This window comes from Podarcis melisellensis (assembly GCF_964234715.1).
Source record: "Podarcis melisellensis genome assembly, chromosome: 6".
NCBI classification, from domain to species: Eukaryota; Metazoa; Chordata; class Lepidosauria; order Squamata; family Lacertidae; genus Podarcis; species Podarcis melisellensis.
The window spans coordinates 33,227,161-33,349,056 of record NC_138538.1 but is presented as its reverse complement, the minus strand read 5'-3'; the positions used below and the strand labels follow the sequence as shown (position 1 = coordinate 33,349,056).

Genomic DNA, 121,896 nt, shown 5'->3' with positions numbered 1-121,896 from the left:
CCTGCCTCTGCTTTGCCAATCATCAAAATCCCAAACTGGTTCAAGAATAAGCATCACTCATAACAAAAACAGGACATATCAGCAAATAATCACCACCACAAAGGATGAGGTTGCACCCTTTGTGGCTTGAATCTAAATCGTCTGAAATTTTAAGTTCGGTTGCCTCTTCTCTGCAATTTTGACACAACCTTTGTGGAAGCCACTGAGGTATAGGCCAATGAGGAACCGAAAGATTCAACCCTCAAAAGTGTGTTGCAACATTCAGCCCTGACAGGGAGAAGCTGGGGAGTCACGAATGACAGCAATTCGGGAGTTGCAACACTCTGTACCAGAGGGCACATGCATTGTTTGTGTATTCACAAGGAAGACTTTGGCATCTGGAGGTAGCAAAGCACAAGATGGGCAAATCTTCATTGGCCACAAGAACCCAGGCAGCAGTTTTGAAACCTGCTTTATTGTGAAAGCTGGATAGGTAGATGGGAGAGTAACTATCTGAATAAGAAACTAAAAATTAGTAAAAACACACTAACTAAAATGCACAAATGCCTACCATTAAAACAGCTATTGTTAGGAGCTTAAGTAAGGAGAAGCAGGTTGGGTGATAGCTATTTAAAACATGCTCAATTTTTTGGTATTTCATTTGAACTCACCTGGAGCAGCACAGCTCACTCAACGTTTCAGGAGCAAGATGTTAATCCATGGCTGATTAAACTATTATAATTGTGCCTCCTTTCAATCCATTAATTGTTTGTTCTTGGGCCTGAAGCTCTGCCGAAAGTCTCACAAGCCTGCACAATGTTCCTGGTTTTGTATTTAGTTATACCTTGAGATCTGAACATTTCAAACAAACACTTCCCTAATGCAATACATGTGCCATTGGAGAAGAGCTTAGGATTGGATGTCTACTGTATTGGACTCCCCACCCACTAAATATTCATTTTCAGACTCTGCATGGGGTCCTCCATTGAACTTTGCTAACAATACCCTGATAGTGAGAACTAAATCCCACATTCTTCAGAGAACCTGCTCAGGGCAGGACTAAAATCTGTGGGGAAATCACTGTGTCCCCAAGCCTGTTTTACCTTCATAATGCTAATGCAGGGGTTGGGGTGGATTTGTAGAAAATTAGTGTGCTGGAGGTGGCGCTTAACCTCTATTCCTCAGTTCTGCCCCCCAATGTTAAATATGTTTCTTCCACAGCCAGCCTCTGAAACCAGAAGCAATTCTGCTGGTGGTGTGGGGTAGGTGGTAGAGAGAGGAAGGAAGTGCCCATGGAGAGGTAATTGCTTGGGTTAAGTGCCTCTCACCCTGTGCACAGCCAGTGCATAGATCTTTCCCTCTAAGTGCCTCCTTCGCATTCATGTTATCTTGGCAAATGTTGGTTTTGGAACACATCTGCCAAGAGAACATCTAGTTCCAACCTTAGACAGGCATTGCAGTGATTTAAATCGGAGATATTACAACAAATGCAATTGTACAAATGTTACATGCAAAGGTAAACGGTGTGTAAAAATTGAAGCTACAAATATTTGGGGTGTGTGTGTGTGTGTAGGATACACTGATCACTTAAGCCTAATTTTAGAAAGACATATGTCTCGACTTACCCCTACACAATTCAGTTCAAGGCTTGGACTGTAGGTTTAGGTCTGGATTCTTTGCTAAGCAAAATAAACTATTTGCAGTTAGCAGACATGTGAAGAAACAAGTACACAGATAACTACTCAAATGTAGAAAGAATGGTTTTGCCTATGCTTCACTGCAATGGAGCTGATATTTGCCCCTCTCTGCATAAATGTAGCCCCCCTTTTTTGCCTGGGGTCATTTGAGGTTTTTGTGGGACTGCTTTAGCTCCATCCCTTTAATAACTACATTTCCTTCTCCCTTTATGATGCCTGGTTAGACCCATTTCTTTTCCTTTTGGTCCTCCCAGAACCTTCTCAAAACTTTACTTGAAAGTTGGTCTTCTTTAGTAAAGATCAAAACATCTGATTCTCACAAAGGCTTGCAATAACCAGTGTGCAGATGTCATGAAAGAGAATCGTACACAACAAATTGCTCTAGATAATCACCCCTTTGGCTGCTGCTGCTTCTCTCCTCAAAACGAACACATCCTAGGAAATTCTCTTAAATGTGGCTTCAAAAAGGACTAATTATTTTATGACTGAGCCCAGAATAGGGAGGATGTGGTCTGCAGTGGAGAGAAGGAAGGCTGTGGTTGAGGTCTTATAAACCCAAGTGCCCTTCTTCAGTAGCAAAGTTCACTGGTGAACCAAATGTTCTGATGGAAACACTTTGTTGAGCAATCCATATCCAGATGGATCCAGTATCTCGAACCCAACAGCCAGTTAATTTATGTTGTTGTTGTTTAGTTGTTTAGTCATGCCCAACTCTTCATGACCCCTTGGACCAGAGCATGCCAGGCACTCCTGTCTTCCACTGCCTCCCGCAGTTTGGTCAAACTCAGGCTGGTAGCTTCGCGAACACTATCCAACCATCTCGTCCTCTGTCGTCCCCTTCTCCTTGTGCCCTCAATCTTTCCCAACATCAGGCTCTTTTCCAGGGAGTCTTCTCTTCTCATGAGGTGGCCAAAGTATTGGAGCCTCAGCTTCACGATCTGTCCTTCCAGTGAGCACTAAGGGCTGATTTCCTTTAGAATTAATAGGTTTGATCTTCTTGCAGTCCATGGGACTCTCAAGAGTCTCCTCCAGCACCATAATTCAAAAGCATCAATTCTTCAGCGATCAGCCTTCTTAATTAAAGTTAATTTATAACCTTGGGGAAAATGGGGCTGCAGGTACAGGCTGGGAATCAAGAGGAGAGTCAGTTAGAGGTGTCTTCTTGGTTCAGCTGAGGCTGCAACCTCCTCGATGCACTGAAGAGGGTGGGGATGAGCATGATACGCTCTGCCCTCCTACCACCATATTTGTTACCCTTCAGCTTGTTGAATGTGACTCTCCCTGCAGTGGGGAACCTTCTGTATCTGAGACAGCTCCCCACATTGGCATTCCAAAATGCAAGGAGAGGCTCCATGGATACAAAAAGCTCCCCCTGCACTGTGCAGACAGTAATCTTCCATGAATGGAAGGTGATGAAAATGGCATGTGTGGGCAGGATACAACCAACTCATTCTGTCAGTGCAACATGTCTGCTGATGGAACTTTACCTCCTTGCCCTGTACCCTACCCAAATCTCTTCTGGAGGACTGGAGAAACCACAATAACATATTTGGGGGTACAAGGAGAAAAGAAAGGGAGGAAGTTCCATTTTGAAAGTGTAATGAGTTAGCTGGATACTGTCTTTTGCATGTGGGGACCGCCCTGAGCTGGTACACTCATCTCTGTTGTCCCCTGTCAGGAATGAGCCAGCTCCAAGCGAAGGTTTGCAGCCAAGTGTAGAAAGCAGCCATGAACAGAGAGGCTTAGATGTTATTCATGCAGGGGAGAGCTGGAAGCTGCAGACTTCGGCTCTTCCTGACCTTAACGGGCAGGCTGATCAGGCAGTAGCTGAGAGCGGGCTAGAACATGGCTACAACTCGCAGGAAGCACAAATAGGCACAAATAGACAGCCTCTCAGAACAGGAAGAGGTTGGAGCTGATCCACTAAGTCTGAAGAGTCAGCGAATGGGAGGGCTGCTAGATAGGAAGCAAAACAAGAGATGTAATATCTTCTGTAGATGCTGGAAGAAGTCTTCAGAAGGGTCATCTTGAGTAATGATGCTCGAGGCTTTGTCAGAGCCATCCAGAGCTATCTGTTTGTTTTTGCAATAAATCCTTCTTTTTAATTACCTATGCCTACTGTGTTATTAAGCTGGGAACCTGGACTCCTGACACCCCCCACTCATGTGCTTACATTTCCATTTTTGTCATTTCCGAAGAACTTTAAGTTGATTTTAAAAGTCTCCCCACCACCACCTCTTATAGATAATCTTGGCATCTGCAGTGTTGTGTTAGGCTTGGGTATGGGAAGTTCAGGTTCAGAACTCCTCAGCTATGAAGCTTGCTGGGCAGCACTGAGAAAGTCATTACTTCTCAGTCCTGTCTCTCATCATTATCAGAAGAGTAAAACACACAGTCACCATAAAAAACAACACTTTGAGTGTTTTACAGGACACAACTAGTGTGACTTGATTTTCTTAAGCAGGTTTTGGTTAAAATTCCCGATTGTTGTTTTAGCCCTTTATAAAATAAATAGGTAACATAAAAAGGTAAAAATGTAAAAAAACAACAACCCCCCCCACACACCATGTGAGCATTCTGAAGCAACATATGGATTTACATAAATCCAAAATCAAAATAATTATTCAGGTATTCAAACTCTGGGCTATTTATGAAATTCAGTGCAAGTTTCTATAGAGAACACAAGAGCTCCTGGAACAGAATGAAAATCCATATAGTTTAGCACCCTGTTTCCTACAGTGGCTAATGAGATGTGTTCTCGAAGCCCATAAGCAGAGCAAAAGACAATTGCTCACTCCTGTGGTTGCTTCCCTGCAACTTGTACTTAGAGCGATTTTTAGCCATAGTCTTATTTTATTTATTTAACAAAATTCATATACCACATGTTTGTAAAAACAAAACAAAGTTAAACCTAAAAGTACTTTATGAAAAGAATAAAAGAATTAAACCACCAGCAAAAACAATTATCCTCTATTAATTTATATAACCCCGTTCCCAAGCCATCTGAAGGAGTGGCCACTACCTCACCTAGTGGCAGTGAGTGCTATAAATTAATTGTGCCTTGTGTCACAAAGTACTTCCTTTGGGCTGTCCTGAACTCTCCTCCAATTGATTTCACTGGAGGAATCTGGAAGTAAATTTTCTCAGGCATGCTTCGGGGACTGCACAGCTCTATATTCTCTTCCTGAGGTCAGAAAATCCCTTTTTTTATTATTCATCTGCAGTCCTGTATTGCATCTAGCTTTCCCCACACATACTTGCAGGGGAATCTCAGTAGTTTTTGCAATTGCTGAGTTACATCATCTCCAGTCTGGAAAACAACAGCAACCCAGATGACATAGCATGAATCCTCCCCACACATTTCTCATTCTGAGTTTCCCCACTTTTCCTCTTGGCATGGACAGATGCTGTTCCACGTGGTCAACACACCGCAGGAGTCATTCACAGCTTTGCTGTGCATGTATGCTAAACCCTGTCCACACACGAATGTGGCTTAGAGTGACTAAATGGCAGCTAAGAAGTGTCAGATCTGCAGCACTACTCACTCTGTATTCATTTAACTTTTGCCTTGTGACAAATAGGCTAAAAGGTGTGAGTGGAGTGGTTTTATGCAAAGTCTGTCCATGAGCATCATTCCAAATACAGAATATTTGGAACACAAGCTTCTGGTCTAGTTTGTGCCAGAAGTTTGGAAATTTAGTACAAAACCATACCACTTCTTATTCTTTTTCCTTGCTAGCTAGTTCACCTGTGACCCCAGGGCTTATCTGTAAGTACTAATTCACCTGTCTGGAAATTAAAATTTACGACTTTCTTAAATGCAAAGAACATTGGGTTGAATGTAAGTCTTGACTTTCAGACTTATTATGACAAGTCTGCAACAATCTACCCATTACCTGCTACTATTGTGTGAAATTTTTGTGTTCAGGCCAAACTTTCTACCTAGTTAGGAGCACACTATTTGCAAAAAACGCTTGCTACCTTTTAATTCTTCTCAAAGGATAATCCTCTGCAACCCAAACATTTGTATCATCAAAAGAGGCTGGCCCATTACAAGGTATTGCTGTACTGTTACATTTATTTATGTTGTCTTTCTCTTTTTTTTTTTTTTGCATAATTTTTATTGATTTACAAGATCAGACTACGAACAAACATAACAATTCTTTACATATTCCTGAAAAGGATGACTTCCTTCAGTCTTACCACGAATCGTCCATGCTACTAATAAATAATGTTTCTGCATTTCTTTGTTTGTAATGCCATAAAACATTTCCATTTGTACCTTTCCTTTTAGGCATTACCCTTTACCCCTTACAGAGCATCTTTGAAACCCACCAGAGTTATCTGATCATCAATTAAATTTTCCAGATATTTTGTAAAACTTTCCCAGTCTTTGACAAACCTCTGGTCTTTAATGTATCTGATTTTTCCTGTCAACCTGTCCATCTCCGCATATTCTAATAATTTCGATCTCCATTCCTCCAATGACGGCGTACCTTCTAGTTTCCAGTTTTTAGCTATTAGGACCCTTGCTGCTGTTATTGCATATTGGAATAGCTTATGATCTTCCTTCTTAATCTCCCTTCCCACCAAACCTAGCAGGAACGCCTCCGGTCTTTTAACAAAAGTATATTTTAACATTTTCTTCATTTCATTATATATTTCCTCCCAAAACCCTTTAACCTTTTGGCATTCCCACCACATATGGTAGAAAGTTCCCTCCCTTTCCCTGCACTTCCAACATTTCTTACTAGATCCGTACATTCTTGCTAATTTTGCGGGGGTCAAATACCAGCGATAGAACATTTTCATTAAGTTCTCTTTTAATAGTACACAGGCCGTAAATTTGAGATGTTGGTTCCATAGTTTTTCCCACTCTTCGAAATAGATATTGCGACCCAGATCTTTAGCCCACTGTATCATTACTGCCTTAACTTCCTCGTCAGCTAGGTTCCAGTCCAATAATTGTTTATACATTTTGGACAGAATTTTTGTATTATTTTCCAAAATCTCAGTTTGAAATCTAGAACTCTTATCAGCATAGCCTTTGTCTTTGATATCTTTCCTGAACATTCCATTTATCTGGTGATAATGCAGCCAGTCATACACCTGGGACTTGACCTGGTCATACGGCCTCATTTTCCACTTTCCTTCCTCTTTCATTAGTAGTTGTTCGTAAGTTGCCCATTTAGCTCTCCTATCGCTCTTTTTAACCGCCATAACTTCTAGTGGTGACAGCCATTGTGGCGTTTTGGGTTCCAAAACATCTCTGTACCTCTCCCACACTTCCATCAGAGGGCCCCTAAATATGTGATTTCCAAATCCTTTATGCACTTTCTTCCTCTCATGCCACAAGTATGCGTGCCACCCGAATCGATTATCGTGGCCTTCTAAGTCTAGCACTTCCGCCTCTTCTAGTTTTATCCATGTTTTGACCCAGCACAGGCATGATGCCTCAAAATATATTTTCAGGTCTGGCAGGGCGAAGCCTCCTCTTTCTTTAATATCCGTTAATAGTTTAAATTTTATTCTCGGCTTCCTTCCCTGCCAGATAAATTTAGAAATCTCCCTGTGCCAGGTTTTGAATATTTTTGTACCTTTTATCACCGGGATGTTTTGAAAATAAAATAGTAGTCTTGGAAGTACCGACATTTTAATTATGGCTATTCTGCCCCAAAATGACAGTTTAAGTCTTCCCCACGTTTCTATGTCTTTCTTGACTCTTTTCCACGTAGTTTCATAGTTGTTTTTAAATAAATCTATATTCTTAGACGTTACCCATATGCCCAGATATTTCACTTTTTTACTTACTTCTATTTCTGTTTCTCTTTGTAGATCCTCGATTTTATCCACCGACATATTTTTAGTTATTATTTTTGTTTTCCTTTTGTTTAATTTGAAGCCCGCTACTTCCCCATATTGATCAAATTCTGCCAATACTTCTTTTATTGAATCAAGTGGGTCTTCCATTGTTACAACCAAGTCGTCTGCGAAGGCCTTAGTCTTATATTCGTATTGACCGACCCTGATTCCTTTGATTTCTTTATTATCTCTGATGGAATTAAGTAGAGTCTCTAATATCATTATAAATAATAATGGGGACAGCGGGCATCCTTGTCTTGTTCCTTTGGTTACTATTATTTCGGTCGACTCCACATTGTTTATAATTAATCTTGCTCTTTGTTCGGTATAAATTGCTTTTATCCCGTTGTAAAATTTAGTACCTACTTCCATAAATTCCAGTTGTTTCAGCAGAAATTCCCAGTTTACGTTATCGAACGCTTTTTCGGCGTCCACAAATAACAGTAAACCTTCTTTATCACATCTTTCTGTTAAGTATTCTATAATATTGATAACATTCCTTATGTTGTCTTTCATTTGCCTTCCTGGCAGAAAGCCCGCTTGGTCCTTATGAATACTTTCAGCCAAAACAGTTTTTAGTCTCCTTGCCAAAACTCCTGTAAAGATCTTGTAATCTATATTTAGCAGGGAGATCGGTCTATAATTTTTAATTTGTTCTGGGTCTGAGTCTTGTTTGGGGATTAGTGTAATCAATGCCTCCTTCCACGTCTCTGGTATTTCTCTTTCCTTAAGAATGTTATTCATCACTTCTTGTAGTGGATTCACCAAAACCGATCCCAACTCTTTGTAATATCTGCTAGTTAACCCATCTGGGCCTGGGGCTTTCCCGTTTTTTAAGTCTGTTATTATTGCACTAATTTCTTCTGTCTCGATTGGGGCATTTAGCTCTTCTTTTGCAGCTGTGGTAATTTTGTTAATATTTTTGGATTTTAGATATCTCTCTATTTTCCTCGTCATATTTTTTCCTGTATTTTTAAAGAGTCCTCCATAGAAGTCTGTAAAGGCACTCCTTATTTCTTTCGGTTTATTTATCTCTACTCCTTCCACCACTATCTTATTTATTGTACTCTGTTCTTTCCTTTTTTTTAATTGCCACGCTAGGAGCTTCCCTGATTTGTTGGCATATTCGAAATTCCTCTGTCTCAATCTTTTAACCTTCCATTCTATCTCTCTATTGATCAGCATTGCGTATTGGGCTTGTAGTACCTTAATATTTTCTTTTATCTTCTTATTTTTTGGGTTTTGACTTAATTTCTGTTCATTCTCCATTATTTGTTGTGCGATTTCCTTTTTCCCTTTTTCCCTCTTTTTATTTTTGATTACGTTCTGTTGGATAAAGAAACCCCTCATCACCGCCTTGCCTGCGTCCCAGACCACCCTTGGCTTTGTACCTTTGCCTAAATTGTCCTCAAAATATTCTTTTAGTCTATTTTGGGCCTTTTCAACTATCTCTTGGTCATCCAACAGATAGTCTTTTAACTTCCATCTATTTAATCTGCTTTCTTGTCCTTTCAATTCCATTTTTACTGGATTGTGGTCTGAGATTGTTCTAACCTGGATCTCTACCTTTTTCGATCTTAGAACTAGTTCTTTCGAAATCCAAATCTGATCTAGTCTTGAAAGTGACTCATTGGGTTCTGAATGAAAGGTATATTGTTTTTCCAAGGGGTATTTATATCTCCAAATATCCACTAAGTTGCAATTTTGGACCAGGGAAAAAAAAGTTCTGGGTAACTTTCCCTCTTTGCCTTTGGTATTCCTTTGTCTATCTAACTCTAACGACGCCACGCCATTCATGTCTCCGAGCAATATAATTTTCTGATCTGCGTAGTCAGATAACGTTTCTTCAAGCCTCCCATAAAAATCTGATTTGTTGTCGTTGGGGGCATATATTCCCACTATTATTATCTTTTCTCCCTGCCAATTAACTTGGACTGCTGATATCCTTCCTTCTTCGTCTTTAAATAATTGTTTCGCTTCGATTTGTTTATTAATATAGATAACTACCCCCCTCTTTTTACTCTGATCTGAGGATATGAACTCGTTTCCTAGTCTATGGTTGATCAAAATTCTCTTGTGCTTCCTCGCAATGTGAGTCTCTTGTAGACAAATAATATCTAGTCCTTCCTTCTTCAAAATATGCTCAATTTTATTCCTCTTTCCCTTATCGTTCATCCCATTAACATTCCAACTATAAACCTTTAACACCATTTTGGATTAATTGAGGGAGAGGGAGAGGAGTGGCTGTTGTTACTTTTTTAGATTTCCTCTTCCGTCGCTCCCTCTTCTCCTTCCTCCTCTCCCGAATTCCTCCTTCCTCCCTCCGGATCCCCCTCCGCCCCCACCTCACCTCCTCCACCCCCTCCCCTTTGCGGTTTCAGTTCTTTATACTTCCTTAAAAACTTGTCTGTTTCTTCTGGATTTGTCAATTTTTGTCTCTTACTTCTATATGTAAAGGAGACGCCTTCGGGAAACTCCCACTTAAACTCAATGTTATTCCTTTTAAGTATCTGTACCAATTCTCTATAGGTATCCCTGCGTTTTAGGAGCCTAGCTGGGACGTCTTTAAAGATCACTATAGAATTCCCTGCAATGTTTAACCTTTTCTCTCTATTTTTTTGGAGAACCCTATTTCTTATTTCTCTCTCCTTGAACACAACTAGGCAGTCTCCTACAATTCTTTTATTCTTTGGTGTCTTAGTTTTTAGTCTAAAAGCCGATTGCACTGCCTTTTCAACCTCTTCTATTGGTAATTCCAGCCAGGAAGCTAATTCTGTTATTACTTTCTCTTTTATATTTTCTCCCGGGGCTTCGGGTATCCCTCTCATCCTAAGATTGGACTCCTTCTGTCTTAGTTCATTCATGGCAATCCAGTCTTTCATATCTTCCTGACTTTTGTTCAAATCCAGAATCTCAGCTCTAATCTTTTCTTCCTCACGCCTTATATCTCTCACTTCTGCTTTTGTCTTTTTCAGACCTTCTTCCACTGTCTGTGTCCTCCTGAATACCTCTTTCATTTGGTTCTTCAATTCACTTACTGTTTCGTCTAGCTTCTTGTCTACTTCCCCTATTCTGTGTTCCACTTGTTCTAATTTACGCTCTACATTTGTCTCACTCTGTTTTATCTCCGCAAACATTCTCAAAATCTCTGCTCTAAAATCTCCTTCTTGCTTTGACCCCTTCCTTTCCACTGGTGTTCCTCCTTCAGGTCTTTTCCCAGTGTTTGACATTCTTAATGCTAGAAGAGCTCTGGTACTTAATACTTAGTACAGCAGGTGTTATAGATGCAACACTTTAAAACTGAGATTGATTTACCCTGCTTAGTTCTACCCCACAGTTTTTTATCCGTCCTTAAATTATTCACATAAAGCCACTTATTCTTTTCCACTGTGTTACACCCTTAGAGACCTTCAGGTATGCCCACGGGATTAAAGTTCATATATATAAAAGTTCGTACGTCGGCACTGGAGAAATACCTTGGATATACCTTAAATTGGCAGTGATAGTTTTTTGAGTGATTGTTAATTATTGTTAATTATTGTTTGGTATTATTTGGGTAGGGGGATTAGAAATTTCCCCGTCAAAAGTCTACACCCCTTCTTCCTGTGAAAATCCGGAGGTAAAGCAGGGAAGAAAAGGGGAGAACAGAAGGAGAGGGGAGCGAAAAGGGGAGAAGGGGAGGGGGGAGGGAGGGAGGCGAAGGGGAATCAAAGGGTAAAGGTGTTGGGTTAGGAGTGAGAGAGGGAAAAGAAGAAAAGGCTACATCAAATTATAAATTTCTGCATGTAATAGTAATAGTCACTTTGTCCACTAGATGGCGCTCTCTGTCGTTGTATAGCTTAGTTCTGAGAGGAGGCTCACTACGCAGGGAGATTGCAGCACAAACCACAAGCGCCCAAGGGATCCAACAGCCCAAAACAGCGGTGGAGTATCTGAGTAACGCTGGCAGTCGCTGTTTAAATCCAAGAACCTAGCTCTTTACACATGCAAGCCAAGGGTCCCTCTGCATAAATAAGTGGAGAGCTGTATACCGATCCTTAAGCCATCCGCTGAAATCAGAGAAGGTATAAATAAGCCCGGTCTGGCGCTGAGATATCAACAAGTAGACAGAAGCACAGTCGCCCAATTTCCAGTCAAATTCGCCTGAGCTGCTGGAGAAGTAAGTTTTAATTGTTCTTTTGTTCTTTGTTGTTCTTTTGAGCTAATCGCTGATCGCTAGCCCCCTCTGTTTCCGATAATGGCGTCCTTGCATTCTCTCCTCTTCCGCTTTCCGCTGGGCGTAGCGCTAAGAAATCAGTGTTTTCCAGCGCTCCTTTTAAGTTATTTAGACTGTTCTTTTTCTGTACCTTCTTCTTCCGTTCCCTGTTTAAGCACCTCTTTTTCAATGAGGGTCCGATATTTGATATTAGAGTCTTTTTAGGGAAACAACTTAGTCTCTAGTGGTGATTCGGTGCGTTTGCCCTTACTCTGCTGTTTCTCTGCGTGTTTATCGAATCCTGGTAAAGGCTGAACCCCTATAACTTCACTTTTTACCCGTGATTTTATTTCCAAGATTGTAAGACCTTTAAGCTTAGTCCTTTCTTCGGGTTTCTTGTATTTGGAAACGGGTCGCTAATCTCCGGCGAGGGCTGGGCTGTCCTTTGTTGGAGGGGGGGGGAGGAAATGGCTGCCTCGGACCTGCTGCCTAGCGCCGCCGTTCTCTTCACCTTTTACAAGGCTACCTGACAGCGGGGCAAGCCGCGTCTGGTCTCCGCTGGCTCCCTGTATCTCCGGACACCCTCCGGACGTGTATCTGGGGTGCTCTCGCCCTTCGGCACCCCCTTTTCCCCCTCCTTACCGGACTGGTTTCGCGCTCACAGCCAAAACCCTTCCACACCGGAAACGCGCGCCGCCGGAAGTCCTATTTATGTTGTCTTTCTCATTGGCTGAGAGCAAGACGGTGACGAGGTTCATACCAAAGAGTTAAATTTGGGATTCCAACAGGGAATGCGAGGATATCTAAAAAGATGCAACTGTTTTATATTTTCAGCTTCCTCTGAAGTTCATGATTTAATGCAGATGTACCGCAGAAACAGTCTCTATCTCACTGCCATGGGTGCAGGCAAAAGAGTACATCTCATTTTTTTTTTAAAGTGGGATTTTATAATGTTGGAAATATTTGTTTAAGAGTTCAGCTGGGTAAGAAAGGATGGCTGGTGATTTTAACAGACATCTTCTGCAGATGAACTTGATTGGCAGCTATCTTTCTCTCCCTGGAAAGAATATGAAAAGTAGGTGGAACTGGAAGCAGTCTGAATAGGCTGTGTGCCCTACACATGTGAGTCCTCCGTTTAGTACAACAATCTGGAGAACAAGCCTGTGTCAGAGTTCCCAAGCTCTTTGAAGAGCCGCCAGGTCTTGCACATGTTTCCGATTAATACAATCTGAAGACAGCACTGGAGCTGTAGTTTTCTCGTGTCAACCTGAGGCTTGGTAAACAAAAAATAAAATAAAAATCTCAAGCCATGCTAGGACTGCATTTCTTTCCTAACTCCAATGCATTAAAGCTCCAGACTTGGAAGCTGGTTTGCATACCTTCCATCAATTTGGAGGATCAATTTAATGCTCCTAAGTAATTTAGGGCATGCTTTCTTGGTATCTGCAGGTGAAAATGCCTTTATCCTTGAATATATGAATTTCCTACATTGGTAGCATCTCTTCCTATTATGGCTGCCCTCACCTCTCCCCCTAATATTTCCTTTTCATATCACACTTTGCGCACAACTTCCCCTTCTGCAAAAGGCAGCCTTCATTAAGTAAGAAGCTACCAACCCTTCAACAACATAACAAGGTGCCATGCATATATTCATTTTACTTAGCTGTTGAGACAGTGGCTGCTCCAGCCCACCCTCAGATACTCTTTCTTGGCATTCATTACCTGCCACTAGAGGGTGCTGAAAAGCAGTGATTGCTTTGTCTCAGCTCCCCAAGTCAGAAGCTGTCTCAGAGGGCCAAATTAAATGTTGTTACAACCCTAGTGTGGGAGCTGCTGAGAAGCTCTTTCACAAGACTGTGCTCCGTGCAGGAAGCCTAATGTTTGAAAAGCACCACCCAGTACATGCACCACCCAAATTGTATGCTTAATCCTGTCGAAGGCTGAGCCTTAAAATTTCAACCATTTTACTTTTTCAGCCATGTCCAGGGTCATGTCCCAGATTCAGCTTCAGGGGTTTGTGACAGCCAGTGAATATTTCCTTGGGCAGGTATTTCTCTTCCCTCCAGTACCTGTCTAGACTACAGGCAGACATGCTAAGCTTACCAGTTTGCTGCTTGAAATGAACTGCCTTTGCAGTTAAGCATCCTAGCCTGTGATTTCAGTCTGGAAGATGACAAGCAACCCATTACATGAGCAAGTAAGCATGTCAACAGATTCACTGGCAAGGGATATTGCAGTCTGCTGTACTAAATTTTCTTTATACTTTGGGAATGAGACTAACAAAGCCATAAATGGAATAAAGTGAGATTGTTGCTAGGATTTGCTGGTGAGGAAGGGCGCCAACTGGAGTGCCTACCTAAGGGCAGTTACTCTTGAGTAAATGTCTAAGCATGTTGCTTATTATGGCAGGCTGAGAGATGCTTACTGACAAAATAATTCCAGTCTGCTCTTTGCATGTATAAACTACAAATACTCAAAAAGCAGCCCATGAGTACAAATGAGCTAGGAGCAATAGATTTATCCACCTTGTACTGGAAAGAAACACAAGGAGAGAGAGAGAGAGAGAGAGAGAGAGAGAGAGAGAGAGAGAGAGAGAGAGAGAGAGAACGAACTCGTGCAGAGCTGGAACAGGTAGCACAGCCAAGAATGCACACAAGTGAGCAAGCAGAATGTCATATCGGGCCAGGGAGATTAAGGTTCATCACTCAGCCAAAACCCTTACTTTTATATTAGTTGTTAAATTACATCCATTTCAGATTTCCCAAAATGCCACTAGCGGAGGCTGCCATTTTGTCACACCCCCCACCACACCTTTGCTGTTCAGGATGGGGCAATCTGGGAAATTTAAAACCACCACAAGCCTGATGGAGCTTTGAAGCACTCCAATGAGCTGTCCCACCAGAAAGGTCTAGCCAACATGCAAAATATGAGCAGTGGTTTTACTCCACTGTCAGACCCGAATCAGGGCTAAAATCACAGCCTTTTGAAACTTCAGCCTGAGTGTTTCTTTGAGAAACAAAATCATCTTGATAGAATAGAATAGAATAGAATAGATAGCAGCAGCTGCACAAGGCACCTGCAACAGGGTTCTGATCCTGGGCCTGTTGTCGTTCAACATCTTTATAAATGACTTGGATGAAGGAATTGAGGGGATGCTCATCAGATTCGCAGATGACACCAAACTGGGAGGGGAAGCTAATGCCGCACAAGACAGAATCAGAATTCAAAATGAATTTAACAGATTGGAGAACTGGGTGCAAGCTAACAAAATGAATTTCAAAAGGGACAAATGTAAGGTTCTGCACTTAGGCAGGAAGAACCAGATGCACAAATATAGGATGGGGGACACCTGGCTTACTAGCTGAACTTGTGAAAAGGATCTAGGGGTCTTGGTGGACCATGAGTCAACAGTGTGATGCAGCAGCAAAAAAGAAAAAAAGAAAAAGCTAATGCTCTTCTAGGCTGCATCAACAGAAGTTTAGTGTTCAGATCAAGGGAAGTAATAAAAAGGTAAAGGTACCCCTGCCCGTATGGGCCAGTCTTGACAGACTCTGGGGTTGTGCGCCCATCTCACTCAAGAGGCCAGGGGCCAGCGCTGTCCGGAGACACTTCCGGGTCACGTGGCCAGCGTGACAAAGTTGCATCTGGTGAGCCAGCGCAGCACACGGAAACGCCGTTTACCTTCCCGCCAGTAAGCGGTCCCTATTTATCTACTTGCACCTGGGGGTGCTTTCGAACTGCTAGGTTGGCAGGCGCTGGGACCGAGCAACGGGAGCGCACCCCACCGCGGGGATTTGAACCACCGACCTTTCGATCGGCAAGCCCTAGGCGCTGAGGCTTTAACCCACAGCGCCACCCGCGTTCAGATCAAGGGAAGTAATAGTATCACTCTATTCTGCCTTGGTCAGACCACACCTAGAATACTGTGTCCAGTTCTGGGCACCACAATTTAAGAAGGATGTTGACAAGCTGGAGTGTGTGCAGAGGAGGGCAACCAGGATGGTCAAGGGTCTGGAAACTAAGCCTTATGGGGAGCACTTTTAGGAGCTGGGTATGTTTAGGCTGGAAAAGAGGAGAGTGAGAGGAGATAGAATAGCCATCTTCAAATATCTTAAGGGCTGTCACATGGAAAGAGGGAGCATGCTTGTTTTCTCCTGCTCTGGAGGGTAGGACTTGAAATTACAAGAAAGGAGATTTCGACTAAACATTAGGAAAAGCTTTCTGACAGTAAGAGCTGTTCGGCAGTGGAACAGATTCCCACGAGAGGTGGTGGACTCTCCTTCCTTGGAAGTTTTTAAGCAGAGATTGGATGGCCATCTGCCATGGCTGCTTTAGCTGAGATTTCTGCATTGCAGGGGGTTGGACCAGATGACACTCGGGTCCCTTCCAACTCTAAGATTCTATCATTCTATGACTTTGTGCGCTGTACAGCTTAGGAATCAGTAACTGGAAGCTCCTAAGCCAAATCTAGCCCTTGGAGGCATGATGCTGGATAAAAGAGGGTCATGAAAGGGAGCAGCAACTATATAAATGGGACATGCTGAAAGTATATTTGGAAGGGCAGGAGTTATGGACTTAATTTTCTTACAATTATTTGCCGTTTTTCTTCCATCATGGAACCCAATATAGTATATTTGTGGTTCCTAGGCAGCCACCTTTCCAGCCACTAACCAGACTGGCAGTAGCACCCAGTGTTGTGGGGCACAGCTGCAGAACCCCTCTCCCAACATCAGCATTGCTGTAGATGGATCAGCATTGATGTAGAAGGAATCCCTGGATGGGACTGGTGGTCAGGATGCTCAGGTACACTGGCACAAGCACGAGATTGGCTCCACCAGGGCGTTCAAGTAGCCTCAGCCACTGCCCTGTCCCAGCCCCAGCCCTATTTAGGTAAGCAGTAGTGGTGTCAGTAAGGCAGATCTACTTCACCACACTGACCACTACTATCAGTAAGGTGATGGCTTCACATGGCTTCAGACCATACCCTGGGACTTATCCCATCTAACCTCCATTTCTCTTTTGAAACAGACTTTCAAACCAAACTAGCTACTGCCTAGGACCCATCCACCAGACTAGCAATGCAGCAAGTGGAAATATCTGGCAAAGCACATTTTTGTCTGAATTTGGACAGTTCTTGCTTACAGTACACGCATAAGAGCCAAGGATAAGATTGTGACTTGCTGAAAATACCAATGTGGTTGTAAAAGCTGGATTGCTGTTTCCTCCCCTCTAAAACACAACTATTCTTAGAACAGAAACACTGTCCTGTAGAGATCCTTTGTCTTGGCTGTGGGTGGGAACAATAAGATGGGAAATAAGTGTGCAAGTAGAAAAAAGGGAGCTGAAACTAGTTGCTCTCCTGAGTTCTGAAAGACTTTATAACTTAAAGAGTTTGTGTGATATTTATCTTGAACTGGTTTGTTGAACAGACAGCAGTTGCTTTTTCAAAGAAAACAAGAGAACTATGAAGATTTTTATTCTTTGCAGCCCCTATGGGCTGGAACACACATTATAGGTCTAAGCCCAAAGGCTACACTGTGGAGGTCTTCAAGCTGAACAAGCTGTCTCTCCAGCGTGGGAGCAAAGGCACCAGGAAAAGAAGGGTTTCTCTTGGATTAAATTACCTTAAAAATGGCCAAAATACTCTTAAAAAAACAAAAAACCTGTGTAAACATACTCATTTCCATCCCCATTATTAGCTGGCAAAAGGAAGCCATCTGGGTTTTTACAGCTATGGTAGGAAGAAAAATGCTTGAAGGCCCATCCTTTTAAATAAAATAAGATTATTAATCACAGTAACATTTTTGTCACCCAATCCATAAATGCTCTTGTACAAACAGAATAAGGTTCTTAACTTCTCCAGACAATCTTACAGTTTTTGGCTGCTCTCGCTGAAGCACTCAAGTTCATTTAGCCTCTGAGGACCATTCAAGCAATTAGTAATTGTGTGTGTTGCTTTTAAAAAGCAAATTACAGATGCAAACTGGTGGTGGTCTAGATCAGGGTCCTGGCATGACAATTAACCCTATGTTCCCTGTTATGGTCCCAATCTGAATTGCTTCCTCTTCCTCTCTATCCTCTACCGCACACACCAGCAATGTACAAATGGGAGCTTCTCCCCTCTGATGCAAATAGTATCTGGGTTGGGACCACAAAAGGGAGCAAAGACTTAAAACCTTGTAACCCTGAATGTTAGGGTCCGACCCAAATCCCTCCACCTCTGGAACCTGACGTCTGCTAATTGCATGAATAGTGTCTCATTTAATAAAAACTGCTGGGCAGTTTGAGTACCATTTTATTCAGAAGCACCAGGATGCCAAATACATAGATGCATTCCTAAATGCCATTAAGATTGTGTGCTTTATTTTGTTATTGTGACTGCAGAAAAAGTAGGTGTCTGAAGCATCAACTAGAACTTTTTGTTTTTTAAAAAATTGGTCATGAACAGAGAAAGATTGTTTCAGATCTTCCCACCTTCCAGCCCTAAAAGCTTTGCATGATAAACTGTATTAAGGTTAATTCCAACAAAACTGCCAATCAATTCCTATCTACATTTGTCCCAATCCAGCTAAGCCATTTTAGCTACTTATTAAGCAAAATGGATATTCCACCTTACATTATAAAGAGGATCTCAGAGCAGGTTGCAACATACAAATTTGTTGTACATATACCCACTGACTTGGGACTAAGATCATAGGAAGCCACCTTACAATGAACCAGAACATTGGTCCATCTAGCTCACTACACTGACTGGCAGTACCTCTCCAGAGTTTCAGGCACTGACTGCCAGTACCTCTCCAGAGTTCCAGGCAGGATTCTCTCCTAGCCCTGCCAGAAGTTGCTGTGGATTTGACCTGGGATCTTTGGCATGCAAAGCAGATAGATGTTCTACCACTGAGCTGTAGCCCTTGGCCAATGGACATCATTAGGCATGTGCTGTCAGATAGTAATTCTATGTACAGTGGTACCTCGGGTTACATACACTTCAGGTTACATACGCTTCAGGGTACAGACTCCGCTAACCCAGAAATAGTGCTTCAGGTTAAGAACTTTGCTTCAGGATGAGAACAGAAATTGTGCTCCAGCGGCGTGGCAGCAGCAGGAGGCCCCATTAGCTAAAGTGGTGCTTCAGGTTAAGAACAGTTTCAGGTTAAGTACGGACCTCTGGAACAAATTACGTACTTAACCCGAGGTACCCCTATACACTTATTTGGGAGCATATCACATTAAAATGATGATGCATGTAATATTGTGCATATCTTATTATGCTGTGAACCACCTCAGGATCTTTGGATAAAGATGGTATCCAAATTTATTAAAATAAATGAATAAAATCAGTAAGGCCTACTTTGGAGTAAAAATAGACTTGACTGCATGTCCCATTGAATGCAACAGACAAACAATTCATCACCCATGTTAGTTTGAATGGGACTTCATTAGAACAAAATTGAGCATGATTAGGACCTGTCTTAATTTTAGCTGCAGTTGACCCAAATGAAATGTAGAAAAGACTGGTGGTTTCATTCCATATTACACACTAGATAATTTCTCTTATTATAAAAAATCTGCTCAATTGTTTCCTTTAAAAGGGCATCACCAACCAACTCAAATAAAAAGGTTTTTACCTTCTAATACAGGCATCCCCAACCTTCGGGCCCTCCAAATGTTTTGGACTACAATTCCCATCATCCCTGACCACTGGTCCCGTTAGCTAGGGATGATGGGAGTTGTAGTCCCAAAAGCATCTGGAGGGCCGCAGGTTGGGGATGCCTGTTCTAATAGGTAAACAGGCACAATGAAAGATGGTGAAAACTGATGATTTTAAGTAAGCTTTGTAAGATGTCAGCTGAAATCTATGAGGATGTATAAACATGAAGACCACTATGGAATGACCGAAGGTGCAGAATTATGTATCTTCTGATATGTGGCCTGAATGAATGCAAATATTAAAATATCTGAGTTAGCTTACTTGGGTTTAATTTTGGCTTGGATGTGGAGCTGAAGGATATCTGGAATTATTCCAATGGACTAATATGACAGCTTTTGCTTTTTGTCTATTTCAAGACTATAGAATGTCACACACAAAAACTGCTGTTTCGTGGTAAATCAGGATGTGGAAGGCAAAACGGCAAAGTATTCCATTTTCAAAATCTTGCTATGGCAATCATGTTAAAAGGGAAAGTTGCAGCTAACAAAATTGTAAAAAAGGAAAGGAAAAAAAGCTCCTGTTTTAAAAGGAAAGAGATGCCATTAAAATATACAACACATCAGCAGTTTCAAAGATTTTAATAAATAATGAGGATTCATTTCTTTACTGTATAAACTATAAATATACCATAGAGTCCTCATAACTTAAAATAATTTACAGGCTGAGGTAGGGGGCTGGGAGGAGGTGGGTATAAGATGGAGGGTTGGTCTATCTCAGAGGTTCTCTGTTTTCCTACTGATTACGCATACGCAGGCAGTGTCAATCCGAATGAAGCGCCAAGCTGCCTGCTTGCCATCCATTGTCAGTGCCTTGACAAAGGTGTGTGTGGTGGTGCAGTAGGAATTCCAATGCCTGGCATCAATGCCTCTGCACCCACTGGACACCGGCTTAGGGTCTCTGCACTTGGTCTCAAAAAAGTACTGTTTGTAAGGGTAGTTGTTATAGTTGACGTCCACCACCACAGTCACCTCTTTGCCTTTAATGTCTGTCGCTGTGGTTTTGTTGGCAACCCACACACTAACACTGTCGCACACAGAGTACTCTCCTCGGTTGTGCACAGGGTGAGCTGCGCGCTTGGCTCGGATCGTCCTGTTCGTAGAGTCTGTGCTGTCTAGGAACTCCACACTCGGTCCATCCCTTGACAAAGGGGGAGGCTGAGTGCTGAACAAAACCCGAGGCGACTGGAACCTCCTCTTCTGAAAAAGCTTTGGGTCCACTATGATGCTTGCAGCTTGCCCGGATTTCCTGTTCACTACCTTCCCAGTAACAGGCTGGCTGTGGTCTCTGTGCTGAGACGTTTTCATAATGTGGTGTGTTTTAGTCCGTCTGCTTTCAGAAATGCCAGATGTTGCAGGAGACCCCAGTGGTGCATTATCTTCAGTTTTTGGTGCTGCCCGTATGCCGATCAGAAATGCTATAATCAGAGTGTAGCACAGCATGGACATTACGCTATGCACCTAGGAGAGAACAGACCAGGAACATTACTGTGAGCAAAAAAAAAAAAAAGGGCGACATGCAAAAGGTTCCATTTCAAGCCTAGTCAATAGATATGTGCTGATAAGGCAGTCCCAATGAAAGTGCACTGTTAAAATATTTCATCTTCTTTGCGAAGGCCTTGCATGTGGATGCCAGATGTGGCTTTCCTCCCCGCCCCTTTCAGAAAGACTAACTCACATAGCAGTGATGTGCTTCATAAATTGGGAACACTAGGAAATCATAACTGGGTTATTGTTAATTCCTGTGGTTTTTGTTATTAGGAGATGACTTACAGAGCCATTGTTTAGGGGCTTTAATGCGGAGTGCTGCTCCTGGCAAGACTCTCCACTGGTTACATGGGAACCTTTGGAGATAGATATTTATCTATCTCAGAAGAATTATTTTTTTCTCCTAGATTGGAATGAGCCACAAAGATAGCAAACATGGCTAAAGGAGGCTTGCTTGGCGCCTTCGTTATACATCTTTAGATGCCAGGTGAAAATGTTTCTCTTCAACCAGGCCTTGAAGGGCTGATTAACATTCCATGTCCTTTTAAATGTGTTTAAATTTGTGGGAGAGGGGCTTATGGTTTTGTTTTCATTTTTATTATGTATTTTGTGTTTTTATTTTGCATTTTTATGCTGTGAACTGCCCTGAGATCTTCAGATGAAGGGTGGTATACAAATTAAATTAAATTAAATTAAATATTTCCACAGGGAGGCCAGAACTGGTATATCTCCAAACAAGATACTAGACACGCAGTATGGACATAATCAGCTTCCTAAAAATATATCCAAATAACATGTAAGAAACTTGCAAAAAACTGATATACTGAATTAAAAACCAATATAAAAGCCCTGACCTGACCATTAACCCATATACATTTGTCAGTTTTGTCAGCAGTGAAGCATTAATATATTATGGTGTTATTATTAATTTATTACCAACACTTTGCTTTAAATTCCCAGTGCAGGTTACAACATGAAAACACAATATTAAAAACTGTTTGGAACAACCTGCAGTCACAAAAGAATGGAGGGTCCTAAAAATACACACCTCAAATGTCGAAAGCCAGAGAAAAGAGTAATAAACAATTTAACCCACAATTTAGGCTGCTTAAGGGCATTGATTTCAGGGAGTTGAAATGCATGTAACTTGCGGTCACAAATGTAAACTGAGTAAATGTTGTCAAGATTGATTTCCCCTTTTTTGTCGTGTTTTGGCTGAATATACTGAGTGGACAAAAGTCTCAAGCTCTCATAAGGAAATGGTTCAGACTCTGATACTAGGCATCAGTTGCAAAGCCCTCCTAGACAAGGGGCACTCATTAGCCAGACCTCTCTGGCACACCTCAAATCATGTTTAGACCCAGAGTGAAGCCCTGTGCTGTGTGGAAGGGAAGGGGCAGGTGCTTCTTGGGCAAGGGCAAAAGAAGCACACCAGCCATATACTGCAGGAATACGCAGGCCCCATTTCCCCAACAATTCAAATGAAAGTCAGATGCGTCAGGACAGCTCAAACGAGTTTTCTGATGTCAATAGGGATGCTAATGAAAAAAGGTTTGCACAACAAAATCCAGACACTAGCACATGGTAGCATCTCCACCTTTGTTGTTTAAATACAATCCCTTGGTATGTAACTCCCTTCTGAATAGGAAAAAGGAGGTTAGGGATGGCCATAAAATGCCGTTTGGGGTTAAATGCATGGGCAGATTTGCTGCTTTGAACTGTAGCAACATTCAAGAAAGGGTTTATCTCCCTTCCTTTGGGTTTTTTTATTGCATAGTTAAATAGTATTAGGGTATTTGCTTCCACGTCAGCTTCCTAACATTAAAAAAATCAAATTGGATATTCTTGTTGATGAAATAGATTGACAGAGGAAAGAGGAAGGATTAAAAAGCAAGGACACAGGTCAGGTATGATTGTCACATGCAGTTTCAAGCTGGCACAGTTCTGTGCATCATCTGCAATGAGTACACTTCAGTATGGGGACCACATCAAAGGTCATTTCTGTTCTTCCATTCAAGGCCCTATAGCACTGTTGTTTCTTGGTAAGAAATTTTATTAATATTCACAGAGCATACTGTTCACAGATGCATCTTTCTTCAAGGAGAGCAATAATGCCAGTGGCAGGCATAGCTGGCAAGCATATCTCATTGTAAGTTTTATCAGGTAGGATTTCACAATGGCTTCAGCATGAAAAATTTCCCAGTTTTATCAACAGGGAGAAAATATAGTCTGGCATAATGCAATGCCAACTGGATAAGCTTCCATTGCCGTAATTAACTAATTGCATGTATTGCAATGTAATCATGGCTGTCCCAAAGCATTTTGTTGTCTGAAGAACAAGCAGAAGAACAAGTTTTGTCTCTCTCCACCCATTTCCGAGGTAACCTTAGTCCCCTCCCAGTGGTGCTTTGCCACAACTGGAATCCTGTTTTTTGCATCCTCCCCTCCCCTTTATCACTTTTCCATGGCAAAAATCAGCTTAAATACCAAAAGCCTTTAAAAGATCATTGGAAAGAATAATTAGCTTGAAATTGGTAGACTCATGTATCCTCCCTTTTATAAAATTCAAGGACACACAATTCACTGAAACGGTCTCGCTATCTTGTTTGATACTCTTTTAATTATTTCAAAATTGATCAAATGATTAAAAATCATTTAATTACTTCTACACACCCCTGCTTCTAATTTAATGACTCTGTTGCACTCAAAACCATAGTGGTGTTGACCCTGTATACCATTTCTATAATATATCCTTAATGGGTAAATTGGGAATTCTGTTAAGAAAAAATAATTGTGAATATGGAATAGGGGAAAGTATTTATTTGAGATGAATAAATTTAAGAGCATATTTCAATGTGCACCCCCCCCACAAAAAGTCTTTAACATGTTGCTATACAGAATATTGAAGTATAAACTTACTGAACTCTCCATACTGCTAGAGCTGTTCTAGTAAAATGCGGGGCTTTCCTTTCCCAGTAGTAAAGTTTTGAATTGTTGATGAAATAGTAATCAGTTTCTTCATACCAATAGCAAAGCTCTTTCCCCCTTAGATCTTAAACACAAAATTATTAAAAGAAAGAACGTTTCATTGAGAAAGACTGAAATTGTTATAAGGTACCAGCTTGAAAGATCGCTGCAAATTTCACCCTGATCCTATTTCTGTTTACCCAGAAGCCCCACTGAATGTATCAAGACTTATTTCCACATAAACATGCATAGGATCAGTCAGTTATCTATAAATGCACATAAAAGCTTGTGTTTTATATATCTATATCTATCTATCTCTGAAAGCTCCTTTAAATGTATTCAATCAGCAGAACAATAATAAGATAAATAACTGGTCTGTCCAACTCTCCACACACTGAGATACCTTTGTTAAAAAGGGACTTTAAAAACCATCAACTTAACACAATCCACACTACTATTAGGTCAGAATCAGCAACTAATGTACACAAAGTTCAAGAGGATAAGCCAAGCTACAGCAGAAAATAATTAAAACATACAGGAGACATTCTAGAAACATCTGATGGAGAAGACTGTGTCTGAGAAGCAAATCTGAAAGTCAGGCAGCTGAATCTTCTCCATTCAGCTCTTGCACCACTAGCAGTTAGAAAAGTCCTATTCTCTGAGTGATTCCCCCCTTTTCTCTATAGTCTTGCCACAGTTTACAAGCAACAAATATCCCCCCTCATTCATTGGGATTCAGAACTTACAGGGTTAAGATGTTCTGAGTGACGCCTCACATTCTGACGTCAGGTTTGGAAGGTGGGAGGAGTTCTACTCACTGTCTCTTTGTCTTCGTGAGAGACGGCAGCAATAGCTATGGCGGCTAGAAGCCCAGGAGTGTTTGTCTGAGAAATGTCGCAATAAAAGACTGATAAATGAGCACACAAGACTGCGTGTGTTTGCATGGATCTAAGGCAGCAACAAGCAACAGTTTTTTCCGCTGTGTTTCTACTCTGCAAGGCGTGAGATACGCAGATTGGCGCAGCTGAGAGGGAAACGTGCCGGACCGCTATAAACTGCACCTAATTGGGGTCGTAAGCCAATTAGTCACGCCTAATTATTCAACAATTCTTAAACAGCTTTAAGTAATAATTTCAATTCTGCCAATAAACTTCACATCAGATCTTATGACTTGATAACAGCCATCTCCCTTTCCATTGGTTGTCTCTTTTATGCAGCATTGTGGGTCAGTTTTTGAGTTATCTTTCTTCTCATACCCAAAGGGATTTACAGACAAAGACAGCTATCCAGGCCGTGTGGTCAGCATGACTAAACTGCTTCTGGCGCAAGGAAACACCGTGACAGAAACCCGAGTGCACGGAAACACTGTTTACCTTCCTGCCACATTGGTACCTATTTATCTACTTGCACTGGCATGCTTTCAAACTGCTAGGTTGGCAGGAGCTGGGACAGAGCAACAGGAGCTCACCCCATTGTGTGGATTAGAACCACCAACCTTCTGATCGGCAAGCCCAAGAGGCTCAGTGGTTTAGACCACAGCGCCACCCACATCCCTACAACCAAATATAGGCTTACAAACAATACCTAGGCAGAGACATTCACATCTGGAATTGTTTCCAGAAGTACAGCTAGTGGGTGCCTATTTCCAAAATAGCTTTCTCTCAAGTGTTGGTAGAAATAGTAGCAGCTGATGAGCACTTGGCAATAAGGCATGTCAATTTAAGACATTTTTCAGCAGCCTCTTGCACGTTTGTATGCTTCTTTTAGCATTTCTTTCAGCATTTGCCATAATACCAACAACCCATCCAAGTCTCTTACGCTGATTGACTACCAACTTAATCTCACAATGCGGGACACTTCCAGAGTGTTGCTATTTTTGGGTGGGATTCAGCCACATACTGGCAAACTCAGTTTGTGCAATAAAAATTTATTTAGAGGTCTTATGTAACAAACTTTCTTCCCCAAAAATATTGGACCACTTGCATGGGAAATGTACATGGGGAAAATGACTGGAAAGTGTAGGATAATGTTTGCATGATACAATGTCATCTAAGCACACTGCAAACAAATCAGGATGAATGCTCAATTATTGGATCAGCCGGAACCCGGACCTCAGACTCCAATCTAGGCTTTCCTGTCTCTGACATACAGTAAGAGTGCTTAGAGGTGCTTCCTTACACTCTGATTGGCTCTTGCGTTTCAGTAAAATATCTACATTGGCATTTAGGGCTGCATGTTTATTAAGGTGAGGCAAGACCAGTATGCAGCAGGTCAAAGAGTTACAAATTAAATCAAAGAATGAATGCAAAGTATGAGAATTCTCAGCAAAGAGGCAAGCAAGCTCTTTTTCTCTTCCTCTTGACCCTCATCCCACTCTATTATGTATTTAGCAAAGCAGGGTTAAATTCTCTCCCTGGCATCCTCTCTAGCATCAGCAGCAATATAAAAGACTGGACATAAGGATTTTTTCCAGACTATTTTCTGTCCTCTTCCTGTTGTTAAAATAGCAAATTATTCAAGTGCACAAGCTTTCATCACATTTAATATTCAAGTGTATATTTATTTCAACTGACAATCACAGCTCAATTATCTCCAACAAACCTTTGGGGAATGTCCCATTGTTTTCAATGTGCATTTTTGCCATTTGTTTTAATACGCCCTCTGACTGTGTGGTGCTACAAACAATATTTTGGAAGGGACACTGTGAAAAAGGCACTTGAGCAGTGGTGGGTGGATTTGAGTTTACTGAGAAGGGGCACAAGACTGGCCAGATGGGCAGAAAGGCAAAGTGATCCATGTCTTTATATTGAGAAAGAAGCTGAGTGAACACAAAAGGGCACTTTATTGATGGGGAATTTTGAGTTCTGGTAGGGCATTTCCCCATCCTAAAAATGCCCTGCAGCTTCAAGTTTGAGGGGATGCCTCAGGCTTCTTCCTGCTGGCCAGAGTCTAGGTGACTCCTCATCATGGCAAAGTGGAACATTTCCAGGATGACTGACAATGTAAGAGCTGTCACTTCCCAAAATGTGTGACTTAAGTCACCTGCATCACTCTTTTATAGCAAGGTTGGAACAGGCATGATATCCAGAATAAGGAGCAGCAGTGTATTAAGTGTAGTGAAAAAAGGCAAGTAATGGCAGATACATCATTCACGAGGCTTACTGAATCTGTGGAGCCAACTACACAGCAGGAAATTCTTGAAGCAAGTTGCTCAGGGTAAATGTTAACAGTAGGCTGCTTAGCTTTTCCTATTGAAAACAGCTACACTGCAGGGGGTTGTCAGGTCTTACTTCTCTGTATGAGGTACTCAGCTCACACTAAGAAAATATAGGTACTGAATCAAAAGAGCCCAATTAACAAATGAAGACAGGAATAAGCAATGTCTTTACACTTCAGCTGGGCTTTCCTTTAAGTTCAAGAAGGCTTCATACCATGTGCCTGACAACTGTTTACTGGTTTGGGGCTTTTTTGTTTTGTTTTGTAAGGTCATTTTATTTTTAAAGAAACTGGTGCTGAAAATTTAAGAGTAAAAGGAAGGAATCTGCTTAAAAACAAATGTGCTGAGCTTGCTGATCTCATGTGCTGAGTAGTCAACCTCCCCAGCAGAAGTGGGTTGCTTCATGAAGCTGCAGCCACTAAACTAGTTTCCTAGCAGGTGGATCATTGCTGCTTACCAGGCAGGAGAGAGATGGGAGTGAGATGGTGGGGACATTGCAGTGGTGCAAATGCACCTGTGGAGCAACCCAGTGCTCCTGCCAGTGTGTTTGCACCATGACAACCTCTTCATAGCCTTGCCCCTCCTCCTCTCAGTAAGCAATAACCAACTTACTTCCAAGGAAGCTGGCATAGTGGTTCCGCCTCATCCAACAAGTTGCTTCTACTCCTGACCTGCTTTCAATTAACGCCCAGGGGAAGAAATTGTGAGATAACTTGTCACATGGGGCTTTTTCAGATCGGATCAGGAATGGCAGGGGAGCAGAATGTTGGAGAAACCTTTAACTGGAAGAAAAACCACAAACCACCCATGGCTACCTTGCAGTTAAAAAGTAGGTCCAGTTCTTTGCCCACTAAATCTATAAAGTGCCATGTGAATGAAGCAGAAAAATGGAAGCCTCCTTCATACAGGCGAAGCAAACTTTTAAGTAGGCAAGAGGATAGGTTTCAGTACAGCACTAACCTGTACATTCTTCTGACTACTATGTTCTTCCTCCTCCTCCCTTGGGAAACTAAGCTTAGGAGGATGTGAGAAGTCCCTTATATCTAACTGGGTGTTGGCCAGAAAGTTGCTCCACCAGCAAGATCTTTACTGGAACCAGCTGGCATACTGCACCCAATCTTAGTTCTGTATCAGTCACAATGGCCTGTGCAGTAAGAAGAGACTGAGACTGACAAGACAGGGGCAATGTGGGTTGGTGGTTCTCGAGTCTCTAAAGTCTGTTTATTTCTTATTTTGGATAGGATTAGTTTGACTTCACCCCCCCCCAAGGTGCACTCCTCCATCGTCTCCAGAGACATGCATTCACCTTGAAGGAGCAGGTGCACAGCCTTGAGGTGCTCTGTTGCTTGTGACTCAAGTGACTTCGGTGGCCCAAAGCACCTTTCACCAACTTTGGTTGTATAACCAGCTGCAGCCTTTGCTGGATAGGGAGAGCCTGGCTTCAATGATCCATAATCTAGTAAAGTCCAGGTTAGACTACTGTGGTGTGTTATATGTGGCACTGCCCTTGAAATTGATTTGGAAGCTTCAACTAGTACAGAATTCAGCTGCTAGCATTTACTGGTTTTCCTAGATACAGCTATGTTACATCAGTCCTGAAAGAACTATATTGGCACCTTGTTTGCTAACAAGCCAAACTCAATGTACTGGGTCTTAATGTAATGCCCTAAATATCTTGCTCTCGCAAAGAATCTCCTCCTGTATCTGATAGCAGTTGCTTGGCCACAATCATCCCAGAACATGAAAAAGAAGAAGCCCCCCACTAAAGAAGATAAAGATCGGTAAAATAAATTAATGGACTATGCAGCAATGATTAATCAAATAGAAATTCAAGAAAATAAAAAGACAATAATTTGAAAAATGAAAAATATTTATTGTATATTTTCAAAGCATTGTATATAATATTATATGTTAGCAGGATTTCGAAGAACACTTGTAATATGATAAGGTATAAAATTGGGAATTATTATGAATTGAAGATATTATGGGAGTGCATGAACAAATGTAAAACAAAAGAACCAAGAAGGGGGAGTGGAGGGAAGTCAAGGGATTTTGGAAATCCCATGTTTGGGAATTGTTATGTGATCTTTGTTTGTTATTGTAAAAATTAATAAAATAGTATAATAGACAGACAGACAGACAGCTTGCTCTGCCATGATTTGGAAGTGGTAGTGATTACCAAAAGCTTTCCCAGCCTATATCAGGTGTGGGGCTATGCAAAGCTGATCAGGGCTGTGCGCAACTCCCAGTGGGCCCTGCTACCTCAGTTATGGAAACTGGCCACCAGCGTCATCTTCAAGCTGCCAACTTAACATTTTCTTTTGAGTATCTTTATCTCCTTGGGTGTGCTGTATGCAATCTTTAAAAGACACCATAGCAAATGTTGCAGCTGCATACTCCTGTGTGGCTGTGGAGGAGGAGAAGCTGTAGGGGAGTCTTCCTCAGTCTGAAGATGCTGGGAAAGCCATGCTTTTCATTTGACTAGCCATTTTATGCTATAGTATTTTCAAAATTTATTTAAATAGTTGTGTTCCTCTAAATCTTATTGTATTCTTTATGTTTCATATTATATCTATAGATCGTATACTGCCCTAAAATCCATTTTTGGATGAAGGTGCAGTTTACAAATTTCTGAAATAAAGTAGATAAATAGATAGGTTGTTGTACCCAATGTTCTGGAATTCAATTTTCATCAATGAGAATTGTTTCAGAACAAAAGCTGGCTGCTGTTCTCTTCCCACAAAACAGAAAAAGCTCATGCCACACAGAATGTACAAAATTACATTCTTTGTAGGACTATCCTATTAAAACAATGGTTTTGCTCTAGGTCCACCACTTTAAGCAATGATAACCACAGAGCTACTATTACGGGTTTATGCCAAAAATAATTTCATTGGATTTCCAAGCACTGCCACCCTAAGAAAACAGAGCCTCTGTTTCAACTGGCGGCTTGTTATAACCACAAGAAAAAAGTTCCAGTTTCAGCAGTTTTTTTCAATGTTCTTGTCGTCTATATTTTCTGGATTCACCATGAAGGCTAAATCCAGTAAATGAAGCAGTGTCAAGCAAACGATGCTAAGGATAAAAATCTGTCAGTGTTTCCATTGTCAGTCCAATTCTCAGGGATTAACATCATTCGCTGAAATGAAATCTTTCTTTGCAAGTTGTCAATCCAGATATAAATGATTTCCCCTGCTTGCTATTTGAACTAGTTGAAATCCATTTAGTTTAATAGCAAACAGCTATATGCTTCCACCTCCAAAAGGTTTGCTCTCTTTGCTCATGCAGAGGACACAACCAGAAACGGGTCACAAAAATTAGGGCAGGGAAAACCAAAACTGGAAGACCACTAAAAATAAAACCCAACTGCCTTTATGGAATACTATTCCATATTTAATGCTGGACTGTACACATGATCACAGTATGTGTTTTCTCCAAGATGAATGCCAGTACATAACATTTATGTCAAATCCTTTGAATTCTCTATTTCTCTGAGCATTAGATGGTAGTTGTTGAGCATAATCAGCCTCAGTGGACCTCAGTGATGGTAAACTTAACTAAGAGTGGTATCTTGAGTGCTTCTGCAATTACACATTATAGTCCTAGGCTGTTAAATTATGCCAAAAAATAAAGTAAATAGAACGATAATTCTCTTATATCCATGCCAATGAAAGTAGGTTTGTCTACTATCTCGCAGTAATAGGCTCTTAGATTTCCCTTACTTGCTTCCACCCTCAGACACACACACGATGCAAAATTTGTGAGTGGACTGAAATTGCTACGCTGATTTTCACTTTTGAGAGAGTTTTTACTATGCCAGAACACAATTTCTAGGCATGCTTGCTGAACTATGCACAGCTCAAGAAGAAAACTGGGGCCCCATATCAAGTCACTAAACTGGTAACCCACCAGTTTGTAAGCCAAGAATTTTTGCCTTTTGCCTCTACTTTAGCTACTTGCTGCATTCATAATAATTCATCATTCAGTGCAGAGTTCAACGTGGATTAATAGGTTGACTCTATCATAAAATGGAATGTGTTTTATTTACTATAATTACCTGTGTAGCTCATTGCAACACCTCCAACTTCCCCATAAACACTGTGCTAATTGACTATTGTATAAATTGTATTTGTCCTTGCAATGCCTGTTTACACTTTATAATACAAGTATTTCTTCACATCCAAGTGCTTCACATGTATTTGCCAGTCCCTATGCAGTGGTGATCCTTTATTAACCTCCATTATTCCATTATTAACCTCCCTATGTCCCCCCCCTTTAGTTGTTCACTTTTATAGGTTGAGGCCGGAGCTTTGCTGGCATCCAGTCTACATTTTCTTTCTTCTTTTTGGTTTTCAGAATCCCAGTTTTGCTTTTAGATCATTCAATAAAATGTAAATAGCTATTGAAGGATATAGCAAAATAACCTCTGTCATGGCTCTGACTGGCTGTAGTGCATGAAAAAAGAATAATTGGTGAAGAGGAGCAGGACTCTTACTGCAATTGCTCGGGCGTTATGGCACAACCTGCTGAATGAGACAGAAAATTGTACTTTTCTGGTGGCTTTTGCAAATGGACACAAAGTCTACCTCATCCAGGAGTCCTACAGCTGTGGAAAGGGTGTTTTGGTCCTATCGTACGCTGCTAGAAAGCGCACTGTTATTTTAAATGTTCCTTTTTTATTACAGTTGATGGTTTATCTGCTAGATATTGCCTCAAGCCCTGAAGAGACAGCATACAAATGTGATATTGCCTCAAGCTGTGAAGAGACAGCATACAAATGTTTATATTTATTTATTTATTTACACACACACACACACACCCCAACCCACCCTTTGGTATCTGACAAAATGTCAACAACATGGTTAGCTGTAATAAAGACTGAGCTATCAAGGGTTGTTTGAAGCTCATATTCAAAGTGGATCCATCTACCCTTTCATTAACTCAGTAGCAAAGGTCAGGGGGGAGATGAAAACCTGCTATCCTAAATTTCCTCGATACGCATATAATTACATTTCAAAAACAAAAAAAGCTCACAATCTTCTAGTGTTTCGTGTTTCTGGTTCCATTTGACCATGACATCATGAACAAAGGACAGCTCTCCACCCAGGGAATTGGCTCTGGGGTTAACAAGAGCTCCATAGAACCCATCTGCCTCAAGAGACTACGTTTATTTGAGTAAGAGAATCCTTGAGATTAAGAGCAGATTTCTTTTTTTCCCACACCTATAGAATGAAGGAAACCAGGCGCTCTCTCCCTCACCACTAACCCCATGCAATTTAGATATTTAAGACTCAAAGGAACATGAATTCATACAATTCCCAGCAGAAACTGCAGATGCCCTCCCTCTCTGTACTGACTTTCTTGTTTCAATTATAGCCAATGCCCAGAGCTTAGTCACCCATTTTGGGGAAAGAAAAATCAGTGTAACTTCTTAATAGAGTCTGCTGGCACCCCCAAACCAGTCATATCATGCAGAATTCAAGTGCTGAAAGAAGTCCAATTCAACTATGTTGAAAAATCTAGCTTTTGACTTCCATGTTATGATCTCAGGCTTAATACTGTTGAAGTTAACACAGTTCAGGTTTCTGCCTCTTCCTGGGTTAGTTATTTCTAAAGGTGAAGGAGAAGTTTGGTCTGCTTTTTGCAATGGACCAGCCCAGTTTTTAAGCCTTCAACTTGCTTGCACATTATAAAACAACTATCAGCCAAATTACTATTTTTTTCCAGATTTTGTGATGCATTCAGTATGAAAAATGCACAAACTTGTGCATTTTTTTGTAAAGAGTAGAAACAAGAACATGCATCTTAAGAGAAGAATGTGTATAAAATGTTTACAATTTAAATATAAATTAATATACTCTTTCAAAATATTTGCAAAACAGCAGGCCAGAACAGACCTATGATTGAGCACCAATGAAACTGACGTAGAATTGAAATGGGTTTGTTTGTCCATCCCTAGATACTTCCCTTTGTCGATCTTCAATTTTCCAAGGTAGATATGCCTATTGATGCTGTAGAAAATATATAGTGGAAATGAAAAACTATATCTCAAATTATGTGTTTACTACTATGTAACACCTCCCACTCAGTAAAATATAATGTTACACAAAACATACTGTTATCATCTTTATGATCAGTTTGAATTAGATAAACTGTTTTACTTTTCTAATGTTGCTTTCAGTTTGTTGGTAGGAGACTAGATTTAGGCTCCAAATATACAGTGGTACCTTGGGTTACATACGCTTCAGGTTACATACGCTTCAGGTTAGACTCCGCTAACCCAGAAATAGTGCCTCGGGTTAAGAACTTTGCTTCAGGATGAGAACAGAAATCGTGCTCCGGCGGCGCAGCGGCAGTGGGAGGCCCCATTAGCTAAAGTGGTGCTTCAGGTTAAGAACAGTTTCCGGTTAAGAACGGACCTCCGGAATATACAGTATTTACAGGGGCATCTCTATTGCCTCAGCAACTGCAACGATGCTCTCTATTTTGCCAAGCTTGTGGTGTGGCAATGAATCTACCAAACAGAACATTGGGTATGGAATGCAGTTGAATGAACACTGATATGTAGAGCTGAGAATAGTAAAGGTACCCCTGCCCATACGGGCCAGTCTTGACGGACTCTAGGGTTGTGCGCTCATCTCACTCTAGAGGCTGGGAGCCAGCGCTGTCCGCAGACACTTCCGGGTCACGTGGCCAGCGTGACGAAGCTGCTCCGGCGAACCGGCACCAGAACAGCACACAGAAACACCGTTTACCTTCCCGCTATAAAGCGGTACCTATTTATCTACTTGCACTTAAGGGTGCTTTCGAACTGCTAGGCGGGCAGGAGCTGGGACCGAACGACGGGAGCTCTCCCCGCCATGGGAATTCGAACCGCTGACCATGCGATCGGCAAGTCCTAGACGCTGAGGTTTAACCCACAGCGCCACCCGCGTCCCTAGAGCTGAGAATGGATTCTGACAATTAGTGCTATAAGTAGGATGTGTACTTGAATGTGCATTCCAATGCACATTCAATGACAATAGCTTCTCTTTTGCACTCACTGGTGTTAGCAGATACATGACTACATGATGTGCTCATACTCACTATATGTGATCATATTCACCATGACCAGCTAAAATCATGCACTGGGGGAGAATGAACCAGCACAGTTAATTTTTTTTAAAGGTGACACCAGAACAGAAGCAGAATGAGAGCAATGGTTTTGAACAGACATGAAAAACCACATGAAAAAGTTGAAAGCAAAGCTTTGGAGAATACTTTTTTACTCCTTGTAAATGTTAAAGAATGAAAATTCAGCATTGCTCTGATGGCTGACCTTTCGAGTGAAAGAATCTCTCCCACTTTCTTCCCTCTCCTTTTTGCTTCTAGCTGAAAAATCATAGATATCTGCATTTAGATTCATGCATATGCATTCAAAATGTAGCACAGTTGACTTTTTGCGGGGTTCTGATTATGTGATATGAATGCTGATAAACTGCTATTTCCGATGCAAACATGAGTTCTAAAATGTTCCCGTTAATAACCTGAAAGAGCCAAAATGTGCTCCAACTATTAACAACTCATAATTCTCATTGTGCCTGGCTGGAATGTTTTCACACTTATCCACATTTCCCTTGTGAGCTGCATACTCTGTTTCCCTTTTGAGGTCTTACTCCTTTCATTTTGCAGCTCTGTTAAAAGGGTGATTTCATTGCTTTGTCACTGCTCATAATTTGAAACATAAAAGACTAGGAAACTATATTAAAACCTGAGTTGTAATTGCAGCCACACTGTTGGGGTTGCACAGTTCTCAGCACAAAATGAAAGCTAAGGTCTTGAGTTTATATAAGGACACTCCTCAAATCGCAAATGTAATTAATGATACAGCCCCTAGTTTGCATAAGCATCACCCATGGGAATCTGGCAAATATTTATTGGAAACAAATGAAGGGGAATCTTCCAACAGCATCTGTATCTCCTTTCTCCTTTTCTTCTATACACTGTATATTATACCAGCAATTCTCCCTTGCTTCTAATTAACAGAGATAGCCACATAGCATGTGTATTTATACGGTTTCCTCTGTTGAAAGAGAGCCTTTTCATTTTTTTTAAATTCAGTGATGTGCCATTTACTCCCACCCATGCTGAATATGCTGGTTGCAGTATTTAAAATCTCCAGGAAGACACTTTTAAGAGTAGACTCAAGTATCTTAAGGTTGGAGCACTTCTGTTACTCAACTCTTCATTTTTGTATTCCCATTGAACTCAACGGGACTTACTTCTGAGGATTGCACTGTTGACTAATCATTAAGTTCCACTGAACAGAATGGAAGTACCGTAACTTCAGGTTAAACATGTAGGATTGTGCTGTAAAACACATTACAAAGCACATCACTGAAGGATCAGAGTTTTTGGAACGTATGTCAGCAAACAAAATGCACGGAGCTAAATTATATGTTACTGAAGTTGCTTATTTATTTTAAAAATTCACAAAATACATTGGGCTTATGAAGTAGTAAATGCACTTCCTTAGGTATAAATTACACAGATGGTATTGAGTGTTTCCACAATTAATGCTCCCTCAATGAGAGTTGAGACAACAAGCCCTGCCAGAGTCTATAGACTTCAGAGATTTTATCACCAAGCACAATGAAATTGAGTCAGATTATAAACAGACCGGAGCCAACACCATAGTAACAAACTTGAGAACAATGCCTATTTAACAATGAAATGTGTGTTAAAGCATCTGCTTACAATTCTCTTGCATGGGTGTTGGAAAAAGGCTGCTTGCTTCCTCTTTAATGAACCCAAAGGACTACATTATGAACTCCCTGAGATTCTGGTGCTCAATAAAGGTTCAGCCAAGTATACAGATCAGGGATACGGAGATAAATACACACATTTTTTTTGAAATAAATTGAGGATCTGTGCTTGCACAGGTGTAGAAGGTCCTACATTATTTCTGCCATTGCTTATGGTGTGTGGTTAGAGTAACTGAGGGGAGGGGTGTACAGAATATTGATGAATACTATTATGTAAGTATGCCCATGTGTATGTACAGACAAGATAGCAATTCTGGTTTAGGCAACATTATTCCACAAATGTACCGTACCTTCCCGTGTATAAGACTATGTTTGTTTCTTTTAAAATCATGCTAAAAAGTGGGGGTCGTCTTATACATGGGTAGTGCATAGGGTGGACATTTGATTGGTTACTGCCACAGCTGTCAGCAGCTATTGTGCGTGTTACTGGTTGCTGTGTCAATAGGTGGTGTTGAGTGGCTGATGCTCCAGCAGTTGGGCAGGCAATTTGCAGCTCCTGGGACAGATGGGAGTTGATGGACAGACGGGAAGCAGATTGACTGACACGTGCGGGTGAGCAATTTTTGGCAATCCCCCCTAAAAAAGCTCCACAACCCTGGGTAATCCTCCGCAAAAAAGCTCCACAACTTTTAAATTTGAGTCCCCCAAAATAGGGGTAGTCTTATACACTGGGGCATCTTATAGACAGAAAAGTATGGTATGTACAATTGAAAAAAGAAGAAGAAGAGTTTGGATTTGATATCCCACTTTATCACTACCCTAAGGAGTCTCAAAGCGGCTAACTATCTCCTTTTCTCTTCCTCCCCCACAACAAACACTCTGTGAGGTGAGTGAGGCTGAGAGACTTCAGAGAAGTGTGATTAGCCCAAGGTCACTCAGCAGCTGAATGTGGAGAAGTGGGGCAGCGAATCCGGTTCACCAGATGACGTGTCTACCACTGTTAACCACTACACCACACTGAACATAAGCACTCCATGAAAAACAAGTCCAATGCATTTCCCTTCCTATGTGTTAACAACAGATGGACCATTCTAACCAATGTGACCAGTACAAGAAACACTGCTGTCACCATAATGGTCTACATTATACCCTTAGAAATAATACCAGCATACAGCTAAATATGATGGGCTATGTGGTGGTGCGATTGCCCAGGATCACTTTAGAAGGAATGAAATACAAGAGGAAAAAGGCACTTGATGTAGCAATAAAGGTGGTGGCTGTGGCAAGAACAGACATAAGAAATGATAGGATTAAAAGAGTTTGCGGATGGATTTCAGATTCCCAGACATCACTATTTATTTTTTTTAATCCATTTTTATTAGGACATCACTACTTTCCAGGTAAAACTTAAACCGTGAGGACACTTAGTTCAGCACTGAGCTAAGCCACTGTTTGGCTTAGAATGCTATATATATGGATCTGGCCTTATGATTTAGCTCAGTCTGGGCAAACTGAACTGTGAGCTATAAGTTATGGTTTGTCTGGAGAGTACAAAAGCACAAGTCTGGATTTGAACATGGTAAGCCAGACCATGGCCTAACTCCAGCTCAGCCGAGCCCAGCAGCAAGCTGATCAGGGAGAAACAAAGTGGCTGTGATCTCTTTTCTGGGATCTCCCCTCACCGTTTGCTCTAGACCATGTTTTGCCTTAGTGTAACATGCAAACTGGGTCAATAGTTTAAAGTTTAAATGTGAAAATACTGACTCTTGCAATTTTTGCTGGCTGCAATGGACTAGCAAGGTCACCTCTCCGGAAATATCTCTTCTATGCATAGTAGCTGGACTGTTGCAAATATATAGGCCAAAATCAAAGCATTTGGACAGGGTGCATAAATTATAGGGGTAAACGTCAAAGGCGTGAATGAGTCACTTACAGCACAATCCTAACCATGCTTACTCAGAAGTAAGTCTTACTGATTTCAACAGGGCTTGCTCCCAGGTAAGTGAGATAAGGATTGCAGCCTTAGTTGGCAGTTGTATCTCTGTTCATCTAGTAAACAGCACCACGTGACTCTGTCTTAATATATACTTTATCTTTGCTCTGAGATGAGATAAAACCACATTCCTTCCTTCTAAGGTTTATAGGGCAACAATAAATTTAAATTTATGGTCATATATTCTGTAGTCCCTCTTGTGCTTAGCTGTACAGCTAAAGATGCACATAGCTATATATGTGCTGAGCTATGCAGCACGCTGCTCTTTTACCAAGGTGGTCCCAGTGCCACTGCTGTAAAATGTTTCTACAAGAATGTGTTATTTATTTAGAACAACAAAGCACAGCAACAAGGGCGGGTGCATTTTTCTGCTTTACAGATTGCTGGGTGTGGATAATTAAGATATTAAGCATTCCGCCTCTACATTTCCAGCACCCAGCCCAGAGAGACTCTATAGCAAGAATAGCGGGTGACCTGATTGGCAGACAGTATGCTCTGTTTCTGAGAATCATATTGAAAATCAGGCTCCAAGCATTGCTGGGGCTTTGGTGGCATTGGAAGCCAAGTTCATCTGGTGAGAAAATGATGGTAAAGAGAATCAGCCTTAAGGGTAATCTCATAAAAGTGAGCAGTAAAAAAAGGAGAATGTTGATTCTGGAAAACCCGGCGCTGTGAAATAGTGCCGCTAAGAAACAAAGACAGGCTTCCAATACCCATTAATAATGTTTCTAAATTTTATGGTCACACAACACACACACACACACACAGAGAGAGAGAGAGAGAGAGTGCTAGATAGATAAAAAGAGTATACACATTTCTAATGACCAGCAACTGTATTTGGCACCCCATCACCTCTAGGGCACTACGATTCTGTTAATGGTCTGCCACAGGGCCAAGCAGTTGTCTTTGACAATCCCAAGTGCTAACAGGGTGACACAGCCACTGCTGAGCGACTCTGACAGAAGAGATAGTGCAATCCAAATTCGATACTCAAGACAAAAATGACCTCCGCAGAACAAACAGTTCTAAAATTAGCACTGTTAAGGCCCAGCATGCCAGGGGGCCTATCAAAACAGTGAAAGGGAATGAGTTAATGGCCACATTCCAGACCAGGAGAAAATGCCTCCTTACACTAAGAGCAGATGGCTTGTGTACTATTCTTCAGGCAAGACGAGAAATGCACCTGCAGTACTGGAGGGATAGGGTACATCTAAGGAGCTGGGCATGAAGCCAGGTAGTTTTGGCAACCACACAGAAGTAAAGGAAAAAGGGAGAGAAACAATTCTTCTATTCTGGATTCCAGATAGCTGTATGGTCACAAGCACATGGAGTAAGTATATGAAAGGCATGAAAACAAACACAAACAATCTGCTAGCAAAACTAGTTCGGAAGATGATTCAGTCTAGATAACTAGTATTTTGCATTGCTGGGAGCATTTAAGCTTTGGTAAAAGTTCAAAATACCTTGATTTTTTAAAAAGCGAATTAAAAAGACATGATTCAACTATACCAATGTATCCTCAGGCCAGATTAAGTCTGTATCTCTTGTAATGAGAGTTGTTCTCTCTGTGACTGCAAGAATTGTTGCGATCTGCCCTGTGTAAGTATCTCCTCCAATATTTAAAATAAATCACTCGGTGCCATAATATACTAGTGGAAAACGCATGGATTTTATTATCGCCTGAGCAGTAGGTTGAATTGAGAGGTTTATCAGCCATTCTGACCCCAGTACAGACAAGGCACTGCAGGACACATGGTCAAAACTCAGTTTAGGTCAAGAACCATGTGGGCTGGCCTGAAAGTGAGGGTCATCAAAATGTGTGCGGCCTGAGCTCTGAATATAAGGAGGTCACTTAAGGTCAAACTGTGTAAGCAAAAGCTGCAGCATTATACTACAGCATCCCAAAGGAGCGATAGGTCATCTAGAGAAAACATGGGAAGAGTGATCAAATCAGATCCAGGGATGAAGGAGCTTCAGGCTGCTCTACAAGGTCTTATTCAGACAAGCATGCATGCAGTGGCATAGCGTGGGGGGTGCAGGGGGGGCTGGCTGCACCGGGCGCAACATTTGGGGGTTAGGGTTAGGGGGCGCAAATCCACGGGTTAGGGGGCGCAAATTACTTGCCCTGCCCCAAGTGCTGACAACCCACGCTACGCCACTGCATGCATGTTCTTAGACATGTTGCTGAACTCCAGCTTCCACCAGCCCCAGCTAGCATGGCCAAGAGAGAGGCATAATGGGAGTTGTAGCCACAGGTTCCCCACCTGTGGATTAAATCATTATGTTTCTGTATTCACCCATATTTGTGCAGGGCTAAAAATAATACTTCTAACTATATCCCATTTTAAAACTGCCTGGATAACTTGCAACTGTGGTGAGGAATGTCAAATCTGATAACATGCCTTGTGCTCATTTATTTCTTAAATTTACATCTTGCCTCTGCATGAGAATGTGCCCACAATAAAATAAATACTAATGGACAACTCCAAAATTATGAAATACATCACAATATATTATGGAGCATTTTAAACAGGAGTTTGCTTCCATGTGGAAACTGGCAATACTAGTTAGCAAGGACTTGAGCAGCTGGATACCCTGGAATATGTACTGAGGCCAAGGAATCACTGAACTATTATCGCACATGGACAAAAGCCACTCAGTTCAAAAAGGTGAGGGCAAATCCCATGAATCATCAGGGTGGAGCTGAGGTTGTGGTAACATGGGTATTGTTTCTAACCAGGCTCCTTCTATGACCATATAAAATTTTTTTAATTATACAATTATAAAACTTGCAGGCAATGAGTTAAATTAAATTAAAATATTTAATCACATGGTTATAAAAGCCTGCAGGCTACAGACAGGAACTACCTATTATTGAAATTGTCTAAAGAGGTCTATTTTTTCCTTTTAAAGTATTCTCTTGCACACAAACCACCCCTTTCCACATAGAAGGCTTTTCCTTCCTTGTCGCCAGCTTTCTCTTACTGGAGGCAATGAATTGAGTAGCTGTAGGCTCAGGCACGGCAAGTTTTATAATGCCCACTTTCTTCCTCTTAAACAACGTGACTACTAAGCACCCTTTTTACCTTCTGGCCAATTATGAAGTCACAACCACCTCCTATTCTGCAACCCCTTTTGCACCCCAACTTTCATCCTCAACCCCATGTTCCTTGGGCATGCACACACATGCGCGTGCACACACACACACAAACACACACACTTTGTAAAAAAAAATTTGGGGAACAGTTCGTTGGAAAAATATCATTGCTTTGACACTAATTTTCATTTCAAAGACTCACATTAGTTGAGAGGTATGTACAAACTCACTCAACTCAGCATGCACCATATAGTGACAATGAATCGTGGTGATCAAGAAGAAAACTCCAAAACCTAACTTCATGACAAACAGTATGTCTCCTTCATAGTAGAGGCATTCCCTCTTTTGTTTGGTTACTTCAAGGAGATTCTTTCCTGTTTTTAAATGAGAGAGGTCTGTTACCCATATGAGGGGGTTGCTTTTTCTACTAAATGAATTCTTTCTTTGTTGCCTCATGTTACAACTCTGAAATACACTTGCTGTGTTGGAAAAAAGGTAACAGGGAAAATCTAATGAAAGCTTGAATTACATGTTACTTTACATTTTACTCACTGTGTACATCAAACAGATGAAGAGATCCAAATCTCAGTAGCATTTACTCTGCAATGAATACTTCGGGTTAGGCCTTTGTCACAAATTTTAAAATGGTGCACCAGTTTTAGAGTGTGCAATCAAGGGTAGCTATTTTATTGTAAATTATAATTGCTGAAGGATTAATTAAGCAGGTTCTGACTTCACCCTGTTGTATAACCTGCAGCCACATATTTTAGTCGATACATTCCTCCAAATATGAGATGATAAATAATGACCTCAAACAACCCTCTTTATTTGTCTATATGTTCAACTTTTAATTGCATACGGTATTTAATTGCATATGGTATTTTATTTTAGAAATACATGTATCACCCTATTTAAATACTTAAGACATATGCAGGTTCTAATCTACTCACAGGAAGCAAACAAAAGAGAATGCTGGAGAGAACTTGAAATGGAAGTGAGATGATGAAGAAGAAGAAGAAGAAGAAGAAGAAGAAGAAGAAGAAGAAGAAGAAGAAGAAGAAGAAAATATTCACAAGTTCAAAACATTTCATTCACTTTCTAAGCTTGGCACAGAAGTTTACAACTAGTTGTGTTCAGTCTAGGAATCACATAATCATAGAATTGTACAGCTGGAAGGGACCCCAAGGGTCATCTACTCCAACCCCATAAAATGCAGGAATCTCAACTAAAAGTACATGTTGTTTCTGGCATCTGTCTATCTTGAGTACACTGGAGTACACCTCCAGGGGTGAAGTCACATTGCTGCGTTAGCAGCACTGAAGGGACCTCCCTGAGGTGCAAGCCTGAGCAGTGTGTATGGAGACCCACGCCCTCTCAGCCACCCTGATGTGGTTCATATGAAAGCAGAGCAATATGTTTGGCACCAGCCCAGCTGCAGAAATTGCCTGGAAGAGGCATACATGGCACCATCCAACTGTCTTAGGGATTCCACTCTGGATTTGTGTAGGGTGACCCTTTAGCCTTTTCTTCTCCTGAAAGAAAAGGTTTAGATCCTGAGGTTTAGGATCAGAGTTTTCCTTCTCCTAGGTGGGCTACCTTCCCAGGTCGATGAGTCCCATTTGCCCCTCATTTTCTTCCACAGAATGTGCAAAAACTGCCATCTTGACTGTTGGATCCACTATTGGTCTCATCTGCTCAATCTGTCACAGCCTATCTTCACATGCAGGGGAAGTCCCTAACTCAGTGAGTGTTTGAGACCCATCAGCACACAGTGCATTCGTTGTGGGGCTTGGCTGATTTCCACTTCTGAAATATTCCATAAGACAAGGAAAAGTCAAATGCTGGATTTCTACCTATATGTATACAACCCAATCTAAGCCTGCAGCAATTTTAAAATGGAAAACAAAGTGAAAACAAACAAAACATGTTATGAGTGGATTACCTCCATCACCTAAGGTCCCCACTCTAGACCATTTCCTGCATCCTCCTAGTTACTTTGGAGGACCTTTATCTTACGCATACCATGCTTATTACTTTCTCTGTGAAACAGGCAAGCACAAATGTGTACCCTTCCCTGCTGCAAAAAGATGGCATTATGTAAGTGCTAACTACTCTATTGTGAGGTCATGACATAGCCCAGGAGAACCTCTTTGTTTTTCCAACACAGTTAGTTCATTCACAAAGGCTTCCAGCTGTGTTAGCTAAAGTCTAATCAGAAACCAAGAGGGAGCCCAATCAAGCCAGAAATACCTTTCCTTCTACACTGGATTCAGTGTGAAGGTGACAAGCCCAGAACAGGCCATCCGCTGTTGCCTGGTTCATGACTCCCAAAGAGGGGTGAAGCAAGGAAGGAAGCTAAGGAGAGAAAGGCTTGAATATAATCCAAGTTTTGACAGGACCTTCTCAGTTCCTGGGAGAGAAAATGGAGAACAGGGGAGAGTGGGTGTTCTCATTTTCTGGAGGGAAGGCAGCTGTTATAGACCTCACAACACAGTCAGTTTTCTTGCCCATGGAATACACTAATGAAAAGGGGATGGGTGGATAACAATTAAAAAGGAAGCTATGGAGTGGCTTTTTCCTAGTTTTTGGCTGACACCTTCCCTCACCATCTTGTACTAGAACAAAGGTATTCTTTTTATCTAATTATTATTACTACTATTATTTATTTACACCCCGCCCATCTGGCTGGGTTTCCCCAGCCAGTCTGGGCGGCTTCCAACAAAATATTAAAATACAGTGGTCTGTTAAACATTAAAAGCTTCCTTAAACAGGGCTGCCTTCAGATGTCTTCTAAAAGGGTTTTCAGATTATTACAAAATAGTCCCTTATTCTCCTTCTCTCAGTCATATACCCCATTTTAGCTACAGTATAGTTATAGATTTATATGGTGTAAACTGCCTTGTGGTCCTTGGATGAAGGGTGGTATAATAATAATAATAATAATAATAATAATAATAATAATAATAATAATAGATTTATAGGTGCTAAAATACATATTCTAGATTTGCATTAGTCAATGTTAATCCCATGGAATTTGCATATGTTAACCTAGAACACCTTCCTAAATGGTGTATCAGCTACCCCGTTTAATCCTAGGCCATCAACACATGTAAAAACTAATTTCCTAATGATCCTTTAGGAAGCCTACCTCCTCCAACTGAGAGTTAGTTCAAAAGACAATACCAGAGTTTTAGAAAAGGTAGGTTGATGGTAATAAGCAGTATGCTGGAGAGAGAGATGTTGATATTTTATGAGAGGGACAGAAACTTCTTGGAATATTGATGCACTGACCTTCTTCCATAAGTAGGCTCAGGTTATAGAGATGTGTAAATAAACCATATAGTGTAAATAAACCACTATAGTATCCATTGTGCCTCATTTCTGAAGGAAACACAAACCCTAGTTAAGTACCAAGACCCCTGGAATCTTGTGCACTGCTCAGCAGAGGTTTTTATCTCTGATATTCAGTTGTTTAGCATGCTGTACTAATCAGAGGGAGGGAAAGTAGCTATGGGTTGTAGTCTTAGGCCTGAGAAAGGGCAAATAAAGCTGAACACTTCCCACAAGTAGCACCTTAAAGACCAACTAAGTTAGTTCTTGGTATGAGCTTTCGTGTGCATGCACACTTCTTCAGATACACTGAAACAGAAGTTTCCAGACCCTTCTATATAGTGAGAAGGTGGGGAGGGGTATTACTCAGAAGGGTGGTGGGAATGGGTGATTGGCAGATAACTGTGATGAGCCTGTTGACGACTCTTAACGACTGCAATAGGTCTTACAGGAAAAAGCAAGGGGTGAGAAGGTGAAAAATGGCTTTGTCATGTATAATGAGATAAGAATCCAAGGTCTTTGTTCAGACCAGGTGTCTCCATGGTTTTAAGTTTGGTGATAAGTTGCAATTCAGCAGCTTCTCTTTCCAGTCTATTTCTGAAATTCCTTTGTAGTAAAACAGCTACTTTGAGATCTTGTATAGATCTCAAGACTTCACACAAGACAGGGATCTTTTTAGTTCTGGCTTTATCTGGCCTATGTTCAGGCCTTTCAAAATGGAAAGGGATTTGACAGAATATAGTTTGCAAATGAACTTGCAAAGAATCATTTGAGAGGAGAGGTCACATTAAGGTTGCTGCTAATATGTAGTGTTATTTATGTGTTACAAATACTAACACAGGATGTATCTACCTAAATAGTCTTTTAACACAGAACTGAAAAAGCAGTCACATTCTCCAGAACCTAAACAAATATTTTCCAGTTAGTAAGTGCTAGTCTGTCCTGAAATCAAATTGTGTAACTAGTGTTTTCCTCTCTGCCCTTCATGACCTGCAGAAACTTCCACCAATGATGGAGCTAATTTGTTTTCAGTTGCTTCAGATGGTGGGACATGAACCAATGGATTCAAATGACAAGCAAAAGTATTTAGAGTAAATATTAGGAAAAACTTCCTGGTGGCACAAGCTGATTGACAGTGGAACAGGCTGCCTCAGAAGGTGGTAGACTCTCCTTTGTTATAGTTGGTTTTTTTTAAAGCAGAGCCTGGATGACCACCTACCAGCAATGCTGTAGTAGTGAGTGTCTTGCATCAGTGGGGGGATTGGATTACATGATCTTTGAGGTCTCTTCCATCTTTGATTATGGTTCTATGAAAGAGAATAGAAAAAAACAACAATCTGACTAAAGATGCATCTGCACAATAGTTTTGAAGGTTATCCAGTGTGCATCAGATACCATGGTCCACAATCCCAGAAGACTTCAGCTTGTTCTTGTCTGTACATATCAAAGATAGGAGATTTGGGTGGATCATAGGATAAGGTCAAGAGGTTTGCAAGGCAGCATTCATGCTTATGGAATGAGAAAGAAGCTACCTGCCTCTTCCCAGTCTCAGCTTTGTCCTCTTTCCAAATCACTTTGCAGTGAAATTACTTTGCAGACGTGTCCCAAGATACTATTATGTCACACAGCTACACTGCAACAAGAGGCTCTGAACACAACCAAGCTCCACCTCATAGAACACACTCTTCTTTGAATTCAGAGTGCAGGCTGGCCAGATAGTAGCTGATGTTACCATTTACTTTGTTTGGAAAGAAGGACTTGTATACTTTCAAACTGAACTAGGCTCTGGTCAGAAATCAGAGCCTGAGATATGATCATACTAATCTACAGGGAAGCCTGGAACTCTTCCTACTGAGGGTTAAGGTCCACATGATGGGCAGGAAATACTGCAGGATTTGACATCATTAATAGCATTGCTCAAATGCAGAGCTTTAATATTACAGAGTACTACTTGTAATTCATTGTGTGCCCAGAGTTAATGATATCACATCCCTCAATGTGATATCATTAACTCTGCGGAAAACTACCTATTTACTTATATTGAAACAACAGTGTTGTCAATAGTCCTAATATCCAGCTAGCATAAAAAAGAACTCCTATGAATAGTGGAAATTTCTAAGTAACAAAATGCAATGTTTTAAAAATTCAACAACTTTTGTTATGATATACTCTCCAAATCAGAAAAATATTAGCTTTCTCAAATGCAATCAAGGCAAATGAAAACATGACAGACTATGGTTTGTTCTCAACGTACTGCTTTCAATCTATACTGATTCTAAACCCTACCATCTATAAGGATGGGAGTGGTTATTTGATATGTGTTTGAAAACCCTCTCTTGGATTACATTATCCACATCTTTTCCTCCCTGCATATGCCCCAAGTGAATGAAGTAGGAAGTGGTGATTGTGATCTTGGTAAAAGGCCACCCACAACATCATTAGACATGAGTGTCTCTGTTTTCAAATGGGCACACTGTAGGGTAATACAGAATGAATCTGCAATGAGCTTTTATTTTCTAAATGAAACCAGTTTCTCAATAAGCACATTTCAATGGAAACATATGCAATAGATCTAGATTGTTTGTGGACTACAAAGAGAAAAAAAAGTATTCAGTCTCCATCAATTCTGGAACAAAATGTTGTGTGTACATAGCCACCGTCTGTGCATTTATCCCTGGATCAACAGAAACTCTAAGCAACAGTTCTTCCATCTTCTCTGGATTCAGATTCAGCTAGCCCATCACTGTGTTCCAGCTCTGCTTTAGGACCTAACCTGCCCACTCCCTCTGATCAAATGGAGAAGAGAGATAGAGACATGTATCATCAACCTCCCAAAGCTCTAACTTCATGCAGCAATTTCATGTACAAGTTCGAATAGCACGGGGGAGAAGATGGATCACTGTGGGGGTCCACATGCCAATGTTTATGGGAAACAGCATCCCTTTCTGAGACCAACCAGACAAAAAGGACCAGAGCCATGGAAACACAGGACTTCACAGTCCAATGCAGACAAGATAGCTCAGAAGGATGCCATGGTGAATGCTAACAAAAGCCACCCACATATTCCAGAGAATCAAGAATAACTATATCTCCAATCCTTATCTGTCCATCATTTCCTGTGTCCATCTTATGTCCCTGAGAACATAAATAACTACAAAAGTCACAGACTGAAATTGAAATAAGCTAAGGAAAGGTTTTCAGTTCTATGTCATGAGAACACTTAGGGTTACTGTGACAAACCTATGACCACAGGTAGAAAAAATATGATATAGCTCTGCTTTCTGATTTCTCAAAACATGCTGGTATGCTTCTTGGAAACCCATAGGTGATATCCAATTTCATGTGAGCAGACTTCCCCATTCATTCCTCCATGGAATCCCCGTGCCCTCCAATCTACTACAGAGGGTCCGCCAACTTTCTGGCAAATATCTGGGAGATGCATAAATAAAAGTCTACTTTATTTGTGGATACAGTTGTGTACTATCCCTTGTTGTCTTTGATCATGGTAGCCAGGTTTACATATTACACAATTTACTTACTCTATTTTAAGGCAGATACATGCTCACATTCCTATCAATAATATCATAGCAAGGACAAGTTGCTATTTGGCGTAACCAGGAATGAAATAAATAAAAGCAATAAACTCCAAATTATATTACTCCAAAGTTTTATAGCTAACACTTTCTGCTGAGCAGAGGGAACTCCCACTTTTGCTCAATGCAAAGTGACTCTAAGATATCACATCAAATGTGCTGCCAGCAAAGCAAAAGTGATATGTATGATTCACTTACTTTGCTCCAGGCATTTAGGCTGAAGGAAGCTGATGCATAATTAAATAATCTTTTTTTTTTTTGCTTCCCTCTGTGTAGTAACAGCTTTACTTTTACATTGTTTCGTGCTTTGATGTAAAGTATGCAGTTTATCTAGACAGACCACAATTAAACATGTAGGAAATACCTCACATGCTGATATATTGCCATATGTAATGCAAGAAAGAGTATCACAACTACACAAATAGAACCCTGTAACAAATCAATGCAGTACTGAGAACTCCTTTTCAGGATTCTAGTCAGTCACACACTTACATATGGGATACTCCTATCCCTGTCCTCCACTTCTGTTTCCCAACTGATAGTCAACATTCTGTGGCTACTGTTCAAGGTCAGTCCACTCTGAGTTATATTCTGATGGAATTACAAACTTGGAGGATCAGGGAAATGCTGTGGATTTCAGTAAGCCTTTTGATTTCAGTAAGCCTCTTGATTTCAGTAAGCCTGTTGACAAAGTCCCCCAGCATATTATTGCGACGAAGTTAGTAAAATGTGGGTTGAACAAGGTAACTCTTAGGTGGCTTTGTAGCTGATTGACTGACCAAACCCAAAAAGTACTCATTAATGGTTCCTCATCAGCCTGGGAAAAAGAACATGGTGATATATTACTGTGCCAAAATACTGGTGGAAGAGACTTGGTACAACCATTCCCTCTGATTAGAAGCTGTCAATCACAAAAGAGTTATCCAACTCCCGTCCCTCCAGCCTGGCATAAAAGTCACCCCTACTTTCACAGGATGAAAGTGTGTCTGCAAAAAGTTAAGCCTATCTTCACAGTTTTTTAAAGGTCAAATGGTCCCGAACTACTGTGTAGAGCTCTGCTTCAGTTGGGGCACTTCAGAGAGACCCTGCTTTGGCCAAGCCTCAAATCTGTCTAAAATGTCCCACTTCAATTTGGGATTCAGGACTTGACTGGGTCTGAGGCACACTCCTACTAGAAACTAACCTTCAGCTAGTATTGCTGGTAAGTGGCCAGGTTCATTTATTAACTTGGCGGCCACATTCTAGGACAGTTACAGTTTTCAATCACTTTTCAAAGGCAGCTAAAATATAGTGTGCTGTAGTACTCATGTTTCTATAGTAGTTTTAATTTTTTTTAAAAAAAGCATTTAAGTGTCATTCTGATAATCAGTGATGTCAAGCTTGTCTGCCAATGCTTGTGATGAGCAAATGTGTTTCACAACTCAACAAACTGTTTGTAGATCACTTGCTGGCAATCTGCAGACAGATGGATGGCAATATACCTGCTGATTCATCAATTAACTGGGCACAGCAAAAACTTTTCTATTCACAATGATCCAGGAGGGCTCTTCTGTTCTTATTCTGTATGAGCTGAAGTATCTTATATTGTAAAGAAAACCCAAATCTATCATCAGAGATTGGTGATGGAGGAATTTAGCAAGTTCTTGCCATTTCTAAGAGGTGCTGAGTTTCATACTGGATCAGGAGCTAAATATAAATAACCGACATGGCAGAGAACATAGGACAGGTAGGGAGAGGGTATGTACTATTTTGGGTTGCACTTGAAAGTTTTATACAAATATGAGTATGATTAACTCATATTTGATGAAACTGAGCATCGTGGGGCTTCTGAGTAAGTCTGCATGTGACTAAGACTGCAATCCTATACATACTTACCTAGGAGTAAGGCCCACTAAACACAATGGAACTTACTTCTGAGTAAACGTGTGCAGGATTGTGCTGCATGTCCCATTCGAAACAATGGGAAAAGTTAGTTGGGAAAAACTTAGTTTAAATGTTCTCATTGGATTTTAGAAGTGACTCGTTTTAGTTGGATCAGAACCTCAAAGGGGTTATGGAGGGAACCATGGTGGTATTTTTCTTATTAAAGGAGCTGTGATGGTTAAACAAAACAAAGTAAGTTGCTTATTTTCTGACTAAGAGCATGAGCTGGAAACCGATCCTGCTTCCTGAGCCAGGCAAATAGTAATATGCAAATATTTAATTATGATGATAATCTTATTGTCCTGGGGTAAATTGTGGGGGAGGATGGGAATAACTAGAAATTTGATGCAAGAGATATTTGAATGGATTTGATAACGAAAACAAAGCATCTACAGGTATTCGCCTGCACAGCAAGTGAAAATCTACCCTTTCTAGAAGTATGGGCCAGATTTCAAACATTTTATTGTCAAACATAAATACAGCATTAATTTCATTCCTCTTTGAGTGGTTTTCCTTTTTAACCATTCATAATATCTATGGTGAAATGCCCTTTTGGGGTTCTTCACAATTGCCACCCTGTTGCTGATACACCTTTTCTGGGGAAAGGTATCATAGAGGGTGGTCAGGGCATAGCTGCAGGCACTCTTGGATGAGACTGATTTTCTAGATTCATTTCAATCTGAATTCAGGCCTGTACATATATACAGGGAGAGAGATGGGGTGTGTGACCCTGTTGATCTCTCAGTGACCTTTGATACCATTGACCACAGTATTCTACTGGATTGGCTCTGTGAGATGGGAGTGCAGAATACTGTGTTACACTGGCTCTGCTGCTCCTACCTACAGGACTGATTCCAGGGCATGGACAATTGCCCTTTGGGCTGCTGGGAGTTGTTTTGTAGGGTGCCACAGGACACTACTTTGTCACTTATGCTATATCTATAAGAGGCCACTGGGGTTGGTCATGAGGAGTTATTTGGAGCACAGTTTCATTAGTACACGGATGACACATATATCTTTGTCTGTAGCATTTGAATCAGGAGGTGCCATGCAAGTCACAAATTAATCCCTAGTCTCAATAATAATTGTCTGGATGAGGGTCAATAAACTGAAATTAAATCCAAGTAAGACAAAAGGCCATGTGGACAAGTAGTTTCCAGGTCTGGGAAATTGGTCAGTTGCTTGCTCTGAATGGGATTGCACTCCCCCCTGAAAGAATAGGTGTGTAACTTGGGGGGACTCCTAGATCCAGCATTGTCACTGAAGGCTCAAGTGTCTTTAGTCACTAGGACACTAGCTGGTATGCTAGCTACAACTGTTCCTGGACAGGGATAGCTAGGCAACAGTGATCCATGTAGTGGTGACCTCTAGACTGGATCACTTTAATGCACTTTACATCAGGCTGCCCTTAAGAAAATAAGAGCTTCTTGGGTCAGGCCAATGGCCCATCTAGTCCAGTATCTTCTTCTCACAGTGGCCAATGGGAAGCCTGCAAGCAGGACTAGAGTACAATAGCATGTTCCCCTCCTGCGGTCTCCAGCCAGTGGCATTCAGAAGCACACTACCTATGACTGTGAAGGCAGCATAGCCATCATGGCTAGAAATCACTGATAGCCTGATCCTCTGTGAAATTGTCTAATCTTCTGTTAAAGTCATCCAAGTTGGTGGCTCTCACTGTCTCCTGTGGGAGCAAATTCCAGACTTTAACAATGAACTGTGTGGAGAAATACCATCTTTTGTCTGCACTTGCATTTGATTGGGAAGCTGCAGATAGTACAAAATAATGCTGCATGGTTGCTCTCTGAGGCATCTTATCAGGAACATGTGACACTTCTGTTGATAGGGATGCACTGGCTGCCAATCTGCTACTAAGCTAGGTTCAAGGTTATACTACCGGTGCATAAAGCCCTATGCAATTCTGAACAACAGAATCTGAGAAACTGCCCCAGTCATTTACATTTGTGGAGGAGCATCTGTTGATGGTGACATACACCTTTGCAGTAAGGCATGATGTGACCTTAGCACTGTGGCACCTGCTCTCTGTAATTCCCTTTCTTCAAAAGTGAAGCAACCCCAATATTGGTTAGTGTTTTCAATATCTGTTGAAAACTTTTCTTTTCTCAGAAGCCTTCTCAAATCAGATAGTTTTTAATTCTTGTTGATTTATGTGTTTTAATACTATTTTATTATCTATGTTTTATATTCAGATATTTTCTGAATTCTGATAAATTCTGAAACAAACAAAAGCCAGCACTGATCCTGCCCTGCCCTGCTGTGATACTAAAGTGTTTGGCCCTAGTAGGATAAAGGAGATTTTTGCTCCACTTCAGGCAGCAAAATGTCTTCGGCCAGCACTACATGTAATCCTTGCACTGTTATAAAAAGGTAAAGGTAAAGGACCCCTGACAGTTAAGTCCAGTTGCGAACGACTCTGGGGTTGCAGCGCTCATCTCGCTTTACAAGCCGAGAGAGCCGGCGTTTGTCCGCAGAGAGTTTTTCTGGGTCGTGTGGCCAGCATGACGTAAGCTGCTTCTGGCACAACCAGAGCAGAGCACGGAATTGTCGTTTACCTTCCTGCCGGAGTGGTACCTATTTGTCTACTTGCACTTTTGGTGTTCTTTCTAACTGCTAGGTTGGCAGGAGTTGGGACCAAGCAACAGGAGCTTACCCCGTCATGGGGATTTGAACTGCTGACCTTCTGATTGGCAAGCCCAAGAGGCTCAGTGGTTTAGACCACAGCGCCACCCGCATCCCATGGGTGTACTGTTATACCTTCCACTAAATATAGGTGAATGTGTAGGGGAACCTGCAGGCCATGTTTACAGTGAGGATGTGCACAAACATAGAATGTCAGCACAATGCGCAGTGATGTAGCTGCAGAGCAGCAATTAGGCAAAGCCTGATGGAAAATCCATATTCCAATCTACTGCAAGTCAGTATTAATTAGACAGCAAAACAGATGGTCATGGTTACAGTCTGGTATCATTATATTGCCATGGCTATTCACTGCAAAAGCTTCATAAACATTTTTCCTCTTGTCTGGTCATTTTATATGCACTTTAAGGAATATTTAATAAGGCATTAAAACAAACCTCCCTCACTAATCTGGAATAATTGGTTCAAGATATATAACTGAACAGTCATGATCTTATGCCAATTCCTCCATTATATATGGACTTGTCAGAATTAAAAAACCCCCACTAAAAGTGGTTCATGCTGTGTGAATACACACACAGGCACATACAAATTAATTCTGCAAAAGCACAATATTAGCATTTAAAGGTTTCAGATTACACATTATTTGCACTGTATGTAGGCCCCCTTAAGGAGCTCAGGGCAGCATGTATTCCATTTCCCCCCTCAAAGACTTCGTGTGGTAAATTAGGCTGAAGGGTGTGTGAGGGAGAATGCAAAGAGAGTAAGTCAACACGGGTACAAAATGGCACTTTGATTCCCTCTTGTTAAGACTTCTGGGATGAGATAGACAGATAATATGCCATATTCAATGCCATGCGGTCAGTTTAAGGACTGATCAGGGAGTTGATTCCAGATCTTATCTGCCTGATGTCAGCACTTCGCTTTCCAACAGCTATCAAAATGGAGTTGCCCTCTGCCCCCACCCCCACCCCTATGTGACTAAGAGCTTTGATAGGGACAAGTCCCATTGACACCAACGGGAACTTTTTTCTAAGGTCCTTAGTTACACTGGGGAGGGCAATTTCCATTCCAATTATGACATGTCTTGGGTGGGGTGGGAGAGTGAAAATTGTTTCTTTTTTAGACTCCTCAGTTCCTGTAATTAGTTCAGGAAAAACGAAATATGTTCCAAGGCATTGTATTATTGACACAAGACTTGCGATAGCACAAGATAAGATGCACGTTCCAACTGAGGCAGGGAAGAAATCCTGCTCACACTATTATCAGTGTCCTAGAGCGAGTGATTAGACATTCACTGCTGAAGGATAAAGGACAGGTTGATGATACCTGACAACTGATTTTTACTTTATTTTTTTAATTAATATTTTCCAGATTGCCTTGTTTATAATAGAAAAACTTGGCCATTACATGTATTTTGCCATTTAAACTCGTGTACTTTTGTAAACCAGTGAGAAATTAGGAAGCAGTTGATATGGAGGGGGCTGGAGTTTATAAACACAGAGACATTATAACCAGCTTGAAATAATTTTGACAGCCCTAAAGGAAGGAGCACAATGGCATCACTTAACTCCTATCACAAGCTGACTTCTATTTTTGGAAGAAACTAAGGTCCTACTGAGATACAGCTCTGATAATACAGGCTAGATCAGCAGCTTGTAAACGGAATACTCTTTCCTTACATACTTTTGTGGCTTAAATTTTCATATGTTTTAGTAAAACCTGCCTATATTTTACAGGACTCAAAATACTAATACTAATGCCTGAGATGAAAAAGAAGGAAAGCATTGTCAAGAGCAGCCAAAGTTGGAGGGAGTTGGAAAGCAGTAAGATACTTTTGTTGAGTATTTATAGAACATACTGTATTTTTCTGTGTATAAGACAATGCTTTTTGCTAAAAAAAGAGAGGCAAAAATTGGGTGTCGTCTTACACATGGATAGTGAATGCAGAGGGGGGATGTGCAATTAATGGCAGCAGCAAGCAGGAGATTGGCAGCGGTGATTGGTAGGTGATTGGTGGCTGCAGTAAGGCCTGCTGACAATTGGCTGTGGCTGTGGCAATTGGGCAGGTGATTGGTGGCTGTGGTGAGGCGGGTAGATGATTGGCAGCTGCAGCAAGTGGGCAGGTGGGCTGGTGGTGGTGGCGAGCAAGCAGACAATTAGTGGCCACTGCAAGGTGTGTGATCAGCAGTGGCTGTGGCAAGTGATCGGCAGTGGCGGGCAGGCGGGAGGGCGATTGGAGGAAGTGACCTCCCCCCCCCACCAAAGCGAAATAACTTAATTTCTTAATTTTGGGTTAAAATAAATAGGGATCGTCTTATACATGGGGGCAACTTATACAGAGAAAAATACGGTAAAATACTGAAGGTAAGTCCCACTGAACTCAATAGGGCTCCTGAGTCACAATGTATAGGATTGCACTGCACATCACTCTTATTTCAACAGAACAGTTATGAGTGTATAACCCTCCCATAAACTGACTGCACTGCAAAATTTGGAGAAGTGTAAATTTCAAAGGATAGTTATGTTTCAGTTGGCATTTTGTTTCTGAAACTGCAAATTAGGTTAATTTTCCATTAAAATTCTTAGCAAACTGAATTTCTCCCCCACCCCTAGATATACATAGGACTGTGCAGTAAATCCTAGATCTATCCAACAGTGGCCTTTAAATATTGCTGTGAAAACCACCTTCATAAACCAATGACATCTGTCCATTCTTTTATCATGTATACCAAGAACTACAATGTTTATTCTTGTAATACTTTTGGCTATTCTCTTTGGGTCATACCTTCCCAAACCTTTTTCTGTTTGGGTTCCAATATACAGGTACAAAGGTGAGTAAGATTATATTTGCTGCCTGCCTGAAAGATATCCTGCTTAATACCAGGTTAAGCATTGCTAAGGAGGGAGTTCCAACCTCTTGACTGGCACAGTCATGCATGGAAAGAAGTATTTGTATTGGAAGTCAAAGTGCTAAGGAGTATGTTTAGGATCACAGGTAGGCAGAACACCTCAGCAACAGCTTGGGAAGACCTAGTCCCAATATGTATTTGTCCTGTAACTAATGCAATATACATGGACATCTTACACATTTCCGAGCACAATTCAAAGTGTTGGTGCTGACCTTTAAAGCCCTAAACGGCTCCTGAAGGAGCGTCTCCACCACCATTGTTCAGCTTGGACACTGAGGTCCAGTGCCGAGGGCCTTCTGGCACTTCCCTCACTGCAATAAATGAGGTTACAGGGAACCAGGCAGAGGGCCTTCTCGGTAGTGGCACCTGCCCTGTAGAACACAGGAAATAAGCAACTATCTTACTTTTAAAAGACATCTGAAGGCAGCCTTGTTTAGGGAAGTTTTTAATGTTCAATGCTGTATTGTGTTTTTAATATTTGGTTAGGTGCCGCCCAGAGTGGTTGGGGAAACCCAGCAATGGGTGGATATAAATAAATAAAATAATAATAATAATAATAATAATAATAATAATAATAATAATAGTCCAGCACTGAAATCTAGTGCAAAACGTAGCAGCTTTCATTGTCCTCTACAGAGTTATACATCTCTGCAGTATTGAGTGGAAAAAAGTTAAAATACTTTAGGAGTAACATAGCAACAAAAAAGCAAGTAAAATAACCTTAAGCCTCACACTTGCTTGCCACAAAGACTACTGAAAGAGAACTTTTCTCTCTTGTGATTCATGATTTATTCTCAATGGATTTCTGGAATGAGAAAACAGTAAGAGAAGCAAGGGTGTGTGGCATAGGTCAAGAAGAAGATTGCCATAGAATGGAATGGAAAACTGGAAGGAAGCAGCTAATGGAGAAAGGAAAAGCAACATGGGAAGGGAGTATCTCTGTTTTGGACTAGCTTAGCGATACAAACTTTTTAGACATACACTACTGGAAAATTTTACTGTTTCATCTTGGTAACAGTACACAGGCCCACCCCCTTCCTAAGCCAGTAACTTCAAACAATACACAGAGGGGAAATCTTAATTTTGATGGCTTTTGGATCAGGCCTCAGGAAAATGACTACATGTCTGGGCTGCTGTTTTGTGGAGGAAAATTGGAAGAGGAGATCTGAGAAGCACTTCCCCTAAAGCAAAGTCACATTCATGCACTCTCTGCATGGCATGCCATCCTTAACTGATTGATCAACAATGTACGGCTAACAGGTTAATTTTGCAATGAAGTACAGGAATGGAAGCAACACAATAAATGCACCTCACAGCCCAACCTAGGGTTGGTCTTCTGCTTACGTACTAGGTCCTCCACAGGAGAACTTTATTGTGCAATCCTCCCAGGTGATTGTGCCTTTGGGTTTCACTTGTACCACTTCTTGGGAGGGGACCATGAACTGATGCACACTTATGCAAGGGAGCTACTTCCATGCAGTTCCATGCCACGCAGATAATGTATACACAGGATGCTTCAATGGAAGGGGAATGGGGCAAGCCCGTGCACCCCCAACACATGTGCTTTGGATGGGTAAGGGTGGGGTGTGGTTTTTTTTGTTTAAATCCCCTACTGCTATTCATTGAAGTCTACTATCATAATCTTGTCTACATGCTGGCTGTGAGATATTTGTGGATTTGCCTATGCAGCTTTGCATTGTTGTCAGAAACACAGCATTAGCGCACTTTATCTCAGCCCCAAGCTATATTAACTGTTGTAAATTAGGTGTGATATTGTTATGGAACACAGTTCACACCACCAGTTGCCAACTTTTTAAAAACAGGCACACTTCTGTGCCTTTAGCATGGCACATACCTGTGTGAAAGGTAACTGCAATTTATCACTCAGCTCATTCAAGAGTAATTACTTCTTATTCTTCAAGGGAAACATGTCAACAGTTCTTTATATTAGCAAAAAGTATTCTCCTGAACATTCACGTCAATAAATGTCATTCTTTATCCCAGAGTAAAATACTAAAGGCTGCAACATTGTTCAATCTGTCTGCCAAGTCATTTCTAGACTCCAGTTTGAAGTGCTGATTATTACATACAAAGTCTTTAAACCATTTGAGGGCAGATTTTTTGATGGACTGTCTTCTTCCACATTAACATGCTCACAAACTGTGTATTTCACCAGAGGCCTTGTCCTGTGGCCCACTGTATTTAAGATAATCCACAGTGCACAGTACAATACACAACATTCTCAGCTGAATTGCCCTGTTAATGGAACTTCCTCTCCAGGAGGCCAGATTGGTCCATTATTTAATGACTGTACCTTGCAAGCTGCAAAATCATTCTTCTGTTTTGCCAGACCTTTAGTCTGGGCTGAGTTTCTGTTCCCCTGCAAGGATGTGTTTCATTGGTTCCAATTTTAGAAGTTACTACTTTTTATTAGTTATTGTACTTTTGCATTTTATTGTTTGCTTTTAATGGATTACAAATTGCCTTAGGGGCCCATCTGAGAAAAAAGGCAGGGTGCAAATATTCAGAGAAATAAATAAAATGAAATAACATAGGAGAAGAGGCTTGGAATCACATAAGTTGCCTCTCTGTTGGCCAGAAGAGCTGACCGCTTGATTAGAAGAGGTGTGTCTCTTTGGGTAATGTTTCATTTCTTTGGATTGCTAATCAAAGCATGGCAAATACGACAAGAAAACAAGCATCACCAGACATATTATTAATAGCAGCCCCCAGTAAAATGCAATCCACTGAGTGGGAATGGTGGCAAAAGTTGAGAGCAGAGCTGGGGAACCTCTGTCCACCCTCCACCGATACTGCAGCAATATAACTCCCATCATCCCTGACTATGCTGACTAGAGCTGATAAGAATTGAAGTCCAACAACTTCTGCAGGCTGAAAGGTTTCCCAGCCCTGGCTTATAGCATCTGATGAGAAGTGCTGTTACACAGTTATCAATAGCACTGCAGTTGAGATTAGGGCCTGAAAGTCCCAATTCCTTACTGTTTCAGGTGGAGCTAGTAAAAGCACTTGTGTGTCTCCCAACGTTAAGTGAGATGCAGTAATAATACAAGATGTCTACACCTACAGTATGATCGAAGGAAGCAGTGTCACAGCTGCAAGAGGCCAAGTACTTAGGAATGAAGAAAGTATGTAAATATTATAAAATCAGCTTTATAATAGCCATCATGGGAATGTGACTGGTCATGGTCTATTTGCGAATTTGGCTCTTTTGGCACTATACTGGCTTACATGCAATACTACTCACATAACTTTAGCACACATCATCTCTACATCCTGCTATCAAATGTTGTAAATTAGACATGATGTCAGTAGGGACTGCATTATTTCTTTTTATTAGAGCTGCCATCATATTTTTTTTCTGGCCCCATGTCAATGCCTTTAATTTGCTAAGTGATGCTTTTCCCACCTCTTAACTCCATGCCAGCAAAAGCTTCACCAGGTACATTTCTAGGTATCATGTGGCTGCTAAAACAAAAACAAAAACTACAACTGTGCCTTTAACTGTGCCAGCCTTATGTGTCACAGACACTTCAGGAGAAACACGAGCAATCTATCCAGTCCTATCCAAACTGAATATTTTTATCCAATGTGGCACACTCCTGGAGTTTACAGGAAGCCAGTTCCTTCTTTGAATGTATTTTAGTGCACTGGTTTCTTTATTAACCCTGAAGAACCTCTTTCTTCTGAGTTGTTTGTATTTTTCAACTAGCTTCTCCCTGCTGGGAAATAATTTTGCATTTGTTGAAAATCCAATACAAACATACTCCGCCCCCCCCGACCCCACAACGGAAGAGAACAGTGCCCAAAAATGTTATAAATGAGCCACTGAGTCTTAATTCAGTTTGCTTTGGAAAGTGGCTTTTGTCTGGTTGGAGCACAATAAATTTTCAGGGCTGTGCATTTCCTGACATGTTAACTTCTAACTTGTCGGAGCAATAGCTCATAAATTAAACAGCAATGATATGAGGCAAACAGGATGATTGGAGCAACATAATATTATGACACTATTTCCTGCCTTCCCATCAATGGAAGAATAACCTTATTGCTAAAATGGGATAAACTGATGTGAAGTTTGTAATATACTTTAGTTCTGTGCAGCTGTTTCACCCCCCCCCCCTGTTTCGCCCCCCCTTTAACTAGTAGATGCTACATGGGACCCACAAGACAGATCAAGATTGTGGTGTGTGTGTGTTTGTGTGTGTGTGTGTGTAGGCTTTAACCCTTTGCCTTCACCACAGTCCCCCTGCAACCCCCATCCCATGCCTGCTACTCACAATGGGAATCAATTGGAACTTTTATTCCATTACAAATAGGAGGTAAAGCAGTCAATTCCAATCAGAACTACAAGAAGAGCAGAGAACCAAAGTGCACCATGCTATTTCGCAGTCCCACTGAGCTGGCTACTAGTTGAAGAAAAAACAGCTGTGCACAACCAAACTGCATTATTATGTCTAGTTTTGCCCTAAGATAACTTGCATTGATGGAATGCCATTAATTCAATGGGACTGCAACAGCATAAATAGGGGCTGAGAATCACCATCTCTGTAATTTATATCACTGTAAGAAGATCATGCTGCATGACTTTCTCTGCACAAAAGTTACTTAATTACATCGCTGAAAGAGTGTCAAGGCAAGAGGTACATTATAGGAAAGATACTGAAAGTTAGAAGATTTGCTTGGGTTAGGACTTTGGTAAACCACGAATTCCCAAATGTTAAATTAGGACTGCAAGAATGACAGGGATGAATATGGGAGGCAATATATACAAGTAGAACAAAAATCAAAGGGGAGATAAGCTTTCCAGATGGAACAGACAGCGGGGTTCCTCTCAAATAGATAACATTATCTTGATTTGTCTCCTTGCTAAAACATTTTACTGGTGTAATGTATATTCTGCCTAAATGTGAACAATTAGAGATTCAACTAGCGATATACTTTGGCAATGCTGCCAAGCAGTTATACATGTTACTTAACATTTTAATTGTCTAAAGTCACATTTTTGCCTTACGGTACTAAGACCACACATATGGAAATAATTTGGCTAGTAGTTACCAAACCCTCTGGTTCACAGGCAGTCCTGATGCAAGGCATTCTGCCCCACTGACCTGAATAGAGAGTGATCCTGACTTTTTATATTTATTAAAATGGCTTTGTCATTCACAGTATCATATTTCAAGGCAGATTTATTTTAAATGGATTCAATTACTATGGACTAGAGTACTAAAATAAACTGTCTGAGCCAACCATGACCTAATTTACACTTTTATAATTTGCTTAAAGTCTATAATCTATAAGACATGCAACTTGAAATTTCTCGGTTTGGATTTTGCTTGTCCGATATTTACCAAATCTAGCTGAAGGAGAAGTTTCCCAAGTAACTGAAAAATATTTTCTGTCCTGTACTCATATGTGAAACTTTTTAAAATCGTTTCTGACAAGTTGTAACTTTAGTTCCCAGATATGTGCTGCATTATCTCTTGTTTTGAAGTAGGAGCCTCTGACTCCTAGAAGATATTGTTCCACACATGCTGGCCAGCCTTCCTCTTCTAAAGCTACACCTTTTTATCACTATGTCCAATCTTGAAAACTTGTACATGGCATTGCGAAGCTCAAGACTTTGCAACTGGGATTACAATAGCTTTTAATAAGTTAACTGTCTATTGATATGAAAACTCTATTACAAGTAGGTTCAACCGGAAATACAGTGATATTGAGTAGGATTGGGGAACCTACAGTGCAAATTGAATGTGAATGTTTTTTTTTAAAAAAACTTTCTATGACTGCATTCATGCACAGTGGGAATGTTTACATCATGGGTAGGCAAACTAAGGCCAGGGCTGGCCCAATCGCCTTCTAAATCCGGCCCACGGACAGTCTGGGAATCAGCGTGTTTTTACATGAGCAGAATGTGTGCTTTTATTTAAAATGCATCTCTGGGTTATTTGTGGGGCCTGCCTGGTGTTTTTACATGAATAGAATGTGTGCTTTTATTTAAAATGCATCTCTGCGTTATTTGTGGGGCATAGGAATTTGTTCATTTTCCCCCTTCAAAATATAGTCTGGCCCCCCACAAGGTCTGAGGGACAGTGGACCGGCCCCCTGCTGAAAAAGTTTGCTGACCCCTGGTTTACATCTTGCCTACAATCTAAGCAGCCCAATGTGCACAGAATTACAGTCTATGTTCTATTTTTTCTTCCATGGTTGAATACTATGTGTTTGTTGTCTTTGTTTTGTTTGTTTTCTGCATCACGTAATAATGGGAAAGGACCAGTTTTCACGTTCTGCTTCCTTCTGCTTTTCTCAGCATTTGACTCCTTGAAAATTACCAGTACAGAGGTACCTTGGGTTACAAGTGCTTCGGGTTACAAACTCCGCTAACCCGGAAGTAGTACCTCGGGTTGAGAACTTTGTCCCAGGATGAGAATGGAAACTGCATGGTGGTGGTGTAGCGGCAGCGGGAGGCCCCATTAGCAAAAGCATGCCTCAGGTTAAGAACAGTTTTGGGTTAAGAATGGACCTCTAGAAAGAATTAAGTTCGTAACCCGGGGTACCACTGTAAATGTTTTTTTTAGTTTTACTTTATATTTATTTGGATTTGGTCTGGGGTTTTTTGAAAGTAAAATAACAGAAACTGAATTTGGCACTTCTGGACCCAAGCAGAAAATGAATAAGGTATCAAACCAAGCTACATTAGCCTTGGTATGAAAATAAGCTTTTGATGGAAAGGAACTGGAATGGGACTCCATCCACTTTAAAGTCCTCAAATGCATATCCTTCAATGACAAATGGTAACCTTACTTTAGAGTCCAAGTATGCCATCCTGCTCTGAAGTAATGGTGCACATAAACCAGCACAGGGGACCCAGTGTTGATGCAGGAGAACAATCTGAGACCCAATGTAGATACAGCTACCCAAAGCACTCATGCAAAGCCCCATTAAATATGCAATAAAAGTGGCTTTTAGAGGGTGAGGCAGAATGGAGAGGACTGTGGAGAAGAAGAGCCTTGCATGACATTCAGAGTTGTCAGTGCCATTCCTGGGATGGTGGAGGCATGGGTTTACAAAACCTTTTGTAATAAAGCAGGGGTGGGGAATCTGGGGCCCTATATGTTGCTGGACTTCAACTCCCATCATCCATGACTATTGCCCAAGGTGGCTGGAGTTGATGGGAAAGAAAGTCCCAAAAACATGTGGAGAGTCACATATCCCTCACCCCTTTAAAAAAGCAGGGTTAAGAGGGAAGCTTCAAGATTCTGCTGCTCTGTTAAAAAACAGACTTGCACTTAAGTTACGGCACATGTTATAGCTTATTCCATAACAGTAGATAATTGAGAATGCCTTCATCATTGGGGGGGAGGGGTGGAATTTATCCATACGTCTCACAGGGAACATAATTGGAGATTTTCAGAACTTTATATTAACTGCAGTACCTGGAATTTTGAAAATATTTGACTTTTATTTCTACATCTCCTTAATTGGAGTTTTTAAAGTAGAGGTTGGCTGGCCATCTGTCATGGATGCTTTAGCTGGGATTCCGGCATTGCAGGGGGTTGGACTAGATGACCCTTGGGGTCCCTTCCAGCTCTACTATTCTACCATTATCTGTCTCTGATCACCTGAGTGATTATGTGGCTGATAGAGCCTACAGTATTTTGGGGGAAGGGGATGACAGATGCCCCTAATTTGATGCCTAAATCTAAATGGAATTCTCTTGAATGTCTGTTTACTTGAGTGCCAATATACCAGCATACTGCCATTGTTATTCCACTTTCCTGCTTTGAAACATGCAACTTTCTTCCAAGGCCACATTCATCTGCACACACTCTTGGGTGCAGGGGAGAAGAGAAGCAGGACTGTGCTGTATAGGAAACAAGCCACACTATAAAAATGAGTGGAGTTGACATCTATTTTAAAAATGCCCCTTGAGACCCATGATTTCACAGTCTTTAGAAAAACTGTTAAATTAATGAGAGCCATAAAAACAAAACTCCAAGCCTTAATACTGTTTAGAATACAAAAAAAAAAAGGTCTTAGGTGGCAAGAAAAGCAGAGGTACATTTCACGTAACATGAAACTGGCAAAGCAATAATCCATCTCTCGTTGGAATACGAATTCCACTAATTTCCTCTGTGTGGTTCAAAGCTGTCAAATGGAGCCTAATCTTTTATTAGTTTCCCAAACAGTCACCACCCCACAGAGGAGCTAAATAAGCCTTAAGCATAGCAGCTTTGAAACTGGAACTTGCATAGCTATTCAAAAATAAAATAAATGACCCACTGCCAGGCTAAAAATTTTACAGTCATGTTTATTGCAGCTCAGTGTTAGAGGCAAGACCTGTGATTATATTTTTGACAACAGTTGTCACATTTAACCAAGATAGAGGAAAATCCCCCAAAGCACAGCCAAATAAATCACCATACCTGCTATTGGGTGAATTCCTGTAACTATGCCTGAACCTGCTCAGCTGAAAATCAGTGCAGTCTCTGCTGCTTAAATATGCATCTTTCAACAAAACAATATAGCAGAGGGGAATTTGCTGATAGCTTAATACTACTGGTTTCAATGTGATATACATCCATAAGCTCCTACTTCTGACACAATCTGGGCATATTTATATTAAAGCAAGGAAACTACTACGAGCAAGAAGGGTTCCTTCAGAAAATGGGTGTCTCTTATACAAATCAGAACAAAAAGAGACACAAACAGGCACGTGCGCATGCACAAACACAAAACAGAAGTGGATGAAGAGGGGTGGGAAATGAAATAAAGAATTTGAGGCTCTTGTCACTAAGAAAATTAAGAACAAGGATTTAAAAAAAAATCTTTAAAAATCCAGCTGGGAGGAAGTCAGACGACAAGTGAACTAAAGATGTGCTAAATAAGTATGAAGAAATTGCAGACTAGTTGAATAAATTCAGTCCTACACTGAAGCTGTAGGACAAAAATCCAGGAAGTCTGAGAAACAGTGTGGTGTGAAAGTTGGACTGGGACCTGGAAGAGGGGGAGAACCTTGTACACCACCATGAGCTCATTGGAAAAAGGGTCTGGATTTGGCAACCCCACATTTTAAGTGCTCTAAACCTATTAAGAAAACTAAAAAAAAAAAAACCAACACTCGAGATCCAACTTATGGCACCCATATGAGAAATCCAGGCATCCCACTGTGGGCTTCTTAGCTCTGCCCTGACTCCAACCAACTTGTTGCTTGCTTTTAGAGCTCCATAGCAGCAGGGCTTGTCTTCTTCTCCATCAGTGATGAACCACAGCTACAGTACAGCCTGTTATTGTTGTGGAGGAAAATGGGAGGAAGTAGGAGAATGGATCTGTTAAAGCAATAGGCACTACATCTGAAGTAGCACCTAGTAAACCAAGCTGGTATGGATACCTACTCATCACACCCCAATAATGTGCTGCCTTGTCTGTCAAGCCAGTGTGTTTAGGTCTCTTTCATATTTACTACCCATGAGTCAGGTCTTAAGCCAAAAATAACTAAATTCAGTGAAAAAAATTTTTTGGGAGGCGCAATGGGTAATTTAAAGTAACCGTACACATACATTTTAGATTAAATTACATGTATGTGGCTAATCTGGGTTTCCTGAGCACATCTCTCTTCTCTGCCCCCTTCTGGTGCTAAACACATATACCAAGCATGTACCATACATACCAAGCAAACACACATACCAAGCATGTTAGGTTTTCAGATACAATTCTACAATTGTAGGGGTAGCAAAGCTGTATAGCTGAACACAGGGGTAATAAAGACCCCAACAGTAGTTTCTGTTGGATGTCTGTTGCTTCATTAACATAATAACAACACTGTTTTCCATGCTGAGAAGCAATTATAACAGGAATCTCTCACATTTCCTCATAGTAGTAAAAGTGCCCTTACAACACAAACCGTGGCATGTGTGTTAAAACATACCACCATACACGTAATGCTTTGGACTGCTTTACACCTGCAACGTTTGTTTAAAAAGAAAAACAATAGGTGTTGAAACAGGAGGAACAGCCTTTCTTTTACCCCATTCCCTTCTCCTGAGTATAACTTAAATAGACATGGCCAATAATTTGCCACAGTATGATAATTTGGCTTCCAACACATTAGCCATTCGGTACCTCAAGCAAATTCCTGCGAATCTGAGCATTTTTTATAAGCAGGTTTATGCTCATAGATTTGCTTTAAATTCCCTCTTTTTAAATGAAGTGAGCTTTCAATAGGGCATTGTTAATGAAAGCACGACATGTAAAAGGAGAGCTATTTTGGATCTTCATTATATATCTTTTTAAAGAGCCCATCAGGATGCTTTTGAAGGTTCATGCTCAAGAGTTTCCAGCAGTAGAAACTTTATTGCAAATTACTTGGGCTTCAGGTTTGGGACCAACGTAGGTTTGCTACACAAAATGACTGTTATCATTTAGTGCTACAGAAAGTGGTTTAAGATTGCCCATGATTCTGCCTGTCATTAGCTAGAATACATTCTTCCCTCTGCACCCATTTAACCCAATCCCTCTCATCTTCCATACCACTGCTCAAGGTAGATTCATCAGTGTAACTTGGAAAGTATAATCATATGTTGTTACTGTTCCCAGTAATGGAAAATTGGATTTTGATATGGCTACTTGCCAATAGACCTTCTTTTCTTTAAAGCCTGTAATACCATAAACGTAGAACCCTTGGAAAGAGAAGAAAAAGATGTTTCCTGGGAAGCAAATATTTCTCTCCTCTTCAAGATTCCAAAGTGTTCCTTAGAGTGAACACTGACACACAAGCTGATAAGCAATGCTGAAAAAAGGTCAGTTCGAACACAGATTCTGCCTGAATTTTAGAAACCCTGCTACTAAGACTTCTCCCAATTTATCGAAATGCCACCCACAGTATTCTGCGTGTCACACCGGAGCTGACTTGATCTAGTAGGTTTTGTTTGTTAGGTACGCTCACCATTTAACACACGAGATGAGAGGAAACACAGGTTATTTTTTCTTTGCAAGTTTTAGATCAAATGCTCCATAAAGTTAGGGGTGCCTGACTTTTAACCTGCTCCTGTGTCCTTAACAGCAAATGCAGAAGCAGTAGTTGAACTGGTAAAGCTTTTTCTCTCCTGTTTGATATCTGCATGTCAAACTGTTGTCAAAGGCACAAGAAGGAGTAAAAAGGGGACAGTTTTGCATATAGTTCTTAAGAGCCTTTCTGGCTGGAACTACTGGAAGATTTACAAGGGAAAAAATTAAGTTTTCCATTGGCTTGCTACATTTGACCACGAGGCTCCCCTGCCCCAGTATGAATTGCAATTACTAGGATCCAAGAATTCACATATGTCAGATTAATTTAAAGAGTGAAATAATCTATTGTACTTCCATTTTTGTTCTGCTGGTTTTTTATGTGCTTAAACTGTTTGCCAATAATTTGATATAAATAACAAATTATAAAATCAATAGTATTCAGTTTCAAATATTTAGATACGCTATGCAGGACAGTTTAAATGTTTAAAATTCCTGGGAGCCAGCATCATTCTTTACCTAACAGGTAGAAATACCTGCCTGAAAAGGGTACAGGAACTGACTCTGCACTTCATTACCTAATCTACTGTAAGTCTCATATACCATGATTAAGCCAACCCAGATCTGTGGGAAGGGTTACAAACATAAAGGGTTCTCCTCTAAAACAACATTATTACTAGATCAGAACTAGAATTACAAATTGAATCCCAAGCACAAGCACTTAGATCACTGCATTAGAGCGACAGATGTATTTAATCTTCCTTAGTTATGGAGGTTCTAGGCAGTCGTAATCATCTCAGTTATGGATATCTGCAGAGAAATGCATGAAGTCTTAATAATGAAATGCTTATTCTCATAATAAACATAAGCGGAGTGCTTAAAATAGGGCTGGCTCACCCTTTTCAGCCCAAAGAACAAAGACACACAGAAGAAGAGATATACAGTGATACCTCAGGTTACACACACTTCAGGTTATATACGCTTCAGGTTACAGACTCTGCTAACCCAGAAATAGTACCTCGGGTTAAGAACTTTGCTTCAGGATGAGAACAGAAATCGCGCAGCAGTGGCACGGCACCAGCGGGAGGCCCCATTAGCTAAAGTGGTGCTTCAGGTTAAGAACAGTTTCAGGTTAAGAACGGACCTCCGGAACGAATTAAGTGTGTAACCAGAGGTACCATTGTATACACAATACCCTCCCCATTCCTTTGCTGATGTGTGGAGGGAATTTTCTCCCCATCATGATGCTGGGTTGGGCACTGGAGGGCAGAGAGAAACCTTTCCACCAAGCCCAACGCTATGATGGAAGGAAGATTGCTTTTTACAGATCCGTCTCAAAAACGGCTATTATATTACTACTGTGCTGCTGGGCTGGACAGAGTTGAAACGCCCAGGGCTTCAATGGAGAAGAAAATCCCATCTACTCAGAAAATCCCAACTCTCATTCTTCTGCTGGCCTTATGATTGGTAAAACAGGCAACAGCAATGGTGCTGAACAAGTAGTTGGTGCTCTGGTAACAGAAAGAAACCCTCTGATTTGCTCCACTCTTTCCCTGGGACAGCTTAGGAACCATCAGAACATTCATTTCTGTTTCTGTGCATTTGAACCCCTGTCTCCAATTATTGTTGTTGTTGTTGTTGTTGTTGTTGTTGTTGTTATTTATACTCTGTCCATCTGGCTGGGTTTCCCCAGCCACTCTGGGTGGCTTCCAACAGAATATTAAAAACATGATAAAACATCAAACATTAAAAACAGGGCTGCCTTCAGATGTCTTCTAAAACTCAGATAGCTGTTTATTTCCTTAGCATCTGATGGGAGGGCATTCCACAGGGCGGGCACCACTACTGAAAAAGCCTTCTGCCTCATTCCCTGTAACCTCACTTCTCACGGGGGGGGGGGGGACCGCCAGAGGGGCCTTGGAGCTGGACCTCCTAGGCCCTAGTACAACAGTACAACCACAACACCACATTGGTTGACTTTAGGAGAATATTAGGAAAAACATCTTGAAGGTGAAAACCATTAGAAATGGAAATAATTAGGCAGAGGATTGGTAGGGACAGCCATCTATTGAGAATGTTCTAGGTCTGCATTTCCTGCAGCAGGACAGGGGTTACAAGGTTCCATCCAATTCTAGACATATATAATTCAATTTAAAAAGTGATGTAAAATCCTCCTTCCAGTCATATTGATGAACATTTAGTAATTCAGCTTGAGTCTGATACGATTTTAAAAGTAAATGGAATATAGCTTTGCTCCACATTTTAATAAACTCATAGGAGCCACAAACTCTTGCATAAGCCATTGAGCTTTGAGCTCAATATACTTCAGTTCTACTCTAGCTTTAATCACATACAAATCTTTTAAACATCTCTGTATGAAGCATAAACCAAAGATTGTAATAACAAGAAAAAGAAGCTGTTAATATTAGCTGCCTTTAAATTAATTACATCTGTAATTTTCAGTAATGAGGATAACTGCAAAGGCAAAGAACATTTTTAGGACACCGTGGCTCAGTTGAATTGAATCCATAACGAGAAGTTAATAGAAGTTTGTTTGCATTAAGCAAAGGGATTCTGCTTAGCTGAATAAAGAACTACTGGGTCACTGCCACCAGAGCTATATGTGTTATGTTATGGATGTTTGTATGTGACACCAATAAAAGTTTTGATGATGATGAAGCAAAGGGAATATCGCAATTGTAAAAGATGCCTCTCCAATTTGGTCCAGGAGGAAGTATTGCTGGTTCTTCTTGAAGTTATCTTAATTCCTGCATTGCACAGGGTTGGACCAGATGACTCTTGAGATACCTTCCAACTATACAATTCTATTATTCTATCCCCCCCACCTGAGGTGTATGAATGCACTTTAGAAGATACCACAGAAGAGTGAACAAATCTGGACTAGGGCTGTTAACTCTAGATAGAGTTGTGATGGTTCAATATTCTGGTGGCAGTGGTTGCAGGAAATACGTCCTTCCAGCTTCATCTTACATAATAACTGTCCCTTTCTCTTTCTTTCTCTTTGATAAACCAGACCTGGTCTCAGTCATTCACCTTCAGATCAGACCACTTTAATGTTCACTATGTGGGGCTGCACTTGAAGACAATCTGGAAGTTTCAGATTTCAGCAACCAGAAGCTTGGACAGGAGCCAATCAATCAGTTCATATTACACAGATCTTGTACCAGCTTAACTGATCTTGTTTCCAGGCTTAATGCAAGAAGCTGGTTTTGACCTCTGAAACCCCAAATGGCCTGGGGCCAGTATTTCCCAATAATCCCTACAATCTCCCCTACATTTCTTAGACATTTAGTTCAGCAGCCAAGAACTGGACCCTCTCCCATGAGAGGTTTGTACCACACTTTTAAATGGGGGTGAAGAATGCATAATTTCATCAGTCTTTTTGCAGATTATCATTCTATTCTGCTATACTGGGGCAGATGGGGCTCGTCAACCTGGGAAGGTAGCTTACCTAGAAGAACGAAAATTCTGAACCTAAGCCTCTGCTGCCTTGTGGGGTATATTTAAGAGAAGGAAAGGCTAAAAGATAAACTCTACACAAACTTGGAGTGCAGTCTCTAAGATAGGGCCTCATACACCTCCTACCAGCAACTCCTGCAGCCAAGCCCAGGACCTCCATACACACTGCTGAGGCCTGAAGAGGTCACTTCAGGGCTGCTAATGCACACTCCATTGTCTCTCAAGACGGACAGATGCCAACAACAAACTGCTACTGCCTTTTTCCTTTTTTAGGCTGCAGTCTTATTCACTCTGACCTGGAAACTCAATGGGAATTAATTTTGAACTGACTTATACAGGATAGCATGTTTTAGAGATTGCCATGGGATTTACTGACATTTGTGTTGTTATTTTGCTTTCCCCCATTGTCTCAAAGGGGCTGCATTTTGATCTCTTTGCTGATTCCAACTGGAAGACACAATTATAGCAAATGGGAACTCACTGAATTATCATTATTGCATCTATTAGTCTACTTCAAATGTATCCAACTGACTTAACAAGATAAAGCAGATAAAATCTTTCCTTAGGTACTTTTACATTCATTTACACCTCTCTACATTTTTATCATCTACTTCTAGTTTAACACTTCAGTATTGGGGAATCTGCCATTTGAACAAACTCTCTGAGTGCTTTCAATATTTAAAACAGCAGCATTTGGCTATTTTCTGTTATCCAGAAGCTGATTTTCCAAGCACAGTAGCTATTATCAAGTCCAGATCTCAAGATTCTGAGCCAACATTGAATTATTGCCTTGGTAGACAAAAACTAATTTTGATGTATAGATGTGTGTGTGTATTGCAGTTGTTTTGTATAAAGACCTCTGCATTCTCATGTTCATTACTACAAAGTTTTTGCTATCATTTACAGTCTTATGGGTGGTCTACTATTTCCACTAATGTTAATGCTAGAAGACCAAAGCAGGGTTAAATTAGGCAAGCACCATTAACTCCAAGACAGCTGCATGTGTACGCACGAGTAAGTTCTCTCTCATCTACCTGTAACTCAACTGTATATCTATCTCTTTTGTCTTCTGGTAATCATACAAAGGCCAAGAGAAAGAAAAAAAAAAAGAAAAGCAGAGAATCTCCCCCCCTGCTTCTATAGGTGAATTAATTCCAGACCATGGATTGCTTAATGTTTAACCAATAACAAAGTAAACTATTTCCATCTGAAATGCCAGATATTCATGTGGAACAGTCTTCCCCCTGAAATTTTGTTATATTATTAAAACTACTCCTTCACCTCGAAAACAGACAGGGTTTCTGGCAAGCAACGTAAACCAAAAAAATGGAATCTATATGTGTAATCTAGCTCACAAAACAGTACAAACCTGAAGAACACATGTGGAGAGGTGGTAGAATAAGGATTTTTTAAACAACTTTATCCTATGTACGCTTACTTAGAAGCAAACTCCATTAATGTCATTACAACTGTGTAACTGAACTTCATGGTTTTATTAGCCAACCTACTTTAATGCATGTTATTAAATCAATCAGGAACAATTCATGTTTATCAGATGGCTGAATTCAGCACATATTTTTTAGATGGGAATTGCCAGCAGAGGTCACCATTGCTTTAAATGGCCATGATAAACAGTGACATTTTCAAAAACTGTAATGGATGGTCTGGGAGAGCTCCATCAGCCTGGTCTGGACTGACATTATGTGACAGAACTGAATTTTGTACTACTGTATTTCCATGCATGTTACACTTTATGGAGTTTAAGCAAAAATGAAACAGTTTCATTTTCAACAGCTGAACACAACCACAATACAAGCAGAATTAAATTGTTTAGTACAAATAATAAATGCACCTCTTCTTTAAACTGATGCTTAGAAAACAAACTACAGCGATCTGTACGTGTGTCTTGAAACAAACTTTCCCCCCTTTGAAATACATGCAAGTGACACAGAATTTTAATGTGTACATAAGCAAAACAGATCTGCATCAACAAGTGGGATCTATCTCACCAACACAACTTCAGACTTCATAATATACTAGCTGAATTTATCTTTGTATGTTGCACTGTAAAGGATAAGCACTTTCCATTCAGAAACAAGTTAGTTTTCTTGAATTGAAACTTTGACACTTTGAAGCAAGTTGAACAGACACAATTTCACAACTCTTTAGCTTTCTGCCCATTTTTAACATGAGAAAACAGAGAACAACTAAAAGAAGAAGAGCAAGGTTGCTTCTGAGCAAAGTTGTGCTTACCTAATACTAGGAGAAAGTAATGAGCAACTGAAACTTCATGACTTCCTCTCCTAGCATCTTGTGAAACAGATTTTGTCCCTTAAGGGTGAGTTCTCTGCATTTCTCAAGTTGCTGAATTATCGTTATCCCAATTCCATATACTCCTTTGAAAGTGACTGTATCACTGAACAATGTCTCCAGATGTTTCAAAGATTGTTAAGCAATGATTCAGATACTTGATGCTAAGGTCCTGATCATCTTTGGCTCAATATATGACTCATCTAACCCATTTGGCCGTTGGTCCTTATTATCTTTTTTTGTCCTGTAGGCGAATGCCTGACTCCCCCCCACCCCCAATAATACAATTTCATGGATCATAATGACGTTTCTCATTTTATAGCAGTACAGTGCCATGGAATTATTTAATGATGGAATGTTGATCAAACAATGAGAGCATCACTGGAACCACGTAAGATAAAGTAAAGCTAACATGAGGTGTTCTAGACAGAATCTCTTCCTACAACTTAACAACAAAGTTCTGATGCATATTTTCAGTTAAGCTAAGGTACAAGGCTACGTTATGCTGTACAAGAGAAAACCCACACCTAGCTTATACAAAGGATTTACAGTAATACACTTCGATGCTCACAAATTTTCAAGCTTGTGCAATTTGGGGGGGGAAACCAGCCGGACGAGCACACTATTCATATATCCATTTATTTCCTGCAGGTTTCCCACCGGACAAGGCAATGCTCAAAAGTTAAAGGGTGGAAGAAACAGATCCACAAACTGTCCCAAGGAGCTACATAAACAAAACAACCCCCTCCCGTTCATCTGCTCGCCTCTTTCCCTTCTGCCTGGCATTCGCTTTCAGGGGTGGAGGAAAAAGCTTAATCACAAACCATAAATCAATGAGCACCGTCAGTTTCCATCCTGTCCCAGCAGGGAGTTTGTAGCTGGAGGGGAACTCAGCCCTGTACGTGTCTGGGGGCTTTAAAAAGTGTAAAAACAGCCCGAGAGAACCACAGCCTTGGCCCTGATTTACACCAGAATGCCATAGGCATTTTTCCCCCGTGCGACCATACGCGGAACTAGGCGAAAACGGGCGACTCACGCCGTTTATGGATTTATTGATTTGATGAGGGACCCCTGCGCCCTCTAAGCCACGACTTTCGGACGGGGCTGCTGCTCCCCAGAGAAAGACGCGCCACTAATCTTCGCTCATCCCAGAGGCTGCTGGGCTTGCTTGGTCCAACCCCCCGAGGGACCTTCCTGCCAAGGTGCCATTTCCAGTGACAGCCCCGGGACCGCAGCTGGCGGGCTTGGGAGTTGGCCCGCGTCCCCTGCGGCCGGCCCCTCCCCGCCAGGGCAGCCCCGCAGCAACTTCTCCTCCCGCGCCTGCTGCGTCCATTGGCCCAAGGCGGGCTGGCGACTCACCTCAGCGCTGCGACCGCGGGCAGGTGGAGAGAGGCCCCCCTAGGAGCTGCTGCTGCCGCCGCTGCTGCTGCTGCCGCCGCTATAGGCGCCGTCGCGCAGGCTCACGCACGGGATCCTCGAGCGCCTCGCTCCGTGGCCACTTTCCCAACGCACGCGAGCCATTCACTTCGCGCGCGCGCCGCAGCCTCATCCACGGCGCTCTCGCTCAACTCCGACCCAGCCGCCGCTGCTGTTGCGGCAACTGACTCACGAGAGACAGGCTCGCCTGGGTCCTAGCGCCATAAAAAAAAAAGGCGCGGGAGCTGCACAGACTCGCCGCGCTTAGCCCAGAGACGCTGGGCGGGAAAGTCCCCTGAGGGGGCGCGGAGCGACTCCCGGGAAAGACGTCGCTCGCCCAGGCCGCCCGCGAGCTTTTTCCCGCCCTCGCGCTCGTCCGCCTTTGCTGCGCTCTCGAGAGGGACTCGCCGGCACGTGCGCGGCTCCTGTCTCCTGCGGGAGATGAATGGAAATGCAGGCGAGCGCCTCGGGAGGCTGCTCGACTTCTGATTGGAGGAGGGCGGGCGGAGCGCCCGGCGAGGAACCTCCCACTCCGCGCAAAGGAAGGCGAACGTTCCAAGCCCCCTCGAGTCATCTGTTTGGGGGCGATTATCCAGTTTCGCGCCGGAATTATCTGGAATAATTAAATTTGGCAGCTTTTTTTTTTTTTTAGTTCTTCCTGGAGGTCCACTATAAAATACCTGCTCCGTAAGCAAGAAATCATCCCAGTTCCTGTCGAATTGAACTTTGAAAGAGCAGTAAAGTAGATTCATAAAAAGCAAGGTTTGGATTCATGAAGAATGCAGAGTAAACCCGATTCACAGGTAGATGAAAAGAAAACAAACCCCGCTGCAGATTAACTGAGTGTAAACTCCGGATTCTTGGTTCACGAATGATGAATCTTCTCCCACGCAAAGAAGATGCAACAGACCACCAAACTGCAAGCAGAAAGGTGTCAACTTTTGGAATGAAGGAATTCCATTTTGAGCCACCAACATCAGCCAATAGCCATAAGAATATAAGAACAGGATCAGGCCAATACCCATCTAATCGGGCATCCTGTCCTCACAGTGGCCAATCAAATCCTAATAGGAAGCCTGCAAGCCAGAGCTGACTCTCTCCCATTGTGATTTCCAGCAACTGGTATTCTGAAGCAGGCTGCCCCAAACATTGGAGACAGAGCATAGCCATCAAGGCAAATACCTTCTCCTCCATGAACTTGCCCGTTCTTCTTTTAAAGCCATCCAAGTTGCTGGCTATCCCTGCCTCCTGGGTGGGTGAGATCCATAGTCTGGCAATACACTGTGTGAAGAATTCCTTTCTTTTGTGTGACCTGAATCTTCCAACATTCAGCTTCTACAAGTTCTAGTGTGAGGAGAGAGCAAGAGAAAAACTTGCCTCTGTCTGCTTTCTCCTACCATACATCATTTTCTACACTCCTTTCATGTTGCTGCTCACATTTTCTCTATATTAAAAGGCCAACCAAGGTTTTAACCTCTCCTCACAGGGGAGCTGCTCATCCCCTGGATTATTTTGGTTGCCTTTTCCCCCCTGAATGTACAACATCCTTTTTTAAGGTGAAGCAACCATAACTGAACATAATAACAAGTTTGCTAAAATAAAATTGGGAATCTTATATTAAAAAGTGAATACATAGCCAATTAACTGTTCACAAATTGCTAACTGCACTTTAACTAGCCACATGCAAACTGCAAATTCTGAACAGGATGCTGGGCTAAATGGACCTTTGATTTGATCTGGCAAGGTGGTTCTTCTGTATATGTACAACTTTCAAAATGTTGAGTAAGAAATTCAATTCCCCTGCTTTTGCACCAGCATAAGCAGAGCTCATGCCACAATAAACCAATTCGTTCCCAAGGTGTCACCTCATACTTCGTGCTCCCAAATAACATGCATGTTTGTGTAATAGCAAATTGCATAATTTATTGATAACAAAGCAATAAATCATTCCTTCAGACTCTGAATATAAATACGCAGTTTAGACACATTATACAACTCATATTTGTTTCATCTCTTTGCTGGCAACAAAGATGGATAAGGTCTCTGAAAGGGATGTAAGCATAGCTGTCAACTTTTCCCTTTTCTTGCGAGGAATCCTATTCGGAACAAGGGAATTTCCCTTTTAAAAAGGGAAACGTTGACAGCTATGGATGTAAGCCTGAAACTAACAACATACCTTGTGCAGAGATGGCTAGCCGCTTCACACTTCCATAGAACATAATGGCTATCCCAGCATAGCTGCAGTATTTGCCACTTCCATGTGGCCAGGGATTCATGTGGCTGTGGTGATGTCTTCATTTGTCTTCTTGAATGATTTCATTGTAAGCACCATTCCAGCGCATTTGGCTCCCAGTATGACAAAACACTGCTGCTAGTCTGAAACACATGGGAAGTCAAATTCAGATGGTATGAGAGTTGCAAGGAACCTGAAGTGCATGGCTGTACCAATCGTGCTGCAGACTATGTAATAGAAACATTGAACTGGCTCTTTTTTCTCAAGACACAGCTCCAAAATACTCAATTTTACAATATCCTTCGACTGAAAATAAAAGAATAATGTGCTGTGGGAACTGTCTATGATTTAAAAAATAATAACGATAAATGATAACAGGCAACACCTAAACTAACCATGAGAAAGTCCTGTTCAGAAACACAACATACCTATAACTTAGGCCCTCTTACTTGAGAATATACTGGCCGCAGCTTCTGATGCCAAGTTCAGATGTGTAAAATGATGCAACATACATTCCATCCAGCAGAGGGAAGTGTGGTGAGATGAGTATATATCTTTTAACTCTAGGAAGACTGAAGACTGATGGGGGGAAAGTTTGGTGTGCTGAAAATGTATCAGAATCCTTGGAAATTAGGGGTGTAGTATGCAAACTCTAGCAATCCTCTACAGTTATGGTTTGGGTAAGCAGGTAGGCAGCAGTTGTGGGGCAGTGCACCTGGAATGCTTGTGTACTATATATGTCATGACTAGAAAGCGCCACCTAGTTCTGCTTTTTATATTCTAATTTTAAACACACATGCAAACCGATTAAATGGTCAAAATTCCAGACTTGGCTTACATTTTGACTGTATTTTTTCTTATTCTTTTTACTGTCAATTCACTGGTACGGTGCAAATTTCAGCACATGCATTTCAGTTTCTTTGGAAAAGAGCAAAGCACCTGCCTAACTGCAGTGCTGAAATCAATGGGACTGAAATGTTATATAGAAAGAAATTATTTTGGAAATATGCTTTATGACACACTGGGATCCATTCTAGACCCTGTTATGCTGAACACACTGTGAAGCAGTAATTCTGATTGCTTTGTCTTTCTGATTATTGTGGTTTATGTTTTAATTGCCTTATTGTTCTTACTGTGAGACAAACAGTGCATGCAATCCACCTGCCTTTTCACAGAATAATAATAATAATAATAATAATAATAATAATAATAATAATAATGATAATAATAATAATTTATTTATTTATTCCCCAGCCCCTGGGCGGCTTCCAACAAAACAGTAAAATACAATAACCTATTAAACATTAAAAGCTTCCCTAAACAGGCTGCATTTAGATGTCTTCTAAAAGTTTGGTAGTAGTTATTTTTCTCTTTGACATCTGGTGGGAGGGCGTTCCACAGGGCGAAGAACCACTTGGGAGATGTTTTATATCTTTCACCTCCCATTTCTCCTTCTTGCTCCCAGACCAGGAGGTGTCTGGAATTGTGGAGGGGAGAGTAGTACTCTTAGCAAGGCCCAGCAGAAAAAGACAGGGACCCAGTCTGCACTTTCCTTTCATCTTTTCTTAGTGTGGACTTAGTGCAGTTGAATTGGATAGGCAATGTAAATAGGCCAGGTCCTGTGGCTAGGCAAAAAACTTAACCAACTCAACAGAGTTCAAATTAAAACAACAAATCAATTATCCAACATTCATAACTACAGCTTGACATTTATTACCATTCACTAGAGTTAATAGGAACTCCACCATGTAGGACTGATAAGTGGACTTGCAGAGAAATGTAAGAAGGAAGTTTGTTCTAAAAGCCTGATCACTGATTCTTCAAGCACACCCAGCAAGTTCTTCACTTTACATTGATTTCCTCTAATATTATGTTGATTTCCTCTTTGCCTAATTTTGATTTTAAATGGTCTAAAATTCTGATTGGGAAAGTAATTATTTGATGCTTGTGTTTGCTCTTGTTAACTTGACAAATCATCCAAGCCTATATTATGCACATTCCAAGAAGCTCTTTATTCAGCTGCATAAATAGAACTGAATATTAAATGTAAATAACTACATATTTTTTGGATTTTATGTGTTGTAGCTCCTCTGTTTTTACTATTTTTGATTACTACTGTTACAGTGTCCAACTACTGTTGCCATTCTGCTGTGAGTTCACACAATATATCCAATGTTCAACCTACAAGCATGCCTTTTATACTGGGCACCAACTTCTGAGAAGTCTTTACCTCAGGGTCTCTCTGGGGACTGAAAGGAGGGATATAAATATTTCAATATGTAGGTATGCCACTCTTTACTATATCAGCACTTGTCTGCCATTACACTGAAAACCAAGTTTACATTCACAAGCAAAGCCAGGCCTTCCCACACTTCTCCTGTTGTTGTTGCTGCTTCTGTGGCTGGAGGGGAGAGGATGACTTTCTTCCCTTTGCCCCCCCCCCCACTGCTTTGACTGAGAGAAGGAAGCCCGGGGGGATGAGTGAGCTGTGAGGGGAAGGGGTTTTTTGGGGGGGATCAGTAAAGGGAGGGGGAGGGAGTTTGGCCAGTTGCAAAGAGAGGGCAGTTGGCAACAGAGTTGGGAGTTTGGCAGGGGTTGATTAGCCCTATGTTAAGTAACATTCAGCGCCCCATCATTTCCTATTTTAGTAGATACCAAATTCAAACATTCATCACATTTAAGAAAAACAAAAACAAAACTTGCAACAGTGATTTACTTCATTATTAAATTTATATCCCACTTGAATGGGATGGCAGAAAATACACATTGATCACAGGATTGTTAAGGCTGTTGCACACATTGCAAAGCAGAAAACCCAAGTTTGCCACTGTGAGTATACTTGAGACAGGGCTCAAGTCAGAGCTGGCTCTCCGATGTCAGAGTCTGCAGATAATGTGTGTTTCCTTTCCAAACATGTGTTTGCCTCTTCTGCATTCTACATTTTAAGATGGACACTTCCCAAATGTAACAAATTAAATGACCCTATGATAGCGTACCTCAGTGATCTTCTAAGCAATTCAGCTTTAGGTATCTACTAGCTTGTAAATGAATGAGAGGAATGGAATATTTGCCTCTTTTGCCAGCTTTGTGCAGCTGAGCAAGGCTGTACTCAATGCTGCTGCTAAGTAGAGAAATGCTAATATAATCTTCTGTTCATGGCTGCAATGTACATAACATACTCCCCAATACTGAAATACTACTGAGACTTAACTTTAATCTACTCTGATAATTTACAGCAATGCATCTGCTCGAATAAAAGGGCTGTGTTACATTGACAGTGCAACCCTGTGCACATCTACTTAGGAGTAAGCAGTGCTTTTTCTCTGACAGTTGTTATTAGTACAAAGTACTGTCACTTTTTGTTGTTGTTGCCCATTGCAGCCATTCGGTGCTGGTACCCATGGTACACACACACACACACACACACACACACACACACGAAAGCATGGGAGTAAGTAGTGGGAGTTCAATGAGATGTTTTCCAAGGTAAGTATATATAGAACTGCAGCCTGATTCTCTAAGTTTTGTTTGTCATGCATTTAATTTGTTTCCATTTTTTGTTCCATGATTAAGACAGATAACTGAACAGCTGAGTGAAAAACAGGCTCTAAACTAGTCTATATAAATTTGGTCTAGTGAGCATGTGTATGGTGAAACACACCAAAAGGAAAGTAAATTTAAAATGTACTTAAAAGAAGTGACAAATGGTGAAAAGTTGCAAATATTCATTTAAAAGACTGTTGATAAATGAAACCATTGCAACAAGACTACTATAGGAAAATGTATTATTAAGGCATTCTAAAACAATATAAGAAAAGTCACTTCACATTTTAAAAGAAGAGGTAGACAGGGGCTTTCCGGAATGACGAGTCAAAGGCTCATATGTACCAGACTTGCTATGGTGAGGTTTCCAGTGGAAGACTCCTGAGTGAATATAATTCATGAAGATTGGGACAACTTTTTTTTTTAAAAAAAGAATGGAAAAGGAAAAGCTCTCCTCCACAACAAAACAAAACAGAACAGTTTTAGTTCCTTGTGTTTCCCTAATATAAAACCCTTTCATTTCTTATATTTTCCCACACTATGATTGATTCTTTTTGGTAACACCTCTGAATAAATTTACTCCCTATTAAAATTAAGCTTTCTTTAATTTATGGCTTGCACCAAGATTCTGTGCCTTCGTTATTCTCTTTTTCATTGCAACTCAGTTTTCCTTATCAAATGTAAGCCATAAATTCCTAAACCTGGAAAAACTTTGAAATCACCTAGCTAAGATCATACATCACTTTCGCAAATAATTATCTCATCTACGAATCCCTTTGGTGAACTGTCAACCATCCAAGCACTCATCTTCAAAGGACTCATCACTGTGTTTATCTCAAAATTTGTATGGTGGGGGAAAATGATCTGTGTATTCAGGGATGATTAGCTGCTATCTCTTCTGCTCCTCCAGCCTTGGCATATACCGTAGTCATCAAGACTTCCAAAAGCAAACTATGGTTCATACAATCTGTGGATCTGCTCCTTCTGTGCAGCCCTCCACACCAAGAACCCAGAAAATAAGTCCAAAGAGGACCTAGTTAACAGTGAGTATTAACTTTCACATTGCAGATAAATGGGTCATAGAGTCCACCTAATTAGATTGCTATATAATGCCGTCTCCTGTTTCTGCCATATGAATCTACACTGTAATCAGTATGTGCATGTTGAACTGGGGCACAATCAGAAAATCGATTCCCCACTTGATTTCCTCTATAATAGATTGTAATCCAGACAAGGCCATGGTGGGAATACCCAAAGGTCATTGTAGGAATACCCAGTATGGATGAACCAGACACCTCGATTTGGACTGTAATGAAGTGTAGAGTACAGATGTACCAGTTGTTATTTCCCATAGGATAATATATCTCCCATAAAGGACTTCAATTGAATCAATGTTATAACGGGTGTCATTTGTATTTATGGGGATCATAAAGAAAAGCGACAGATATTAATAGTATTCAAGATGAATTGTGTCAGGGGTGGGCTTGGCTGCTCTTAATTGGAATGTCTCGAAATAATTAGCAGGCAAAGTATCCACTGACCCGGAGGTAAGGTAATTGTACTTCCGAAATATACAAAAGGCCTGGAGCCCTATAGGTCCTTGTCAGCAACAATAGTTTATCACTCAGCTGCTGGCTATTAGCAAGTTGTTGCCAGCTCAGAGTAGAGTACATAATCTATTTAAAACATGAGCCCTGCTGTGAAACTGGAAACAAAGCAGCCTGATGCTGGCAAGGAGAGACAGATGACCCGTGATTTCACTGTTTGATTATATTTCAAAGTGGCTGTTACATCCCAGGGGCAGTCAAGGTGTTTAAATACAGGGTATGTAACCATCTGAAGATAGGATCATCTGAGCTAAAAATTGAGCATTTTAAAACTTTCTGTCCATGATTTAGACCACTATTCATCTCCTGTCCCATGACCTATTTTCACACTTCAGGCATTGGTGTAGGTTGTAGGGGTCCCGGACCCTGAATGATGATTATTTGAAAGCAAAATAGCTACAGTGACCAATTTAACAAGGCAGAATTGGTGATAAGACATTTGCTGGCTAATTAACACAAATACTTTTTTGAAATGTTAAAAAAACCAATCCTTCCTTATTTTGAGGCTGGCCACCTTAAGGACAGTTCTCTACCTGATTTTAAGGTGGCCATACCTGATCAAAGGGATGTCAAAGGGCAACTCCAGCAGAAAACCTCTGCATTACAGTTTATCAGGTAACTCCATTCTGTTACCTGTGCCCTGAATAGAGATTACAGCTTTAAAAAAAACATACGTTACCAATGTGAGGATCTTTGTGCTATTACCAGTGTTGCCTTGTTGATTGGTCACTGTAGTTATTTTGCTTTCAGGTAATAATCATTATCCTTTCTGCATTTTGTTTCCCTCTGAACTCACTTCTCTGCACTGCTCTGCCCATTTTCCAGTTCAGGAATATACTTCATTCATCTGATGAAATGGACTATGGTTCATGAAAGCTTATATGCTATAATAAATGTGCTAGTCACAAGACTTTGTTGTTTTTGCTACAACAGACTAACACAGCTACCCTTCTGGAAATTGTACCAAGAGTTTAGTTCATCTGATTAGCATTCCATTATGCAAGCCTCTGGCAGGCTAATCATGACAGCTGTTGTTCGGCTGTTTATTCTCAGTGCACAGCAATTTCATTATCAACTTGTTATTTTAATTAAAGTAGGAAATCCACAAGAAGGAGGAGTGAGGACTATTCTTCCAAGCCAGGGAGGTGGGCTCAGCTCAGAGATTAAATTCATAGGAAAGTAGGTTCACCTTTCCTGCTACAGAACATTAAAGATGCTAAACAACTCTTAGTGAGTTTGTTATTACAATGTTACAAGTGGGACCTGCAACAAAGTTTTGCAACATATCATCACCCCTAACAGGAAGTTCAAGGTTCAGGATTCCAGACAGCCAGTCAGCCTTGTCTTCTTCCAGATATCCCCAATCATTGGCCATGCTAGGTTGATGAGACCTGGAATTCAACAAACCTATGGAAGGCAATGGGATTACCCTCCCTGCTAGAATGATACAGGAACATGGCATTACATTTCCACTCCCTCCATCTTCTGTTTTTCTTTTCCTACTACACTCAACGTGCAGTGCCTAGTGAGTTTGTTCAGTCTCACTTTGGCTGCCTCTGGCATGCTCCCTCCCACAAAAAAAACCTCTAGCTTTCTTTCTAAATGTGTTTTTCGTACTTTTGCGAACACTGAGGTTTTGCTCTGCGATCCCACTTTGGCTTCAACCCTGTCAGCCCTCATCACTTGAGCTTGGTACAAGAGGGAGCAATTGAATGTGCCTGATTCCCACAGGTCAACAATAGTTATGTGGATATATGAAATGCAACCATGGGGAGGCTGCCCCCAATATCAAGCTGTACATCTAGAGCCGTTCCAACACATTTGGGCATTTATATGATTTCAAAGAACCTCTGTGTAAGCTTTGTGCAGGCAAATCAGAATGAAAGTTCAATAGGTCACCTGAAGGAGTTTTTGTATTATTAGTTCAAAGATGCTCTATTGGTTAACGTATTGTCATTACTGTATGTTCAGCAACTTGTTCCACACTTTCATAATTATGTTACTATCTATGTTCAAAAGAGCATTGCTGACGTCTGATATCTAAAACACTACCCATATTCCATCATTAGTAATTTATTGTTCCCGGCTGATTTCGCAGCTAGACTCTGGCACAGTGAGCCCAATGATTTAACACCATCAGGAAACAACAACTAAAAGAACCCAGTGCCAAACATAAATTGACTTTTATACTTAATCCAAGATCTCAAACAGCTTCTGATTACTGTATTTATAGGAATAGATAGATATATGTTTGGCGTAAGCAACACATATTTATTTAAAACTTAGAAGTTCAGGCGAGAAGAATAGTTGTGGCCAATGAAATCTAGGCTTTTCTTTAATATGACAGTGGAAGACTATGTTTCAGATCAGACTTAATGCTGGCTAGCAGAGATTTAGTGGTTGTGAAAATTTAAGGCAATTCAACTCTAGCTTCCAATCCAATCCAACCCAACCCAATCTCATGCAACACTCTCCAATCACAGTACTTAGTAAATGGGATGGTGGGTGGTAAAAAACTAAAACTAGCTCCTCACCTCCATTGCCTTTTACTCTTTTGTAAGTTCTCTGAACATTAGAAAGCATTTCATGAGTTGAGTGACATGTTTTTCAGCTTGTCTTTTGTTTAACCTTCAGTTTTGTTTAACCTAACAATCTCTCTCTCTCTCTCTCTCTCTCTCTCTCTCTCTCTCTCTCTCTCTCTCTCACACACACACACACACACACACACCTGTTTGTTTTCCACTATTTCACAACCAATTCCAGTCCCAACCTCATTCTCAGTCACATCTTCATTCCCAGTCCCATCCTAATTCATTTGTTCAGCTTGTATTTTGGAATAAGCTTTCATGGAGAGTCCATGAAAGCTTATGTCATAACAAAAATGGGACCCTTTAAGTCACCGCAGCATAGGACTTGTGTGTTGTTGTTTCTGTTTTTGCAACAGACTAAAATGGCTGCTCTTCTAGAAGTTGTCAGTTGTAGTGTACTCATATGAACACAGTAAGATGCCTTACACTGAGTCAAACCATTTGTCCATCTTGCGCAGTATTGTCTGCCCTGTCTTTCCATTACTATGCAAAATACTGGAGGCGTCGAGAGTGTGTTTGATAGAGGAGCAAATTGGCAGAAACAGGCTGTGGTAAACATTCCATGTACACTGTGCCATACCTACTAGGTGGTCGTAAGGCAGACATTTAAAGAACAATACAAATAAAAGCCTAGGTTAACTGCACGTAGCTGTAGTAATCTTTCCAAAATGTTCTCTGCATGCTCTGGACAAATACAAACCAATTTGGTTTAGTGGGGAGCAGGGTTTACTCCAGGACATGTTTTGCAGGGCTTGCAAATCATTGGGCACTGCTGTGTAATACAGATCATGCCTTTTTATGGGGACATTCATATTCCAAAGAAAACAAATTCCTTTGAAACACATTGTCTTAGTTAAAGGTTTTAATGTGCTTTGAGATTTCTAGAAGGCACAACTTTACATAATACAGCCATGTCATAGGAAGCCAGCAGTAATGAATTCTCTATGCATCTGTGCTCTGTATGGATAACTAGGCATGGCACTATATTTCTAAGGTTAATCAAGGTAGATTGAATTAAAAGATTATTTGATTCATAAAAGATGGAGCTATACATGTCTGCTGTGGTTTGCTTACTAGAACATACTGTGAGTTCTTTCAAGCACGGCTGTCTTGGCTGGTTTATGAAAGCACTGAGTGGACACAATTTTATAAATAATGTTCATAACCAGGGAAATAAATTCAAACGTCTGAATAATGCCTTTCAATGTATATCTCATTGTATCTTCTTACAAAAATCTGGGGCTGTCTGAGGCTTCCTTTGTACACTTAGTTAAGGAGAAATCACTTTGTTGTGGTATTATCCATTTATTTATTTATCTATCTCAAAGCATTTTCTAAACTGCTTGATAGTGTAGAAGTCTCTAAGTGGTGTACACTATGTACAGTATAAAAACAATATTCAGTAAAACAAAATTATAGCCTAAATAAAAAAAACCATATAAATGTATCTAGAAGCAAATAGAACAAATTCAGGGAGTACATTCTAATAAATCAGAGTCTAATCTTATGGGTCAAGGAAAGCCTCAGGAAAAAGACACAGAGAGCACTACAGTAGTCCAGTTGTGAGGCTTTGTGGCTGTGTTGTGCAAAATTCAATGGGCTGAAACCAGACTTAGATGTTTTTAGTGCAGACACACTGAAATCTATTGAACTTTAATGAGTCATGACTAACTCAGTCAAGGGGACTAACAAGTCCCATTGATTTCAATAGGATCTACTCTAAGCATGGTGAGTTCTGGATTCAACCCAACCACAATTTCATGTCAATCTGCCCTCTCCTGGATAGCTGAATACTTATACAGCTAGGGTGTTCAAAGCTCTTTGCTCTTATTTAGGCTCAGAACAGGTTCATATAGTACAAACATGTACTCTATTATGTGGGGGGGGGCATGAAAGAAAGGAGATATATAAACATGGCACACACATAGCTGAAATCAAATGGGCCTGATGTTCTGAGGAGAGCTGCATCATGGAGCCCTTTCCACAGAGTCTTGTGTGGTATCACAATCCTAGTAAGTTTGGCCCAGCTTGTGACTGGACCATGGAAACTCCCTCAATATTTTAAATATGGCTTGCTAATGTAAACAGCAGAACCACTGCAAACCAATAAATAAAAATTTAATTTTAACAACAAGGAACATTGATTTGGGCTCTCCATTAGATTCATTCTGCTAACCTCTCATTCATTTAAATCCTTCATTCATTTAGACCCTTTGGTTTGTCTTCTGCCTTACCAGGCTAGGTGACAATCTTGAAGCCCTCACCCCCCGACTAGAACTGTAAAGTTCATTTCACGACCTAGAGGTGGACAGGGAAAACTTCCTCACATTCCTCTCCTCCATGTGTGTGGCTGGCTTTGGCTAAACTCCATTGAAAATAGAGGAGTGGTTCAAAAGGTGAAGAAAAGATGGCTGTTCCAGTCAGGTTGCTATTGAATTTAGGAGCAGTGGGAAAGAAAAGGTCATGGAACATAAGCATGACCTTAGAAGGAGCAGTACCATAATTAATATTATTATTATTGCTTTATTACTCTGGGGCAGCTTAAGGAATGCGCTGTCAAGCCCACAGCAAGGATGGAGGTAGAAGCAAACACAGATCAGGATGCTGAACTTAAAAATAATCTTGTAAGTGATAACCTGCTCTTATTGCTAAAGGAGCTTACTTGCCTTTCAGACTTTTTCTATGTTGTTCTTTCAGGCTGCAGAAATTAAGTAGCAGAGAAAAGTATCCACTGAGAACAACATTACTTCCTATAGAGGAGAGTGAAGACTGTCAAGGGGATAGTCCATTGTTGGGAAGGCTGACACATCCAAGTTCTGATTGAAGATAAATAAGTCTATGAAGGGGAAGCAGGAACCTTGATGTTGTCCAACAACAACTAGCATCTGAACAGCAGACTGATCAAGCATGGAGGTTACCTGGCCATGCTATTCCCCACTATGGTGAGATGCATTGTATTTCTATTTAAATTGTCGCAATTATTTTTAAATGTACATCTATAGATAAATGATCGTGTGCAAATTTTATGCAACTTCCCCCCTTTTTGATGATGCATAAGTGAACACCGTCAATCATCAGAAGGTATAGAATGGGTGGTATGCAACTAAGATTTACTCAAGAGTAGACACATTGCAATGAATAGACTTCACTTAGTCATGAAGTCATAGTTGGAAGTGACTCAAAGGGTCATCTACAACCCCCTGCAATGCAGGAATCATTCCTGACAGAATGGTCATCCAACCTCTGCTTAATAACCTCCAATTAATGACAGCCCACCATTTTCTGCAGTAGTCCATTACACTGTGGAACTGCTCTTACCACCAGAAAGTTCTTCCTACTGTTTTGTCGGAATCTCTTTTCTTATAATTTGAATCCATTGGTTCAGGTCCTACCCTTTGGAGAAGCAGAAAACAAGCTTGCTCCATCTTCCATTTTTATTCATTTCAATCAGTCTACTCTGAGTAACTGTCGCTGCAGGCAAATGAATTCTGAGACACCATCTTTTTTTACCACAAATCCAGATACAGTTTTGTTTTTTAAATGCTTTTCAATGTTTTCAGTTCTTCTTTGTTATGAGTAAGATAATTCAGTTATATGAATATTTCAACAGACTATTTTTGCAAGTACATTTGTACTTTTCTTTCTAGAATATGTGAACGGGATCTCTGGGCAATAGGGTTCAATTTCTGCTCTTTTTTCCATAGACAAACAACTCAAGAGCTACAACTGCGTCATAACATTGCAACTCCAACTTGAGGTTAGACCCTCCGCAGTGAAATGTCCTCTCTTAATTTATTTACAGCTTTTGCCAAAAGCCAGCTGGAAGTGGAAGCCCTGCAAATTCACACTAAATGGTGGCAAACTGAGGTTTAAGAGTATGAAGCGGTCAATCAGATATCTTTGAATGAAATTTCTGCTGCTGAAAATTGAGAGGAGAATGCTAGAGGCAACTTAGAAACAACTTGCTGATGGCCATGCAATTCCACCTTTCAACAAGAGCATCAATGGGACAAGCTGTCAGTCCCATCCCCAAGGAAATCTGTAATCCAACTGGGTTTGTGAATGAGTAACATATGATATTTAATGTGTGGCTTGCAGCCTATCAGGCCAGTTATTTTCTGGGAAAAGTCCTTTGTGGTCATAAGAGATGGTCTATCAAGGTAGTCCTGACAAATTGAAACAAAAAATTTTTTTCCCCTTCCAGTAGCACCTTAAAGACCAACTAAGTTAGTTCTTGGTATGAGCTTTCATGTGCATGCACACTTCTTCAGATACACTTCTTCAGATACACAGATACGCATGTATCTGAAGAAGTGTGCATGCACACGAAAGCGCATACCAAGAACTAACTTAGTTGGTCTTTAAGGTGCTACTGGAAAGAAAAAAAAATTTTTTTTGTTTTGACTATGGCAGACCAACACGGCTACCTATCTGTAACTGACAAATTGACTTCATCATGTATATTGAAGCTACAGTAAGTCTGGGAGGCATCAGAATCAACAGAAACTTCAAGATTAACTTAAGCTATTTCTTAAGTGGTTTTCAGACACAAACAGGAACTCCAGCATGCCCCCAGTGTTTTAGTGTTAGGAAGGTATATTCCATGAAAGATAAACAGGGACCCTACAATAGGCTCATGCTTCATTACAAGTTGTTTAAGAACTGTGCAAACCAAAATTTATTAAATATATGTATCTTGTAATTTCCCAGCCCAACTGGCAGATGCTGGGAATTGAACCTGTGTCTCATCACATCTCAGGTGCTCCCCCCTGCATTTTATTGCATCTGCCAATGCCTACTTCTTGCAAACTTCATGCCATTTATGCTGATCTCCATGCTCATTATTGCTAGCCTGCAGAGTAAAAAGGTAAAGGTACCCCTGCCCGTATGGGCCAGTCTTGACAGACTCTAGGGTTGTGCGCCCATCTCACTCAAGAGGCTGTGGGCCAGCGCTGTCCGGAGACACTTCCGGGTCACGTGGCCAGTGTGACATTGCTGCTCTGGCGAGCCAGAGCCGCACACGGAAACGCCGTTTACCTTCCCGCTAGTAAGCGGTCCCTATTTATCTACTTGCACCCGGGAGTGCTTTCGAACTGCTAGGTTGGCAGGCGCTGGGACCGAACAACGGGAGCTCACCCCATCGCGGGGATTCGAACCGCCGACCTTTCGATCGGCAAGCCCTAGACGCTGAGGCTTTTACCCACAGCGCCATCCACATCCCTAGCCTGCAGAGTATGCCTGGGCAATTTGGGGATCACTAAGGTACCACTGTTCTCATGGAAGTATATTGTACAAACACTCTAGTATCTCCTATTTATGGTACTGTTTCCCAAAATTAGAGTTTAGCAAAGAATTGCCTGCTCAGTAAGCTCCCAAGTGGGCAGAGCCCTAGATGGAGCTAGCTTAGATCAGAAACTGTACTAGACAGTTTGTTTAAATTGGCAAGGAGATATCTGGGAAATTAATCCAAGCAGAGTACTTGTTTTATACTGTGACCTCGTTTATGGCATTTGCTGTCAGGAGAGTAAAGGAAGCTGGGCAGAGGGAATAAGAAATAGACATAAATGTGTGAACATCTGTGTCCTTCATTGATAAGCTAGAATCAGAGCAACAGGGGCACATAATATTCTGCACAGGTCAGCCACAGAGCACAGAGCATTGGGCTTAATGAAATCTGATACTGCACATATTCCAGCCAAATGGAGTCGCTTGCAGATTGGAAGTCTGGACCTTGTGTAGTGCCCTTTTGAATTGACCCAAAATGTGTTGTGCTTGGACAGAATGACTGAAAATATCTTTTCCAACTCTCTGATCTATTATTGAGACATCACTTTGGCTTGTGAAGTGAAATAACTTTGTTACCAAAGAATCAGTTCATAATTGTTTCTGTCTTAGTAAATCGAATATCAGCCTGATCCACTATTCCGTGGTGTTTGTGGAAAAAAATGACCCATCCATGGTGCTTCTACATCAGCATTGCCTCCAAGGAGCTATGTGGCTAAAGTCTGATTTGCACATGGGGCAAACTTGGTGACCACTTGCAGTGTGGTCATGTGGTTCAATGGGTACCTGTGGGCATTGGTGGAGGGAGGGGTGTGTGGTGGGTGCAGCCTGCCCCAGGTGTCATCCGGGGGGGGGGTTGACATCACCGCCCTACCCTCCGGGACACTTGCCTGAGCTGCATGCATGTGCACCGCTCCAGGTGCCAGAGCAGCTAGCTCCACCTCTGCCTGTGTGGTTCAAATAATTGCAACAGGCCATGGGGTGGGGGAAAATTCTCCAGAAAAACAAGGTCTGGAATGTCTTCATTGAAATGCCTACTTCTGCACAGACATGAATGCTCCATACACCATTCACACAGCTGTTCTGCTAGCAAGCAGTACAACAATTTGGGTAGTCATCAGAACTCTTTGAGCTTCTCTTGAGAATCCTTCACATTTCACTTTAGATGAAGTTTCAGCTGCAACCCCAGAATGGATAAATTATTTAATTTATTATTGTTGTATTTTTACTACCAAGGAGGGAGAGAGGAAGAGGTCCTTGTGAGATTTCCTGCCTTGGGACTACATAAAATAAAACTCCAACCCAAGCCCCTGGCTAACAGCAGCAAGGTTCCATGGAGTGGCTTAGCCACTACAGCATCTACAACCCTGATGCTCACAGCAGCCAGCTGGAGGGTATGGGGTACATTTCAGCTATGTTGCCTCCCAGGGTGCAGTAGTGAAGATGCCTGGATTGGGGGCTGTCATGTGACAGTAGCAGGGCTGTCTCAGTATCCAGCTGATCCTTTGCTCATGTACCTCTAACCCACCCCATCCCTTGACCACCCCATATTGGGGGTTCATACGGTCTACTGCCAGTATGGATACCATTGGCTAGCAGCCTGCACCTGGCCACAGTCTAGGCAAGGACACCGAATCACTCCTTGGTGGTCTCCACTATCAGCCGAGGCTGGCAAAGACAAACAGTGCTGGCAGAGAAACCCTCTCCAGCACAGAATTTGGAAGTTTGGATTGCTCCAGCCAAGGCCCTAAGATCACAAAGCAACACAAAAATCAGCAAGTTGAACACTGTGGACTCAGCTACTTTAGTAAAGAAAAAACGCTTTATATGCGTTATAACGCCAGATGGCGCTGTGGAGTCCCATCTTTCAGCAAGTTGATTTCCCTTGATGAAGTTTTCCTGAAACGTTTTTTTTTTATGTGTCTAGATCCAGCCTGTATCTAAAATTTGTGGGGTAAGGGGTAGCATTAAGGCTACTGGTTCCCAGAAGATGCCTGGTGAATCTCTTTGGGGAGGACATTCCACAATTGTGGGACCACTCTGGAGACACCCCTCTCTGGTAACAACCCACCTCACCTCTGGTGGTAGCTGCAGTGACTGGGTGCATGGGAAAATACACATGGAACAAGAGATCCTTCATGTACTCCAAAACTAAACCATGAAGGGCTGTAAAAGCCACGTCCCAGTTAACAGTCTTATTCTGCAGTTTCAAATCAGTCTTCAGGGCAGCGCCTTGTGTCGTACCTTACAGTATTCTACCCTGGAGGTACCCAGAGCATGGGCAGTGCATGCTTCTCTGCACTGTCCAGCTCCCCTACTGGGTGTCCTCAAGCATGCAGTAAGGATATGTGACTACTCTGTGCTCAGTTAGTACATCAGGCCTCTCCAAGTAGTGATATCTCCTTCATGTACTTCTTTTTCTTTTCATACACACAGAATTTTATGAGGATATTTTCATTGCATTTTTGGTGTTATAATTTAGTCTGGACTCCGCATTCAAGCTGTCAGATGGGTAGCCACCCGGCATGGCACTTAACCTGAGAGTTACGATAGTGGCTATATTAAGAGAAGAGTTCAGGCTTATAAATCGCACATCCTGTAAACAGGCTTCAGTTTTCCCTATAAAGGGCACACACAAGACTTTTGGTTCTGCTATAAATGTGGCAACAGTTGTCTACGTTTTTTAAAAAAACACAATTAAATCAGCTATAGTTTGTTTCACAAAACAGAGTTATGAAGTTTTAGTGTGCTTAGATTTCTGAGAAATGTACTATTATCTCTTTTAATAGGAAAAGGGAAAGTCTGTGACTTTGAAGTAAACCAGGAATGGATAGCATACTGAGACTCCCACTCTACATAGCACAGGGTGACGTTGCCATATTACTAGTTTGGGGTGGGGTGGAAATGCCTTACTAGAATGCCGCCTCTACACACATAAAACATTAGGCTCTTGTTCTGATCTATGGGACACGTTGTTGTGATGCGACAGCCACACATGTAGCTTTGATAATTTGTACAGTGCGAATGGTTTATAGGAGGACGGAGGATGCCGCCAGAAGCAAGACTTTTACAGGGTGCAATAAAGTGTGGAAGGAAGGCCAGGCTCGCCTGCCTGCTGGACAGAATCATTCTTCTGAAAGTCTTCTTTAAAAGAAAAGAGCCATGGATGTGCAACCACTCCAGCCAAATTGGGCTGATCTGGGCCAATCTGAGATTTGGCTGGAGCAGGTTAATGCAGCCCCGAATCGCCCAAATTCAGGTCCACCCGGAGATATCTGGAGCTGTCAAAAGGGGGGCTTTCAGGCAATAAACCTAAGTGGGAGCCTTGAATGGTGTTTTAAACCATGGGTAGACAAACTAAGGCCCAGGGGCTGGATCCGGCCCAATTACCTTCTAAATGTGGCCCGTGGATGGTCCGAGAATCAGCGTGTTTTTACATGAGTAGAATGTGTCCTTTTATTTAAAATGCACCTCTGGGTTATTTGTGGGGCATAGGAATTTGTTCCTTCCCCCCTCCAAAAAAAAATATAGTCCAGTCCCCCACAAGGTCTGAGGGACAGTGGACCGCTCCCTGCTGAAAAAGTTTGCTGTCCCCTGTTTTAAACCCTAACTGAATATGCAGCCTGCAGCTCCCCACCTCCCAGGACATGCTCAGTTATGTTTTAAAATCATGGGACCTTGCAGTGTTTAACTAATATTTTAGTTTAATGAGTAATTTAATTTAATTAAACACTGCAAGGTCCCATGATTGGGTTCAGGGCCCAGATCCAGGTCAAATCGGGACCATTCCAGATTCCCAGATTAATGAGTAATTTAATTTAATTAAACACTGCAAGTCCCATGATTGGGTTCAAGGCCCAGATCCAGGTCAAATCGGGACCATTCCAGATTCCCAGATTAGGCCCCCGCCCCTAGAGAAATATATCAGGGCGTGCGTGTAGAGCCCCAGTGTATACTATTTAAATGGGCCCTGGGATTCCATAAGCCAACATGTTCTGTTGAAGTGAATGTTGAAAATATGGTTAGTGTCAGCACTCAAGCTTTGAAAATCCCAAGCAGCTTTTTGTGAGTGTCAATCATGCCATACCTTGCTGTAAAGACACTTTTCTCACTGTGGTACTTTGCATTTTTGATTGTCAGAATTATCTTATGCATGATTAGATATAGATATAAACCTAGGGAATGGCATTCACAAAATTCATCTTGGATTGTTAACATTTGTGCATGAATGTTGACATTCAAACGCATTTCAGACACCACCAAAATCATTATCCATGTTGGTTATACACACATGGTATAGTGCATCCATTACAGCTACTGATCAGGAGTATGTTCTGGGTCTTATGCTTTCCAGAAGTGAGAAAAGTCTGCTTTTGACCTATATGCTAATTTTCATCTCACCAACCATCCATGATTGTTCTGTCTGTGAACTAGTATGTGCGTTTCACTGTAATATGCATATATGCTTCCAAAGCACCCACAGCTAAAAGTGTGTACCTACAACAACTTACCTGGTGGCCCAGATACACATGCTTCTAGCCTCCAGGCAGCTGTTCCCAGGTCTGTGCCATATGGAGAAGTTGCAGCAACACTGGCATCACGCCCCTCCAGTTTCATTTGACAAGGTACACACACACTACCTGACCACAAATGGATCTTATACAGTCAATTAATGAAAGAAGGTTGGAAGATGTTACATGACATTTAGATAATTGCCCTTATCCTTAAAAGACAGAAGCATAGAACAAAGTTATGTGTAGATTTTATCATAACCCAAAGATTTGTTAGCAAGATTATATATATATAATGTGTATACAGACACACACACACACACACACGATTCAGTGGTGGAAATACCATCTTAATTATGTCTCGAGTTTGCCCTTATGTTAGGAATTTTTGAAGAAATTTCATAGCAGGGGCTGTTGAACTGGAACCCTCTTACAACATTGCTCCAGTGATTTAAGTGTATAATCAAAAACAAATTGGCTGCATATCTATTAGTTGTGGTTAAGATTATAATTGTACTAATCAGGAAATCTAGAGATCCTTGGTGTACTCTGGATTATTTGTCACTGAAACAGATAACAACAGAACTGATATATTTATATAATGGAATTGGCAATGGGAAGAACTTATTGAGATGAGTATCTCTTGTGGTATACTGGATGTTTTGTAATAAGTGCTTTTGTAGTACTGAATAATGTTGTTTTTTAAATTGCATGGGAATATCTTCTGGGAATCATACATATACATTAAGCGATGAAAATCAATTCCAGGTGGAGAATCAAAGACTAAGGTGTATGATTGCTTAATGGGTTGGTTTTTTTAAATCTTATCACCAGTTCTGGATGAAGTCCAACAATGCTGAGGACTGGATTATGAAAAATGGCTAGCATCAGTATAGAGACAAGCACAAGACGACAAGCTGCACCACACCTTGTTCTTTGATCCTTATCTTGGTGTCACAGTTTCACTACATTCATGGGTCCTGGTTGCTCTCATTTTCAGGCGCTTGGCTTTCAAAGTGAAAGCAGGTTTTGTCACCTTGTAAAATACATTTGTGGTGGTCTGTTCTTGGGGTTGAGGATGATTCCCACAGGCATTTGGGGAAATTTTTCAATGCACAGGGATTTTTTTTTTGTCTACAAGAAATAAGAAAAGCAAAGTTATCATATAAATTAGGGCTGAGCTAAAATGGACTTCTAAAATTCTCCATTCTATTTGTGGGCAACAAAATTGGTGGTGTGTGTGTATGTGCGGGGGATTTGTTTGAAGTCAGAAAATTTTAATCAGCCCTAATTTAAATATTACACCACAAGGTCTGTTATTGATTAGGCACAACACAGCAACCTATGGATTTGTGGCATTTATAGGAGTTAGTAAAGTAGGAGCTAATTCGAGAACATTCAGATTTTACCACCTTAGTTTTCAATCGGCGTGATAAAAAGATCTCCCCTTGCATTTTCTCAGCCCCTGAGCTACAGTAAACAAAGAATCCTCAAGGTAAAATAAAAATGATATAGAAGATTCCCAAAGAAGCTGAACACATCCACACAGAGGTTAGACTAATGTTAATTGCTGATTATTTGGAGTGAACAATATTGGTGCCTTTCTATATATTTGAACTGTGATGTCCTGGCTGTTCTCAGAGACTGGATACTGGGAGTTACCATTATCAGAAGCTGGATACCAGTAATATACTGAGATCCGGTAACAAGTCCTTGATTGATAGGACGTTATTGGTTTTTTGATTGATAGCTTGATGGATATTGTTGATGGCAATTTGACCCATCCTGCCAAGTTATTATGGGGTTCTGTCAAGAGTCAACTGCTGTGTGTTGTTCTATACCAACCACTCACTTTTAGGCCCTAACCTCATGGCTGGGAACAAGAAAATCTCTCTTTCCCAGTAGTTACTCTTCCACATCCCCCTTTCTACCGAGAGGACTTTAGTGAAGACATGAAAAAACAAGTCCTTCATTCCAGTGGCAAATTTGCAGTGAGAATCTTTCTGTCTATTTTTGTCCAATTCCAGCTGGACACTACTCAAGAATCTGATATTTCCCACTACTTTAACTTTTTTTTTTTTGTTCTTCGTACTTTAGCTGACTCTGTGAGAGCAAAGATTCTAAAAGGTAGAGCCACAAATTCAATTAAAGCAGGAGGAATAGAGGATATAGTTTTGCCTAGGGCTTATATTCTATCAATGCCCTGTTCTCCGCAAATTCCCACCCCCTCCTCCTCATAAGCCATATTTGGTAGCATCAGGCAGATACAAATGACCAAGGCATGGATGCTTTAAACCAGGAACAGGGCAAATGCACAGTTTCATTCATCTTGTCATCTTCCCCCGCCATCTCAAAAAATGGTCCTACTGTAGCTACTTTTCATTTATTGGTAATTGTGGAACTAGCCATATCTTGCTGTAGATACACCTTTCTCAGTAGAATCTCTATAATTGTCGTACTTTGCATTTTTGCCTCTAAATGCCTGTTGCTGGGAATCGCAAGAGGGTAAAGTGCTGTTAAACTCATGTATAGCTTGCAGGCTTTCCCCACAGGTATTTGATCAGCAATGGTCAGAACAGGTTGCTGGACAAGATGGGTCATGGGCCTGATAAAGCAGGCTCGTCTTAAGTTCTTAATTTTAATATTATTGTTTGCTTATTGGTTGCCTATTACCACAAAGGTCTCAGGGCAACATACAACAAATACAAAGAAGATAGAAAAATTACATAAATAAATGTAATAAAAAGTGATCATGTGCTAATTTCCAATGATTAACTCCTGCTTCCCTAACTACATCTGTATAACAATTAAAACAGCAAGCCAACAATACAATGGTGGTTTGTTGTTTAGTTGTTTAGTCGTCTCAGACTCTTTGTGACCCCATGGACCAGAGCACGCCAGGCACTCCTGTCTTCCACTGCCTCCCGCAGTTTGGTCAAACTCATGTTCGTAGCTTCGAGAACACTGTCCAACCATCTCATTGTCTGTCATCCCCTTCTCCTTGTGCCCTCCATCTTTCCCAGCATCAGGGTCTTTTCCAGGGAGTCTTCTGTTCTCATGAGGTGGCCAAAGTATTGGAGCCTCAGCTTCAAAATCTGTCCTTCCAGTGAGCACTCAGGGCTGATTTCCTTCAAAATGGATAGGTTTGTTCTTCTTGCAATCCATGGGACTCTCAAGAGTCTCCTCCAGCACCATAATTCAAAAGCATCAATTCTTCGGCAATCAGCCTTTATGGTCCATCTCTCACTTCCATACATTACTACTGGGAAAACCATGGCTTTAACTGTACGTACCTTTGTCGGCAAGTTCATGTCTCTTCTTTTTAAGTGGTATTAAGTTAACATTATATGTGTAACCTCCTTCCTACAAGGAAAGTGTCTTTAAATTTGTCTTTAAATTTGGGGTACATATGTGTGTGCATGTGTTTGGCACAATTAATTGCATGTATTTCTAATGCTGTTGCATGACCTTTCGTATGTCTGAGCACACAACACAGATCCTGGCATCTGTGGGCTCAGAGCAGGTGCCAGTTCCCAGGGAGGAATGTGTTGGGTGGTGGGGAGCAAGTTCCCATCTGTACGCATGCCCTGTAAGACTCCTGAAATGGGGAGTAACCCATGCAGCATCGCAAAGGAGCGCCTCATTCATTTTGTGAAGCATTCGCCTCAAATTAGTGCCATGCCAATTCTGCCCTCAACATTTCTAGATAATTTTCTTCCCATGCAAAAGAGGCTGTCCCCACCCACCTACTCTACCTCTTTTGCAGGTAGGAATATAGCTAGATATAGAGTTTTATGATGTTGTTTTATCAGAGCTTGCACCATGAGCAGCCAGCAAGGGGGGGGGGGAGTGCACCCCTGGCAGTTGCATAACTACAGCTTACTGAGGAGGGCAAGGTGGCAGGAAGATCAGTGCTATGGAGATGCACCAATGGAGCCAATCTAGCACCCTGGTGCCAATCTCCCTGCTGCCTGACCCCTCTTCCTCTTGGTCAGCAGTTGTGACACTGTTGCCTGGAAGGCAGGTTCATACCACCACCTCCCACCAGCCATTCCTGGTCTGCACTTACCTTACTTACAAAGTGGCTGAGGGGTATGTGCGAGTGAGTACAACAATCTGTTGTCAGCCTGCAGCCTTCCCATCCTGTATGTTCTCACAAATTCCTGACATTCATGGTTGGGCTTCCCTCTAAGCATGGGCACCCAGGAAGGCTGCAGAGCACAGACCTTCAGAGAGATGATTTGTAGAATGAAAGAAAGGACACACACACAAACACCTCTCAGTCCCCTCAAAATGAAGGGAAGCACAAGAAAAAGCTCCACAAATTACTGATGAGCAATGCCTTTCCCCATGTTAATTTTAATATCTGAAGGACTAGTATTTAAATATTTTGTTGGAAGCTGCCCAGAGTGGCTGGGGAAACCCAGCCATATGGGCGGGGTATAAATAATAAATTATTATTATAGTGGACTGTACAATTTGTGTTTATCTTTACTGTTGTAGCTTTTGTGTATATGTTTATTTCTTAATGGTTGTTTTTGTGAGTGGCTGAGCAATAGTTATAAAGATCCCATAGTTGAGGAACCACTACTTTATAAAGGGAGAAAGCTGAGTCAGCATGGAGGTTGGTGCTGTGTTGCTGTATGCCGCTAAATACTAGTCGTTGTATAATCATAGCTGGGGAGAGTGCTGTTGCACTCTGGTGCTGCTTGTGGGCTCCTCATGAGCAACTGGCTGGCTCTTGTGAGAAGAGCATGCAGGACTAGATGGGCCTTTGGTCTGATCCAGCATGGCTCTTGTGTTCTTGGCCTCTACTGCCAGTGATACACTGCCGGTGGTACCAATAACTTGTCTGGGGGAGTAAGTGCTGATCTACCAGAACAGTGTTGGGATGCTTCCAAGGGAACAGGAGCAATTGGAAGGCCCCCAGGTGGCTCCAGCCCACCAGCCGGCAGCCAGGCGAACTCCGGTCCTTGGATCAGCATGTAACTGCGACTCAAGCTTTAGAAGCCGTCATATGTTGGGCAAGCAAGCCAGCAGAGATAAGAACTCTTTGTAACAGAAGGTCAGAGAGAGGCTGTGTAAAGCGTATTTACAAGTATTTTATTGAGCATCAGGACAAAGGAAAAACATGTCTGCTACTCTTCGTGTCCAAGCAAAAGCATAAGCAGAAGCTATACACAATGGAAGTTCCCAGCTGGCTGTGCTGGAAGTAAACAGACATGCGACATACAACAATCCACATGTCTGTTCCACTTAAGGTGGAATGGAACATCAATATCCTAACAAACAGCTCCTCCCTGTCATTGAAGTGGCACTGATGCCACATCAAGCTCCCATCAGTCAGCCTTCAGGTGGCTTTAGAATGACAGCATTCTTCATCGTGTTGGCCATTTTGCATGTCTTTGAATAGAAAAGTGGGAAAGGAAAGAGAAATGTGATCCACACTATGAAAAAACCAAAACCCATCTGATCTTCAGGTAGGAACTTTTTGGGTCTTTAACAAAGCCGCATATGCTGGGAGTATTTTGCAATAACTTGGTTAGTGTTATATAATATAGGAGGAGTGCAAAAAGGATGTAGCAGCTGGGAAGATATGGAAATGGACAGGTAGTTAATGCAGGAGATGCAAATCTTCTGCCTTTTGAGCACCTGATGCCATACTCAGCCCCTTCACCGGCTTTATTTCTAAACTTTCATATTGTCCAGAAAGTCAGATTTCTTCCTAGGATTGGATCCTTTGCTGTGGCAGCCCCTATTATCTGCATCTTCATGTTTGTACAGTTACTGATGAATGCTAAAAATGTAGGAGGTTGTAGAAGGTGGGGATATAGAGTGGGGGAACTGCAGATTGTGGAAGGTTGAAGCACTCTCACTTTTCATGACATCTCCGCCCTCAAAGTCTGCTGAGTGTTGCATTTCTCTGTTAGAGTGTTATCCCCCTAAATCAGTTGTAATGAAGTTGGCAGGAGGTTGTTGGATGAATCCGAGACTCAGCAGCAACAAAGTACATATTTCTGCTAGCTTTCAAATCTATAGGGCTAGTTCAGTAAATAAAAGTGCTCTAAGAAATTCTGAGCTTTCTTGGTGTGCTCTCCTTTTATCCCAGGAACCTGTGCTCCAGGATGATTTGTCATGTCCAGGCTTCCTTATGCCATCCTGAGGATATATCAAAGAAATGACATAGAGAGAGGATAATGAGGCAGAAGCGTTTCATTTCCTGCCTTTTGTTTCTTTGTTTAACATGAAAGTTTCCCATGTGACACTTCATCCTTCACTCAACACACCCTCTCAGTTTGCCACAACACCATTCTTAAGAGGCAGGAGATGGTACGCTACAGGGCTAAGGTGGATATTGATGAATAGCATGCTTATTTGATTGCATTAGGAACATGGGAAGATGTCTTATACTGGGCGAGATCATTGGTTCATCTAGTCCAGATTGTCAACATTGATTGGTAGCAGCTCTCCAGGGTTTGGGGCAGGTGTCTCTCTCAGCCCTACGTGGAAATGCTGGGGATTGAACCTGGGTCCTTCTGCATTCAGAGCAGATGATCTGCCCCTGAGCTATGGCCCTCCCCCAAACATCTCCTGCCCCAGGACATCTGCTTTCTATTAACAGGATTTCCTACCTTACATCCTGGACACTGGAAAGAGCCCTTTAAGTATCCTGGCATGTAGAAGAGAAGGCAGCCAAGGTTCCTTCTGCTCATTTTGTCTATAGTCCTGTCATGATTTTAAATGAGGTCCCCCATCCCCCCATCCCCCATCATCATGTTAAAGCCTACACTGATAGACTACACAGTGGAAATCCCAGATCCGGTGCTTGTCAGTGCCACAGAAAGAATTAATTCAAGGCAGAGTTCCTCACGGAACTTCATGGTTTTTAGACAGGATGAGAAAACAACCAACAAATCACAGAACATGTCAGTGGATACAGAGGTAAATGGTGGTTTTGAAGGGATCGCTTATAAAATTTATGAGGATCCATACAAATCTCAGATCCATGGTTTGCATCATGGTAGCACTGGAAAGCACTGACTTTTTAATTTTTTGTTTTACTCAGGCAATGGAGGCAAATGTGATCAGAGATTTGATGCTAGCTATAAGCTTTGGGGGGGGGAGTGGTTTCAGCTCCATGATTTACCAATAGGCCTCAGCTTCTTTGTTTAATTGTTATACAAATATCTGTCAAAGAGAATTAAAGGTGAAAGCTTCCTGGTCTCAAGGAAATGTTTATGCCACGAAAATATATTGTCATTTTTTTTGGGGGGGGGGTGCAAAAACTCTTCCCTAACCCCCAAATAGTAGGCTTGCTTATAGGATTTATTTAGTTCATTTAAAAAATCTAAGGAATACACAATGCTAGGGTGCAGGTGTTCTGACATTTCTGAACAGCAATTTTATCACATGGATTTTAAAATACTTCATTAAGTCTTGTGGTAACAAGCTAAACTATGTGAAGCTTGCTCAGAGCTGTTGATGCCGTCACTAAGACAAGAGGCTCGTCTTCACAACCTACCCCCCACCCCATAAACCTGAAATTGTCATGCTTCCCAGAGTCTCACAGTGGCCCTTTATGTAACGCAGAGTCCACAACCTGTGAGATTCCTTCTGGTTTGCAAATAAGAAATCCTATTCAGACCCTTTATTTTAGGACTGATGACATACGTCAATTTATTAATGGAATTTTCTGATGCGTTCATTACTTGTACAGGTGAAATGTGATTTTAAAAGTTATCTTCAAACCTGCAGTACCTCCTGTGATAGAGTGTTAGTGGTAATGGGACTCATATAGAATTAGGTTGGTGTGTGTGTGTGTCTTGGCCACACAATACATTCATGATGATATTATATGCGTTGCTTGTGTTATTTAATAAGGCAGATGCTTGTCTTCATTAAATGGTGTCAAAACTTCACCTGCGGTGAGATACTCTATTATTTATTTTAATTAGTTAATTATACACTTGGTTAAAGTAAGACAGGGTGTATCTGTGCTACAATTTCACCACTGTATGTATAATATAATTATCAGTATTATGTCCTCATTTCCCCACAGTAATTACTTCTCAGTTTATGTTTAGTCACTGTCAGATTACCCATCACTGTTGTTTAATTTATATCCCCCAGTATGAGCACAGAGTAGCACTTGAAGGTCCTTAACTTTTCCTTCCATTTTTATCCATCTGTCACTCAAGCAAAGGATTGTGGGATAATCATTAGACTACTGACTTGAGATGATGAATATGGACTATGTATGTAGCAGTTGCTGTAGCACAGCTAGGTGAAAAAGCGAACATGGCTTGTGCACCTTTGAAAGTTGTGTAAAAGAGGGGATTTCAGCAGGTGACATACAAACCTCTCCCACAAACAACTTGGGTCAGTCAGAGACTGACTAATAAGTCCACAGACACAAAGCAAAATCGCAATGTTTTGCTGCAGATCTTACAGATGTATCAATGTGGCACTACAGGCCCCTTGATGCAGAGAATCTGAATTCCTTTACCCACCAGTTCCTTATTTTTACAGCGCTCCTTATGGAGAAATGCAAATCACTATGTGAATTCTGTATGCAAGAAGAAACAGAAAGGAACAATAAAAATAGTATGCTGATGGGAATGCACTACCCATAAAGGTTGGCGGGCAATGTCAGTTGCTGCCAGCTGCAAAAACATGTGGAACTGGGATGGGAAACATTCATAGACAAGGCACTTGGGAGAACAGATTAGCAAGGCGTCACCATTTTGTTTTGAAAGGTTAGCCAATGAAAAGTGTTTGAGGAGAAGCAAAGCTCATCATTGGAGAACCTACCTTCTGTGATGAAGGTCCCAGGTTCTTAAGCACAGCTGTGAAAGGCTTCTGCTTGGCACAGAGAGAGCTGCTGTCAGTCACAGTAGAGTCTGCTTTTCTTGGCCATGTCCACCACTGACATGTGGCCCTCCCAGAGGGTCAGCCAAGAGGGAATGTGGCCGCAGGCCTAAAAAGATTCCTTACCCCTGCAACAGACAGTACTGGGCTAGACAGACAAATGATCTTATACTTATCTGAAGTATGAATGTCACAGTAATGAGAGCTACATTCAATAAGTGGCTCTAGGGCCCAACTGGAAGAATGAATGGGCAGGAGGCTGGGTTATGGGGTCGGAGAGGACTCTGCAGTGACTTCTGGACTTCATTCCAATTGGATATAAAAGGAAGTTGGGGAAATTTTAATGCTTTTTTTAAAAAAAAGAAGTTTGTTTTTCGTTAATAAGACATTTGGTAAATACTGATTTTAACAACAACAAAAAGGAGGACCAACAATTTGTCTGAAGTATGGAGGAAAGAGCTTGAATTCAGTTCACTGATGTGCAGTTGGCACTGGTAGGGTTGGGTTACAAAACAAAAAGACTTGTTATGATGAATTGGAAGAGCCGCAAAAAGATTCCATTGAGCACATGGATTGATCATATGGACAGATTAGCTACAGATGAACGAATTGCATGTCAACGCAAATTAAGAATGGATAAATATGAAGAAATCTGGAATGAATATTTAAGCGATAAGGCGAATAGTGGTGGGAAGTGGGGGGAGGAGAGGTGGGAAAATATTGTTTAAAAGGGGCAATCATAGGTATATCAGTGTATTTAAATCTGAATTGTCAAATTGTGTTGCTATTGTTATTACGGTTTTTGTTGTAGTGTCTTTTGCGGTCGTTGTTTGTATCAAAAAAATGATTAAATAATTTTTTTTAAAAATCACTAGGTGAAGGTCAGGGACCTTGGGCACCTCAGATGTCCCCCAGGTGACCCCAGTGATGGCCTAGCAGTACCCTGACAACAGTGTGAAATGAAGAAAGAGCTGTATCAGCAACTGAGACTCCAGCTTCCTACCATTTTTATTTAAACATTTTTGATCCCAGGGCAAGAATAGCAATGAGCTTAGCCAATGTGCTACCCTTGAGGTAACAGGGCCATTGAGAGCAGTGAGGGAATGGCCGAGGTCCAACCTTCACAGCCGCGGCATTATTGATTTCCCCATAAACCCACACGTGGTATCCAATTGGCGGCCTTCACTGACACACTCAGCTTGGGGCCAGAAGATTCAGGTCAGACAAAAAGAAGGGCTTCTTAACATAGTTCAAACTATGGAATCCACTCCTACAAGGAACAGTGATGGCTTTCAAAGAGGTTTAGAAAAATTCATGGGGTATAAAGCTATCAGTGGCTAATCCTGGATGCCTTTGGATATCAGTTGCTGGGAATCACAAGGGGACAGAGTTCAGTTGCCCTCAGGTCCTGCTTGCATGCTTCCCAGCAGCATCTGGTTGCACATCGTGAGAACAGGATGCTGGACTAGATAGGCCATTGGCCTGATCCAGCAGACTGCTTTTTTGTTTTACCCTATACATCAGTGCAAGATAATCAGAAGCACTTAAACACTTCAGTATAAGCATCACCTCTCAGCAGCAGCTTAGCAAGATCAGCATTAAAAAGCCATGCCTTGACCTGGTGTTTAAATGTCAAAAGCAACAATAATAATAATAATGCTGCTGCGAGTGTTAACGCTGTGGTACCAGTGCAGAGAAGACTTTTCTATTCATTTATGGGTTTTTGTTTTTTACTTTTTTTAGAAGCTAGCTTTCTAATTGCTTCTAATGCCATGTAAACATTCTCCTCACATGCTCATTTTGTTTTTAAGCTGAGCTGGTTCTGCAGGCAGGATTAACTGTTACTCCCCCCCCCCCTTTTAAGCCAGAGGTAGGAGTTTCTGTCTAATGATTCTAAAACAATTACTGCATCTTTCTGAGCTGGGTGTGTATGTGTGGAAATCAGGAGAAGCTATGGTAATCCAACCTTTGCATAATCTACCAAGAATTAGATGCACATATGAAAATCTCTGTTAAAAATCTGGTAGGAATTAGCCTACTCACCAATAAGGAACCAGTCTGCACAGCCCTGGCAAGATGATATAGTATTTTGCCCTATGTGAATGAAGACATAAGGAGCCCCAGCAATTGCTCTGCCCCATTAAGACAGGGAAGAGTCCAAGATCATCAATTTAGGAGTAAGGTAGGGAAAAATAACAGGTGAACTATGACAAATTCATGAAGGTTAAAGCTCTCCAAGACTGCTAGCCATGATGATTATGTTCTACATCCACTGTCCGAGGCTCTGGATCTCTAAAACCAGTGATGGAAACCTCAGGATGAGAGAGTGCTGATGCCCGCATGTCCTGTTACCCTCGGGCATCTGGCTGGCCACTGCAAGAACAGGATGCTGGACCAGATGGGGCACTGGCTTGATGCAGCAGGATTGTCTTATGTTGTTCTAAAATGTTTTAAATTAAAATAGGGGGCGGCTGGAGCCCCAGAGGAATTGGCCCGTGCATCGCTTCATTTTGCCGTGGAAGTTGGCTAGCAGTCTTGCCTTTGCCAACTAGCCAGAAAGGAAAAGATCGCTGTCACCCATGAGACTACAAAAGGTAAGAGAATAAAGGAAGAAGCAGGCAGTGGCGGCAGAGAGGGCGAAGGGTGGCGGTCTCAAAGCTAGCAGCAGATCTGCTGATTTGATTAATTTGTAATCCGAGTTTCCAAGACATGAAGAAACTCTGGGGTTGATCGATCCACTGTGCATGTTCTGTTAATATGACTGTCATCAACCCCCCAACTTTGTTCTTTTCAAAATGGAACCCATAATCAAACTTAAAACACCCTGAAGGAGATAGCTCATGGGGAATGGTATGTTCAAATGATAAGAAATACATTCTGCCTGTGTCATCTTCATTGTGTAAGTATGTGACAGATCCAGAAAGTATTTAGAAGGATGCAGTTATTTTAAAATCTCAGTACTGAGCCCTTAAAAACCAGGAAATTGGAGGCAAGAGTCCAATCTTGCCCTTACATGTGCATGATGCATTGCACAAGATTTCTTCATCGCATAATTCTAGACTATATATTGCAGTTCTAGACATGAACTTCTGAATAAAAGATTGTGCTGATACCTAACATGTATAGTAAGGTGGAGTTAAGCTTGATGTGGGATTCATAAAGTTCCCTGGCTTTGGTGCAATTAGCTATCAGTTTTGCTTTTTACTAGTGTTCCTAGATTAATACAAACCAAAACACAACTCACAATTCACAGCTTCTATCTCCTCTGCCCAGCAGCTGCAGAATGATATTCCCCTGGAGGACAGTGTATTTTATTGTAAATACTGTCCTATTGAAATACTCAGTTTTACAGCAAGCTTTAAGCATGCACAGTTTCCCTGAAACTTCACAGGAAGACTGAATAACAGTGTTGAACTTCTCCACATTCTCTAAGCAACAATCTCTGTGCCTCAAGGTCTCTTTGTCTGCTCTTCAGCTTGACATTACTTTTTAACTCAGCTTGGACGTATGGTGTAGTTTTCCTGAACTGTTGTGAGATGTTTATGTTGGACTCCATAAATCCACTGGCTCTTACATCTTGTTGATAGAAATGTTAACTCTGACAGAGAAAAGGCTGTGTCCAATAAAAGCATCCCCCCCCCATGGAACCCCTGCATTTAGCAGTTCCTCGGGATAGCTTTTCATGTTACAGTGCTGTAAAACAACAATGCTAACGGTCCCAAAATGGCAACGATGCCACTATGCGCCAAGGGGCACTCACAATTTGGGGGAGAATGCACTAGTTGAATTCAGGCTCAAAGAGTTTGAGCTTCAGCTTTTTCACATGGCTCCATCAAACAAACAAAGAGCAGTATTTTTTAAATAAAAAAACAGCAAATAAAGGCATTCAATGGCTAAATAAATGCAACCACAAACAGTCCACTTCTTCCACAAAAATGTCTGCCTTACTATTTTCAAAGCCTTGTTACCCTACAGAGCTAATTTAGCAGCAATGTATGTTACAAATTATAAGAGATGAGACATTAAACACCATGCCTCCTTAGCCACTGAAACTCCAGGTGGAAATAGCCCTTCCTCTTGTTGCCCACCATCCAGAAGAAGGTCTCAAATTCATCGCCTCCAAGTTCACCCATGCTGGTTGTTTGCAGAGAAAAAAGCACATGCAGCACACTCACATACAAGATATGCTGGCACAAAGCACTCTCTCCCTCACACACACACACACACACCCATACATACACTTCCACACACAATCCATGGCCAGCATTTCTGGCCCTCCCCACCCCAGTGTCTGGAAATGCTATCTTTTCCTTCTCAGGGCAAGCAGAGGGCTTTATTTCCCATCTTACCACTGTGGCGCTTAGAATTAAGATGGGAGATAGAAGATCCCTCTGCCGAATCTACCAGTGGTAGCCAATCAAGAAGTCGGCAAACAATGAAGTCAGGATATGGGGTACTGTAATTTGAAGGAGATATTGCAGAGTAGATGGACGTAAGATACGCACTGTCAACTAAATATACAGCTTCTTTAAGAGTAACAGCTAGGACCCAGGAAACCAGTTCCTAGGGGGCTTACTCAGAGGTGGTTGGGAGAGTATAGTCTGTGCAGGCTCCCAGGCCTCATTCAGAATAAAGTTTGATTTGTCATTAACTCAGTTTGTAGTGAGTTTGTAGGGTAAAAGTAAAGTAAACAGCAGAAGACAATACATCGGGGAGGAAGAAACACAGGACTCTTGCCTCTAATTTCCTGATTCTTCCTCAGCATTTCTAATGGAACACGATTCAGTATTGAATTAAACGTATTTGCAGGCACTGTTGAGAATTTAGATACAAATTGGACCCTTCATAAAATAGAAATCATGGTGGATTGGTGTGGGCTGCTGTCATTGCCATTTTATTTTTATGGCACTTCAGTATATATATTGGCACAAGCCAGTTTTGCAGCAACAGCTACTATGGAAAGGACTTTGCTCAATGGCAGATGTGGATTATATGGTCCCCTCACACACAGATGTCAGAAAGGGCACAGCTTTAGCAAGAGTTTGTCGGAATTCCCGCTATGTTCATCTGTTGCATGTTAAGATTAGTAGTCAATCAGCTAGTGGTTTCATACGGCAAAGAGATTATATAAATAGTAATGATTTTGCAAGAGGGTGGCCAGATGCAAACGAGGGTAGCAGGACTCCTGCATCTGTAAAATTTGAGCAGAAGGAATTTCAGCAGGTGTAGCTGGCACAACCAACAAAACAGAAGCCCTCTCTTGCATCTGGCTACTCTGTTTTACAGAAGTGCCAGGAACTTGTGTGCTACCTAGATCTTACAAGCTGGGGGGTACAAAATGTGGTCTGTAAGTGTAGGATGCTGCAACAGTTTAGAATGCTGCAATATCAGGCCCTACGGGGCTATTTGTACTCTTAGCTGTGCCGACCGTTTCACATCCATTGACTTCACAACCATTAGTATCTATCAAGAAGACAAGCTAACTGTGCAGTTATAAGATGTGAAGTGCAATCCTATACATGTCTATTCAAAAGCAAGCCCTATTTGGTTCTGTTGGACTTGCCCCCAGGTAAATGAATATTAAATTGAAGCCTTAATAATGTGTGAAGTGGTACCTGATGGTGCATTTCCCTTGATGTGCCAAAGAAGCGTCGCAAATGCTTCTACTTCAGAGGTGCAGAGCTTGTGGCCCTCCAAACGCTGTTGTACTCCAAATTCCATCAGCCTCAGCCAGCATAGCCAATGGTCAGGAATGATGGGAGTTGTAGTCCAGCAACATCTGGATGGCCACAGATCCCCAAGTTTTGTTCTACTTTCTACAGGGCAGGGCCAGCCCACTCATGAGACAAGGTGAAGCAACTGCCTCAGGTGGCAAGATCTACACAGGCAGCAATGTAGTTCTTTATCCTACAGGGAACTACAGGGATTTCAATGTAGATCTTTATCCCACCCCCACTCCCGTTCCCATTCCTGATTTAGATAGTTACTCATCCACTTTTCCCCAGTGGGAAGCGGGTGCCATTTTGTGGTTTGCCTCAGGTGACAAAATGTCTTGGGCTGGCCCTGCTACAGGGGCTGTGAACTCCACCTGGAGATGGGTCACTTGCTCTTGTTAACGATTCTGTTAAAATTATACTGCAAGCTATAGCCTGGAAGAGTAAGAATGATAGCATAATATGAATGCTTCTACTGAGTCTCTGACTCAGGCAGCAGAGGTTGCACATGTAAACCATCTGGGCATTGCCAGTGTGCCAAATCCACTTGAGCTTTTTGCTCTTTTGCTGCCCCAGCTATTTTGGCTGGTGTGAGTAGCATGAGGATCACTGCAACACAACTGCGTGAAAGAAAAAAATAAAATCTGTGAGGTGATGCTGAGAAGCACAGATCCTGGACTTTAAATTGGAGAAGCATGAGATTGGTAGGGTCTACCTGACCAAAGGTGTTTGCAAAACACCCTAAGAGTTTTTCCTCCAGTGTGTTTTGCTACAGAGCTAATCCGCTCACATCCTAACCTAAATGTTAAGCACATGCTGAGGATTGTTTCAAAGATCTGACCTTTTAGCAGAGTGGGGATGGCCATTAATGAAAGTGCCAAAAATAATAATCCCCTGAACTAAAAGATAACATAATGAGGTGATAACATAGAGATGTGGGCTTTCAACAAATTCATGCTGGAACAATCACCCGAATGTGTTTATACCAAATAAATCTAAACACCAAAATAACATTTTAATCTGCATAATAGTGCATGAGTAACAGATGCCAGATACTTGACCCCTCTTTCCCTAGAGTTTTAAAGTCGCAGAATCAGCCTTTATTGAAAACTGAACAATAATAGAAAACATACACCATGAAAGACTTAGCTATTTCTATCAGTGCACTGTGGTCAGTCCAGAGAGAGAGAGAAGGAGAGAACACAATAAGCTTTAAAATTTGGCATGTGAAATACAATAGTGGGAGAGAGTGGTGGTGTGTTCTGAACCCCCAGGCTACCTGGCAGCATGTCAGTATGTCAAGTCCCCAGTCTGGAGTCAATCCAAGTGTCCAAAGTCGAAACCAAAGCACAGTTGCATAGAGATCCTGGCACATCCAAGCCGAGGTCCATCAACATGGGCAGTTGAGTAGACACAACACCTTGGCTCTGCTGCCTTTTTATACTTTGCATGCTGATTGCAGCATCTGGGCTTGATGAGGCAGGTGACCTTCACCTGTTCCAAGCCTACTCCAGCTGAGGAATCACACACCTCCTCCTAAAGCTAGTGAACCTCACTTGCCAACTACTGAGCTGGGCTGTGGGCCTGCCTCAGCCTCCTAGAGTGTACCTCCTGCTGTTCCCTACACCTCAGAGCCTACCATGATTGTGGATACAGAGGCCCCTCTGGCTCTGGTGATGGGTCCTGCTGCTCTGGTTCCTGTGCATTGACCCCCTATCCCCTATCCCCTTGCCACCCTCCATCATCCTGTGAGTACTTGCTACATTGACCTCTTCTTCCCCATTCCCCGCTTGCCCTGATCTGTCCCATTCCCAACTGCATCCCTTGCCAGGATCCTCTTCCTTCTCCCCATTGTCCTGTCAGTTCATGGCAGTATCTGACTTTTAATCCTAAAATCAGGAACGAATAAGAGCAGAACAGTTTGCACTCACTCTTTTAATCACTATTGGTTGTGTTCCCAGCAAAGTAATGAATTACAATAAGCATAAACGTAGCTGATTTATGTTATAGACATGCATGCTACATTGCTCCTAATTTTTTTCCTGTGACATAAATGTAAACAGTACATAGAGAGTCAAAAGGTAAGTGTTTCCTACCATAAGCAAAATATAAAATATATTGGAGAATACAGTTTGATCCTCAGTTGAATTAAAATATTTTTCTCCACCAATGGCATTGTATCTATTTCCCTTTCAGTTTGATGTGTTCAGCAGTGGGACTGTGAAAATAGGAAATTTTCATTATAGGAAATGATTGAATCACTACTCTTTCCTCATCTAGAACAAGCCAGTCTTTTTGAAACCATACTGATAATAGCAAGGTTACTTTTCACAATGTAGTGGTCCATGTGGTAGAGGACAGCAGCCAAGCTGCCCTGAAATCGACTCCACCACAACTTACTTGGACAGAGCAGGAGCAGATCTACTATGAAACTGATGAAGCTTAAGCTTTTGAGCCCCTAATCCTGGAGGGGCCCCAGAAGTAAATTTAGTCCACATTACTTTAAATTTTGGGGTCTAGTTGACCTATTTGAGTTGCACCACTCAAATTGATTAATTTTTTGTTGTGTATATTTCAACAGTCCTATAGTAGGAGAGTCTGTAGAACAGATGTTGTAAAGGTGTGGTGATTTGCCATGGAAGAATGCCATGGAAGAAGGTAAAAGTGGTTGCCCAGACCTCGTTGCTGGTTACGAAGGGACCCCCATGACAGTTCAAGCTTCAGGGCCCCTAAAATGGAGGTCCACCACTGGTACAGGGCTAGGGCAGGCAGAGGAGTGATGAGGTTAGGGCTGCATGGATGTACCAGTGGCAGTGGCAGATTGGCTCTGCCAGCCATGACCTTGATGATGCCCTGCCTTATTCCATGCCTATCCAGTTAAGCTGCAGTGATGCCAGTATCAGGAGGTCAGCTCTGCGCCACCACAAACACCAATAGGAATGTAAGAGGGAAGTGATATCCATTTCATGATCAGCAATGTTTCCTTTCTGCTGCAATTCTGTTTCTACCAAAAACTACTTCACTGTCTTCACTGTCTTCACTGTTTGACATAAATTATATAACTTATGCAACCATTTATGTAACTTACATTCATTTAACAGCAAAGAAAGAATCAAAACACTATAAAACAAGCCATTAATTACATATCATTTTCAGACTTTGAAAGCAACAACAAGGATGTGAACAAATACCAGTTTTATTTGCTTGAATGATTTCTGTTCCCAGCCACAGAGGAACATGCAAACAGCAGGAATTTCCATTGTAGAAAAGGAAATGAGGGGTGCTTCTTGTCATTGTTTCAAATCTGCTTCATGTATTTGTGCTATCCTTACTAGAGATAAGTAAAACTGGCCTTAGGGATGCTGAGCTAGAAAACACACCTTCTGGGCGTAGAGTCAGGTATGCTTTACAGCAGCTGTGGCTTGGCTGTTTTGGCATTCAGCTCATCACAGACTTCTCTCTCCCCCCTTTAGCCTATGTCAACTCCCTGTTCACCACAAGCAGATCATAAGACTTGTTTGCTTGAGTTAAATTTCCCAGTTGTGGGTACCCATGCAATGCAAGTCTGGTGAACTACTTGTCATGAGCATCCCAGAAGCTAAACACACACACACAAATTGGCATCCACCATCCCAGGATTTCTCCCTTGAGAAAACCCTCTGGTGAATGTATGGTGAATGAATGTATTGTTTGAATGAAGCTCCAGTTATCATAACCATTCCCCCCTCGCTTTTCATTACTCCCTGAGCAGGCATTTGAATGGAGAATGTCTGTTGTGAATGAACCAGCATCTCTACAGGTACATTTCTCACAACTCAGGAGCAATCTCTGTGACTTCATTGGCTGAAAAATGTGCTGCTCTATTTCATGGGAATCAACTCTGTGAAGTGTTGGCTGTGTCCATGGAGACCCTGGCTCATTCCTGACGTTCAGAGACACTTGAGGAACATCATGTTGGGATTAAATTGAGCATATGATCTGGCACTAAGTTGTACTTTGAGTGAATGGACAGTGAATTCGATTAGCAGACAATTGGCTTGCTAGTGCTTTGAAGTTACGCCAAACTTATTTGTAATGCCATTCTGCCATGTTTGTCTTTCTGTTAAGTCAAGCCAGGTTCTCTCTACATAGACATGTGATTTAACAGCTTCTGTAGTTTTGTTTTTTTACATGAAAACAAGTTGCCATGGAAAAATTAAATCTTCTAATTAAAATACAATGAGGTCGCAAGTTTCCCAGAACCACTCATGCACAGATCCTTAAGAGGAAAGAATCACAAACAGAAACAGCTCCCCTACGTCATATTGTAGTTTTCCAGGTCTAAATGAAGCATTTTGGGGGAAATTATCAACCAAAAGCTTTGATCTAGAGTGAATCATTCTGGCATATACAGATTCTGGGAACCAAGCAGCCAAAAGCAGATGGGAGAACATTCATTGATGATTACAGAAATTCACTATGGAAAATGCTGATTAGATGAAACTATTTTCCATTCAAAAAGGCAGTTGCTATATCTGGAAAATTCTTTATCACCAATACTTTGACTAGAAGGTTCGCCATTTCCATTTGTTCGAGAATTATTGTAAAACCAGGCAGACCGTACTTATAAATTGACTTAGCTGAAGCTGTCTCCTAACCCCAGCATCTTTTCCTCCCCTGTGCCCCCTCTCCTCTTAGAGAAATCCCAGTGGTGGATCTTCATAGTATCGGGTCACCAGGTTTGCCTTTCAATAGTATCATTGCTTAGCTATCAAGGCCAATATACTCTATAAACCTAATTAGTGCTTTTGACTGCATCCCTTTCAAAAACCTGCACATGAAAATGAGAGCAACCTTTTTCTCACAAAAAGAAACAAAGTACTGGCTGCAATCAACAATAATCTTATGTCGTCTCAACCCACCACTAGTTACCTGCACCTAGTAGCCTCAGAGAATGATGCAAAGCCCCAAAAGACCACCTGGGCTTGGATGACCACTGATGTGGATGGAGATGGGCCTCGAGATCAACATCTAAATCAGCATTGACCATGAATGTGGAAAGCTACCTCCACTACTGCTGGACTGGGGAAATTGACCAGAGCATATATATATCCTTTAAAAAAATACTAGTTTCACGTTTGCTGACTTACAAGTATTCTAACAGGTTTGTGACAGTGTGCCCCCCCCTCCCAGATTACAACCAGATGTCCCTTTGCCATACCCTCCTTCTCTCCAAGTGAAGAGGGGGATATTGTGCACTGGATATCATTGGATACGAAGAAAAATGAAGTGACGTTTTGTTAGTGAGCTCTTCAGCCAACAAGCACATATACATAAGAATATGAAGCCAACAGCCAAAACTCAAAGTAGATGATGATATATTTCATTTATGAATCACTTCCCCCGAGGCATCCTGCTGTGATTTACAATATAATAAAAACATATCTAAAATAGTTACATATATATATAAAATATTGGCCAAAAAATGAACATAAAAACAGCTTCATAGCAACATAGACATGAAACCAATTCAAATCCAATATGCATTCCAACTGGGATAAAGATATCCGTTTAGAGGGCTTTTTGAATGAGGAACGTGGGGCAGAACTCATCTTCTGCAGGATACCCTTTCATGCAGAATGCTATGTTTGGGGTATGTGTGTAGGGGGGTGAGGCAGGGAGATGAGATTTTTGTACAGCAATAGCAAGACCTTGAGCAGAGCCTGGTAAGTAATTAGCAGCCAGTGGAATTCTTTCAGCAGTGGCTTGATGTGATGGTGGTATTCCGTCCCAGTGAGCAGTGGGTAGGGTTGCCAGGTTGCCATACATCCAGAATTTCCCGGATATACCTGGAATACTCCAGTTGGAAGCAGTGTCAGGGCAGAAAATGTCTGGGGAAATCTGGCTATATGGCAACCTGTGTCGGCAGTGTCAATTTTGCCGTTTTCCCTGAAAAATAGCTCAAAGCATCTGATTTTGCAAAAAAAGAAGAAGAAAAAGGAAAAAGAAAAGCTTCAGAACTTTGCAAAAAGCTCTACAAGCACGTTTGCAATCCGCAGCATCCACAACCTGCAGCGCCGCATCTGCGCACACGCAGGTTGCGTTTTGGTGCTCCTGAGCAAGCGCCAAAATCTGGAAGTAACCCATTCCAGTACTTCTGGGTTTGGTGCGGTGCACAACCCGAAATCGTGCAGCCCAAAGCATCAGTAACCCGGAGTATGACTGTATGGCAACCCTAGCAGCTGCATTTTGCATTAGCCGCTTTTTCCACGACAGTCTCAAGGGCAGCCCCACACAGAATGCATTGCACTAACCTGCCTGGAGGTTACTAGTGCAGAGACATCAGTGGCCATCTTATGTCTCCAAGATGTTGGCTGTACTAAATGTGCCATTATGTACATCACATGCACTATTCTGAATAAGGCAATTGCAAAACTCCCAGCTACTCAAAGAGAGTATGTTAACACTCCAGATCTTAACATTTGGAAGAGGATCTATAGAAAGCTTCAGGCAGCAAGTGTTCTAAGTGAATCAAACAGAATGAATTGAACTAGTATGAATATTGTTTTTCTATATGCAATTGTTTCAATTTTCTTGCATGTGCAATTATTTTACATATGTTTTTCTTATATTGTGGAATTGCTGTGAGTTGCTTCATAGGAAATGTTTCATACATGAATCAACAACAACAAAAATGGGGCACTTAAGGAGAAAACCAATGAGCAAATCTAGAAGATTTGCTCCATATTTAAAAAAATAATAATTATACCCAATTTATCAAAATGATGGTCAACTGTAATAAGATGCTAGTTAAGATGTCAGTCTTGATTATGTCATTACCAGCCCAGCATTTTATAAGGCCTGTGCTCAAAATGATGAATTTGCCAGTGATTTCAGTGACAAGTTATTTCCAGTTACAGGTAGGTAGCTGTGTTGGTCTGCCATAGTTGAAACAAAATAAAAAAATTCCTTCCAGTAGCACCTTAGAGACCAACTAAGTTTGTTGTTGGTATGAGCTTTCATGTGCATGCACTGTTGCTCCCTTACGGATTTTCCTAAAGAGGGAGGGAGGAAAAAATAGAGAGAGATGCAACATGAATTAGCTGTGTGTAGCTGATACCATTTTGACTTCATAAGCAATGACACTTATACCTGAACATCAGAAGTGGCATGTGCAACACAATATGCTCCTTCTCAGGATTCTAGCCAACCAGCTATACCCTTTTCCAGAACACTCCATTACATTGCACCTTTCTCCCCACCAACTGGTGCCTTGATTCCCCTCCTCCATTCAACAGTCAGTCAGCACTCTGTGCCCACTGAGATGCTTTGGAAGGAGGTTACCTCATGAGGGTCCCCACTCCAAAATAGTTTTTGTACTTCTGCAAAGCTCGAGGGTCTCCTAAGCTTTCTCATACTCCCCTGTTGTGAATGGATGATGCCATTTTGACTACATAAAGATCCACATGGAGAATGAGTTCACTATTAGTATATAGGATGATAGCATAAAAGTCCACAATGGATTCTTGTTTGTTATACTTGTTTGAAAGTACCGTGGCTAATTAGCTGTGTCTGACTGAAATCTCTCAGAATGCTGACCTGTGTTAAATATGAATGTAGAAAATCCCATTCATCCTTGGTTAATAAATGTCCTCTTTTTTATGTCTAAGTACGGCATGCTGTCATAAAGAAAAATCTAGCCTTCAAACATCAACCCTGATTACTTTCTTACATCACTTTCCTTTTTGAGAAGTCAAAAGATGTCTCAAGAGTAATTAGAAATTGTCCCGGAATTAAGCTTCAGGGCTCTGAAGATGTTATATTTCTTTTGTGGAGTGAAAAAATCTCAGTTTGAAATTTTATCCAGTTGTGGGTTCAAACATTATTCCCTTCCGTCAGGTATTTGATGCTGGAGTGCTCATCACGGTTCAAATTAATTAGGTTAGGTCAAGCTTAAGCCATCATTAATTGGATTTGGTTCTATCTTCAATAAATTATTTTATACAATTGTAATACTTGTGGTTTCAAAAACAGTAATTTAGAAGTATGTTTTCTTCATATGGGAATCTCAGTGGATTTATAAAGGTGGATGTGTTAGGAGAATCAGCTAGATGTTTAGTGTTTCCCCAGGTTCTTACTAATAGTCTCCAGGGAACAGACAGGGAAAGAGACAGGGTGCCTATGGTGGACAGTCAACAAGGCTAATGGTCTCTCTTCAGCAAGAAATCAGATTTTGGCTAAACACTAGGAGACACCTAATGGTCAGAGCTTTTTGACAGTGGCCTCGGGAAGGTACTGAATTGAACAGGGGGCTTGAAGATCCCTTTCAGCTCTAAAATTCTGATATTCTACCTCTTCATGATCACCTTGTCTGTGTCCATGTTATCCTCTAATACTTTTTCAGGCATGCCAAGGTCACCACTGCCATGGTGGCAACTCAGGAGGTCAGTGTGACAGACCCTTTGGCTAGCTTTCCCTGCAGACAGTGCCTCAAACTGCATTGCAATTCACCGTGCTATTACCATCTCTGGAGCAGGTGCAGATTGTTGTGCTTTTACATGCGTTTTCCACCTGATCCATCCCCCGCCCCCACCCCTCGCATCATTAAGTGTGAATAATATTCACTTGTATTGTACTTCACAGCCAGCCGTTCGTTGTGTAATAAATCGTCTGGGATGAATGCCTTCCTTGTCATAGTAAATGGAGTGAAAAGGAACACAATAGTTTCTCTCTCAACAGTCATTTCTTTTTGATTGCTCAGCTTAGGTCATCTCTGTAAAGATTTCCTGATGACAAAACATTCTTTCCTTCCAACATTAGCCAGATGAATGAACCTCCACTGTTTTCTCTTGTGAATCTGAAGGTGTCTCTTCCATGTCTACAACAGCCACAGTTCTTTCTAAGCATGTGAGGAGACAATTTCCATCCCCAACTACACAAGAAGTGTATGCCTGATTGTATAACACATCAGCAGTAACAAAGCAGTGGGAAGGACCTTTTCAGTGGTGTGCGATCACTAATGTGTTACACAATCAAACATTCCTGCCATTGCTGGGGCAATAGGCAAAGGACAGGGTTGGGGGTCCTGTTGGTTTGCTTGAGGGTTTCCCATAGGCATTAGGTTGGCCACTGTGAGAAGAGGATGCTGGACTAGATGACCAGGCCTGATCCAGCCGGCGCTTCCTAAGTTCTTACATTGGACCACAACTCCCACTATTCCTGACCATTAGCCAAGCTGCCTGAGGCTGATGTATGACTTCCTAAAAGAAGAGCCCTGTTGGATCAGACCGATGGCCCATCTAGTCCAGCAGTCGCCAACCAGAAGGCCACAAGCAGGACAAAAACAACTGGAGGGCCTCAGGTTCCCCATCCCTGGCAGAGAGCAAAATGTCAGTATTGTAATGCATCTGTGTCAATGGTCTCAATGGTTTCAAGCAAAAATGAGTCAGACCAGAAGAGAGTGCTTCAGATAGGGTTACCATATGTCCTCTTTTTCAGGCACATGAACTAATGTGTCCTCATTTTTTGTTCTTTATAATATGGCAACCCTATCTTCAGATGCTGTTGAGGTCCCAAAGCAAAGCAGAGGTCCTAATCTGCGCTTTGAAGTGGTGTAGCCAGTGGTGATAACCTGCTCCAATTTCCCAGCAGAGTGTCATCTCTGATGTTTTACTGATAAGGGAGGAGGATGAGAAGAGTAAGGCCCAAGGAAAACTGTCCTGTGGGAGGGAAATCAAAAAAAGGAAACACTCTGACTGCCCAGTTCTTTCAGTGACTATCTTATCTTTTGGCTTTGTTTGAGGCTCGTTCCCCTCTTGGAGAACTTCTCTGATCTGAAGATGTCCCATAGCCTCCTGCCTGGGGCATTCCCTGCACCACTGAACTAGTGAGGCATTATGGGAGGCATATGGTTCCTCAGGCTCAGGGGAAAACCCTTGGCAAGGTCCTGGCTCTACAGACCTCGAAGGTTGTTCTTTGAATTCCTCTGTCAGCTCAGTGGTCTCCTATTCTCCAGCAACAGTCTAAGGAGCCAGACCCGGGTTTGGCTCCTTAGTTGGTGACTCTGTAGCTGCCAGCTGTTTGTCTTGATCACTGCAGGGCTCTGCTATCATGGCATAAAGGCATTTCCAAAGCCATTGTTGAAAGGGAGAAATGGAAATAAACATGTTTCAAGGCCTGGCTCTCCAGGCCATGTGCTGTAGCATAATCATTGATGGATTAATATAGTCCACTTCATTCATACGTAAGGCAGCCAGTGTGGGGGATGAAATCAGAGTACCATCAATAGCCTTTTAATGAATCATAGCTAAAGAGAGGTAGACTCTCAGGCTTGAATCCCATCCTGAAAGTTGTATAATTTCAGAGAATATCCATGTGACCAGCATGCCTGCAAAATTCCGCCAGTACAGCTAAACTCAATCAATTAAGGAGATTACATGAAATACAATGACAAGTTATGTCAGTGAAGAATACAAGAAACCTACAAGACCAGTTATAATGAACATCCCAGTTTAGAACTGCTGAGCAAGTTGTGTGTGGTGTGTAGAGAAATGCAATCTGCAAGGCCTTTTTATTAAGACAACTACATGTTCAATAGCCAAGTTTGACTAGAAAATCTTTTTGGGGACTGTTAGATCTTAATTTGTGAGATTTTATATTTTAAGTATGCAATTATTTATAAATATTATATGCCCTGGACCCTCAGCAGCAGAGGAGTTTTTTTAAAAAAAAACCACGCACAAAAAACCATAAAGATAAGTCAATTGCCAAATATGCACATGCTTTGCAATTTCGAAACCTGAGAAGACCTCTCTCATCCTGTCAGTGCAAGGATTTTTGCTTGCACAACAGTAGTCCCCACCTCTAATGATAGACATGGAAGTCAATCTTCAATGGGACTGCAGTGCTCATAGATAGGGTTTTATCAGTGTTCTATCAGAAGTAATCCTGATGAGAATCCCTACACACCTGCTGCAAGCTTTGGTGCCAAAGGGATCCCCCACCCATCCCACCCTAAGGCTAATAGAAGTGTGGGAAGAGGAATCCTGTTTTATCACATTTGTTTCCCTTGTCTGCTGGCTTGATGCCATTTTATTCCAGCTTCTTTCTCCAATCAGGGTTTATGAAATGAACCCAACGACATTGCACAGCCAAATGTCACTGATGGCAAACAATGCCCATTCCACGTGAAGGCAATGGTTCTTGGATTAAATTGGTCAATACCAGCCAATTAGAAAACAATTAGACTGTGTGATGACACTGCAGCATAAGCCAGCCAATCAAATTACTTACATCACTGAGGGCAAACAAAGTCTATTCAGAGGGATACTGAAACTTTATTTACTTGATTTCTAAAGAGATCCGCCCATGTCTTCTTGGATTCAGTTCCTAGGAAGGGAGGAACTGTTTATACATGCTTTACAGGACATGATAGAATTTCACATCATAAGTACTTGTAGCTCCCAAAGCTATAAGTGCTTCTCAAATGAAGGGTATGGACACACCTTTATTACCATATGGTTTCCATATGAAAAACAACAACAACATACTGGTGAGAATAAAGCTCATTTTAAGTGATGGGCTGGAAGGAACAACCTGAAGACATACATTACAGAGAGAGTGGGAAGGGGAAAATAGGATGGTTAACTAAGAACAAGCACAACAGTTTAATAGTGGCATCAGCAAGCTGGTGCTTGTTCAAGAGGCTGCATCCGATGGGAAAGGGCCGTGGCAAAGAATCTGCTTTGCAAGCAAAAAGTACCAGGTTCAATACCCGGCATCTCCAGGTGGGGCCAGGAAACATTCCATCTCTGAAACCCTGGAGAACCACGGCTGGTCATTGTTAGTAATAGTGCTAAACTATAAGGCATAAGGCAGCTTTCTGAGTTCCTATGAAAATAGGATGAAGGTGCTGGATATTAGGGCTGTACAACCAATCCAACAAAATCCTAACTCTCTAACTGAACTGGGGCTCTTCTGGATTGGATCAAGGCAGCCTTGAACTGGGTCATGTCCACCCAGGGTGATCTGGAGCTATTAAAATGAGGAACAGGGCATACCATGCCATCAAGGAGAGAGAGAGAGAGAGTTGCCTGCATCATCTCTTTCTCCCCACTGCCCTTGCCCCCTTATGTCATACTTTAAAAGATGCTGATTTTAATTTATTACCTCCTCCTTCACCCTAAGGCCCCTGGTAGATCACATCATATAAGAACAGAACACTAAAAGCTGTTGAAAAGAAATTATAATCAGAGGAATAGGGTGGATCCTGAAAACGTATAAGAAGTTCTCTGTTCTGGGATGTAGGATCTGAACTAAAAGGTTCAAATTACAAGAAAGTGGATTTCAACTCAACAATAGTAAGCGCTTGCTGTATCAGGTGTTTGAACAGACTGCTTTGGAAGGAGGCAAGTTCTCTTTCATTAAAGCTTTGCAAGCAAAGGCTGGAGAGCCCCTTATCAAGGATGCTGTAGCCGTGGGTTTTATGCATCAGCAGCGGATTGGGCTAGGTGCCCTTTAAAATCACTTACAGCCTTAAGATTCTATGAATAAAGCATTTGTTGTTATCATAACAACAGTGTCCAGTACGGCTTCATTATTTTTATGTAAAAGCAATTCGCAATAATTTATAAATCTCTAAGTGGCATACAATCCCAAAAACAAAACAAAAAGCATACATACATAGAACAACACTGTTGTTGTTGATGACTAACTTGTACAATGGTACCTTGGTTCCCAAACGGCTTAGTTGTCGAACAAATTGGCTCCTAAATGCTTCAAACCCGGAAGTAAGTGTTCTGCTTTGAGAATGTTTTTCAGAAGCCAAATGTCTGACGTGGCTTCTGCTCCTGTAGCCAATTGGAAGCCGCACCTTGGTTTTTGAACGGTTTCGGGAGTGAAACGGACTCCCGGAATGGATTAAGTTTGAGAACCAAGATACCACTGTACTTCAAGTAGACCCACTGAAATTAATGGCCACTTATTTCAACGCTCTCCTCTGAGTAAAAATTGGTTGAATGGAACCCAATATATGCTGAATAACTATATTTTATTATGGTAAAGGTAAAGGGACCCCTGACCATTAGGTCCAGTTGTGACCAACTCTGGGGTTGCGGCGCTCATCTTGCTTTATTGGCCAAGGGAGCCGGCGTACAGCTTCTGGGTCATGTGGCCAGCATGACTAAGCCGCTTCTGGCGAACCAGAGCAGCGCACGGAAACGCCGTTTACCTTCCCGCCGGAGCGGTACTTATTTATCTACTTGCACTTTGACATGCTTTTGAACTGCTAGGTGGGCAGGAGCTGGGACCAAACAACGGGAGCTCACCCCGTCGTGGGGATTCGAACAGCCAACCTTCTGATTGGCAAGTCCTAGGCTCTGTGGTTTAGACCACAGCGCCACCCGGTAGTGATTCATTAATCCATTTCTTGACACATTTGTGAAAAAAATGAGTATGCACCCCTCACCCCTTGGAAACTACCCAGTCAAATGTAGCTTGTAATCTGTAAGGCATTTGACCTGTGCAAAGAAATAGAACAGAATGGTTTGGCTCACCCTGTGCCCCACACGCTGCTGCTACCTGTCAGTTTGCCCCATAGACTTTGGTCAAGAAATATATCTGTTTGCATACTTCATTGCAAGGCAATAAATCACATATAAAATAGCAAAACATCACATCACATAAAACATAGCATCACATAACATTTGGAACAATATAAATAGCAAAAATACAGAAGCGTATAAAACTGAATAATCAGCCTGAGAAAACAAATCAGCATGAATGTCCGCTGTGCTTGTCTTCTGACAGTTCTCTTTCTGGTGCATCTGAATCTTGCCACAACAAACACAGAACTCTGTGGGTGACATACTTACTTGAGTCTCCCACTAGATAACAAATTTTGTTCAGGTCATTCCCAAGGCCAGTGGAATCTGAAAAGTGAGCCAATTTGTTATTTACTTCCTTTTTGTTGAATGCCTAAATATCCCACTG

General features: G+C 41.5%; 1 protein-coding gene across 6 annotated transcripts; it reads right to left on the bottom strand.

The window, feature by feature from the left end:
* Positions 1-20,017: 20,017 nt before the first annotated feature.
* On the bottom strand, positions 20,018-73,984 carry NGF (nerve growth factor). 6 transcript variants are annotated; one of them, XM_081917433.1, is made up of 3 exons: positions 73,525-73,984; positions 45,493-45,580; positions 20,018-20,898 (listed from the first exon to the last, which is right to left on the bottom strand). In XM_081917433.1, the coding sequence occupies exon 3, from the start codon at positions 20,884-20,886 to the stop codon at positions 20,155-20,157; it is 732 nt and encodes a 243-aa protein (XP_081773559.1). In that variant the 5' UTR covers positions 20,887-20,898; positions 45,493-45,580; positions 73,525-73,984; the 3' UTR covers positions 20,018-20,154. The 6 variants fall into 6 exon arrangements, with proteins under 6 accessions (XP_081773559.1, XP_081773556.1, XP_081773558.1 ...); XM_081917430.1 differs by lacking the exons at positions 45,493-45,580; positions 73,525-73,984 and adding exons at positions 23,845-23,970; positions 73,007-73,153; XM_081917432.1 differs by lacking the exon at positions 45,493-45,580.
* Between the last annotated feature and the right edge of the window lie 47,912 nt (positions 73,985-121,896).